The 123,510-nt window shown below is 43.4% G+C and overlaps 1 protein-coding gene across 1 annotated transcript; it reads right to left on the bottom strand.

The window, feature by feature from the left end:
- Positions 1-1,836: 1,836 nt before the first annotated feature.
- Positions 1,837-71,195, bottom strand: RELL1 (RELT like 1). Its single transcript, XM_053577637.1, has 7 exons — positions 70,986-71,195; positions 40,082-40,306; positions 37,182-37,253; positions 29,930-29,987; positions 28,456-28,692; positions 25,530-25,668; positions 1,837-3,762 (listed from the first exon to the last, which is right to left on the bottom strand). The coding sequence occupies exons 1-6, from the start codon at positions 71,083-71,085 to the stop codon at positions 25,533-25,535; spliced, it is 828 nt and encodes a 275-aa protein (XP_053433612.1). The 5' UTR covers positions 71,086-71,195; the 3' UTR covers positions 1,837-3,762; positions 25,530-25,532.
- Between the last annotated feature and the right edge of the window lie 52,315 nt (positions 71,196-123,510).

The raw sequence follows: 123,510 nt of genomic DNA, 5'->3' as shown, positions 1-123,510 counted from the left end.
TGATGAGCCTGGGCAAAGTAATCTGGTAAACCTTCTGGAAGAATTCACCATTCACGCCATTAAGAACATTCATGAGTCATGGGAGGAGATCAAAACACCAACATTAGCTGGGCTGATTCCAACCCTCACTGGATGACTTTGAGGACTTCAACACTTCAGTGGAGGAAGCAGAACCAGCAAGAAAACTGTAAGTAGAGCCTGAAGATGTGACTGAATTGCTACCTTTTCATGATCAAATGGGAACAGAGGAGTTGCTTATTACGAATGACCAAAGAAACGTGGTCATTCCATCTTGAGATGGAATTTACTCCTGGTGCAGATGCTGTGAACATTGCTGAAAGGACAACAAAAGATTTGGAATATTTCGTAACCTCAGCTGATAAAGCAGCAGCAGGGATTGAAAAGACTAATTTTGAAAGAAGTTTTACTGTGGGTAAAATGCTACCAAACAGCAAAGAGAGGCTACATGCTACATGCTACAAAGAGGCTTTTCACGACAGAAAAAGTTGATGTGGCAAACTTGGTTATTGTCTTATTTTAAGAAATTACAGCCACCTCGACCTTCAGCAACCACCACTTGGATCAGTCAGCACTCACGGCCATTGCTGCAAGACTCTCCACCAGCAAAAAGATTACACCTTGCTGAAGGCTCAAATGACTATTAGTATTTTTTAGCAATTAAGTGATACATACTTTTGGCTGGGTGTGGTGGCTCACACCTGTAATCCTTGCACTCTGGGAGGCCAAGGCAGGTGGATTGCCTGAGCTCACAGGTTCAAGACCAGCCTGAGCCAGAGTGAGACCCTTGTCTCTACAAGTGGCCAGGCATTGTGGTGGGTGACTGTAGTCCCAGCTACTTAGGAGGCTGAGGCAAGAGAATCGCTTAAACCCACGAGTTTGAGGTTGCTGTGAGCTGTGATGCTACAGCACTCTACCAAGGGCAACAAAGTGAGACTCTGCTCAAAAAAAATAATTATAATACATACTTTTTAAAGACATAATACTATTTCATTTTAAAAGACTACATAGTATAAACATAACTTTCATATACATTGGGAAACCAAAAATGCATGAGACTGGCTTTACTGTGATACTTGCTTTATTGCACTAGTCTGGAACTGAACCCACAATATCTCTAAGGCAGGCCTGTGTTGGAGGGGAAGGCTAGCACAGGAGGGAAAATCCAATGAGAAAACTCTGCCAAACGATCACTTAGTACTTCAAGATGTAAGAATCCCAGAACATGAGGGGGGCACCTGTGGCTCAGTGAGTAAGGCGCCGGCCCCATATACCGAGGGTGGTGGGTTCAAACCCAGCTCCAGCCAAACTGCGATAAAAGAATAGTTGGGCATTGTGAGAGGTGCCAGAAGTCCCAGCTACTCAGGAAGCTGAGGCAAGAGAATCACTTAAGCCCAACAGCTGGAGATTGCTGTGAGCTGTGATGCCACAGTACTCTACCAAGGGTAACAAAGTAAGACTCTATCTCTAAAAAAAAAAAAAAAAAAAAGGAATCCCATATCAATGGCAAGGTACAGTGGCCTGTAATCCCAGCACTCTGGGAGGACAAGGCAGGTAGATTGCCTGAGCTCACAGGTTCATGACCAGTCTGAGCAAGAGTCCCAGCTATACTGTTGTGGGCTTGAGCCCAAGAGTTTGAGGTTGCTGTGAGCTGTGATGCCATGGCACTCTACCGAGGGCAACAAAATGAGACTCTGTCTAAAAAAAAAGAAAAAGAAAAAAACAACAGAAAACAGCACCATAAAATTATACTCAATAAGTTATACTACTCCGTCGTATGTTCAATGTAGAAGGCACCAATGATTATTCAAAACAACACACTGTTTAACGTTTTTATTTTTAACTCTGCTTTGGTAGTACAAAAGTCATAAAAGTACAAACCAGACAGTTAAAAATACATTTGACGTCAAAATGGTGAAAAATTTCCTTTACAAAGTTTTACATCAAGGTGGTAGCCAACTCATTTATGACACAGAAAACTGTCCATCATTAGTGTTTTACAGAAGTTTTACTGTGGACCCCAACCCTTATAAAGGAGGAGGAAAAACACAAGATATGTAAACATCAGTGGCTCTGGGAACACTTACAAATTTTCATCAGATGGTAAAATATAAACCAGTAAAAAGCTTATGCATTGAAAATATAGAATGCTTAACTTTTGGCATTTTTTGGAAGCCAGCCAGACAAACACTCCTCAAGTATTAAAAAATATTTAAAACGTTCTCTTGGTATAAATACAATTTTAAATATTTTCGAGTATTCTCTTGTCTGTTGTATTGCTATAAAAAAAGTGCTTGGATTTGAATAAAATTCAAAAATATTTAAAGCTGAAGAATATCTTACATTTTATCCCCTCACCATTTTGAGGGCATAATATTATGCTTGTTTGTTTTTAATTAAAACTAATGGCCTAGACTGCATATATATTATTTACACTAATATACACCCCTAAAATTCCTATATGGCTATTTTCTGGACCTCGGTGAAATTGATTTCCACAGCCACTTCTCCTATTCCATGGTGTACTTGAACGTATACACACACACCCTTATTAGTTTTCAGCAAAAACCTGACTGAAATTGAACTTATTAGTCATTTACAAGGTTAAAAATTTGTAGTTTGGTGCCAGAAACAGAATCAAATAAGCATAGTAAATACTTTGAAGTATATTTTGATAGAGGCAGGCCTTGGTGATTTCCCTATAACAAGACTTTGCCAGCTGTCACCCAGACCTACATAAATAATGTACTGCTATCTTTGCCTCTGGGTTTAAGTTAAAAAAAAAAAAGATGAGTTTGCCAGGCCTAAAGGGAAAGTAGTCACTAAGAGTCTTTTAAATAATGAGCGTTAGTTATAAGCCGGGGAACAGGAGGTATACCAAGGAAAACACACTGGGGGTAGGTGGGGCCCCTTCTTACCCCAGAAGGTTCTTTTGTTTTGGCCTTGGGGCCAATTATTGTCAAAACAATAATTTTTTTTTTTTTGGTGACTTGAAGCCATTTTCAATCAGTGGACTAAATAAAAATTGCTTAGCTCAAGTTGAAAAAAATAAATTCTCAATATGTTATATGTGACCAAGGAATAGCACAGTGGCAGCTGGAGTTAACGTTGAGTTCTTGGTCTGTAATTCAAAGTCTAGCTTCTGGTCGCAACTGACTCCAAGATCTCATGGGGAATCAATTTCTCAGGGCTGGACTAGATTATTTCTGTGAAGCTTTGGCCACTGAAGATACATCTGTTATCTTTTGTAACAGCTAAACTAAATTTATGACGATCTTATTACAACCACTGTCAAATGGGATGTAAGAACTGGAAAACAGAAACACACACAAACCCCCACCACACACACCATGAGCATGCGCTCAGACTGTACATGAGTATTCCACTGTACATGGAGATCTTAATGGAAAAACCGCAGTTGTGTACACCAAGGCCAGGGCAGGGGCAAGGGGAGTGGTAGCTGAGGGTGGTTGGGAAGATTTAAAAAAAAAAAACAAATGAGCTCTTTCCTTAAAGAATAAGGGAAATGGAGTAAGTTTTTCATCAGACATTTCAAACCAGAACTTGTTTCAAAGCAAACTGAATTCTATACCCAGCATAGCAAATATATTTCCCTTTGAGGTTTTCTCCACATGCCTGCTGATTCCATGATAGAAACCATATAAAACATGTAAAAATATTCCCTAGGCAACTTCATGTCTTGAAGGTTTTCAGTCTCTTAGAACTCTTCAAATAAAGTCGCTCCTGCAAGAGAAAACAAAAATAGTAGAGCTTTAACAAAAAGTAAACATCATATTGAATATTAATCTGCCCGAATATTTTATTATTACTTTTTTTTTTTTTTGGAGACAGGGTCTCCCTTTATAACCCTCAGTAGAGTGCCGTGGGTACTCACAGCTCACAGCAACCTCCAATTCCTGGGCTTAGCCAATTCTCTTGCCTCAGCCTCCCGAGTAGCTGGGACTACAGGCGCTTGCCACAACGTCCGGCTATTTTTTTTTTGTTTTGCAGTTTGGCCGGAGCTGGGTTCGAACCGGCCATGCTCGGTATATGGAGCCAAGGCCCTACCCACTGAGCCACAGGTGCCGCCCCTGCCTGAATATTTTAAAACAGAGAATTCTAGTCCATTCTCACACTGCCCATCCCATCCCACCCCATAATATGTTTTTTTCCACAATTCAGTTCAAAGAAGTTTAACTAAAATTAAAACTAAGCAAATTCCGGGGGTGGCGCCTGTGGCTCAGTGAGCAGGGCACCGGCCCCATATACCGAGGGTGGCGGGTTCAAACCTGGTCCCGCCCAAACTGCAACAACAAAAAATAGCCAGGCGTTGTGGCGGGCGCCTGTAGTCCCAGCTGCTCGGGAGGCTGAGGCAGGAGAATCGCCTAAGCCCAGGAGTTGGAGGTTGCTGTGAGCTGTGTGACGCCATGGCACTCTACTGAGGGCCATAAAGTGAGACTCTGTCTCTACAAAAAAAAATAAATAAATAAAAATAAAAAAAAAACTAAGCAAATTCCAAAAGGATCTGATTATCAATGTCTGGCAAAGCAAAAAAAAAAAAAAAAAATAGAATTTGAGAACCACGGAAGAATGAGGGTATTTGGGGTTAGCTCATTTGCCAGAGGCTGTCGAGGAAGGAGCAAGAAGAGTGACATTCTCCATCATTAGGAACCGCAGATGTATCAGAGGTGTCTCTATGGACCACCCAGGGCAGCCTACTAAGAATTTCAAGTAAGAACACGGCGACAGGAGGCGGAGCAAGATGGCAGCCGAGTAACAGCTTCCTTGCATCTGGGCACCGTGAGTCTGGGGAGATAGGACTCCAGGCATCTCTGGCTGGTGGGAACTGCCTATCATCACTCCTATGAAAATACAGGGAGTCAGCGAGAGACTTCTGGACCCCAAGAGGAGGACTAAAACAGTGGAAAGCCGGCAAGTGGTCGCGTGTGTTCAATCCGTCTAAACCCGCCCACAACTGTAAGTTCAGTAGCAGCGAGACTGCAAACCAGAAAGGCCTTACCTGTGAACTGTTTTGATGTCCTTGGACTTGGCACTGAGTTGAACTGCCTTGGGGAAGGCCTGAGCGGGAGTGCGGAGAACTTTGGCCGTTGTCTAGGGCCCCAGTCTGAGCCACTGAGCCAGACGGAGCTGATAGTGTTTGGTGGTGGGTCACACGGATCCATTGTCAGGGATCTGCCCCGGCAAGCTCTGCCCTCAGGGTCGCAGAGCTAGAAACGGGTGGGAGCTGGTAACCCAGCAACCAAGTAGCCTAAGGGTGGGGTCTGAGCCGCCTTGCAGCCCTAACCCTCAGGGGCAGAGTGAGATCGGTTTTGGCACACTGAGTAAGTGCATAGCCACTTCAGCAGCGATTCCAGCGAGAAAGCTGGGAAAGCTTCTGCTCAGCAAGTTTACAAGTTCAAAGTGCCTTTTAAGTAGGCTGAAGAGAGATTTAGGGTGTCTACCTGCTGGGGTTTGAGAAATCAGCAGCCTCCAGTCGTATCAGAACTGTGACTAACATCTCATACCCCAGAAGACCACGTGTTGCCCAGACAATATTCAATAACATATACAAACTGCTTTGTTTTTGGTTGTGTATTTTTTTCTTCTTTTATTTTTTTGGTTTGGTTGTTTTTTTTGTTTGTTTATTTTGACGTTGCTGATGTTCTTTTGTTTTTTTAATTTCAATCTTTTCCACACAGATCCCTTTTTCTTTCTCAATTTTCCTAGTTTAATTATAATTTCCCATTGCTGCCTTTTTTAATAACTTCAACTTCATTTTTGCTAGTGTTTCTACCGATATAATTTGGTTTTTCACCCAATTTTATCCCCGTAAAGTTTTCTGTTTGCTTCTTTTGGTTTGATTTATAGCATTTTTGTCTTTCCTCTCTACTTGGTGGAGGTGGGGTACTGTGTCTGATCAGGTTAGCAAAGAGCTGCTGACCTCAAGGGAACCACGCAACTGGGCACCCCCAGAAGGTGGGGTTTTTTTAAGGTTGTGTCAAAGTACCCTACTGTACACCTATATTGCCCTGTCTCCCTCTTTCTGTGCCTCTCTTCTTTTTGTCCATATTCCTTATACCCACCCCCTCTCCTTTCTCTATCTTTCTTTTTTTCTTATCACTCGGTCCTCCTTTCTTTCATCCCCTTTTTTTGCTCTTCAACCTTCTCACCCTTCTGGTCCTATAACCCTTAGTCCACAGGCATAAGAACTTAAAGAGCAAAAGGAAGTGAAAGGAAAATTAGGGCAAGGAAACAGATAAAAGAAATCACTCATGAGGAAGAATCAGCAGAAAACTCCAGGCAACATGAAGAACCAGTCTAGAACAACCCCACCAAGGGACCATGAGGTAGCTACTGCAGATGATTCCACCAGTATAGAAATGTTAGGAATGACAGAAAGGGAATTTAGAATACACATGTTGAAAACAATGAAAGAAATGATGGAAACAATGAAGGAAATTGCTAATAAAGTGGAAAATAACCAAAAGGAAATCCAAAAACAGAATCAAATAAGAGATGAACGATATGAAGAATATAAAAAGGATATAGCAGACCTGAAGGAACTGAAACAGTCAATTAGGGAACTTAAAGATACAATGGAAAGTATCAGCAACAGGTTAGACCATGCAGAAGAAAGAATTTCAGAGGTAGAAGACAAAGTTCTTGAGATAACTCAGACAGTAAAAGAGGCAGAAAAGAAGAGAGAGAAAGCAGAACGTTCACTGTCAGAATTATGGGACTTTATGAAGCGTTCCAACATACGAGTTATAGGAATTCCAGAAGGGGAAGAAGAATGCCCCAGAGGAATGGAAGCCATACTAGAGAATATTATAAAAGAAAATTTCCCAAACATCACCAAAGAGTCTGACACACTGCTTTCAGAGGGATATCGGACCCCAGGTCGCCTCAACTCTAACCGAGCTTCTCCAAGACACATTGTGATGAACCTGTCCAAAGTCAAGACAAAAGAAAAGATTCTGCAAGCTGCCAGGAGTAAGCGCCAGTTGACCTACAGGGGCAAATCCATCAGAGTTACCGCAGACTTCTCTAATGAAACTTTCCAAGCAAGAAGACAATGGTCATCTACCTTTAATCTACTTAAACAGAACAATTTTCAGCCCAGAATTCTGTACCCTGCTAAGCTAAGCTTCAGAATTGATGGAGAAATCAAATCATTTACGGATATACAAACATTGAGGAAATTCGCCACAACAAGACCAGCTCTACAGGAAATACTTCAACCTGTTCTGCACACTGACCTCCACAATGGATCAGCAGCAAAGTAAGAACTCAGAAATCAAAGGACAAAACCTAACCTCCACACTGATGCAAAAGATAAAATTAAGCAATGGACTCTCACCAAATAAGACGAATAGAATACTACCACACTTATCAATTATCTCAATAAATGTTAATGGCTTGAATTCCCCACTGAAGAGACATAGATTGGCTGACTGGATTAAAAAACACAAGCCATCCATTTGCTGTCTGCAAGAAACACACCTGGCCTCAAAAGACAAATTAAAGCTCCGAGTCAAGGGTTGGAAGACAATTTTTCAGGCAAACGGAATTCAGAAGAAAAGAGGAGTTGCAATTTTATTTTCAGATACATGTGGATTTAAAGCAACTAAAGTCAAAAAAGACAAAGATGGTCACTTTATATTGGTCAAGGGAAAACTACAACAAGAAGACATTTCAATTCTAAATATTTATGCACCCAATTTAAATGCTCCCAGATTCCTGAAGCAGACCTTACTCAGTCTGAGCAATATGATATCTGATAATACCATCATAACAGGGGACTTTAACACACCTCTTACAGAGCTGGACAGATCCTCTAAACAGAAATTAAACAAAGATGTAAGAGATTTAAATGAGACCCTAGAACACCTATGCTTGATAGATGCATATAGAACACTCCACCCCAAAGATAAAGAATATACATTCTTCTCATCACCCCATGGAACATTCTCCAAAATTGATCATATCCTGGGACACAAAACAAATATCAACAGAATCAGAAGAATTGAAATTTTACCTTGTATCTTTTCAGACCATAAGGCACTAAAGGTGGAACTCAACTCTAACAAAAATGCTCAAGCCCACCCAAAGGCATGGAAATTAAACAATCTTCTGTTGAATAACAGATGGGTGAAGGAAGAAATAAAACAGGAAATCATTAACTTCCTTGAGCATAACAACAATGAAGACACAAGCTACCAAAACCTGTGGGATACTGCAAAAGCAGTTTTGAGAGGAAAATTCATCGCTTTAGATGCCAACATTCGAAAAACAGAAAGAGAGCACATCAACAATCTCACAAGAGATCTTATGGAATTGGAAAAAGAAGAACAATCTAAGCCTAAACTCAGTAGAAGAAAAGAAATATCCAAAATCAAATCAGAGATCAATGAAATTGAAAACAAAAGAATCATTCAGAAAATTAATGAAACAAGGAGTTGGTTTTTTGAAAAAATAAATAAAATAGATAAACCATTAGCCAGACTAACTAGAAATAGAAAAGTAAAATCTCTAATAACCTCAATCAGAAACGATAAAGGGGAAATAACAACTGATCCCACAGAGATACAAGAGATCATCTCTGAATACTACCAGAAACTCTATGCCCAGAAATTTGACAATGTGAAGGAAATGGATCAATATCTGGAATCACACCCTCTCCCTAGACTTAGCCAGGAAGAAATAGACCTCCTGAACAGACCAATTTCAAGCACTGAGATCAAAGAAACAATAAAAAAGCTTCCAACTAAAAAATGCCCTGGTCCAGATGGCTTCACTCCAGAATTCTATCAAACCTTCAAGGAAGAGCTTATTCCTGTACTGCAGAAATTATTCCAAAAAACTGAGGAAGAAGGAATCTTCCCCAACACATTCTATGAAGCAAACATCACCCTGATACCAAAACCAGGAAAAGACCCAAACAAAAAGGAGAATTTCAGACCAATCTCACTCATGAACATAGACGCAAAAATTCTCAACAAAATCCTAGCCAATAGATTACAGCTTATCATCAAAAAAGTCATTCATCATGATCAAGTAGGCTTCATCCCAGGGATGCAAGGCTGGTTTAACATACGCAAGTCTATAAACGTTATCCACCATATTAACAGAGGCAAAAATAAAGATCACATGATCCTCTCAATAGATGCAGAAAAAGCATTTGATAAAATCCAGCATCCTTTTCTAATTAGAACTCTGAAGAGTATAGGCATAGGTGGCACATTTCTAAAACTGATTGAAGCTATCTATGACAAACCCACAGCCAATATTTTACTGAATGGAGTAAAACTGAAAGCTTTTCCTCTTAGAACTGGAACCAGACAAGGTTGTCCTCTGTCACCTTTACTATTCAACGTAGTGCTGGAAGTTCTAGCCAATACAATTAGGCAAGACAAGGAAATAAAGGGAATCCAAATGGGAGCAGAGGAGGTCAAACTCTCCCTCTTTGCTGACGACATGATCTTATACTTAGAGAACCCCAAAGACTCAACCACAAGACTCCTAGAAGTCATCAAAAAATACAGTAATGTTTCAGGATATAAAATCAATGTCCACAAGTCAGTAGCCTTTGTATACACCAATAACAGTCAAGATGAGAAGCTAATTAAGGACACAACTCCCTTCACCATAGTTTCAAAGAAAATGAAATACCTAGGAATATACCTAACGAAGGAGGTGAAGGACCTCTATAAAGAAAACTATGAAATCCTCAGAAAGGAAATAGCAGAGGATATTAACAAATGGAAGAACATACCATGCTCATGGATGGGAAGAATCAACATTGTTAAAATGTCTATACTTCCCAAAGCTATCTACCTATTCAATGCCATTCCTATCAAAGTACCTACATCGTACTTTCAAGATTTGGAAAAAATGATTCTGCGTTTTGTATGGAACTGGAAAAAACCCCGTATAGCTAAGGCAGTTCTTAGTAACAAAAATAAAGCTGGGGGCGTCAGCATACCAGATTTTAGTCTGTACTACAAAGCCATAGTGCTCAAGACAGCATGGTACTGGCACAAAAACAGAGACATAGACACTTGGAATCGAATTGAACACCAAGAAATGAAACTAACATCTTACAACCACCTAATCTTTGATAAACCAAACAAGAACTTACCTTGGGGGAAAGACTCCCTATTCAATAAATGGTGTTGGGAGAACTGGATGTCTACATGTAAAAGACTGAAACTGGACCCACACCTTTCCCCACTCACAAAAATTGATTCAAGATGGATAAAGGACTTAAATTTAAGGCATGAAACAATAAAAATCCTCAAAGAAAGCATAGGAAAAACACTGGAAGATATTGGCCTGGGGGAAGACTTCATGAAGAAGACTGCCATGGCAATTGCAACAACATCAAAAATATACAAATGGGACTTCATTAAACTGAAAAGCTTCTGTACAGCTAAGGACACAATAACCAAAGCAAAGAGACAACCTACACAATGGGAAAGGATATTTGCATATTTTCAATCAGACAAAAGCTTGATAACCAGGATCTATAGAGAACTCAAATTAATCCACATGAAAAAAGCCAACAATCCCTTATATCAATGGGCAAGAGACATGAATAGAACTTTCTCTAAAGATGACAGACGAATGGCTAACAAACATATGAAAAAATGTTCATCATCTCTATATATTAGAGAAATGCAAATCAAAACAACCCTCAGATATCATCTAACCCCAGTGAGAATGGCCCACACCACAAAATCTCAAAACTGCAGATGCTGGCGTGGATGTGGAGAGAAGGGAACACTTTTACACTGCTGGTGGGACTGCAAACTAGTACAACCTTTCTGGAAGGAAGTATGGAGAAACCTCAAAGCACTCAACCTAGACCTCCCATTCGATCCTGCAATCCCATTACTGGGCATCTACCCAGAAGGAAAAAAATCCTTTTATCATAAGGACACTTGTACTAGACTGTTTATGGCAGCTCAATTTACCATTGCCGAAATGTGGAAACAGCCTAAATGCCCACCAACCCAGGAATGGATTAACAAGCTGTGGTATATGTATACCATGGAATACTATTCAGCTATTAAAAAAAATGGAGACTTTACATCCTTCGTATTAACCTGGATGGAAGTGGAAGACATTATTCTTAGTAAAGCATCACAAGAATGGAGAAGCATGAATCCTATGTACTCAATCTTGATATGAGGACAATTAATGACAATTAAGTTTATGGGGGGGGAAGCAGAAAGAGGGATGGAGGGAGGAGGGTGGGGCCTTAGTGTGTGTCACACTTTGTGGGGGCAAGACATGATTGCAAGAGGGACTTTACCTAACAATTGCAATCAGTGTAACTGACTTATTGTACCCTCAATGAATCCCCAACAATAAAAAAAAAAAAAAAGAAAAAAAAAAAAAGAACACGGCGACAAAGCTTCATTCTTAGGACTTCACTGTACCTGGAGGGTGCTGCATTATATTTTTAAGTCATAGTAATAATGGCCTTTGTCAATGTCTATATTCAAAAGACAAAGCCCCCAAACTTGTAAAATAGCTCTCTACTTTCCAAAAGGCTTTTTACAAATATCTCATAAAATTGACAGCTCTGTACCCTTTTCTGTTTTATTTATTTATTTATTTTTAAGACAGAGTCTCACTATGTCGCCCTCAGTAGAGTGACGTGGCGTCTTAGCTCACAGCAACCTCAAACTCTTGGGTTCAAGTGATCCTCTTGCCTCAGCCTCCCTAGTAGCTGGGACTACAGGCACCTGCCATAATGCCCGGCTATTTTTGTTGTTGTTGTAGTTGTCATTGTTATTTGGCAGGCCTGGGCCGGGTTTGAACCCACCGGCCCCGATGTATGTGGCTGACGCCCTAGCGGCTGAGCTACAGGCCCGAGCCTTCTTTCCTGTTTTAAAGAGTGGGATAAATCAGAACAGGATGAAAATTCTAGAGCTGCCTGGGTATGTAGGTGAGCCTACCCAAGGTTAAGGAACAAAATATTCTCCTATCTATCAAAATTGTGTTTGCCTGTAAGGGTTAAACAAAACCAGAGATGAAAGTAGCTAGCAAAGATATGAAGAAATAGCCCAAAGTTGGCAAAGATGTCTTCTAGAACATACTGTTTACTTACCTTACGGCTTATTCTTTGAGATATGTACTCTAATGTTTATTTATTTATTTATTGTAGAGATGGGGTCTTGCTATTTGCCCAGGCTGGTCTTGAACTTCTTCTGGCCTCAAGCAATCCTCCCACCTTGGCATCCTGAAGTGCTGAGATTGCAGGTTTGAGCCACTGAGCTTGGCCTTCACTCAGAAATTATCCGTATTGCCCTTTTCTGTCATTCTGTCATCCATAATATTCATAGTGGTTATGAGAGTTGGGGGAGAGAGATTGATTTCCTGAATGAGATGGTGGATTGGGTAAAGGATCCTTATTCCCTAAGCTAAAAAGGAAATGAAATAGGGCGGCGCCTGTGGCTCAGTCGGTAAGGCACCGGCCCCATATACGGAGGGTGGCGGGTTCAAACCCGGCCCCGGCCAAACTGCAACCAAAAAATAGCCGGGCATTGTGGCGGGTGCCTGTAGTCCCAGCTACTCGGGAGGCTGAGGCAAGAGAATCGCTTAAGCCCAGGAGTTGGAGGTTGCTGTGAGCTGTGTGAGGCCACGGCGCTCTACCAAGGGCCATAAAGTGAGACTCTGTCTCTACAAAAAAAAAAAAAAGGAAATGAAATATTGTCTACCTGAAACAGCACAGATCAAGTTTTTTTTCTTTTTTCTTTTTTTTTTGCAGGGGCTGGGTTTGAACCCACCACCTCCAATATATGGGGCCAGTGCCCTACTCCTTTGAGCCACAGGTGCCGCCCAGCACAGATCAAGTTTTTAGTTACAATGAAATAACTAAATAACCCTGTACTGCACTGCCACAACCTATCACAGCTAAATTATGGATTTTTTACCGTAAACTGACCAAGTCAAGCCTAGAATTACTTTCAATTCAAATGAAACATTCTAGCAGAGAAAAAAAGGTAAAAAGGCCAGAGGTGGAGAAATATTATATAAAAGTGGTTGCAAAAAGGGGGAAAAAGTAAAAAGAATTTTTTGAGCAAAACTTTAAAGTAGGCCATTATCTAGAAAATAAGTACTATTTTTATGTCTCTTTTTTATGCAGCCCCTTAGAACGAAACATTTTTGCATTAAGGAAAGTAACAAAGTCAAGGGCAACAAATGTCAGGCCTGGAATGGAACCTTTCACCATACTAACAGTTTTCTTTCCACCTAGGAGGACTTGCCATTCTGAGTGTTTTGCACAGACCTGACCGAATGTTTTAAGAGTAGGCAGTTAGGGAGGTGCCTGTGGCTCAAAGGAGTAGGGCACCAGCCCCATATACTGTAGGTGGCAGGTTCAAACCTGGCCCCGGCCAAAAACTGCAAAAAAAAAAAAAAAAAACAAGAGTAGGCAGTCAGGACCACAGGCGAGGCTTAGGGTGAGGGGCCTGCAGCCAAAGGCCTGAATTCAAATTCTGACTGGCTACAGCTATTGAACTGTGGCTGTCTCTGTAACCTTCTCTTACAAGGTTTCTGGAATCGTACATTCGATGATACATGCACAATGCTTACTAAGCACCAAGCAGTCAGTACATGCCCATTCTGGTAATTACTACACCATCATCCAATTCTCTGCTCTCAACAATCGCATTAGCATTCTTCAACAGCTGCCTTCTGCAGCTGATTTAAAACGGCGCTGTCTGAAATATCTCTGAGAGAGGAAGTGAAACACACACACACACAAATTGCTGCTTGAAGGCCTCACTGCTAATAGCAGAAACTAAGCCGAAAAGGAAGCTATTCTTTTAAAATTCTTGCAGTCCTGGTCTGTCCTTACACATATACACTTACCAGGAAGCAGCCTATTACTGGTCGAGCACTATGAATTTCCAGGTAAATATCAGTCTTATCAGAAAGACGATCCAGGGGGAAAGAAGATATCACACACCCCAGGCCGTGTAAATGTCCAACTGTGGCCTCATTTCTGGCAGTGAAAGGAAGCACGTCAATAGTACAGACTGTGGGATGGCGCCTGTGGCTCAAAGAAGTAGGGGCCAGCCCCATATACCGGAGGTGGTGGGTTCAAACCCAGCCCGGGCCAAAAGAAAAAAAAAAAGTACAGACAGTGTTTCAGTGCAGTTTCACACTGTTAAATTCCTTCTCATTTGATTTCACATTGTAAATGTATCCGTGTTGAAAAATACACACTTTCAAATATATTTCTTAACTATGGAGCACCAACAGAAACGTAAAAAGGTGCCTTTCACCCCATCCTAGAGCAACAGAAAGCACAGGTGGCTCAACGGAGTAGGGCGCCGGCCCCATGTGTCAGGGGTGGTGGGTTCAGGCCCAGCCCCAGCCAAAAACTGCAAAAAAAAAGAAAGCACAAGTGGGCAGGCAGGAGTGCGTGGACAGCAGAGGAAGGAAACACTCGCCGTTCATTGTTCTCCATTGCCATCACTAGGGGACCACACTACATTTAACAAGCCTGATCTCTCTCTCTCTCTTTGGGGAAAATTTGCTGATACAATTATACCCACGTGAGTGCTCAAGCTGGAAAAAATTAAGCAAAACTTCCTTACATTGAAAACACATTTTAGGCCAGGCTCAGGGGCTCATGCCTGTAATCCTAGCACTCTGGGAGGCTGAGGCAGGTGGATTGCCTGAGCTCATGAATTCGAGACCAGCCTGAGCCAGAGGGAGACCTCTTGTCTCTAAAAACAGCTGGGTGTTGGCACCCGTAGTCCAACTACCTGGGAGGCTGAGGCAAGAGAATCACTTAAGCCAGCGGTTCTCAACCTGTGGGTCACGACCCCTTTGTAACAATGAAAATGCATCCTGCATATCAGACATTTACATTACGATTCATAACAGTAGCAAAATTACAGTTATGAAGTAGCAAGGAAAATAATTTTATGGTTGGGCATCACCACAACGAGAGGAACTACATTAAAGGGTCACGGCATTAGGAAGGTTGAGAACCACCTTAAGCCTTAAGTCCAGGAGTTTGAGGTTGCTGTGAGCTGTGACACCACAGCACTCTACCCAGGGTGATAGCTTGAGACTCTGTCTCTAAATAATAATAATAATAATAATTCACCCTATGCATAGTTCATATTTCAATTCTTTAAAGAATGATTCCATTTCAAACACGTGTAACACTCAGTACATTGGTGACAGTAAAGGCAATGAACCATCAGGAAGCCCAAGTCCTGAGTCCACTATCAGCAGGATCTGAAACAACATACGTCCCACACACACGAAGCCGGGAACCAGGCGGCACAGGGGAGAAAAGACTGCTGTAAAAACTAGCTTCTGGTGTGGAGAGAACTAAACACAGACCTTCCATTTGATCCTGCAATCCCATTGCTAGGGATCTACCCACAAGAAAAAAAAGGCATTTTACTACAAGGACATTTGCACTAGAATGTTTTCAGCAGCTCCATTCACAATTGCCAAGAGGTGGAATCAACCTAAGTGCCCATGAACTCACGAATGGATTAACAAACTTTGGTATATGTATACCATGGAATACTATTCAGCCCCCTGAGATGAGACTTTACAGTTTTTGTGTTTACCTATATGGAATTGAAACACATTCTTCTTAGTAAAGTATCACAAGAATGGAAAAAATGTCTATCCAATGTACTCAATACTAGTATGAAAGCAATAGATAAACAACTATAAGCCCACAGGCAAGAAAACACAAGTGTAGTCTGGAGGGGAGGGGCGTGAAGGGAGGGAGGAGGGGGAGGAGGGAGGGTGACTGACGGGATCTGATCTAGTGTGCACACATGAGGGTGTTCAGCACGCTCCCTGGGTGAAAGGCTCAAATATAACTTGAACTTAATCTTAGAAATGAAAATAACGTAACCTAAACATTTGTACCCTTATATCAATCTAAAAAAAAACCTAAAAACAAAAAAGTAGCTTCTGTTGTGGAAGCCCCCTGACAGCATGGCCTCCACTGTGGCCTAACAGGCTGCTGTGTTCCCACAGCCTTGCAAAGTGCCTCACACACAGTAGGGACTCAGTGCATCTGTTTTAAAGATGTAATTGTGACTTGGCGCCCATAGCACAGTGGTTATGGCACCAGTCACATCCACCGAGGTTGGTGGGTTCAAGCCCGGCCCAGGCCAGCTAACCAACAATGACAACTGCAACGAAAAAAAATAGTCGGGCATTGGGGCGGGTGCCTGTAGTCCCAGCTACTTGGGAGGCTGAGGCAAGAGAATCATTTAAGCCTAAGAGTCTGAAGTTGCTATGAGCTGTGATGCCACAGCACTCTACTGAGGACGACATAGTGAGACTCTGTCTCAAAGAAAAAAAAAAAGGATGTAATTGTACCTGCATTGAACTGAGCTGGCAACCACAGCTCCTTTGAGGCCTGAAAGTCTATGACCTTAGCGTACCTGGAAGAGAATGAAGGGCTTACAGAGCTGGACTTGATCCAGGCAGAGCTTTAAAAGCCATCAGATGATCATCAGATGATCCCACAGAGGCCAGAGGAGGCCACGCCAGGGTTGAAATAAATGATCACTGCTGCAAGTTACTGGGCCACATGACAAAAGGCTGGTCTGTCTTCCTGCCAGGGAAAGCAAAGCTTTTCCTCCCACTTCTTCCCATCTAAGCCTGCTCACTCTGTAGCCCTGTGATCTGGGGAAAATCAAACCCTCTGAGCCTGGTTTATTACCCACAACTCCTGAAATTGCTTTGAAATTCCTGTCCCTCACTTGGCTTTTCTCTTTATCCAGCCAATTTTACTTACCTACTCTTCACACAGCAGGTCCTGGGCCGATATTAACCTCCCTTCACCTCTTAATATGCATTCAATAGGATAGATAGGTTTTCCACGTAGAAGCAAGGCAGGAATCAAAGCACTGACTTTACCCCAGAGAAATGTGTTCAGCAACTGAAGGCCAAGCCAGGTGGCCTAACCCATGCCTGCTTCAAGTGCAGTATCTCTTTATAAATTTGTATTTCACTGCTCCTATGAGAACAGTGAATCAAATTAAAGGACTCAGCTCAAATCTGAGATCCTTTTGTTTTTTAAGTACTTATTTCCCCTGGGAAGGGGGGAGGCATGTAAGCTAGAGAGAAAAAAATAAACTAAGTAGTACTTTACACTTCCCACCATCACTTGTTTCCTAGAGTTTTTTAAAAAAGAAAAGCAGGAGGCGGCACCTGTGGCTCAGTGGGTAGGGCGCCGGCCCCATATACCGAGGGTGGCGGGTTCAAATTCGGCCCCGGCCAAACTGCAACAAAACTAGCTGGGTGTTGTGGTGGGTGCCTGTAGTCCCAGCTACTGGGGAGGCTGAGGCAAGAGAATCACCTAAGCCCAGGAGTTGGAGGTTGCTGTGACGCCATGGCACTCTACTGACGGTGATAAAATGAGACTCTGTCTCTAAAAAAAAAAAAGAAAAGAAAAGCAATTCTGAAGACGGCAAATAAAGCAACAGCAATTCAGGGGAGGCTACCAAGGAGCCCCCACTATACTCCCTGAGTCCAGAAAAAGGAGATGAGCTGCCTTTCCTCCTGGTCAGAGTAGGAAGTGAAGGCCGCTGAAGGTCAGGAAAGCCAGCTCATGACTGGCCACTGATGTTCAAGAGGGAGTGTGTGCCGTGAAAGAGTCTTGGCAAAGAGGAGATTTTTATCCCTAAGCAGGGCGCCTACACAGCAGTCATGGGTAAGTGGAGAAAACCTCTCAGTTGACCCTACATCCTTAACTTTAAAATAAAAAGAGCTTAAGTCAGCAGAATGTTTCAATTGCCCTTGTTACTAATTTTGATTTCTCCCATAAGAGGGGAATGGTCGTTTCTTTCTTTTTTTTTTTTTTTTTATTAAATCATAGCTGTGTACATTGATATGATCATGGGTTATCATTCACTAGCTTCACAGACCATTTGACACACTTTCATCACACTAGTTAACATAGTCTTCCTGGCATTCGCTCAGTTACTGTGCCAAAACACTTACATTCCACATTTAGGAATAGTCATTTCTAAGGCCTTCTTAACACAAATAAGAAAATGACCCAAATTCCTGAGGGACTTGCCAGCTACTCTCTACTTTTGAGAGAGTCCAAAGCTGTAACATTCTTAAGAAGTAACCAGGAATTCACAGCGCCCAAAGTTGATGCTTGAGAAACAGCCTAATATATAATCACCAAGAATAGCATGAAAATTATTTACAGTGAATATTTAGTAGATATTAACTCAGTGCCAAGGATTAGTTGAAGAACTACACACATATACCATGTCGTGTAAGTCCAGCAACAACCCCATTTTAAAGATTAAAAAACCGAGGCATGAAAGCATTAAGCCAATTGCCTGAAATCATTGGTAGTTAAGGGACACAGGTAAAATTAAATGTAAAGAGTTTAAAATCAAGTTTGGCCAGATGTAGTGATTCATTCCTGTAATCCTATTATTCTGGGAGGCCAAGATGGTACATTGATTGAGAGTAGGAGTTCAAGACTACTCTGAGCAAGAGCAAGACCTTCAGTTTACAAAAAATAGAAAAATTAGCTGGGCATAGTGGTATGGGCTTATAGTCCCAGCTACTCCAGAGGCTGAGGCTGAGACAGGAAGATCTCTTGACCCCAGAAGTTTAAGGTGTAGTGAGCTATGAGATAATACCACTGCACTCCAGCCTGGGCAACAGATTGAGACTCAGGCTCAAATAAGTAAGTAAGTAAATAAATAAAACTAAGTTTTTATACTCGAAAATTAACTATTAAGGCTCAGCGCTTGTATGTAGCACAGTGGTAATAACACCATCCACATACACCAAAGCTGGCGGGTTCGAGCCCAGCTAGGGCCTGCTAAACAACAATGACAACTGCAACAGAAAATAGCTGAACGTTGTGGCGAGTGCCTGTAGTCCCAGCCACTTGGGAGGCTGAAGCAAGAGAATCACTTAAGCCCAAGAGTTTGAGGTTGCTGTGAGCTATGACATCACAGCCCTCTACAGGGTGACAAAGTGAGACTCTGTCTCAAAAAAACCCCTCAAATTAATTATTAAAATAAAAGTTTTGGGCGGCACCTGTGGCTCAGTCGGTAAGGCGCCGGCCCCATATATCGAAGGTGGTGGGTTCAAACCTGGCCCCGGCTGAACTGCAACCAAAAAATACTGGGCGTTGTGGTGGGCGCCTGTAGTCCCAGCTACTCGGGAGGCTGAGGCAAGAGAATCGTTTAAGCCCAGGAGTTGGAGGTTGCTGTGAGCTGTGTGACGCCACGGCACTCTACTGAGGGCCATAAAGTGAGACTCTGTCTCTACAAAAAAAAAAAAAAAAAAAAAGTTTTAAATTAAAAATAAAAAATAAACGAATAGTAATAATAGCAAAGCAATTTAAAACAAAAAGCTATGTCTAGTATTATGAATATTTGTTTTGATAAAAAAATTAACTATGAAACTACTAGAAAAAAAGCACAGGAAAAAGCTCTGTGATATTGGTCTGGTTGGGCAATGATTTTTTTGGATGTGACCCCAAAAGCACAGGCAACAGAGGTGAAAATATGCAAGTGAGATTATATTTCAAACTAAAAATTTCTGCACAGCAAAGGAAACAATCAAAAGAGTGAAGAGACAACCTATAGAATGGGAGAAAATAGGTGCAAACCATGTATTTTATAAGCGGTTAGAATCTAAAACACAAGGAGCTCAAACAACTCAACAGCGAGAAAACAAATGGCCCAATTTAAAAATAAGCCAAAAGGGGGAAGGCGAGGTTGGGGGCATTTTGGTCAAAGGGCACAAAATTTTAGCTGGACTAGAGGAATATGTTCAAGAGATCTAGTATACAACATGGTGACTGTTAACTATTATTAAAAAATGTTATAACTGTTATTACAGTTAATAACAATGTGTTATATTCTTGAAAATTGCTAAGAGCATAGATTTTTAAATGTTTTTCACCACAAAAATAAGTATGTGAGATAATTAGCTCAACTTAGCCATTCCATAATGTATACATATTTCAAAACAGCATGCAATAAACACATACAATTTTTATTTGCCAATTTAATTAAAAATAAAAATATCTTAAATATGGCTATGTAAACTTACCCAGTATTTTCAATGAGATCTTATCATAAAATGGAAAAAAGAAGCACATCCTTCAGAAACATGCAATATACAATGCTTGGGACTGTACCATTTTTAAAAAACCACTGAGCAGTGACAATGAAGACAAGGCCGTGGCATTTGGAGACTGAAATATCTAACTTTGAAGAACAAAAGCTTATTCTTCTAAGAAGAAATCAAAACACATTTTCTGTAGAAAAAAGAAACCATTTTAACTGCATTGCCAAAATAAATCAGGCAGCGGGCAAGTTAGAGCTAGCTACAAAAAAAGAAAAAAAAAAAAAAAAAAGAAAACTCAGGCCACTGAGGCAGAGTGAAAAGAATATGGGGCAGATTTTGGGTTTTAAGGAAGGAAGGAGTGAGAGGCAGAGAACCTGTCCCAATCTTGATAATGTTCTATTTAGAATACCAAGTCTAGTTTCTCATAACCACTTGGGGTGGGGGGTGGGGGTGGGGAGAAAGCTAAGCTAACCAATAATAATAGATACATATTTGCATTGAAATATTTTAATCATCCTACAGTAAAACTAACAATTTCAGCATTCTAGCGTAACTAAAAATCCAAATTTGAGCACACACATCTTTCAGGAAAAAAATACAACTTCAAAGCCTATACTTGATTGTATAAAAGACGCAAATACCCCTCCCCTGCTGTATTAGCTATATTATTCCAGCACAAATCTTCTGTTTCAGTCTAGTGCCAGAGATTTTAGTCCAGAAGGCAAAATTTCAGGATTTCTCTAGTCATGTTAAATGCCTCAAACATACTCATTTTTGGAAATAAAAAAAAAACTAGCAAGAAAAATTTTAATGAATACATATATATATATTTAAACACCAATGAATATTCCCTTCCCTTCTTTTTCAGAGTCCATATTCCACTGGGGTAATCAAACACGGTGATCTCTCTGATCACGAGACCTGCCTGTCTTGGACCCAGCTGAATTAAGTCCGTGACACCTGAAGCCAGGCTGCCTGCATTTGACTCTGAAATCCATCACATTCTTGCTGATAGCTCCAAACAAGTTGGCTGAACTCTCTATGCTTAAGACCTTCACCTGCAAAACAGGGTACTACCTGGCACCTACCTATTGCTGTCATGAAAATTAAGTAAAACACGAGAGGTGCCTTTCAAAGCATGCCAGGTACAGAGTATTGGAAAAACTATAGGCAAGGTTGGGCTCAGTGGCTCACACCTGTAATCCCAGCACTTGGGAGGCCGAGGCAGGTGGACTGCCTGAGCTCACAGATTCAAGACCGGCCTGAACCAGAGTGAGACCGTGTCTCTAAAAAATAGCTGGGTGTTGAGGTTGGTGCCTGTAGTCCCAGCTACTTGGGAGGCTGAGGCAAGAGGATCACTTGAACCCAAGAGTTTGAGGTTGCTGTGAGATAAGACACCACGGCACTCTACCAAGGGTAAGCAAGTGAGACTCTGTCTCCAAAAAATAAAAAACCTGTAGGCATATAATTAATTTACTCCATGGATCATGGGCATTTATGGTATTATTCTCTTTACTTTGAGTTTGTTTGAAAATTTCCATAATAAAAATTTTTACTTTTAGTTGCAAATTAATTACAGTAAGTTGGAGGCTCGAACGCACTCCCTTTCTAAGGCCAGTCATGTGCTCATTCCTGAATGAGACCACAGGACACAAATGACTCGCCTCTTCTGGACATCTATGTCCCAGATACTTATTTGGCATTTGTCATAAATGAGTAAATCTAATGTCCTTATTTCATGTTCAAAGAAACTGGGAGTAGAGCAGTTAGGTATAATTTCCAGAGGGTGAAGCTCAGATTTGAACCCATGTCCTCTGATCAAATCCAGTTCTCTTTTATATAGTCCTGCTGGATGCTTTGCAAAGAATATCAAATTATAAACCAGTCGAATGTGGTCAGGACTTCAAACAATTGGATCAAATTCCCATAGTTGGATACAGACCAAGCAAACCAGCTGAACACTCCTAATTCTTTTAACCTTCTAGATCCACAGTGTTGTTCTTCCAGCAGCAGCAGCCAAAATCAGCCATGGCACCTAGTTAGCCAAGCTCTAATCAGGGCCGGAGAGGATCACCTTCCTCTTCCTGCCTGAGGGCGAGCAGATAGACAATTTCTCCATCTCTCAACACAACGCCCAGTGGATGACTCATACCCATCTGTCATCATGACCCATTATTTTCTCTGCATCTAAGGCCTGGGCCTTCCTCACCTTAGCCTTGAATAGCCAGATGGTTCTCTTCCCAGACAGGCAAATTCTCAGTGATTGGAATCAGAATGCATCTCTGATGTACCAAGGCCGCTCACTGGTCCAATTCTAACATCTACAATACCATCCTCTCTGTTGAGTACAACTTCCGGTGATGATGGAAATGTTCTGGGTTTACACTGTCTTGTATGGTAGCCCTTGGTGTGGCTACCAAATACTGAATGCGACTGGTAAAAATGCAGAACTCAATTTTTAATTTTAATTAATTTAAATTTAAATAGCCATAGGTGACCAGTGGCTATGATATTAGGCCATGAAGTTCTAGAGATCATTGGTGGAACTATTATTCCCCATTCATGGGTCATGGGCTGCCCCTTCATGAACCCCTTAGGATGACAGAAGGGGGTGATTGATGGTGTATGTAGTCAGAGACCTAGGTTGGAATCTCAACTCTTCTTTCTAGCTGTGTGACCTTGTACACATAACTTACCCTTGCCAGGCATTGTATCCATTCATTCTTTTCCTCATCTTTAAAACTAGGATAATAGGGGTGGCGCCTGTGGCTCAAGGAGTAGGGCACCTTTCCCATATGCCGGAGGTGGCAGGTTCAAACCCAGCCCCGGCCAAAAACCACATAAAAAAAAAAAACTAGGATAATAGTATCAAGCTCATTAGATGTTTATAATATGACATGCGAGATGTCATATTATCAGCATAATCATCCTATCGGTAGGCTGTCTAGAAGACTAGAGTATTAAATTAACATTAGCTACTGTTATTATTATCTTCATCATCCTCTTCCTTTTCCTAAATTCCTCTTGGCTTCCTTCTCAAGGTCACCAGTAATTGAAAAGCCAAGAACAGACTCTTCTGCAGTTTCTACTCTTTAAAGAAGGCCCTTATTTGGCTTCTAAACTCAGGGGAAGAGGCCCTAAGATCAAGATTGCAAGAACTAGCTTTAGAAAGCTATCAGATAAGGGTGGCACCTGTGGCTCAAAGGAGTAGGGCGCCAGCCCCGTATGCCGAAGGTGGCGGGTTCAAACCCAGCCCAAGCCAAAAACCACAAAAAAAAAAAAAAGAAACTCAGTAAACTCAGGAGCAGGACTCCCCCAGATTACCTCCTATGCATCTTTAACCCCTCCGAGCCCAGCAGATTATCAGAGAGGCTTCACCCACAAAAGCTACTTTTGTCCTCCACTCAACCACACCAACCAAACTGAACGAACTCATAATAATAAGGAGCATAGACTGGGCATTTCCTATGTGCCAGGCCCTGGGCTCCATCTGTATAACTTTATGGAAATCTCACTGCCACCCCTTGAGACAGGTAGGGTCTATTTTCCAGCGAGGAATAACAGGCCAAAGTACCTTGCCCAGGCCTCAGTGGCGATGAGTGGTGAAGTGGGATTTGAGCATGCAGCCAGACTGCAGGGCTCAGGTTCAACTCCGCTATATCTGTGTACCTGAGAACCCCATCTGACCACTCCCCCATGTCCACCCTCTGTCCAGGGTCTCACAGCTCCACTGGAGCTTTTAGACCAACATCAGTCCCAGGTCTCTCCCTTGCAGTTTAACACAGAATAAGAAACATGAGAAGGACGTTTCTACTCAAGCCAGAATAGCACCAAAAGATTCAGATGAAAGCTAAGCCAGCATCAAGTCATCACCATGTTCTGGGGTTGTTTTCTTTCTTTCTTTTCTTTTTTTTTTTTTAAAGTAGTATTTTCCAAAATTAAAACTGCCAAACCCAAAAGCATTCATTTTTGCTTTTCTCCTGCTTAAAAACACTTGATGGAAAAACAAACATCTCTCCTGAGGGTGTTTCAGAATCGTGACACAGCAAGGGAAAGTGGTTTCCAACTCAGTTAATGGAGAAAGCATTGCTTTGCTTGCTCCGCCTTTTCCAAATCACAGCTTAACTAAATATAAGGACAAAATTAGAGTCATTTGGCCTGCACTTTTTTTTTTCTTAAAGGCTATTTTATAAGCTGCCAACATTTAAACACTGTGGTGATTTTATATTTTAGAAGTCTGGATTTTGGCTCGGCGCCTACAGCTCAACAACTAGGGCACTTGCCACATATACCAAGGCTGCAGATTCAAGCCTGGCCTGGGCCTGCTGAACAATGACAACTTCAACGAACAAATAGCCAGGCATTGTGGTGGGAGCCTGTAGTCCCAGCTACTTGGGAAGCTGAGGCAAGGGAATCACTTAAGCCCAAGAGTTTGAGGTTGCTGTGAGCTGTGATGCCATAGCACTCCGCCTAAGGCAACAAAGTGAAACTCTGTGTCCCCCCCACACACAAAAAGAAGTCTGGATTTTGCCCCATTCTTCTTTTGTAAAAAGACATAGCACCAGGAGGTGCTTTCTGCTTTTGGTGACACAAGCCCTATGGATGGGTGATGTGACTAGGCGACTAGACACAGTGGCCTCTATCTTCATTCTCACAAATGCCAAGTCCTTGGAGGCAACGACTTGGTAGCCTCTTTTTTTTTTTGTAGAGACGGAGTCTCACTGTACCGCCCTCGGGTAGAGTGCCGTGGCATCACACGGCTCACAGCAACCTCTAACTCTTGGGCTTACGCGATTCTCTTGCCTCAGCCTCCCGAGCAGCTGGGACTACAGGCACCCGCCACCCTCGGCATATGGGGCCGGCGCCCTACTCACTGAGCCACAGGCGCCGCCCTTGGTAGCCTCTTTACAAGAAGCTCTGGACATGCCTGTAATCCTAGCACTCTAGGAGGCCGAGGTGGGTGGTTTGCTTGTGCTCAGGAGTCCAAGACCAGCCTGAGCAAGAGCGAGACCCCGTCTCTAAAAAAAAAAAGAAAGAAAAAGAAAAGCTGGGTATTGTGGCACGTGCCTATAGTCCCAGCTACTCAGGAGGCTGAGGCAGGAGGATCACTTAAGCCTAGGGGTTTGAGGTTGCTGTGAACTATGATGCCATGGCACTTTACCCAGGGCACTGAGTGAGGCTCTGTCTCAAAAAAAAAAAAAATAAAAGCTCTGGACAGACAGATAGGGTATCACGTTCAGTCCCCCATCACTCTCCCACCTCACCAGTTCCAGGAAAGTGTTCCCATTTCCCTGCCAAATGTCACTCCAGTGCGCCCATAGACCCCAGGGAGGCTCTCAGTAGCTCCTCCCCTCTGCACACCCCACCCTCCATGTCACCAAACCGTGGCTGACCTGCTACTCCATGTCACTGTGTTCTCTCTTCACAGGCGTCACGGGCACCTCCCCATTAATGCTTTCTGTTCCACCAACAGACATCAAACTTCTCCGCTCCTTCTGGGTTGACTTGTGTTCCACTTTTGTAACCCTAAACCTGAGCAGGGAAAGAAGAGATGCGATGGGTTTGTTTTTCCAATAAAAGAATTATGAATAAAGCAAAAATCATCCATCCATCTGGGATCCCAAATGAACTCAGTCAAAAGTTAGGACACAAATAAAAAACAATACCTTCAGGAGGAGGGACATCCCCTGCCAGCAAATCTCCCTGTCCCTTGCCAAACTTCCCTGCTGATTTTCAATCAACCACATCACAGACTAAGCTGGATGTTTTATAGAGCATGCAAAATGCATACAAAAACACAAGTACTCAAATATTAAACAGCCTGAGTTGAGGTTTCTAACAATGATGTGAGTTTTTACATCAGTTTTTGTTTGTTTGTTTTTTTAAAATGACAGAAGGCTACATAAAAGCAGGTTACAAATTAGACAGATAGAACCTGGACATTCACTTGACGACCCTTTTGAAAACAGACACTTTTCAGACAGGTCTGTCCCAACACACACAGGCAGATGAGCCGCACACAGTAACACATTTTCTCAGTATTACTTGGTGGTCGCGTGTGGGGGTTTCCTTTGTCAAAAATTGGGTTAATTGGGCTGGGTGTGGTGGCTAACGCATGTAATCCCAGCATTCTGGGAGACTGAGGTGGGTGGATCGCTGAGCAAGAGTGAGACCCTGTTTCTACTAAAAATAAAAAAACTAGCCAGGCATGGCTGGCTCCTGCAGTCCCAGCTACTCGGGAGGTTGAGGCAAGAGGATCACTTGAGACCAAGAGTTTGAGGTTGCTCTGAGTTAGGCTAACTTTGGCTCAAAAAAAAAAAGAAAAAAAAAGTTAATTTTCATTAAGGATTAAGAAAAAAATTAAGGAAGTTAAAAGATTTTGCTAAGAATTAAGAGAGAAGTTAAAGGAATTTCCTTAATTTGTCTGTTTTTATAGCACCATCATCAAATCCCTATTTTATAATATTTTCTTTCCAGTTCTGGTCTTAATCTCCCTTAAAGCTATAATAAAACAAATTCTCTTCCTTGTCCAAAATGAGATCACCAACTCCGAGAAGGAGGAAGATTCTGGAAGTGAGAGGAGAAACAGGGAGCAGTTGTGAACGCAAATTTAATCTGTCAAATTGTGAGACTCTCATAAGCAACACGTGCTAAAACACAGCCTGCGGTACATAAAGGCTCAGAGTGTCTAATACCCAAGAAAGAAAGTTGGATTGGGGGCATTTTAAAAAGCTGTGTTGAATGTGAGTTGAAAATGTCAGCAGATTTTTTTTTTTAAGCCAACAACACACGCTTTGTCTGAACAAGCTACAGGTCCTCATTCATGTGCATTCATAAATTCCTACGACTCTGCTTCTTTGTAGAACAGTGTGGTCACATGTGGTCTGTTTTGCTGTGAGCAGCACACAGCCCTGTGGCTTTCTTCACGCCGCTTGTGCAACAGGTGATGAAACTCAACTGAATTAAAGCAATAATAATAGCAGCCAAGGCCGGGCACAGTGGCTCATGCCTGTAATCCTAGCACTCTGGGGGGCCAAGGTGGGTGGATTGCTTGAGCTCAGGAGACCAGCCTGAGCAAGAGCAAGACCCATCTCTAAAACAAATAGCCGGATATTGTGGCAGGCGCCTGTAGTCTCAGCTACCCAGGAGGCTGAGGCAAGATGATTGAGCCCAGGAGCTTTAGTTTGCTGTGAACTATGATGCCACCATGGCAGCACTCTACTAGGGGTTACCAAATGAGACTCTGTCTTAATGAATAACAACAACAGCAGCCAACATTTCTTGAATGCATAAGTGCCCAAACTGGTCTAAGATCTTTCCATCAGTCGCCTCACTGAATCTTCACAGCAACCCTAGGAGATGAGTGATTGTCACCCCACCTTCTGTCACCTTCAGAGGGGAAACTGAGGCACTGAGTGAGGTTAACATCTTGTAAGTAGTGGTGCCAGGACTCAGACAAATAAACGCGGTGGGTTCAGCCTGCTACTCCCAGAGGTTTCTCATCTACGCTGTGCTGTGCTCAGTGCCCACCCAGTCGCACTCCAGTGTGGATATAGCTTTAGTAACATGGTTCCCGAGTGAGACTTGGAACCCAAACAGCAGAGCAAAATTGCTCTCGGTGAAGTCGATTGATGCATTGCCCGAACTGTAAGAGCTCCACCTCATCTATGGGTCACAGAAGAAAGGTATTTTAGGACCAAGAAACCCAGCAATAGTGGAGAAAGCAGTCACGGAAATTTGCATGGATCTTCTGGGGCAGAGACTGGAGAGTGTGGGTCAGATAATACGCCTTCTCTGCTTCCTGGCCTATGGCAAGATGACAAGCTGCAGGTCCTCGCCAGGTGTTATGGCTGAGTGATTGTGAAACACGATACGAGCCGTTCCCAGGCCCATCTCGTGAACAATCCCAGGCCCTCGTGAACAATCCTCCACACAAACCAAGCAGAGCCCCACAAGGAAGGGACCTGGGATCCTGGGAGGCCACTTGAAGAGCCACTCACTGACCATACAATCGCCTGCTCTGGACTGTCACAAGGGAAATTATTTCTGTATACAATTGAAAATCTAGGCTTGATCTGTCACAGTTAAGTATTTGTCTCAGTTAACACATCTCCCATCTGATGGAACAACAGCTCATTTTCAGGATTCTCATGTTGTTGAAAAAAATCCAGGACTCAAAGCAGAAAACATCGAAAACCCCCAGAGACATCCCCTGAGCCAGGCTTGGGAAAACATACTCTACATTTTATGGGTAAATACAAAGCCACACAGCACAGCGACCACATCACACGGACCCAACAGCATTTGAAGGGGTCTTACCTGCCGACAGACAGGACGGTGACCTCTCCTTGGCGCCTGGATCGGCCCTCTTTGGACTTGTTGGTGGGTTTTATGAAGTGCCACCGCTTGTGTCTACACCGATGACACACGTCCTTCTCGACGACACCACCCACCGTGTGTAGATGGTGGCCACACACGTGCTTCCCTGGGGTGCCCCCTGGTGATAAAGGCCCAGGACTCACGGGTGGGCTCCCGGGAGTGCTGGGGGTCACAGGGCTAAGGTAAGGAGGAAAAGGAAAAAGTAGAACTGTTTATGCAAAAGAAGTATCAGCCAAGGAATCTCTCCCTTATGATGTAAGAAGCAGATTTAAGTTTAAAAATATATATATAACAAGTGTCTGTGAACACCCAACTCTAGCGTAGTTCCCAGCCCAATAGGTGTTCAATAAATGCTTATTCTAGCACTCTGGGAAGGCTAAGGCAAGTGGTACTCAGGAGTTTAAGACCAGCCTGAGTAAGACAGAGACCCCATCTCTACTAAAACAATAGAAAAACTTGGCGCCTGTGGCTCAGTGGGTAGGGCGCCAGCCCCATATATCGAGGGTGGCAGGTTCAAACCCAGCCCAGCCAAACTGCAACAAAAAATAGCCGGGCGTTGTGGCGGGCATCTGTAGTCCCAACTACTTGGGAGGCTGAAGCAAGAGAATCACCTAAGCCCAGGAGTTGGAGGTTGCTGTGAGCTATGACACCACGACACTCTACCAAGGGCAATAAAGAAAGACTCTGTCTCTAAAAAAAAAGAAAGGAAGGAAAACTAGCCAGGTGTAACGGCGCACACTTGTAGTCCCAGCTATTTAAGAGACTGAAGCAAGAGGATTGCTCAAGCCTAAGAGTTTGAGGTTGCTGAGAGCTGTGATGCCAGGGCACTCTACCCAGGGCGACAAAGTGAGACTCTTGTCTCAAAAAAAACCCCAACTTTGCAAGTGTCCCCACACCAGCCTGGTTGCTCGGGTGATCATCACTGTTCATGGAGTCCTTCAAGGCCCAAGTACCTTAAAGTAATGCCAAGTACCCTAAAATAATCCAATAAAGTTGGTGTAATGCCGCTCTCCATTTCATAGATGATAGAACTTGAACTCAGAGTGGTCAGTTCCTCACCCAAGAACAGATGGCCAGTAAAAGACAGAGATGAGAACTGGGAACTCTCTCCCAGTTCCAAGGCCCCATCACTCTCCCTAACAAACAGTTCTCAATCAGAGCTGATTCCAGCTCCCACAGGGGGACACTGACAGTGTGTGGAGACATTTTGGGCTGGAGGGACAAAAAGGGGAGGGGAGTGCTGTGGCGTCTACTGAGGAGAGGGCAGGGATGCTGTAGAGGTACAGGACTGTTCCCCACAGCAAAGAGTTACCTCCCCAACCCAAAATGTCATGAGCGTGGAAGCTGGGAAACCTGCCCTAGCGTCTGGAATGTCAGAGAAGAAAATGTCCCAGGACACGCGAGGAGCACTCACCTTTCAGGATCACACACGGTGTTATCTGCTACCATTGCCTTTAAGACATCAGCATTTGCTAAGGAATAAAAATGAAATTAAAGAATCAAAATGAAATGAATAAGATGTGTAATCATAGAACTGTCACTCAGAAAAGCTGTTGGATGAACACCAACTCAATTCCTTCGGCTTATAGATGAGGTCCCGAGGCCCCAGAGAAGGAAGCGTCTTCCCCATGGTAACCCCAGGATATGGCACCATCTGCCAGTGACTTTCACCGTGCAGGACCTCGCGCAGAGTGATACTGGACACCAGGGAGGGCAGCTCCACTACACTACTTTGCTTCCTACCACCGTGAGCAACAGAATCTAAAGGACAATTTATCCACAGCTGCTCTACAGCACTTAGCATATTTTAATAAATACACTTTGATAAATATCGTAGTAAAGTGTATGTTTTAAAGGACTTGTATTCTTTTTTTGTTGTTGCGTAACCAGTATATTAAGGAGACATTCACATCTTTCAAGAAGGGCTTACACATTCTGAAACCCAGATTTAAGGATGTGAACATATGAAGACTTAAACAGACAATTAAAACTACTCATCCTTTGCTATACCACCAACATAAAATCACAGTTACTTTGCAGCGTAAGTCAAATGCTTCACAGAAAGCCGGAAACATCCTAACAAAGACCTTCCTATGGTATGAATGTAGATGACTTTTTCACGTAAAGGTCTCGAAGATCTGGATTCTAATAAGTTGTATGTTCCAAAAGAATGAACTCTGAATTCTGAATACCCTGGAGTATCAAATCTATTCTACATAAAATCAGGGATGGAAGAGATTGAATTTTCCAGATGGACAATTCGTGTTAGTTCTGCTTCAGACCATACAAAGCCCATAATTACGGCCAGACACCTTACAATTTCAAGGGCAGAACACAACACATTCCTTATGTCATACAGGCTGCTGTAAATTAGACTTCTAATGCTAATTTCTTTTTTTTTAATTTGTAGGTGGGACGCTAGGGTGTCAACAGAATCAAACTGAATTCAAGCTTCTTGGGTTCCCCCAGACCCCCGCCTCCCACAGCCACACACCACATTCTTTTTGCCTCTTGGGGAGTGGTCCAGCTCCCACCAATAAAAAAGCTGAAGTGGATGTTCAGGTTTCTCTTGGCTATTTAATTAGCAAGGTCAAATACTATTACCGACTGGTAACCTTTTTGATTGATTTTTAAAATGCTGTTCTCATGACTAACCACAACAAATTCTCTAGAGAGGAAAGAACAACCACCAAAAAAACCCAATACCAACCTCTCACACTTAACATTCAAATGACATCCCTAGAGGAGAAAATTAACTCTTAAGCCCAACATTGCTACAGAGAGTGATAAGAGTTTACATGGACTGTTTCTCACACTGGTCTTCATTATTACCCAACTCAGAGCTGTATCTGTATGATACTACGGATATATTATACATCTGGCTATGCATGATGTGCGTATCTCTGCTTTATATAGGAGAGTAAGGTTTTTTTGCCCCTGATTTTCATGCTCTTTGGGCACATCACCCCACTGCATGTACCCATAAAAATGCTTTTTTTTCCTTCAGTTTTTGGCAGGGGCTGAATTTGAACCCACCACCTCTGGCACATGGGACCAGCGCCCTACTCCTTTGAGCCACAGGCGCTGCCCTAAAAATGCATTTTTTTTTTTTTTTAAAGAATTAACACACCATACCATCCTCTACCAAAAGAAATATTTTCTTGGGCCTTCATGATTACCTGCAAGGGTACCCGAATGCATTTCCAAACACAAGTTTTGACCCCAATAAAACTCTTGTCATTACAAAAAAAGGCACTGAAAATAGATCCATGGTATCTTCTCCCTCACGACAAAGAAGACACATTACCCGCTGCAAAATATATTTAAGTGTAATCCAGTGATGTCTGGCATTTTGCCTTTCGATTAATAATGAGGATTGAGAAAAATAATTTTCCTCCAGATAATAGGTTTGGGCATACAATCGCATCTACAATTTTGGATTTTATTGTATACAAAATACAGCTGAATTGGTTCAAGGTTCCCTGAAGACAACAAAATCCACAGATAATCAAGTCCCTTGCATAAAATGGTGCAATATTTGCATATAACATATACACATCCTCCTCATACTTTCAATCCTCTCTAGGTCACTTATAATACTTAGTACAATGTAAATGCTATGTAAATAGATGTCCTACTACACTGTTTGGGGAATATGACAAGAAAAAAAGTTTATTCTGTTGTGCCCAGATCCCAAAATCCCCCACAAAGACCACCAGGGAGCCGAGTCTGATGCAAAAGCAAACGGGCCTTTTATTGCAAGCTCGAACTTGGGGGCGCTTCTGGATTGGTTAGGTGGGAGTCCCTGATTGGTGGGCGGTTGTCTCATGATTTCGGGGAATTGCCTGGGCTTGTCTGGAAAGTGAAACTTACTGAGTGAAATGGCAGGGAAAGCGAAACTTAACTCTTAAGATGGCGCTGGTCTGGTCTTTCAATACATGTTCAATACAGACACAACTATTCACTTTTCTTCTGTATATTTTCCATCTGTGGTTAGTTGAATCCACAGATCCAGAACCCACACTCTATACAGAAACCAACTGTATACACTAAAAATGAGAACAAGGAGAGCAGTGAAAGCACTTAGAGGAATGAGCTTTTTAAAAACAAAAGTTTAAGCCGTACCTGTGGCTCAAAGAAGTAAGGCGCCGGCCCCATATGACAGAGGTGGCAGGTTCAAACCCAGCCCCGGCCAAAAAAATAAATAAACTGTTAAAACAAAAGTTTAAAGAGCACCCCGAGGCTTGGCACCGTAGCTCAAGCAGCTAAGGTGCCAGCCATATACACCAGAGCTGGAGGGTTCGAATCCAGCCAGGGCCTGCCAAACAACAATGACAACTACAACTAAAAAATAGCCGAGCATTGTGGAGGGCTCCTATAGTCCCAGCTACTTGGGAGGCTGAGGCAAGAGAACTGCTTAAGCCCAGGAGCTGGAGGTTGCTGTGAGCTGTGATGCCACAGTACTCTACACCACGGGTGACAGCTTGAGGCTCTGTCTCAAAAAGAAAAAAATAGGGTGGCACCTGTGGCTCAGTGAGCAGGGCACCGGCCCCATATACCTTGGGTGGCGGGTTCGAACCCGGCTCCAGCCAAACTGCAACAAAAAATAGCCGGGTGTTGTGGTGGGCACCTGTAGTCCCAGCTACTCAGGAGGCTGAGGCAAGAGAATCACCTAAGCCCAAGAGAGCTGGAGGTTGCTGTGAGCTATGATGCCAAAGCACTCTACCAGGGGCAACAAAGTGAGACTCTGTCTCTTAAAAAAAAAAAAAAGAAAAGGGTGGCGCCTGTGGCTCAAAGGAGTAAGGCACCGGCCCCATATGCCAGAGGTGGTGGGTTCAAACCCAGCCCCGGCCAAAAAAAAAAAAAAAAGAAAAGAAAATTAAGAGCAGCCTGAGAAAATTAATCACCTATCCAATGATGACTGCCTATAAAATGAAACGTCAAATTATACCAGGAAGATAAAATACATCAGAATCACTACTAATGCTTGTTTTTTGTAGAGTTGTGTTACTAATATACCTGTGAATTTCTGTAATTCATCCTTATCTTTTAGAAATTATTAGTAAAGAACCCTTTAGTTTGCTGAGTGAAATCTCTTGCGAGTACACTCAACTTTCTTTTTGTTTTTTCGAGGGGCAGGACACAAGAATCTCACTTTGTCACCCTGGATAGAGTGACACGGCATCAGCCTAGTTTGTAGCAACCTCAGACTCCTGGGCTGAAACGATCCTCTTGCCTCAGCCTCTTGAAGTAGTTGGGACTACAGGTGCCTGCCACAACACCCCGCTAGTTTTTTAGAGATGGGGTGTCACTCCTGCTCAGGCTGGTCCCAAACCAGTGAGCTCAAGTGATCCACCCGCCTTGGCCTCCCAGAGTGCTAGACTCACGGGCTTGAGCCACTGTGCCCGGCCGAGAAGACTTTCTAACCTAACACCTTAGTATTAAAACACAACAATTCATATGGTGCCCCATGATCACATTAATGTACACAGCTAGGATTTAATAAAATAAAAATAAAAATAAAAATATGCAGGAAAAATTAAAAAAAAACACACAACAATTTGGTTGTGAAGTTATGGTAAAAGAGCAATCCTTGAACACAGCTCTGGTGAATTCCTGCCTCTTCCTTGTGTATACTCACGGCTCCCACAAGACTCTTAGCAGCATCCTGCCAAACCCTGGTCAGCCTGACTCTAGAGTGGGCGCTCTTAACCCGGACACTCTCCTTCCTGCCAGTCAGTGTCCGAGTCTCCACACAGAGGAACACAGGTTACGGCATGTTTGCAAAATCGTCATAGCAAGTTTCAGAACACACTTAGCAGTTTATAAAGGAATCCATTCTGCCAAATAAAATAAAACAAATAAACTTAGCCTTAGGATAAAAATATCCAAAGGGATCTCTCGCCCAGTGCGAACAATCAGGGGCCCTTAGGGAATCATCTCCCCAACATTTTCCGTCAACGGCCTACAAACTCAGCTATGGAGTCCCAGGTACTTTCCAAACTTCCACACCAGTGGGCTCCCAAACACTATTCAATTCAGCCTTATTTAGAAAGATAAATTAAAACATAACACTGGGGTTAATCCAACTCTTGGGATTAGGAGACAATTAGTGTGTAGACATGGTATAACATGAAATATATTTGGGTCATTGTCTCCAGTTCCTGGCACAGAGCTCCTAAAAGCCTTGGAATTTCCTGGGTGACAGGCGTGTCTTTTGTTATTCATAATGAGCCCCTAAGGATCACACCTGACTTTCGGCTACTGTCTTGGTTCAAGGTGGGGCCCTATACAGCCTGGGGTGGGGCCATATGTCAGAAAGACAGGGTAAAGTGAGGGTTGGAACTTTCAGCCCCACCTAGGGATCTCTGGGAAACTGGGATGGGATGCCGGGGCTGGAGATTAAGCTCTATAAAAACTCTTGAACAAGATGCAGCGAGCTTCTTGCTCTTGAACAAGATTGCGCAACTCCATGAGGCACTGGGGGCGGGGGGGCTGACATATACTGAGGAGAGCATGGAAGCACCAAGGTTTAGAGAACAGACTACAGACTCAAAACATTTGAGTTCCAATCCCAGCTCTGCCAACCTATCCCAGTGCAAAACTAGAAAGTTAATTAAGCACTGTGGGCCTCAGTTTCTCAACTAGAAAATAGGAATAAAGTATCCAAATTATAGGGTTGTTGGTCCCTGGAAAGCCCCAAGAATAGGCCTGGCACACAGCAAACACTCTGTACATGAGAACTCAGCCCCTGGAAAAGTTCCCACAGTTGCTTTCCATTCATTTTGATTCCAGAATTCAGCGGCTGCTCCAGCTCTCAGAAGCCCAGGTCCCAACGTCCTGTGAGCTCCCCAGTGCCACAGAAGGCAGTCTGGAATGTGACAGGGACAGAGGCAGGAAAGGGCCCTTCTGGGACAGATGAATTTTTTATGCCAAGAACATATTCATGTATTTCTTGTGCAAATTAAAAAGTACTTTTTCTTATGTAAAAGAAACATGCACGATTGAGTGCTCAAGAATAGCATCACCAAACACACCATAGCAAGTTCCAGAACGCACTTAGCAGTTTATAAAGGAATCCATTCTGCCAAAATAAAATAAAATAAAATAAACTGAGCCTCAGGATAAAAAACATCCAAAGGGATCTCTGAAGGGAGGGTCTCTGGAAGACAGAGATCAAAGTCCAACTATTCTGGGGGGTTTTGTTCTCATTTTAAAGCACCATCCATGTCGTTTTGGTTATCTACTTTGGCAGACGGCAGAAATTCAAAGCCGCACTTGGGAAGAGAGAACAGACAACAGCGTGGGGAAGGGATGCTGCCTGTGGAACCAGACAGGGCTGCCGCTCACTGTGAAATTCAACCACTCGGAGCCTTCCTTTCTTCACCTACAAAATGGGTATAATAGAACCATCTTCACAGGGATGTTCTGAGGATTGAGGGAGAATATATACATAAAGCACCTTGACCTCTGCCAAACATAAAATCAGCAGTGAAAATTATGGTGAACCATATGGAATTGCTGTCTCTCTGAGTTACAGCTGCGCAGAGTCAAACAAGATGACAACCAGTCTGAACCAGGCAGGTGCTCACGAGAAGCAGCCGTGAGGCTCAGGTAGGGGAGGCCCAGAGAAGGGCTGAGGGTGGAAGAGCAGGTGTTTACTGATGAGTACAGAGGTATTTCAATTTCCGGATCAATGGCCCAGCATCCTACATGAGCCAACACTGACTGACCAGGGCAAAGGCAAAGCTCGGGGGAAATTTTCTTCTAAATTCTCCTGAGAATTCAAAGTATAAGAATTCCACAGCTACTGAGGATGTGGGCAAGGGGTCCCTCCCACATATCTTAAAACTTAAGAGGATGGTGTCCTCTCGAGGTTAAAAACCAGCATTTGGAACAATGACCTTAATTTATTTGATCAAGATTAAATTAATCTTCTATTTAAGATGAGGGTTTAGAATACATTTCAGAGGGACATACGTTTAATTCCATAAAAGTTCAACTTTTCGGAAGCTTTAACACCTGGGACTAGAGAATAGAGACAGACAAATCTCCAGACACAGAAAGCAGAGCGGTGGTGGCCAGGAGGGGAAGGGGCCTGGCTGTTTGGTGGGTACAAAGCTCCAGTTTAAGACAATGAAAAAGTTCTGGAACTAGATCGTGGTGATGTTAGTACAACATTGCGAATGGACTTAATGCCACCCAATTGTACACTTTAAAATGATTACAATAGTAAATTTTACAGTACGTGTATTTTACCACAATTTTTTAAGTACAAAAATAGACAATATTTGAGTGCTTACTATACTGAGCACTTTCTGTGTGACACTTCACCACCAGTGCCATGACGTAAATTTTATTCTTATCCTCATTTTATGGGAGGACATGGAGGCTTCATAAAGTAACATGACTTTCCCCAAACTACACACAGCCAGTAAGTGGGAAGCCAGGATCTGAACACGAGCTGGCTCTCTGCAACACCCAGACCAACTGATGCTCCGAGAACACACGTGAAACCATTGTGGTTAGTTAATGCCGAAAATTGAGGTGTTCAGGAGCTTAAGGAAAATTGGCAAGAGGGTCCATACAAATCCCGGCCCTTCAAAGCACGTTTGTAATAAAGTATATGAACAGTAAATTGTTCTGGAAATCTAAAATATTCATACCTTCATTTTTCATGATGTAATGGACAATTTGCCCAACAGTGTCACTATTTTCATTTATACTGTCGTTCAATTCTGAAAGAGAAGAGAAGATGGGAGAACAGGTTACAAGTGGTCAGCAGCATCATGTCAATCAGTGAGTCTTGGAGCTCAAGACATCACTGAACGGACTGTTTCTAGAAACCTCCGGTGATGAATCACAGTGCTAAGATTCTGGGCTTTCTTCCTTCAGCCCCAAACGTCCTAATGCACTGGACTCCCTGAGCATAATAAGCAAAAATAGAAAGTATCAGAGCTGCCCATCACATCTCTCTCAAGTCCAAACACCCACTCACTTTCCATGAAAACGATTTGGAAATGCATTTTCTATCAGTCCTCGTTGCTGTTAATTCTTTCTCATCATGTCCTTTCTTCAACCCTTAGGACAACTGAGAAGAAGAAAGCTAATTTTAAAAAAATTTATCCTTGAATTTTATTTTAATTACAGGCTATTATATAAATTACTACTTTACTTTTAATTGGACAATTATTCATCCATGTTTATAAAATTCTCCTGTCTTTTTTTTTATTTGTTTTGAGACAGGGTCTCACTCCAATGGTGTCATCATAGCTCATAGCAATCTCAAATTCCTGGACTTAAACAATCTCTAGCCTCAGCCCCCTGAGCTGCTGGGACCCCACATGCCCACATAACCATGCCAGGCTAATTTTTCTTTATTTTTTTTTGTAGAGATAAGGTGCTGCTATTGCCTGCCCAGTCTCAAATTTCTGACCTGAAGCAATCTTCTTGCCTCGGCCTTCCAAAGTGCAGGGAGGTGTGAGTCATGACACCTGACCTCAAAACTCTCCTCCTGTCCTCTTTTTCTTTTTCTTTCCTTTTCTTTTCTCTTTTTGAGAGAGAATCTTTCTCTGGCCCTATGAGCATCAACATAGCTCACTGAAATCTCAAATTCCTGGGCTCAAGAGGTCTTCCCACCTCAGCCTCCCAAGTAGCTGGGACTACAGGCCCTCACTATACCAGGCTAGTTTTTATTTTGTTTGTTTGTTTGTTTGGGGGGTTTGTTTTCTACTTTTAGTAACGACAAGGCCTCACTCTTGCTCAGGCTGGTCTTCAACTCTTGGGCTTGAGTGATCCTCCTGCCTCAGCCTCCCAAAGTGCTGGGATTACAGCCCTGAGCCACTGCCCCTTGCTTCCTTTCCTTCTAAATCTTGACCTTGGTTATTTGTCCATAAACTCAGTTTATTTGGGGGGGCTCTGTACCAGCAGAAAATGTAATGCTCTTTGGAAAAAGGCAAACCTCTGCTCTGAAACCGATCTGTAAAATTTGTTTCAGTAAGACAAGAAGGAACTGGGAGGGCTGAAAATCCACATAGTTCCCAAAGAAGCAGGGCGTCCTTTCTACCCATTTATATGGAAGGGTCTTCTCCATGCACAGGTCAGCTTCCCTCCTACATCAACACGCGTATTTGGGTAGACAGCGTGGGAGCTGACTGCTAGGCCAACCCACAGAGCATCCAGGGAGAAGGAGGCAAGGAGGCTCCACTTTCTGTTGACAAACACTCAGCTTCGGTTTGCTCATAAGCTCACACATGACTCATCGTGCCTCAAAGGTCAGTGGGGGTGGGAAAAAACAACAGTCCAGCAAGCTGGCAAGGAATAAGGAACCTCCCCCACCCAGCCCTAGGAGCTTGCTTGAAGGATGACCTACTCCAAATGTCACCTTTCTGCAAACACTGACTGCCCTTACTGGCCCTCTAGGAGGCCCAAGTCAGGAAAATCTCCCTACTAGATAATAAGACAGAAACACTGGTGAGAAAATAGGATTTCATGTCTGGGGGTTCTACAAACGTTACCTAACAACTCCACCTTACCCTGAAGTTAGGGTAAGGCCCCCATCTTGCCACACTTTCACTGCACTGTTCACACAATCATTTACTTAATACATGTAAATTCCTTTCACAAAGGTTTAAGATAGAACTCCTCTAGCAAATGTAATGCTACAAAAATGGTGAGACATTTAATTCTTCTTTCATTTTTATTAGAATCTGATTCAATGATAATAGTTAAGAGGTGGGCACAGTGACTCACGCTCAAAATCCAAGCACTCTGGGAGGCAAAGGCAAGAAGGGCCCCTTGTAGTCAGGAATTTGAGACCAGCGTGAGCAAGAACGAGACCCCATCATTACAAAACATAGAAAAATGTTAGCTGGGCTTGGTGACATGTGCCTATAGTCCCCAGCTACTCTGGAGGCTGAGGTGGGAGGATCACTGGAGCCCAAGAACTTGAGGTTAAAAGTGAGCTGTGATGATGCCACTCAACCCCCCAGCCTGTCTCTGATAGAGACAGAGCCCCTGTCTCAAAAAGTAAACAATAATAACAATAAGGATCAATATTTACGAAGAGGCCATATTCATCTTCTCTCTAAGTTTCACAGGAACTTTACAAGGTGAGGATTATTGCCCTCACCTGAATTAAATTAAAATGTCAACTGAAGAAAATGAAATGCAATAAAAATGAATTTCAGTTAAAGTATACATAGCAAAGATTCAGAGCATACCTAACTTGTCCAAGGCCATGAGGGAAAATTACCTGGCAGGTATGCATTAAATAAAAGCAAAGTTTCAAATCCCAGATGTGATTACTGTGAAATCTACACTTAGGCAGGGCACCACAGCACCTGCTAGCAGAACGGATCACTGGGTCTTGAGAGACAGAAGGCCCATCTCCCTGGTTTCTTATTTAGAAATTCCCTGCCACGGGGCGGCACCTGTGGCTCAAAGGAGTAGGGCGCCGGCCCCATATGCCGGAAGTGGAGGGTTCAAACCCAGCCCCAGCCAAAAACTGCAAAAAAAAGAAAGAAAAAAGAAATTTCCTGCCACAACAAGGAGCCAGGTGACTTACCTATCTTTTCCACCTTTTCCTCTTCGATGTCTTGCTCGGCTTCTGTGGTACAACGATAGCCTTTCTTCTTAAGCAGGTGGCAGATGAGAACCCCAAAGAGCCCCATGATAAAGAACACAGGCACCAGCGCGTATGCGATGTACTCTGGGTGTCCGTTCCCAGCATTGTTAGCAGGCGACGGAGTCGTCTCAGTCCTGGAGTGCAAAGTGCGGCTGCCTCCATTGTCTGCAGAAAGAAACAGGCACGGCCCTGTTACACGTCTGCAGGGGGCAAGACAAGCCTATGGGCCCTCGGGAAATGTCACGTAAGTCAGCATCTGCTTCCAAACCATGGGTCACGCAGAGATGGGCGGGTCTGGCAGCACAGGCTCAGAGGGTGAGAATCCAGGCTTGGACTCAGACAGTCTGAGTCACCTCCTGTCCCTGCTACTCGTGAACTGGGTCCCACCCAGAGTCATCTTTGCTTACACCTCATGAACCCAGTTTCTTAGTTGGGTGAGCAGCAGAGGATAAACACACAAACGTTAGGTGGTTTTACAGTACAGTGCTTAGTGATTAAGAGCAGGACTCAGGGGCCTGGGGTTCCAACTCCAGCACTTAGCAGCTGTGTGACAAAGGACAATAAATTAGTATCTCAATGCCTTGATTTCTAATGAAATGGGCATACTAAAAGCACCTACCCAACCTTCTAGGGTTGTTATGAAGATGAAAAGAAATTATCGCATTATTACATATAATTACACTTAGAACCATTTCTGCAACATAGCAATGGCTCACCTACATGCCCAGCACCCCCCAAGCACTCAGGCATCACACTCAGGAGAGCAGATGGAGCTTATGGTCTAGAACAGTGGTTCTCAACCTTCCTAATGCTGTGGCCCACAGGTGGAGAACCGTCTAGAAGGATTGAGTAAACTAACATATCTAGAATATGAAGAAGAGGGGAAAATAGAAAATGGCAGCAAGATGGTGGCTCAGGAAAGAAAAATAAAAGTGACAGCATGCACCTCTGTTCGCTCATTCCCTGATGCAAACAGTATTGACTGCCTACTGGACATGTGAGAAGCACCACGGGAGGGAGTGGGAGGTGCGCAGCATGGACGGCCCTGCCACCGTGGAGCCAGGAGGGTGCCAAGAGAAACAGCCGCTGAACAAGGCAACACACAGCAGATCCTGACAGATTGTAAGAAATGCTATGGAAGGAAAAGAGCAGTGGGGACCACCTGGATGACGATAGGCACAGGGAGGCTGTGAAGAAGGCTTCTGGTAGAAAAAAGAAGTTTGCTTTTAGACGTGTCAAAGCATCACATGCACACGCCCCACAGGCAACCTGCACAGTGTCACATGGGCTCTGCAAAGGGAGCAGCCCCAAGCCTGGAGCCCCTGATTATCATCAGAGATGTGGCCGATTAAGATAACAGAGAGGGGTGGCACCTGTGGCTCAAGGAGTAGGGCGCCGGTCCCATATGCCAGAGGTGGCGGGTTCAAACCTAGCCCCGGCCAAAATAAAAAAAAAAAAAAAAAAAAAAAAAAAAAAGATAACAGAGAGGACAGACCGTGCAGATCAGCCTGCAGAGTTCCGTGCCACAGGAATCGAAGCGAGCAGTGTCACACGGAGGAGGTCAGGCGATGCGGACTAACGAAACCATGGAATAGAACTGAAACCAAGTCCCAGGATTCGGAGCACCCGGGCTCCGAAGGGGCAGAATGAAATTTTCTACATCAGGGCCATTCACACATAATGCTTAGGAAACCCAGAAATTAGAAAGCTAGAGGCATTTAATTCTAAGCATTCTCAAGAGAATTTTGGTGAAAAGAAAATTTGTTCTAAGGATCATACTGGTGACAAATTATTTGGTGTGAAATGACCACAGTTCAATCACAGGGGCAAGGAGCAGCAAAAAGAAGCTTTGCTCGCAAAGCAGGGCCCATAGAACAAAGGGTTGGCCCTCTTCTGTACGGAAATGGACATGGAAGGAAATGACTAGTTTCTCTGGGTTGAAAGAGGCTGCATTCATTATTTTATCAGAAAACCTCTAGAAATTGGAATAACCTTTAATGTTTTTTCTGATTTCTTTCCCCAGGGATCAATATAGTAAGTAAACAAATATCTATCTAAATTAAGATTTAGTCTCTAGCCTTAATTACAGTAAAAACCGGAAACAAGAATTTAACACCTTTTACAGTTGTGTGTAAGTTGTATTTATTTATTCCTTTTAATGATACATATTCCATACAAAGTAGGCAGCACGCTGAGAGAGGCACTTTTACTGAGAATCGTCATCTGTTTCAATCTGGAGGTGATAATAAATTCTCTTTGGGGGGCAGTGGGAGATAGGGATGAAAGCAGAGGGGCTCAGAAGGGGAGCAGAATAATCTCCCCGAGTGAGGAGGTTGAGCTTGTGTCTTCATCCTGAATTTGATATCGAGCAAACACTTACAAATACTATATATTCACAGAGTCTTCCGGTTTACAGACAGTGGAATCTCCATAGTTGGCCACTTCCCTACCTTGATCCCCTTTGTAAGTTGACCTAATTGTCACAGACTGGACATGCACCACATGTACGTATCAGGACAGCATGTCTGGTTCCTTATGTTGACCACTTCCATTACGTCGACCAGTTTCTTACAGTCCCTTGGGTGGCCAACTTACAAAGGTTCCACTGTATCTATCATTCACTTAATTTCCTACCTATTGTGCCATGAATAAAACTGAAGAAGATAGAATCCAAATTAGTGAAGCAAAGGAATTATAGAGAGGTATAAAATAGCACCAAGGTTAAAAGCTCAGACTGCCTGGCAGAATAACATCTTGGCCTCATACTAAAAATGCCACCCTGAGCCAGTAATTTAACTGTTCTGTACTCAGTTTCCTCATCAGAATAGTGGAATCAAAACACTGTACCCATTTATGATAATTATAAAACATGGCCCCCCAATTTTTTGATATTGCTCCCACTCAGTATCTATATATCTTCTCTCCTTAAATATCCATTCTGTGCTGGGCCTGACCAATAAAATATGTTGGGAATGATGCTTTGTCAGTTTCCCAGGTCTTAAGAAACTGACAGCTGGCACTTCCTGCCCCCAGGAACCCAGCTGCCCTGCTGTGAGGAAGCCTAAGCCTCTCCCTGGACAGAAAACAATAGGAAGAAGTGGATCCTATAGCCCCAGCTGGGGCTGCTTGATGTTGCATGGATCCCCAAGCAAAATAAATGACTGTTGTCTTTGTAAGCCACTAAGCTTTGGGGTGATTTGTTATATAACAGTAGTAACTGGAAGACTTCCTCATGGAGTCATCGTAAGTATTTCAAGTACTCAGAAGAGTGTCTAAGAAAAGGCAAGCACTACAAAAGTGTTTTAGTAATGATCACTGTACGTCTGCAATATCCAATAGGGTAGTCACCAGTCACAGGTAGCTATTTAAATTTAAATTTAGGTCAACTGAGCTTAAAGTTAAAAATTCAGTTCATTGATTGCACCCGCCACATCTCAGCTACCCAACAGTCACATGTAGCTAACTGCTACCATGTTAGGCAGTCCAGATAACATTTTCATCATCCAGAAGGTTCCATGGGAGAGTCTGTTATGCACCACAAAGAATAGCTAACAAGGGCCTGGAGCAGAGCTTCACACCTGTAATCCTTGCACTCTGGGAGGCTAAGACAAGAGGTAATCCTTGCACTCTGGGAGGCCAAGACAGGAGGACTGCTTAAGCCAAGGAGCCTCAGCAACAGCAAGACTTTGTCTCCACACATAATTTTTTAAAAGTTAGCCAGGCATGGCAGCACATGCCTGTAAGTTCCAGCTACTTGGAGGGCTGAGGTGGGAAGACTGCTTAAGCGCAGCAGTTCAAGGCTGCAGTGAGCTATGAATACAGTCTAGCCTGGGCAACAGAGGAAGACCCTGGGGAGAAAAAAACAGAAAAGGGAAGGGAAAGGGAGGAGAGGGGAGGGGAGGGGAAAGGAGGGGAGGGAAGGAAGGAAAAGAATAGCTATGGAGAAAAATGTTGACTACATAATCTACTGTGATCTACTTTAACAATTCAATGAACAATAACTTTTAAATAACAAAGATTTACAAAGTATCATAGTCTGCCCAACATGATAGCAGGGTCTGAAACATTTATTAACTGCAGTAGATTTCACTTTCCTTCAATTTAAACTAATTTCACTGTGTCCTTTTTTTCTCCTTCACCCCCAGCTGAATTATGAATAAATTATTTATTCTGAGTCTAAATTAAGCAAAGGTTGTTGTAGTATTGTTTATAAAAACCAAAAACAGAAACACCTACATGTTTGCAAAGGGATAACAAGAAAATATCTAAGTCATTCCTTGCTTATCACTAGATGGAATAATATATAATACGTACCATTTTAAACTATTTATGAAGATTTTGTGAAAAAATGGGAAAATACTTATTATCCAATGTGGAATTTTAAAAGCTGGAGGATTCAAAATCTTACATGAAATACGATCAGGCTAGCAAAAAAAAAAAAGCATGCTGATATAAAACGTATAAAGCAGGCTTGGCTCCTGTAGCTCAAGCAGCTAAGTCACCAGAGCTGGTGGGTTCGAATCCAGCCCAGGCCCGCCAAACAACAATGACAACTACAACCAAAAAATAGCCCGGCGTTGTGGCGGGCGCCTGTAGTCCCAGCTGTTTGGGAGGCTGAGGCAAGAGAATCACTGAAGCCCAGGAATTGGAGGTTGCTGTGAGCTGTGATGCCACAGCACTCTACCCAGAGCGATAGCTTGAGGCTCTGTCTCAAAAAAAAAAAAATGCCTAAAGCAAATGGGATAACTTTTATTTTTATACCCTTCTTAAACTTTCTAAAATCAGTATGTATTACTTTTGTACCAAGGTGGCACTTTAGAAAAAAAGCTGTAGAGCAGAAGTTGTGAGTCATTTGGGAGTCACAGACCCCCCCCTTCATAAATCTGACGGATGCCATGATGCCTACTTTAAAATTTGGCCTCCAATTTCTGTGAGCTCTTGGATCAAGTCAACATAAGGGCAAGTGACATAATAAGGACGGATGCCCAAGTTTCCTTCTTACTTATAGACAGGAAAAGCCTAAGAAAAAGCAGGTTTGTTTGGTGTCACATGTTGAATTTTGTCACTCCCTCGTAAGTTCATATGTTGAACTCCTAACCCCTGGGACTTCAGAAATATCTGGAGATGGGATCCTTACATAGGTAATCTAGTTAAATTGAGGTCACTAGAGTGAGCCCTACTCTCATGTCATTGGTGTCCTTATAAAAAGGAGAAATTTGGGGCGGCGCCTGTGGCTCAAGGAGTAGGGCACCGGCCCCATATGCCGGAGGTGGTGGGTTCAAACCCAGCCCCGGCCAAAAACTGCAAAAAAAAAAAAGGAGAAATTTGAAGACAGACACGTACACAGGGAAAACACCACGTGAAGCTAAGGCAGAGGGCTCAGTGCCCGCAGTACAATGGTTCAGCGCCAGCCACATACACCGAGGCTGGCAGGTTCAAACCCGGCCCGGGCCAGCTAAACAACAAGGACAACTGCAACAAAAAATAGCCGGGCATTGTGGTAGGCACCTGTAGTGCCAGCTACTCCAGAGGCTGAGGCAAGAGAATCACTGGAGCCCAAGAGTTTGAGGTTGCTGTGAGCTGTGACACCACTGCACTCTACTGAGGGTGACATAGTGTAACTCTGTCTCAAGAAAAAAAAAAGATAAGGTAGAGATGCTTCTATAAGCCAAGGAAGGTCAAAGATTTCCAGGAGAGAGCCAAGGGACAGATTCTCTGCCGCAGCACTCAGAAGGATCCAACCCCGCTGACAACTCGATCTTGAACTTCTCGCCCCCAGCACCAAGACATACAAAGTCATTCAGCTCGTGGTACACACGGTTAGGCAGCCCGAGTAAACTAACATGTTTAGCATGAGAAGACAATGCCGTAAATTGAGTTTTGAACACGGAGAGATAGAGGGATGGAAATACCCTTTGAGCAGCTGGATCTGCTCCATGAGGAAGCTGAGGAAGAGAAGATGGGGCTCCACTGTGGCACCCAGAGGAGGGACTTTTCAGAAGAGATGAGTGGGCGGCAGGGTCAGGTGCCATAAGAGAGAGCAACTCCAATAGGAAGGAAATGTAAATGGCGCTGCCACACAGCATGGAGGTTCCTCAAAAAATTAAAAATAGGACTATCATCTGATCCAGAAATCCCACTTCTCGGAGAACTGAAATCAGGATCTTGAAGAGCTATCCGCACCCCCATGTTCACTGGGGCATAATTCACAACAGCCAAGATACAGAAACAACGTGAATGTCCATCAACAGATAAAGGCAGAAAGAAACCGTGGTATTTCTACAAATGGGATAGGATTCATCTTTATAAAAGAAGGAGATCCTGCCAGATGTGACAACAAGGATGAACTTTGAGGATATTATGCTAAATGAAATGAGCCAGTCACAGAAGGACAAATACGACATGTTTCCATTTATATAAGACATGCAACCTAGTCTAACTCACAGAAACAGGGAGTGGAATGGTGGTCACCAAGGGCTGGGGGAGGAGGAAACAGATGGTAGTTGTTCAGTAGTTTATAAAGTTTCAAGTACACAAGATGAATGAATTCTATGTTTTGTTTATTTATTTACTTTTTGAGACAGAGTCTCACTATGTCACCCTCAATAGAGTGCAGTGGCGTCACAGCTCACAGCAACCTCAAACTCTTGGGCTCAAGCGATTCTCTTGCCTCAGCCTCCTGAGTAGCTGGGACTAGAGGCACCCGCCCCAATGCCCGGCTATCTTTGTTGTTGTTGTTGTCATTGTTGTTTAACAGACCCGGGCTGGGTCTGAACCCGCCAACCTCAGTGTATGTGGCCAGCGCCATAACCACTGTGCTATGGGCGCCGAGCCAGTGAATGAATTCTAGATACCTGACAATACTGAAAAAATTTGAGGTGAGTGGATTGCTTGAGCTCAGGAGTTCAAGACCAGCCTGAGCAAGAGTGAGACCCTATCTCTACTAAAAATGAAAAACTGAGGGAAGAGGACCTCTTGAGCCCAGAAGTTTGAGGTTGCTGTGAGCAATGAAACCATGGCACTCTACCGAGGGCAACAAAGTGAGACTCTGCCTCAAAATAAATAAATAAATACATTTGTCAAGAGAGTCAACTTCACCTTGAGTGTTCTTACTACAATAAACCCAAAAGAAAGAAAAGAACAATCGGCTAGGGTTTGGATACGGCTTATTCCCTCCAAAACGCATATTTAAATGTGGTCTCCAGGAGTGGTGACTCACATCTATAATCCTAGCCCTCTGGGAGGCGGAGGAGGGTGCATAGCTTGAGCTCACAGGTTCGAGACCAGCCTGAGTAAAAAGCAAGACCCCACCTCTAATAAAAATAGAAAAACTGAGGCCAGAGGATCTCTTGAGCCCAAGAGTTGGAGGTTGCTGTGAGCTATGACGCCATGGCACTTTACCAAGGGTGACAGCTTGAGACTGTCTCAAAAAAAAAAGTGGTCTCCAGTGTAACAGTGTTGATAGGTGGTAGGTAGAACCTTTAGGAGGTGCTTGGGCCTGGGGTGCTCCATGCTTATGAAGGAATTAATGCTGTTCTCATGGGATTGCATTAGTTCTCCTGGGAGGGGATTAGTCATCGCGAGAACACACTGTTATAACAGCAAGGACAGCTTCCTCGGCTTTCCTCCACTTCCCCTCCCACCACGTGACCTCTTCCATCTTTCCATCGTGTTATGAAGCAGCCAGAGGCCCTGACCAGATACAGCCCAGACTTCCCAGCCTCCAGATGGTGAGCTCGATAAACCTCCATTATTCATAAATTGTCCAGTCTCAGGTATTCTGCTATAGCAACAGAAAACAGACTAGGACACAGCCTACAAAGAATCTTTAGAAGGAGATTTGAGAAGACCTCACACAAATCAGGCCACACAGAAATTCCTAAGAACACATGGGAGACCTTCAGTTTCTAACTTAAGAAGCAGCTTGCAATGTTTTCCCTTTTGTGGGATTTTATTCCCTGGTTCCCTACAGGTCCTTCAAGCGAACATTCTTTAGAAACTCTAAAAATAATATAAAGTAGGTAAGTTGAAAAAGAATAAAATAAAATAGGGGCCGGGCACAGTGGCTCACACCTGTAATCCTAGCACTTTGAGAGGCCGAGGTGGGAGGGGCACTTGAGCCCAGGAGCTCAAGGCCAGTCTGAGCAATTGCAAGACTGTGTCTCTACAAAGAATTTTAAAAATAGCCAGGCATGGTGGCACTTGCCAGTAGTCCCAGCCACTTGGGAGGCTGAAATGGGAGGATCGCTTAAACCTGGAGTTCGAGGCCAGCCTGGGCAACAGCCAAGAAGCAATGACATCTGTCAAGAACTGTGGGCCCGAGCAGAAGAGGGAGCTGTTTGAGGAGACTGACTGAAGGAATGGGGGACGCCACTGATGGAGGGTACAATGGCTCTCAGGACACAGCTGAGATGTGCACCCCAAATCTCCATCTGTTCCAACCCATTCAAGGAGTGCCACACAGGCTGGAAAACCCAGCAGAGGAAGGGACTAGCAATCAGGGTCAGAATGGAAAGTAGTCACAGCCAGAGTAAGGAGGGGGACAAAAAAGAGTGAGAGGGTTCCAGAAGTGAGGACCCTACCTCACTAGTTTATTACACCACTATTACCACTAACAACCTCCACAATTATATTGGAGTGCTTACAAGCCAGCACTAAGCTAATCATTGAATCTTCACAATAAACTTAAAAAAAAAGGGTTCCCCATGTCACAGATGGGCAAAAAGAACAGAAAGGGCCACTTTCCCAGGGTCACACGGTTACTCAGTGGCAGTACCTGGATTTAAGCCAAGCAGTGTGGGTCCTGCCGGCTCAAATAGGGACAGCTCCCTCTTAACCCTCGGCTGTCCACGCGTACATTAATAAAACGCGGCTTATCTAAGAGCACTTTTCAACCACCAACGCCTGCTGAAGGTATACTTCCTTTTTCTTTCAACAGTATTTCATATTTTAGCTACTTTTCTGTTAAAAATGCTGAAAAACATTGGCCTCCTCGCTCATATTTGACAACTTGGTTTAGAGGCTCCCCCAACTTTAAAAACCTTGGGTTCCAATTAGCACAGCAAGAAGTAGGAGATGTTTTGAAAATGCCCCTATCAGGCTCCAAGGCAGTTTACGAGATGAGCTACAAAAGTCCACTGTTTGTCCTCCATCTTCCTCCCAACTCCCAAATCCCAGTTCACCTCATACGGGTCACACCCTGGACACCACCCTCCGCCCACAGCCTCGCTTCCTCTCCAAACACAAGCCCATCACCTCACCTTCAGCATCTTCTGAGGGCAGCAAGAACCCCAAACACACACTGCTCAGCTCTGATGAGCGTAATTCCCTTCCACATTGCAAATAAAAAAAAAAAATCCAACAAAGGCCGGCATTTATGCAAATGCTTTGGGGTTTTTCCTGGGCTCAGCCGGGTTTGGTTAATTCACTGTAATCTGAGGAGCCACCGTGTACATTACTTTGCCAAGAGCCTGTTGAGAAGATTACAAAGGGAGATGGTGAGATAAGAAGAGATTGAGGACTTCAGGGAACTGAGGAGGAGGCATGAGGAATGGCTGGAAGTCAACCTAAAAAGTCAATAGCAATGTTCTAGCATGTTTCCAAGTAATATTTGCATTCCAACCGACCCCATGGTCAGAGGAGCTGAGAGAGAAGGGCCCAGAAACAGCCTTCCTCACACCAGTGGGCAGAGGAATGCTAACATAATGGGAAGACGATGGTACAATATAACCAGAGACTCCACACAAGGCAGCCCTTGTAACCTCTCCCAAGCAGCTTTGTGCCAACCAAGGCCAAGAGCACTTAGAAGGTTCTGATAGCAATTCTTTCCCTGTTATCAGGAAAGGGTGTGCATTCCCAGAAGCTAGAATTTCCTAGCAGAGTGGCCCAAACAAACCCTTGATGGGAAAGGGAGCTGGCTGATGAGTAGATGACCCACACAAGCTTGGTTGGGAAGTAGCTTTGCAAACACACCCGGATCCCCTATTTTCTAAGCCAACATTCACATCATAATGTCAAAGAATGGTCTATTTTCAGTCTAGATTACTAAGATGGCTAAACATTTATTTCTCTAAAGGTTTTGGTTCCTCATCCACCTTCACCACCAGCCACCTCTATGATACTGAACACATCACTTTTTCTTGCTGGGTCTTGGTTGGTTCACCTGAGAAATTACAAGCAGGAACCCAGGTCTTCATGGATCTCAACTCCCAGTCTCCTCTGCCCCCATCCATAACTCACTCTGGATTGATGCTACCGGAGATAAAAACGCAAGCCTACCCTCCATGTCCACAGGCCAAATCCAGAAAGCTCTGAAAATAAAATTTTGAATAACTCCTTTCACAATCAAATCCAATCTGATAAACTCATTTGTTAGCAAAACCTGTATTGACCTGATGTGAGGCTGTTTATTAAAATAGTCTCCATTCTGCTTAGTTTGTTGCACAAACATTAATAATATATCTGACTAGTTTGGGAAGGGGAGTCACGTAATTGAGAATTTAGACCATTGGCCCCAAGGGTTTCTGATCACTACAATACTGTGAGGTAAGTTCTGCCCTTTTGGAGAAGAGGAAACAGGTTCAGAGAAGGTACAGCACTTACCCAAGGTCACACCATTAAAAACTGGAAGAGCCTGTACACAACTCCAGACAGACCCTGTTTCAGGACCAGCCTCCACCTGCCTCACAGGCCTATTTCAGGAGAGTAGGATGAAGGATGTACTAGCTAGTGCAAAACAACCTCCCTTATTAAATTAATGGTTTAAACACAGTTGAAACCAATTGCCTACACTAATAATAGGAGAAAAAACAAAGCAAATTCTACAAAATAAAATCATTCCCAGATTATTTCTATTTGGCTAGAGACACAACTAGAGGTCCAGTCACTGACACACAGCATTTGCCCAAACTTAAAATGTATGAGGAGAAAAAAATAAATAAATAAAATAAGATAAGATAAAATGTATGGGGAGAACGAGTGAGCTTATATGGGAGTTGGGAAACAACGTAAGGCAGTACACAAGCAAGAGCTAAACCTCACAGTGAATTTGAGGCAGCCCCAGCTCCCAGTCAACTCCAGACACAGCTGCAGCCCTGCCCCACGGTGTAGCTGAGACCGGGCAGGGTGGGGGGCACCTGGACAGCACCCACCTGCTGGAGTTTATCCGCCCATGGAACAAAATCTCACTTCACCCCAACTCAATGTAATACCTCAATTACCTTTATTTTCTCAAAATTCCGTCCTAATGTGATGGATACATGAGTATTGAAGTCTGGGCAGCAAAGACCACTTTGAGAACAGAGGGAAGCCCAGACAGCTTCCCCAGTAAAACTCGCAGAAGTCAGCAGGGCTATGAACCCCTGATTTACAGATGCATTTGCCTAAGGACACCTTCAACAACTATCATTATTAATGATAAATAATTATTATTTTTAATGGGAAATGCATTTTCAATACAATTCTCAAAAGGAACACTTAGAGCACAACCTATCCTTCAGCTGGGATTTCCTCCTAGAAGTACCAGGGTCTTTGAGAAAGGAAGTAGTGAGGGTGATCTAGGAAGAAAAAGGAATTCATACAAGGCCTCAAAAGAAAAAGTGAATTTTGCTGGACAAAAGGGAACAGATATTTTTGCCAGGCAGGAGGTTGGAGGATTCCGATCACTCCTGAACTCTAGCTTGCAATCAGAACAAAGAACTGAAACTATAGTGAGGTGACGCCAGTACACAAAAACAAAGAAACTTAAAAAAAGAAAAGAAAGAAATACTTACCATCCCCAGTCTCAATTTAAACTAAGGGGGAAAAAATTAACTGCAGCGTCAAAGTCCCTAGGACTCTCCATACCACCTGGGATTTCCCATTTGAAGTTATTTCCTAGTACCACAGAACTCCCCGACCAAACACACTTCCCCACGGGGCACCAAAAGATTAAATACAGAAGACAGCCACAGCCCCCCATCACCCCACTTTCATGCCCCCAACCCCACCCAAAACTATTCCAAGGGAAGGGGTGTGACTCCAGAATTCCGGTGTCTTGAGAAGTCAAGGACCTCAACTTCTGGACTCTTCCAGAACCTTCCAGAATACCTAAACAATGGTTTAAAGTCAAGAGATAAATCTCATCTGACCTGGCCTTACCCTAGACTGGAATAAGGTCAGCTCCATAGTTACTAGCTTTGGTACACAGGTCAGGAAGCCTCCAACCACGCCTCCAAGGCAGAGACAGGCAGAGAAAGCTGAGCACGCACCCTCCCGCCCCACTGCAGGCAGCACCCACTGACCCTCCCCCCACCAGGTCTCCTGCCTTTTTCCTTTTGATATTTGCAGTGTTATCAGTTTGGGGATTTTTTTTTTTTTTTTGGACAGAGTTTCACTTTGTCGCCCTGGGTAGAGTGCCCTGGTGTCATAGCTCACAGAAACCTCAAACTCTTGCGCTCCAGCTACTCTCTTGCCTCAGCCTCCCCAGTGGCTGGGAATACAGGCACCGCCACAAGGCCCAGCTGTTTTTTAGAGATGGGGGTCTCACTCTTGCTCAGGCTGGTCTCCAACCTATGAGCTTAGGCAATCCACTCGTCTCAGCCTCCCAGAGTGCTGGGATTACAGGCATGAGCCACTGTGCCCAGCCAGGAGGATATTTATGTATGTATGTATGTATGTAGACAGAGTCTCACTTTGTGGCCCTTGGTAGAGTGCTGTGCCGTCATAGCTCACAGCAACCTCAAACTCAGGGGCTCAAGTGATCCTCTTGCCTCAGCCTTAAGAGTAGCTGGGACTATCGGCCCCTGCCACAACACCTAGCTGTTAGAGACCAGCTATTTTTAGAGACCGTGTTTTGCTCTTGCTCAGGCTTGTGTTGAACTCCTGACCTCAGGCAATCCACCTGTCTAGGCCTCCCAGAGTACTGGGATTACAGCCACTCCCGCCTAGTTTGTGAATTTTTCAAAGTCTGATAGCACAGTCTGCCTACTGGCAACTGGAGACTTTGACTTACAGACCCTTTTATACCTTTTAAATGTAAATTATGTCCATTCAAGAAAGACAAGGAATTATTTAAAAAAAAAAATTTGTTTGACTTGGTTATGGCATCAGCCACATACACCAAGGCTGGCAGAATCAAGCCTGGCCTGGGCCAACTAGACAACAATGATAATTGCAACAAAAAATAGCCGGGCGTGGTGGTGGGCGCCTGTAGTCCCAGCTACTTGGGAGGCTGAGGCAAAATAGCTTAAGCCCAAGAGTCTGGGGTTGTTGTAAGCTGTGACACTATCGCACTCTACCAAGGGCAACATAGTGAAACTCTGTCTCAAAAAAAAAAAAAAAAATCGTTTGTTTGAAGCGACTCTAAAGCAACAGGACATCAGAAATCTAATACTGGCTTCAGAATCTTTCTGAAAGGTGGTGCGTTGTAAAGAATGAGTTGTGACTTTAAAATAATTGTAAGAGCAGCGTTTCCAGAGTGTTTGTGGTGTCAGGCACTTTTCTAGACACCTCATGTACAATCTCATTTCGTTTCCACAGCATATTTAAGGAAGGCCCTATCACCCCTATTTGCAGATGAGGAAATGAGGCACACAGGGGTTCAATAACAAGCCTCAGTGTGTTGGCAGACAGGATACCACCCAGGCAACTGAGCCTCAGGGCCCACACTCTCAGCCTCATTGCTTAACAGGGTTAAGAGTAGAGGTGGCCTTCGGTTTTATCAGGTGACACACACATGTCTTTGAGAAAACAGGTGGGTTAAACTATCACCAACTGACCAGGGAGGGACCTGGGCTACATTCACCTACCCTAGTGCCCTTGAATGAATTAAAAAACCCACCTTTTCCAATGACCTATTGTACACAATTAACACTGGAATCTCGATATATCTTCTCCTAGTGCAAAAATCATCTTCATAAAAACTATTAAAGTCAGCTACAGCAAGATGTAATGTGTACTAACTTCGTTTTTTTTTAAAAATTACGGTAGCATAAAATTTCCCCATATTAATTACAACGGCAAAAAACAAATGATCTCTGTAAACTTGCAAGGGTGTATGCTGGAAGAAGAGTTGTCTTGGGCCACACATTAAAAACACTAATGACAGCTGATGAGCAAAAACAAAGATCGTGCATAATTTTGCAATATCCAACACCACTGACAAGCAAAACAGTCCTCACATCATTAGCATGCAGCCCATGGGCCACAAGTTGGACACCCCTGCAGGCATAATTCTATTTTAGCCCTTTGATAACTATTATGAAGGTAAGAGTAAGAGGAAGGCCTTTATCTACTGAAAAGCATCTCATTCACAGACATAAATGTCCACATTATTAATAACTCACAGTCTATTATGCTCAGAAATTATTTAACAATTGCCACAAACAAATCTGTACCCCAATGGTACTTATATGGCATCTAAATATCTCAGGAAATAAAAGAAAGAAGGAAGGGGGGGGCGAGAAGAAATTTTTCAATCAAGCACATTAGCCAGCGACACTTTACACAAGTTGTAAAAGTCCCACCCAAATGACAAAACACTTTTCAATGCACTTTCACATTGTGAACAAATCAGTGGCTTAAGTGGCAGAGAAATGAACCTGGCAAAAGAAACACAACTCAGACCCGATGACTTCTTCCCTGACCATTTCACAACAGAACAACACTCAAGACACACCATAGTCACTGTTAAAAAAAAAAAAAAAATGGGGCCAGCCCGGTGGTTCATACCTGTAATCCTAGCACTCTGGAAGGCCAAGGTGGGTGGACTGCCTGAGCTCACAGTTTCGAGACCAGCCTGAACTAGAGCGAGACCTCATCTCTAAAAATAGCCCAGAGTTGTGACGGGTGCCTGTAGTCCCAGCTATTTGGGAGTCTGAAGCAAGAGAATCGCTTAAGGCCAAGAGTTTGAGGTTGCTGTGAGCTATGACACCATTGCACTCTACTGGGGGCTACAAAGTGAAACTCTGTCTCAAAAAAAAAAAAAAAGAAAGAAAGAAAAGAAAAAACAAACAGGACCAACAACAGCAGAAAATCTCTGATTAAGTCAAGCACCTGTTTCCCCAAGTGGAGGAAGTGAAGGTGGCTCTGTCCTCTAACCCCTGTCACAGTTGCTGAGCACAGTGGAGGCACCTTGATCACACACTACAAGGACCCTGTGAAAGCAGACCCTCTCCTTCCAGAAGGGAACCCGGTGACGCATCCAGCGAGCATCCAGGTTCACTGTAACTCGATAAGCTGTTTCATTAAGATCCTCCTGAGAAGGACAGAACGTCCAGTGTACTCACACCCCACTTGCCAAATACCAAGCATTTTACGAACATAATAAGCAGATTCTTCTCAGAGCTGGACAGATACACCCCACAGCTTCACACACTTGTCAGGTAAGTCCTTTCTGAAAGATACAAGCAAACAGCAAGCTCCTGTGCTGAGCAAAACCAACAGGAGCCTCCAGTTTGTGAGGACTTCAAAAGAAGGCTACAAATAGCGCATTCCTCCACCCAGCTTTGGCAACTGGTGCTCAGCTGGCTGTTCACCAGGCCCCATCTCCTTCCAAACAGCCAGATCCATAAGGGGACGCTAAGGTGGAGCTGATGTGACCTCTCCAGAGGCCACTTTGCACAGAGCTGTGATTCCCGACAGATCTGTTCATGTACATTCCTTGTAAGAGGCCAAGCAAAGACCAGTCTAGGAGGAAGACTAAGTAGAAAATGCCGGGATAAAACAATCAAATAGGAGGAAGAGGACAGGCCCAAATGCTTGTTTCTGGCAGAAACAGCAAGAGCTGGGACGAGGACATGCTGCTTTAGGAGCCAGGGCCTCCCCTGGAGCTTACAGAGAGGGAGCTAGTGCAGAAGATCAGTCCTTAGGGAGCTGATCCTGGTTTCTGGGTATGACCTGCCCCTGCCGGGTTTGGAGTCCAGCCACGTCATTTCCACCTTGCAAAATACACAAACTAACCACGTGGGAAAACAGCGAATGGAGCTGAGCCAGCTGCAGTGAAGGAGGACCGAGAGGAAGGCCCAGCCCAGCCAGAACGGGGAGAGAGAATGGTGCTGACTGATGCCCCGTGCAGTGCTGGGCGTTCGTAATTCCCACATCCAGGGCCTGTAGGACGCTCGAGTACTTTACCAACTGCTAGCAGCAACTAATCTTTACATGTCCAGTGTTTTTACTTGCACCATCTTTTTTCTTTCTTTTTTTTTTTTTTGTAGAGACAGAGTCTCACTGTACCGCCCTCGGGTAGAGTGCTGTGGCGTCACACGGCTCACAGCAACCTCTAACTCTTGGGCTTACGCGATTCTCTTGCCTCAGCCTCCCGAGTAGCTGGGACTACAGGCGCCCGCCACAACGCCTGGCTATTTTTTGGTTTCAGTTTGGCCGGGGCTGGGTTTGAACCCACCACCCTCGGCATATGGGGCTGGCGCCCTACTCACTGAGCCACAGGCGCCGCCCACCATCTTTTTTCTTTAATCTCCAAAACTCTGAGATAGGTGTTATTATTAAACTCAGCTTACAAATGCAGATGATACAGAACAAAGTATCGAATCAACATCTCACATCTGGGGAACAGCTGAGCTGAGACGCAGATAGGGAGGTCTGTCCTGTCGCAGGCAGGAACTCTGAACCAACTGCGGCTCCCTAGGGAGCACAAAAGCAGAAACGGAACAACTCTTTCATGGCTGCACTGTGTTCCATTTGTTTCCTTGCTGCGAGAGGCGAGTCAGTTAGCTTCTCTGTAAAGCTATAGAACAGCTTTATGTTATAAAATGAAGGTAACAGAATTGTTCCTGAGCATTACATGAGATGAACTCAGGTTTACCCAAATGTCCAGTACAAAGCAAGCACTCAAGAAATGCTGGCCATTATTGCTGGGATTATTATTTCAGAGGTAATAGTGTAAAACAGCTGCTACCCTCACCAAGCGTACAGCTTGGCTGGCAATACAAAAGGAAACATCCAGAAAAGGACAGTGAAGGGTTAAGAGCCAGGCTACAGCAGGAGATGCTAAATGTGGGGTGCAGAGTCCATCAGCCCAGGAGGGGAGGGAGGGAGCGGCAAGCAGGCAGCCCCACGCTGCATGGACATCCACGGTCCAGCCGGGTGCCAGGTCCCTGCACACAAGCCTGGAGTTTCTCTTCCTTCCAAGAACAGGAAGCAGATAACGACTAAACAGAGAACCATGGAAGTCCTACACGGAGGGTTTTCCAATTAGTCACAGGTGAAGTGGGGCAGTGTTCCGGCTGCACAGGCACGTCCCCTGGCTTCCAAGAAATGGGAGCTGGGAGAGGAAAGTGAGTAAATGCAGAGCCCCAAGGCTCTGTCCCATTTGATCCTCTGGTGCCACAATATCCCCACTTCTGCTGTTAGAGAAAGAGCAAAGTAGAAGGAAACTAAAAGTCGCTCGGGAAAAGGCAGATAAAAGAAAAATTAAACAGAAATAATTAGGAAAATCCTAGACATGGAGGAAATGATTTTTTCCCAAAGAATTTGATTTTAAGGAGAAATAAACGTGAAGCTGACTCGCATGAAACCTAAATAAGATCTCTGAAAACCAACAGCGACCAGAGAGACAGAGAAAAAATGATACTGATAACAGTTACAGGATGATGCATTCTCAGTACAGTTACTGCTGCAAGCGCTCCACAGATATTAATTCCCTGAACCCTTACAATAACCCCATGAAGTCGGCACCATTATTTTCAAATCCATTTAGAGATGTGAAAGCTACAGAACAGAGAGGTCAAGTAACTCACCAGGCCACACAGCAAGCAAGTATCAAAGGTGAGATTTTCCAGGCAGCCTGGCTCCAGAACACCATGTTCTAGGCCCTATTGCCTCTGAAGTGTGAGGGGAGCAGTTCCGACATTCAATAAAATTCCAGGGGATGGGATTTGCCATCCCTCCTCTCCATATTCCAGATACTATCATTGCTCAAGTAGTTGAGTCAGAGTCTTGAGTGGAAAATCTACAGATAAGAATTACTCATCCAATTATAAATAATAAACCCAGAAAAGAGAATGGTTTTTCCTAGCAAGTGAAGTATTAGGACAGGAAGATGCATTTAAAACTTACATTATCCCTAAGTCAACTTATCAATTTCTTTGGTATCAAGTGCTAATTAAAAAAAAAAAAATCCTGCTACCTTTTATAAGAAGCAAAATTAAAATTCCATATTGATCTAACACTGCTGAAAACTGCTGATTACTTCTCAGAAATCCTAAACTTCCCTTTGTATCTTAAAACAATATAAACACTTGAACAGAGAGATCAGCTTTTACAGGAGGGTGCAGCGGCGGGGTGGGGGAGTGGGGGGAGGTACTACCTTCTTTACAGCAGTTATCTCTGAACAGCAAGATTATAAATTAATTTTACTTTCTTTTTTTTTTTTTTTTTTCAGTTTCTGGCCGGGGCTGGGTTTGAACCCGCCACCTTTGGCATATGGGGCCAGCGCCCTACTCCTTTGAGCCACAGGAGGGTGCAGAGTCCATCAGCCCAGGAGGGGAGGGCGCTCCCCTTTCTCCACAGATGCCGCCCTAAATTAATTTTACTTTCTTTTTACTGTTTTTGCCTTGGTATTTTCTTTTCTTTCTTTCTTTCTTTCTTTTTTTTTTTTTTTTTTGAGACAGAGTCTCAGTCTGTCACCCTGGGTAGAAGAGTTACTCTAACTTGAAACACATAATTTACCTTAAAACACATAATTAGCTGGCTTTTTCCATTAATGAGCACTTCTTGGCTTTGACACCATCAAGAGACTAGACACACTGCAGTAACTTCATGAGTCTCATTCCTCAACATTCCTTAAACTTTGAAAAACTCTACTGACGTATCCATGTCTTGAGTTAAATCTATTACATTATGCAGATAATAGCTGTCATATTTTTTTAAAGACTGTATTACTCGTTTGATGCCCCCTCCCCTGCTGGTAACAGCATCTGGGGTGATTCCGTCACACAGCGACGATGCCTGAGGCCTCTTCTGGTCCCCTGTCCTGCACTCCAGCAGACCCTCAGCTCCTACTGCCTACACAATCAAGTGCAGTTTCAGGAGCTCCTCAACAAGTCTTAATTTCTCCACTGCAGCCTCATTGCCAAGGGACCTCTGTCCACACCTTGTCTGCCCTAATGGTCGGTTTACATTCTGACCACCACACCTTTGCACAGGCTGTTCCTTTTACTCAGCACACTGTTCCCTATACTCCCTTTAAGATCCACTTACAAAGCCAAGTTTTAGGCTATGAAGTCTTTTCCATTCCTTTTATCAAAAGTCCTTTGATCCCACACAGCACTTTATCTGCAGTTCTCTGAATACAGCAAACACACTCTCTGTTACACTATAAGGACTTGTATTCATAGCTTATCTCCCCCCCGTCTCAATCACAAGTCTGTGGAGGACAGAATCCATCTATGTTGTATGTTTCACATACCTACCACACAGCATCTCAAATAAGGAAAGCCTTAAGTTGAAATAAATTGTACAATGTAAGGAATATGGCAATTTTTACCTGCAAAGAATGTGAATTGGCAGTCACATCCGAGAAATGAGTTTTACCTTCAAAACCTGTCATATAGTTTTATTTTTTTATTTTGGGGGGGGAAGCTCTTTATTTTGAAAATGATTATAGGTTCACAGGAAGCTGCAAGTGTAGTAGAGAGCAGTCTCATAGACCCTTCATCCAGCTTCCCCCAATGTCACTGTTTTAGGTAACTGTATTCCACTAACATCACCAGGAAATGGACATAGGTGCAAGTTTTAAACAAGGTCCTAATGCCTCCCTTTTGCTAGTGATGTTTAGTAGAGGGGGAAGAGGATGGAAAGAATTGAGGAAGCAGTAAGCACCCAGGCCATACAAGCACACAGCACCAACGTGCAAAGAAAATGCAGGGACGCCTGCCCATTAGCCATCTGCCACTTCACCAAAGCCAGGAAATTCTGGGCTGCTGGTTTTTATAATGTGGATAATTCACATGATTGTGTCGGGTACTTCCGGCTGTGAAGAACTGTTGGAACATTTGAAAAGTAGTATTCCCAAGTCACACCATGAGACAGAAAACCCAATGCATTCTTCAAACTTCTACCCCTTCGAGGAATCTGAGATCAGCTGTGTTTGTGTATAAGGGGGAGAAGGCTTGGCCTGTTACTGGTATCAGAAGGAATTTTTTGTTGGTTTGTTCTTAACCCTATCTATCTTGTGATACGTTACACACAGGCTCTTCAGAAACCTTCAACCACTCAGCTAAACTTGTCTGGCCAATTAAGAAATGTAATAGCATCTCGGTCTAATTTGTGCCTTTTCAGGAAACTGAAATCAATTTTTCTTTAATATCTTCCTAGTGGCAAAATTTTATAAAGATCATTTCTTTTGAGACAGAGTCTCCTATGTCACCCTTGGTAGAGGGCCCTGACATCACAGCTCACAGCAACCTCAAACTCTTGGGCTTAAGCGATTCTCTTGCCTTACCCCCCAAGTAGCTGGGACTACAGGCACCGGCCACAATGCCTGGCTATTTTTTTGTTGTTGTAGTTGTCATTGTCATTTAGCTGGCCCGTGGGCTGGGTTCAAGCCCGCCAGCCCCCGTGTATAAGGCCGGTGCCCTAACCAGTGAGCACGGGCACCGGACCATAAAGATCATTTCTAAACCTAAAGACATGTAAATTGAATTACCCACTCCACATATTTACCCCAAAAGCAAGTGGATTATTTCTGAAGAATTCCTAAGATTATTGCCCATTATTCACTAAAAGCAAAACCTACATTCAATTTATAAGATGACTTTGTTTTCTCTTCAAGTTGATGGACCTACAGTGAAAAAGTTCAAAAACAAATTAAATACAAAACTTTCTATCAGTGGCACCTGCACAGAACACGTGTTTAATTTCACATAATGCACACAGCATTTGAGAAAAATGAATAGTTTGGGGCCTGGTGTCCCCTCCTCTGTGACTTAAGCAAGAAGTTTCCCTTCTCTTGATCTTAGTTATTCCTTATAAGTCTCAGCTTATAAAACAAAATACACAACTTGTTCCTTGGAGTGGTTATGTTACTGGAATTTCTCTTCAGAAGGTCCTTCATCTCGAGGATTCAAAGAAGGAACCCACGGGCCACAGACCACTGGCAGGACAGGATTTTATTAGAAAGAAATACAGAAGGAGTAAAAAAGCACCAGAGCTTTTGGCAGAGAGAAAGACCTAAGTAGGGAGACTCCACGTAGGTCCTCTGTCTAGGGGTATAAGGTCTTCAGAATTATATTTGGCCAGGACTCAGAGTTAATGAGTGTTGCTGATGAATGAATGAATTCTCCAGATCGGGGCAAACGGTCAGGGCGTTCCCTTCAGGAAACTGCCCAGGCCTAGGGAACTGCTGCCCCCTTGTCAAGCCTTGAATGGGGGAATCCTGTATCAGTTGCAAGAATTAAATTTGATCAAGCAGTCAAACACTGAGCGTGTCTCGGGCTTAGCTTCCTCCAGGAGCTCTAGTGAGACAAACAAACACAGTGGAACAAACAAACACGAGGGAACAAACATGAGGGAATAAACAAACACGAGGGAACAGCCTGGTGTCACTGAGGGTCAAACAGCACGGGCCAGATGCAGGATTATCCACTCACGGTCGGATGTGTACATTCACAGGCAATTCAGCCAGGGAGAAACATAGGAAAGGTTTCCTGGAAGTGCTTTCCTTGATCTCACAGCTTGAAGGACGCAAAGAGGACAGGACAGGGACAGGCCCAAGAAGAAAGGAGGGGCTTCCAAGGAAAGAGAGACACAGCTCATCCACTTCTTCCCCTTCTCTCTCTCCCACTCCCCGGCTTACATCTAGTGCTAAGCCAGCATCACATGGCTTAGAAAGCCAATTCTCCAGTCCCATCCCAGACTCCCTGACTCAGCCACTACGGGCTGGGCCCAGCGATCTATGTTTCAACCAGCCCTCTAGGTGGGCTCCTACACACTCAAGTTTGGGAACTGCTGCTGTGGCTTTGCTCACTCTTACCTCCTCCTTCCTTTCAGTGAACACTAGTACCTTTCGCCTGGATAATTCCAACAAACTTGCAGGTATACAAATTTGCAGGTATCCGGGAAGCTTGCCCAACCTGTCCTGGAGTCTCGTTTCTCCCAGCCATGTTCCAGTCCCAGCCTCCGGATAGGTCCTCTGGTCCTGTGCCACACTTGCCCCATTAAAGTACTAACAATACTTTATCATTTTGCTTGTTTAATGAATTGTCTTCCCTGATAATCTGCTGGCCCCCCTAAAAGCAAGGACTTAGCCTATTTTGTGGATATCACTTTATTCCCAGTGCCTTGCACACAGTAAGGCACTTTGGTAATATTTGCTGAATGCATAAATAAAAAAAACAACCCATGAAAAAAATTAGAGAGTAACTCTTCACTTTATTAAAAAAAAAAAAAACACATTGGGCCAAGAGTCATAATACCTGGATCATAGCTCTGGCTTCCTTCATTTGCTCAAATATTTAAATGTCTACTCTACTCTGGGCCTGGTGAACAAGACACACACACAGTCTGTCACCAGCCTAATGGTGTGGTCCTTTTTTTTTTTTTTTTTTTTTTTTTTGCAGTTCTTGACTGGGGCTGGGTTTGAACCCAGCACCTCCAGCATATGGGGCTGGCGCCTTACTCCTTTGAGCCACCAGGCCACCAGGTCCTTTTTTTTTTTTTTGAGACAGAATCTCAAGCTGTCACCCTCAGTAGAGTGCCATGGCGTCACAGCTCACAGCAACCTCAAACTCTTGGGCTTAAGCGATTCTCTTGGCTCAGCCTCCCAAGTAGCTGGGATTACAGGCCCGGCTGTTGTTTTGTTGTCATTGTTGTCCAGCAGGCCCAGGCCGAGTTTGAACCCACCTACCTTGGTATATGTGGCTGGCGCCCTACCCACTGAGCTATGGCACTGCCCCAGCTGTGCTCCTCTGCTACAGGTCACAGCTGCTCCTGACTCCCTCAGGCCACTGAGCCTTTCTAGGTTGCTTCCCTATCTGCACAGAGAGAGGTTAGTTATCATACAAGATGACCAACCAAAGTCCCTTCTGAATCTAAAGTTCTATGACTAAAAACAACACAATTACTCCCATGAGTCAGTTACCAGAGTTATTCTTCTCAAGTCCTCCTCATCCCCAATCCAAAGGCTAAGAAACCAGGCCCTTGAACATGAGGACTAAAGGCCACTGTAGACCAAGGAACCTGCCCTAAGCAGCTTGGCTGGACCCCATTCAGTAGAGAGACAGCCTGAACACAAAGGGATGTGTTCTAGAATGAGTAAAGAAACCTACCCAAGTCCTGGCTGTGCCAAGTCAGTTTCCTCCTCTGCTAAGTAAGAAGCTTTGAGGAGACAGGCAAGCTCCCTTCCAGCCCTGATCATAAGACTTCCTTCATCAAAACACCAGTGACCAATGAAAAGATGAACAATGACCAGGCTCTGGGTAATCAAAAAGCACATCATAAGGGAGGGCGCCATGGCTCACGCCTGTAATCCCAGCACTCTGGGAGGCCGAGGCAGGCAGATGGCCTGAGCACAGGAGGTCAAGACCAGTCTGTGCAAGAGTGAAACCCTGTCTCTAAAACTAGCCATGTGTTGTGGCAGGTGACTGTAGTCCCAGCTGCTTGGGAGGTTGAGCCATGAGGATCACTTGAGTACAAGAGTTTGAGGTTGCTGTGAGCTATGATGTCACAGCATTATACCCAGGGTGACAAAGTGAGACTATGTCTAAAACAACGTGGCTGGCTCGGCGCCTGTGGCTCAAGCAGCTAAGGTGCCAGCCACATACACCTGAGCTGGCGGGTTCGAATCCAGCCCAGGCCCGCCAAACAACAATGATGGCTACAACCAAGAAACAGCTGGGCGTTGTGGTGGGCGCCTGTAGTCCCAACTACTTGGGAGGTGGAGGCAGGAGACTCTCTTGAGCCCAGGAGTTGGAGGTTGCTGTGAGCTGTGATGCTACAGCACTCTACCCAGGGCAATAGCTTGAGGCTCTGTCTCAAAAGAAAAAAAAAAAACGATGTGCCTGTAATCCCAGCACTCTGTGAGACAGAGGCAGGCAAATCGATTGCCTGAGCTCCTGAGTTCCAGACCAGCCTGAGCTAGACCGAGATCTCGTCTCTAAAAAACAGCAGGGCATTGTGGTGGATGCCTGTAGTCCCAGTTATTCAGGAGGCTGAGGCAAGAGTTTGAGGTTGCTGTGAGCTATGACGCCACGGCACTGTGCCAGGGGGCAATAAAGTGAGACTCTGTCTCAAAAAGAAAGAAAGAAAGAAGGTTGAAATCATCATTTACTGGGTTCTAATAAATTAAAAAATAAACTTCAAAAAAAAAAAAAAGAAGGAAGGAAGGAAGGAAGGGGGAGAGAGAGAGAAAGAAAGAGAGCGAGAAAGAAAGAAAAAAAGCATGTCAAGGTGATCATTCCATCAAATCCAGATAAAAACTGTCACAATTTTGTGATTACACATACAGATTGGCTGGCTAGGAATAAACCAATTGGTGGATTTCCCAGTTCTTTCCAAAGAAAATGACACATTCTACTCACATAAAGGTAACGGCTTCCTTCCTTTCTTTCCTTGCCTAATTTTGGTAGCCAAGGGCTCTACCCTAAAACTCCCCTACCTCCCAAGAAAACTCTCGGCCAAGCCAGCCTCTATTCCTCTTCCACTGGAGCCCAGGGCACTGCCCAAGACTGAAGACTGAACCCCTCTCTACCCTTTATACAACCAACACCAGCATCTGGGGCTTGGGAGTAAGAGGTGATAGGAGACCCCTCAGGTCATCACAGTGAACCAGAAAGGAAAATTGACTGTCGTCTTTTAACTGTGACAGGTTAGTTTCTGGTTAAGGTGAAATAACAACAACAACAACAATAATAATATACTTTGTTAGCAATTATGATGTGCCAAACATTATGTGAAACACTCACTTGTTTTCTCTTATGTGACTGTCACGACGACCCCATGAGGCAGTTCAGCCATATTTTCTCCAAAATATAGATAAGGAAAATGATTTAAATTTTTTTTCCTCTGTACAATAGTAGTTTTATTATTTTATTACTGGTTGGAATGCAGTTTACACAGAAGTGTATAAACAAAACGGGAGGGCGGATAGGGAAGGGCTGGCAGCTGCCACAGGAATGGGAGACCCCAGGCTAGGGAATTCTATTTCAGATCCTGGGACAGTGCCAATGAGCAAAGACAAGAAGTCGGGACCCTTGGGGTATTGCAAATGAAAATGGAAAACCAGGTCCCCTGAGTTCAACAAGTTGGGCCAAAGGATCCTCAAGGTAAGGTGACCGGCCCCTCTACCCCTCCACCCTCCAGAAAGTCCCTTGGGTAGCTTCAGTTTCTCTTACAAAGAGAACTGTGTGAATAATTGGCAGAAGAAAGCAGAGAATTCAGCCCAGCCTCTCCATCTACCCATCAAGTTTCCATTATAATGGGCTCCCATCCACAAAGCCACCTGGAATAAATGAAACATCAGCTTTTTCTAGGTATCTTTATTTTATTAGGTTCCACACTAGAATACCAAACAGTGCTTCTTTTTCTAAAGTTCCATTCATTTAAAGACATATTTTCTCCATAGGGTAGTTTGCTATTTTGAGCAGTTTTACATTTGGCTCCCAACACACAGATGAGTCACAGAGGAAATATAGGACCATAATCTCTTATCTGAAAACCTGGAGGTCAGATTCCTTCGACATTCAGACTTTATGATTCTAGGGAGGTAATGCAATGCATTTAACACACATTATGTAACACTCAAAAATCAAATTCAAGGCTGGGTACAGTAGCTCATGCCTGTAATCCTGACACTCTGGGAGGCCGAGGCAAGAGGATCGCTTTAGCCCAGCAGTTTCAGGTTGCAGTGAGCTATGATGATGCCACTGCACTCTAGCCCAGGTGACAGGAACAGACTCTGTCTCAAAAAAATAAAATCTAGGTGACAGGATCAGACTCTGTCTCAAAAAAATAAAAAAATTTAAAAAATCAAATTCATTACTATTGTTGTAGCAGAACATATGAACCTTTAAACCAAGTAAGAGAAATGTATACTATAGAAACTCATGCTGGCTCAGGTTAAGTTTTACCACCTACAGAGTATGCTAAAAGCCCACAAAAAAACTTTGCAGAGCTTTCCACATTTCACAGTTGTCCATAAAGGATTATAGACATGTGTAAATTATAACAGTGAAGTAAAAATACAGCAAATCCGCACAATGGAACATTACATAGCCATTCTTTGTGTAGGGAAATGGAGAAACTTTAATGTGTAAATAACATAAGGTAAAAAGGCAGGATACAAAATTGTATTCCACTCCAATCCTATCCAAGTTAAAAATGCATAGAAGGGGGCGGCGCCTGTGGCTCAAAGGAGTAGGCCCCATATGCTGGAGGTGGCAGGTTCAAACCCAGCCCCAGACAAAACCGCAAAAAAAAAAAGCATAGAAGGAAATACAGAATGAAATATGCTAATAGGGGGCGTGCCTTACAGCAACAGATCAAGGGTGATTTTCTTACCCTCTCCCTACAAACTTTAAATCTTTTAGGGGAACTTTCCAAAAATACCTACAACACAGTATTTTGAGAGGAAATGAGAAAAGAAAGCTTGGCATTTAACTCCTGAGTCAAGAGTCACTCTGGGCTTTTATAAAATTACAATGAATCTACCATGACAAAGCCATCACCATGTCCAGAATGACAAACCTTCCACTGTATGTGATCTGTATTTATTAGATGGGCTAACTGACATTATACTGTAAACCAAGTCTAAAGGGCACTTTGGGGAAGAAAAACAATTTTTTTCGAAAAAGATACATAGGATAACAGCTCATTTGAACCTCTCCAGCATCCAGAGAGGCAAAGACAGGAGTTGGTATAATGCCCATTTTATAGGAAATGGAAGCAGAAGAATCCCTTCTTAACTTTTGGCTTCAAATCCAGGGCTATAACTTAAAGATTGGTGCTCTTTCCACCGTATCATCCCATTACACTGTTATGTAGAAAATTTTTATTTTTTATCAGTTAAAATATATGAAATTTTATGTTATGTTTAAATATAACAATATTTATGAAATTTATATGTTATGTTTTTTTGTTTGTTTTTTTTTTTTTTTTTTTTTTGTAGAGACAGAGTCTCACTGTACGGCCCTCTGGTAGAGTGCCGTGGTGTCACGCTGCTCACAGCAACCTCTAACTCTTGGGCTTACGCGATTCTCCTGCCTCAGCCTCCCGAGCAGCTGGGACCACAGGCGCCCGCCATAACGCCCGGCTATTTTTTTTTTTTTTTTTTTGTTGCAGTTTGGCGGGGGCTGGGTTTGAACCCGCCACCCTCGGCATATGGGGCCGGCGCCCTACTCACTGAGCCACAGGCACTGCCCCTATATGTTATGTTTTTATTTCAGATGAATAAGAAGGTACAAATGATTAGGTTACAATGTTTGTGTTGTACATAGTAATTTTTTACAAATATCTTAGAATAAAAAGAATTTTCTTCCTCAAAAGAAAAACAAAGTAGTTTAATAATCTGAATATGGTTTCAGAATCAAACAAATCTGACTCAGCATCAAAATTCAATTTAGACATTTGAGTGAATGTTCAATTTAACTTCTTAGAGACTCAATTTCGTCATCTACAAACACAGGAATAAAATTGGCTATATAGCCAACATGGTGTTTTAAGAATAAAATGACGTGAATACTTAGACCTCTGCTTGGCACAAAACCAGTAAAAATAAATCTCAAATTCTTCCAAAAACAGTAAAGTATCTACAATGTACTAACTCTAAATATTAAGTTTAATCCATGGAAGGCACACCAGATTCATCATTTTACCTGTTTTCAGCAGCACAACAAATCTTTACAAAATTAGTGAAGTGCCCTAAATTATTAGGAACCCGTCAAGATAACAGCTTTAACGAATGAAAATTTAATTCATTCTATCAGTTTTAAATCACTTCTTCATGGTACCAATATGTTATTAAACTTCCACATCAGAGCCAAACAATTCTTTAAAAAGTAACAATGAAATTTTTTGTTATCACCCAGGGCTTTGGCCTCTTAACCTTGAACTTCAACTATTCAAACACCCAAATAGTTTGCTTGAGTCATTTCTTTTGGGGAGGGTTGGAGGAGGGAATGACAAGCACATCTCAAATTCTTCATTTCCTCTTAATATTTTTTATTTTATTTTATTTTATTTTTTGCAGTTTCTGGCCGGAGGTGGGTTTGAACCCGCCACCTCTGGCATATGGGGCCGGGGCCCTACTCCTTTGAGCCACAGGCACCGCCCATCGTTTCCTCTTTCAATTAAATCTGAGCATGGAACCCCAAACACCAAAGGGTGCTTTTTTAAAACCTTCCCTACATCGACTGTGTATTATGTGGATGTACAGCTGGGCAGCTACCTGGCCAAAGGGAGAACCCAGAATTTAATAATGCTCATCTTTAGCATCAAAATGAGGAGTCCTGGACAGAAGTCCACAGAGCCCAAGGGGAGCACATTTCTCATATCACAAGCCCCTGGGCCCTTTCCACCCACTCCTTACTGAGGGCTATGCCCACATAAGCTCTAAGGTTGAGTGATCAGAGAATTTAAGCATAAATAAGCCAAGATGTGGAAAATCATCCCTTTGGGTGCTTGTGGTATAGAGTTTCGAATGCTGATACTAAGAGACAGGAGTTTAACGAGAGTCTTCTAAGGAAGGAAGTGAAAGAGATGTTGCCACTGTTACCGCTACCCACGTGAAGCTACCTACCCTTCATTTCTATACTTCACAACTTCTGATAACCACAAGCTTACAGTTTTATGATATCCTAAACTCCCTATCTTAGAATCTCAGCAAGATTGCTGAGGTTGATTCTATTTTCTCTCAGGGGCGCAGTGGGGTGCAATGGGAAGAAAATGCACTTTGGAATCCAGCAGGCTGTGTTATCCCAGATGCAGACACATAAAGACACACGTTCACACAGGTGCAGACACCCCACCCTTTCCAGTGGTTCTGTTTCTGATTGAACGCTGACTGATACAATACTATGTAATGGTGGGCAATTATTTAACCTCTCTAGCCTCAGTTACCTCACTGGAAATAACAACTCCCTGTGGGAATGAGAAAGAAGTTTTAAAATGCATGTGAAGTACCTAACACACAGCCTGGCGCTCAGCAGGCATCTAACATTAATTCCCATCCCTTTCTCCCTTCTTCCCCAAGCTCAGCTACAAACACTAACATGGTCTTTGATCCCAGCAGGATCAAAAGTTGGCTGATCAGGGCATCTTTTCTCCACGCAGGCCTCCCGACAGGCTGGCACATTCGTCTGCTGTACCTCTTTCACGTTAGACATCTCATGCTTCTTTCAGCATTGACTTTCATCAAAAAGACTACTGTGCAGTTAGATGAGAGCTTTCTTCAATCACATTCCAGTCCTGAGACCTGGGTGTTGCTCAGAGATCCCATGACACACAAACCAACTCTAGGGATGGATTTCTCCTGCTCATGGCTGATTACAACCATCATCATGTGCTGAATTTTAACAATTTGACTCCCAGGTTAAGCTCTTTTCCAAATTTAAGAGCAAACGACTCTAGCCCTCTGAGGACTATCTGCAATCGGCAGTCCAACTCGAATCTGATTATGCACCTACAGGTCCCAGAAATGAAATGCAGGATGAAAACCAAAATCTCTTATCCAATAAAACTTGTCACTAACTGACATTTCCCCAAGTGGATGGCTGAGGAAATGTGGGTCTGCTGATAAAGACTCAGGGGACAAATGAGCCATCTCAATCCCTTCCAGACCTGTTCTGGACTTCATGAAAAAGGGAAGGCCACAGGGACAGCCATTTAGAAAGCTGTACAGGATTGGAGTGTTCTCAGGAGGAAGAACAGTGTATGTATTTTTATGGAGGAGATAGTCACAGTTGGAAAGCTTCCAGTTGCTTATTATTTGGACCAGAACAGGAGCTACCCGTGAAGGCAAGCGTGGAAGAGCTTGCTGACGTAAGACTCCAAGCTGTGCTAACCCCAGAAGACCAAGAAGGCATAAGGATTCTTTTTTGTTTTTTTTCTTTTAGCCGCTGTGATGAGGTGGTAATTAATAAGGGGGAACAGGGGTAAGGAATCCTCGGTGTCTGTAATTACAATAACAAGAAGGTGACACAGGGCGTCCTAAACGTTACTCCTCCTCTATAAAATTTTCAATTCAAAATTCCCAATCATAAATTCTTCGTTGGGGACCACACTTTGGCATCTCTGCTGGTGGTGGTGGTGGCTTCCTGCCCTGACCACAGACAGTTCCTTTGTGATGACAGGAGTCAACACAAAGAAGAAAAAAAACCTAAGTTTACAAACTCGCCTTCCCTCTTTCCAAGCCTGATTTATCCAGGATATACGAGTAGAAATCTGGACTCCGTGACCTGCTACAAGCATCCATCAACCACTAAAATAAATGAAAACTTTTTCTTGAAAACGGGGAGGGAGGCGGCGACCGCGCACCTGGTCCTGGAGTCATGATCTTCCGCTCGCGGAGCCTTTGAGGACCGGGCGGTAGGAAAGGGGTCCGCGGGGTTCCGAGGCGCGCGGCCTGGTCCCTGCAACCTGCTCAGCCCGGGGGGTGGGGTGCAAGTCCTCCGAGGAGGCCCGGGGGGAAGGGAAAGCAGGAGCCGGCAGGCGGCACGGGAGGGACAGGAGCCGCCGCCCCGCACTGAGCCCTGCCCGGGCCACCTCAGGACACCCAGACATTAGGAGCCGGGACCCCGCAGCGGCGCCGGGACAGCTCGAGGCGCTGCGGGGCCGCGGTCTCGACTCTCGCTTCCTTCCGCGCTCCAGGGACCCGGCTCCGCACTCGGTGCCCCGGCCCCTACTGGGCACTCACCCGGGGCCACCAGCGGCGAACTCACGGCGCCTCCCACGAAGACAGCAGCCGCGAGGATTGCGGATCCGGAGAGTCTCCGCGGAGCCATCGCCGCGTCCATTCGCCCTCCTGCCCCAGGACGCCTCGCCCCGCGCTCAGGCCGGCGGACCAGCTCCGGGGCCCGCGGGCTGATCGAGTGGCTGTGCTCGGCCCCCGCGCGCGGCGCCGGGAGCCCCGCCGTGGCCCCGCCCCGGCCCCACCCACCTGGGCTCGGTACCGCCTCTCCCGCCGCGCCCTGGACTCCGCCTGCAGCGGCAGTCGGCCCACCCATGCCCCGCCCCCTAGCGCCCCGCCTCCAGCTGACCCCGCCTCTCCCTCCTGTTCCTGCTTCCTTTCCACGTCTGGCAGCAGCCTCAGGCTCCCACGTGAGGCCATGGCCCCGCCCCGCATGCCCCGTCCACCGCGGCCCTGCTCCGCCTCTCCCCGCCCACCGCGGTCTGGCCCCGCCTCTTTCCTACGCGCCCGCTTCCTTTCCGAGCCAGGCGCGACCGCTGCCGCCCAGATTAAGCGGGAGCCCGGGGCGAGGGCGGGGTCGCCGCGGCTCTTCCTCTCTGGCTTTGGGATCTGACGGGAATGGAAGGAAGAGGGCTGGCTGTAAGCACTGGACGGGGCACGATCTTTTGTCTCCGTTGGCACTCTACTCGGCTATCATTCCTCTCGGTTACTGGTCTAGGGAGGGAAGCTGCGCTTACTTAAGTTTGGTCGTTTGAAAATTAAGGAGAAAACATAAATAACTTTGATATCTCCCTCCCTCTGCTTCCATTTAAGCTGCTCCTGCTGGGAAAAATACCTCGAACAGTTTGCGGGGTTTTTTTAAGTTGAGTGCTCCTATTGCACCTTGCAAATACTCCCACAAGGTAGCTCTTCAAGGGCCCAGTCCCATATTATCTCCTTAGAACCTCACATCAGCTCTGGGAGGTGAGTTATTACAGGCCAACGAGTGAACCCACAATGTCTGGGCCACCGTGACAAATGATAATTATCTCATGGTCCTTGAGTTTGCTCTCTGCTGTGCCCTCGGCGCCTGGATCCGACAGCATGCGCTAAGAAAGAGGTCAGAAATGGTTTTTGAAGTTGAATCATTATCACAAGCACAGAAAGGATTCAGAGGCTTTCTCTGAGTAGTTCCTCTTTACTGCCAGAGACTCCTGATACAGGGGCATCAAGCGTATGTTTAAGGAAGTGTGGGCTAGGCTTGAGCAAATACTTAAAAAAACTAGCAAGGAGAGAAGGGTAGATGGCGGCTGTGGGTTTTCACAGAATAGACCCTATCCTTGAGATGACTGACAGCCTCTAATTTTCAAATGAAGATATTCTCTCACTAAGTCCTGCATGCATTATGCTAGACTGTTGTAAACACAGGCACTGATATGGGGATTACCACTGACAGAAGCTCAGGCCACCACAGATGGCTGAGGCTAAAGGATGGAGCTCTTGCCCTTTAAAGCCTAAGGAGGGCACAGTTGGTGCACAGGCTGGCAGGCTTAGCAGGCAGCCCCTTCCTAGTTCTATACCAACATAAAAACCGAGAAAGGGTGCAGAGGCAGAGCTCCATGTGCATTTCTAACTAAAATAGGAGAGAATCCTGGGCCTAGAAATTAAAGTATAGATTCTAAGTTACAGGCAGAACCAGCTACAGAATTTGCAGGACACATTGCAAAATGAGAATGCAAGGCCTTTTGTTCAACAGTATAAGAATTTCAAGACAGCAACAGCAGAACATCAAATCCGTTGTAGAACCCTCCTAAACATGGAGACCTGTGCGACTTCACAGGTTACACCCTTACAAAACTAGCTCTGCTTCTGGAACTCAGCATGTAATAACATGCTTGCACAAAGATATCTATTCAAAATGTAGAATATCATTCCAAAATTAATGTTTCACTCCTTTCCCTCAGATTGAACTTACTATTAAAAAGACCACATCTTTTTGAGCAACATATTTGAACTGGATGTCTGCTTGTGCCTCTCCAGAAATTAAAATATGATCCAGTAACGAAAACTGGAAGAAACCTTAATAATCTACAAAGCCACTTATTTTACAGGTGAGAGATGGGTAAGTGACTTGCTTGACATCTCATATCCACTATGAGGCAGCGTTGGAACCCAAGGCTCTGAAATTTCCCTTCCTAGACTTTTCATAACACTCACCTCTTTGACACACTCTCTATAGATGTCTTATTAACATACACATACCCCATATACACACATTTACACATTTTGTTAAAGGAAAGAAGGAAGGAAGGGAAGAAAGGAACAAAAGAGGGAAGAAGGGAAAAATAAAGGAAGAAAACAAGGAAGGAAGAATGGAAAGGAAGGCACAAAAATAGGGGGGTGGGAAGGAGAGAAGAGAATCAGAAATTAGTTTAAATTATTTTCCAAATACTTAACCCTACAGATTTGGTCACATGATTAAAAATCCTCTATATAGGGCGGCGCCTGTGGCTGAAGGAGTAGGGCGCCGGTCTCATATGCCGGAGGTGGCAGGTTCAAACCTAGCCCCGGCCGGAAAAAAAAAAAAAAAAAAAAAAAAATCCTCTATATATGCTTATCTAAAAACTCACTGTATTATGAGGATTTCAAGGTAATGGCAGTTCTTTTCTGTATTATAAAGGGGATGTCATATTTCTTCTGAGGAAATAAAATTGAAATGAAACTAAACGATTATCCCATTTTTTTTCATAAATAAATATGAAAAGTAGAAAGTTTTTTGGGGGGTTTTTGTAGCGACAGAGTCTCACTTCTTTGCCTTCGGTAGAGTGCTGTGGCGTCACAGTTCACAGCAACCTCCAACTCCTGAGCTTAGGCGATTCTCTTACCTCAGCCTCTGAGTAGCTAGCACTACAGGCGCCTGCTACAATGCCCGGCTATTTTTTTGTTGCAGTTTGGCTGGGGCTGGGTTTGAACCTGCCATCCTCGGTATATGGGGCTGTTGCCCTACCCACTGAGCTACAGGCGTCGTCCAAGTAGAAAGAGTTTTAGCAGTCTCATTTATTCAGCCCTTAGAGTTAGCCCTATCCTACGGTGAGCACTTGTCCTGTCTTCTTTCATTGAATCCTCACAATGACTTTATATTTGGGGAAGCATTGTTAATGTCTCCTTCAAGGCTGAGGAGACTCAGATCTGAGGGATTAAGGCATTTACCTGAGTCACAATCTGTTTCCTGGCACTGCCGGGATGCAAATCCGGGATCAGCTCACTCAGGCCTACACTTGCCACCTCCCCTTATATGCTCTGCCTTAGAAATGCAGAATTCTAGTCAATCAGCTCTTCTATTCCAATGTAAAGTTTTACTCTCTTACCCTGTCCCTGCACGCTCACCCTAGCCTTTTAAAACTCCATTTCAGGGAGGCACCTGTGGCTCAGCGGAGTAAGGTGCCAGCCCCATATGGTGGAGGTGGTGGGTTCAAACCCAGCCCTGGCCAAAAACTGCAAAAGAAAAAAAAACTCTGTTTCAACAATTGCTTACATATTTTTTCCTCTTTTCCTCAGTGAAAATAACTGATTTATTTATGGGAACAGATTATAAATCAGAGATTATAGGATTAAATTTACAAATGTATGCAATATATCATCCTTTCTGGGTTTCTTTCTTTTCTTTTTTCTTTTTTTTTCAATTTCTCCATAAGAATTCAGTTAATCATTCCCCTCAGTGGAAACCTTTCCTGTTTTCCTCTGTACTGCTAAACTGGTAATTTTCATCACCATGATTTAAACGCACAACACTTGGTTGGCTGGTATTTACTCTAATTCAGGTTGAGTGTACTTCTGTGGAAGGTCTCCGAAGAATTTCTTCTTTCTGCTATTTTGATGTCCTCGTCCGTGCTTTTGAAGGGTTATATCCAGGAGAGAAGATTAGGGTTCTTTACAAAGTATGTCCGCAAGGGAATAAAATGATATTTTATACCATCTAGGGCTATATTGATCCGATAATGAAGGGGGTCTCTGAAAAACAAAAAGCAGCTCCTGTCTGTTATTCAGAGAGACTCTCTGAAAAGCAGGGAGCAGCTCTGAGGGAAACAGTTAGAAATTAATAAAACAAAGCATAGGGCCAGAGGGGACTGACATAGGCATAAACTTATCTAAAGGTGGACAGACCCACAGGGCAGAGCGCACCGGTGCAGACTGAGAAAGGGGTCAGGAGAAGGTAGAAGAAGTCATCTTTCCTGCAGAGGGAATGATACTACGTCTGAGACTAACTTTAGAATTACCACCTTCCACAACAGATGTTGATCTTGCACCAGGGTGTTATCTCAAGTGCCAGCCAGGACACCGGCTTTGAAGGATTTACAGATGGGTAGAAAGGGGATTGCTGTGACTTTGCAAATTAAAAAAGAATACTACACTAGATAAAGGTAGCTTTAAGGTATAGAAGAAGTAAAGATGTGAGTAGAGGTTGGTGAGCCCTTTCCACCACCTCTCTACTGTTACTGAGGACCCTTCTGGAAGGACGGTAAGTGGAGTTATTAGGAGCGGGCAGAGTGTGCAGGTGAGGAAGTGAAAACAGTAAGAGGAGTTCTCTTTGCAGAAGCTTGGCTGAGAGCAGAGCAGAGAGAAAGTGGTAGAGGGAACTTGGGGGTAGGGGTAGGGGGTCAAGAGAAGGTTTTGGTAGAATGGAAAAGATTTTATGGAACAAAGGGAAAGAAAGCACATGGAGAGGAATCAGAGCAAGGGGGTGGAGGACAACTAATGTAGCAAGATCCAGAGGAATTCAATGACCGGATCAAGAGGGTAGGAGTTGCTGGCCTTGGACAAAAGGCAAACACCTGGTGCTCTGAAAATTGAAGAGAAAAGGTAAAAGAAAGGCACAGATGTGAATATATTGGCAGGTTGAAAACGAAAAGTTGAGGAGAAGGCCAGACTCGGTGGCTCATGCCTGTAATCCTAGCAGTTTGGGAGGCCGAGGCAGGTGGATTGCTTGAGCTCAAGAGTTTGAGACTAGCCTGAGCAAGAGCAAGACCTCACTTCTAAATAGTAGCCGGGCATTGTGGTGGGCTCCTGTAGTCTTAGTTACTTGAGAGGCTGAGGCAACAGGATCACTTGAGCCCAAGAGTTTGAGGTTGCTGTGAGCTGTGACACCAGAGTGCTCTGCCTAGGGCAACGAATTGAGACTCTGACTCTAAAATAAATAAATAAATAACTTAAAAAAAAAAAACTCCCAGAGGAGATCCTGGGGCCCTTTGCCTTCTGTAATGCCCTCTTGTGTGTGCAGCTACACGTGCAATGAAGATGTAACACACACTTACAATATTGAAGAATGTTGTGGACTAAATAGAGCTTTAAGGTTCTGGCCTGGGGCCAAGCACTCATGTGTAACTCCTTTTCCAGAGACATTCTTAGTGTAAAGGAAATCAACATATCCTTCCCCTCCCTAAAGCCCACCCACACCCCACTCCCCACTGAGAGACAGAAGGAAAGACTCTGATGCTGAGATTTTTTTTTTTTTCTTTTGGAGACAGAGTCTCACTTGTCCCCCTGGGGGCGTCATAGCAGATGGCAACCTCAAACTCTTGGGCTCAAGTGATTCTCTTGCCTCAGCCTCCTGAGTAGCTGGGACTACGGGTGCCTGCCACAATGCCTGGCTATTTGGTAGATATAGAGTCTTGCACTCCTGAGCTCAAGCAATCCACCAGCCTCAGCCTCCCAGAGTGCTAGGATTACAGACATGAGCTACCACATCTGGCATATCACAGTTTTTTAAATGGTTGGCTGACAATATTTAAATATGATTGCTTTTCTGTGTAACACCACATATTTTGTTTTATGCATACGAAAAGATGATTCTGATAAGAGGTACCATAGGCTATATCAGCTGCCAAAAGGATCCTAGGCACACACACACAAGTGTGGAACCCCTGGCCTAGGGCCTGCTTTGCATAATCACACCCATTGCAGAATTTTCCTATGCAAAGCTTATCTTCCCAGATGGAAACTGCTACAGTCATAAGGAAGATTTGGGGAATGTAAGTGAGATTGTCTACTATAACTAGCTGTCTGGCTACACAGTCCTGTAAATTTATTTGGTGGGAATATTTCTTTCCTTGCTCATGAATAAAATTTAGAGCAGGTCCCTTAATTTCCCAGGTATCTTTAAGGTAATAAGGCTAGTCCGGACGCTAATTAAAACTGCAGTCCTCTGCAGTGGTTAACAGCTCTCTCCCACACTTGTGTCCTGCAGACTGAAGGCCTGCACAGGACGATGGTATCATGTCATCAAGTACGGTGGAACAGGGATGTCACAATCAACCCCCTGCTTCCAGGGTATTAGCCATGAAGGTTCTCAACTGATTGGTTTTCTGGAAATTTTCCTTAGCAAAAAAGAATTGCCCGCCAGGCACGGTGGTGGCTCATGCCTGTGATCCCAGCACTGTGAAAGGCCGAGGCCAGTGAATCGCCTGAGCTCACGGGTTGGAGACCAGCCTGAGCAAGAGAGAGACCCCATCTTTAAAAAAAAAAAAAAATAGCCGGGCATGGTGGCGGGCACCTATAGCCCCAGCTACTCTGGAGGCTGAGGCAAGAGAATTGCTTACGCCCAAGAGTTGGAGGTTGCTGAGTTGTGACGCCACGGCACTCTACTGAGGGCATGTTCCCAATCTCTGGAACCTGTGAATATGTCAGGCAAAGGAGAATTTATTTGTAGATGGAATTGGAGTTGCTAATCAACTGACTCTAAGATAAAAAGATTGTGTATGATGCCCCATGATCATATCAATGTATACAGTTATGATTTAATAAAAAAAAATAAAATAAATAAAATAAAATAAAATAAAATAAAAAGATTGTGCTAGAATACCTGGGGAGGCCCAGTGTGAGCAGAAAGGTTCTTAGAAGTGGTAGAGGGAGGAGGAACAGTAAAGTCAATCAAAAGAATTTGTGACAGGCTGGGCGCAAGTGGCTCATGCCTGTAATCCCAGCATTCTGGGAGGCTGAGGCAGGAGGAGCCCTTGAACTCAGGAGTTCAAGACCAGCCCGAGCAAAAGCAAAACCCTGTCTCTACTAATAATAGGAAAATTAGCCAGGCAATTACGACAGGGGCCTGTACCAGTTACTGGGGAGCTGAGGCAGGAGGATTGCTTGAGCCCAGAAATGTGAGGTTGCTGTGAGCTAGGCTGAGGCCATGGCACTCTAGCCTGGGCAAGAGAGTGAGACTCTGTTTCAAATATATGTGCGTGTGTGCGTGTGTATGTATGTATGAAGAAAGACACAGAGAGATTCAATGGTTTTTGTTTTTTGGGGTTTTTTTGCAGTTTTTGGCTGGGGCTGGGTTTGAACCCGCCACCTCCAGCATATGGGGCTGGCGCCCTACTCCTTTGAGCCACAGGTGCTGCCCTGTTTTTGTTTTTGTTTTAAAGACAGAGTCTCCCTTTGTCACCCTCAGTAAAGTGCTGTGGCATCACAGCTCACAGCAACCTCAAACTCTTGGGCTTAAGTGATTCTCTTGCCTCAGCCTCCTGAGTAGCTGGGACTACAAGTGCCTGCCACACGAATGGCTATTTTTTTGTTGCAGTTTGGCCGGGGCCAGGTTTGAACCCACCACCCTCATTATATGGGGCCGGCGCACTACTCACTGAGCCACGGGTGCCGCCCGAGAGATTTGATGTTGGTGAAGGAAGGGGAACAGGGAGCCAAGGAATGAATGGGAGTGGGGGGTGTCTCTACAAACTGGGCAGAAATCTGATTTTCTCCTATAACTGCCAGGAACAAAAAGGAGCTCTGGTCATGCTTTGCTTTTAGCCCAGGGATACTCATTTTAGACTTTCATCCCACAGACCTATGATATAACAAATGTGTTAAGATGTTAAATTCATGGTCATTTCTGAGAGCAGCATCAGGCCCTAACAGAGCCAGGTAACTCAGCCTCCACACCAGGAAGCTAGTTCTCAGAGGGTTAGTGAAGAAAGGCTAAGACTCAAACCTCTTGAACCCAGCCCCGTGGGTCCCACATTAGACACATGGACACATGGATTCATGCTGTGGATATGACCTTTGAGCATCAACAATGAAGTGTGAGAATCTAGACAGGGCAGGATCTCAGCAGTCCTGGAAAGGCACCCACAACTGCCAAGGCTCAAGTCATCATTGGTGCTCTAGCAGGAACCCAAATAAAGAGCAGGTGCACGCTCTCCTGTCCTCTGTATCTCCCAGGGGAGAAAAAAAATAGGATGGTCTGTGTATAGTATTGGCTGACTTATTGGAAAAACGCTGAAAGTGGTTATATCTGCTCTTGTATTTGGTATTGACCTCAGTGCTATGCACTCATTACCAGCTCAATAGATGGATTGACATACCTTGACTTTCTTGCTGTGATGTGAATAAACTCAACAGTCTGCCATGTGAATTTAAATGGCCATCTAAGCATAAAAAACAAATGAACTATGCTTTTTTCTCTAATGAACCTTAACATAATGTCTAAGTCAGAAGCATAGCAAAAAGATTAGCTCTGATTTTCCCAACAAAGCTTTATATTCAAAATTGATATTTGCGCACTTAGTGCAATTTGCTTTTATTACCTCTCTTGGAGTTGAACACAGGAAGAAGTGATGAGCAGTTTGGTCCAGGACGTGAAAGAATGAAATTGTAGCTTGAGATGCCACTTGGGGAAACCCTCATTCTTTCTTCCCTCCAAGTCTTCTCTTTGAAGCTGTCTGAAGTCCTTTTTTTCTGGAGGTTCTGGAGTACAGTGTTTTCTGACCTTTTTTATCTCACAGCACACTTGAACCTATAGTTAAACTTATACGGCACACTTCAATTATGTTGATCGAAAAAAAAATTTAAAAATAGCCTGGCGTTGTGGCGGGCACCTGTAGTCCCAGCTATTTGGGAGGCTGAGACAAGAGAATTGCTTAAGCCCAGGAGTTTGAGGTTGCTGTGAGCTGTGATGCCACAGCACTCTACCTAGGGGGGCATAGTGAGCCTTTGTCTCAAAAAAAAACTTAAAGAAAGAATATACTTACTGTGCTTTTAACTTTTTTTTAAAATAATTCAATTAATGATCTTTAAAATTTGTCATGGCACACCCATTGAAAATCACTGCTCTAGGAGAAAATCTAGACCGTTCTTAAGCAGCTGGCAGCTAAATTGGGGGAAAATATTGGGTGGTGTTTTGGATGCAAAATGGTGTGGAATGCATCAAACCTTGTCCCTACAGAGGGATTCAAATACATTTTTAAAATTATTTTTATCATCAATGACGCGAAGGTAATTTGGCAAGCTCCCAGTTGGTGGTAAGATCCCTTGTCTAGTCTAGAGCATGCTCCAAGCAGCAAGATAATTTTTAGGATTGTAGCAGGGGTTCACATTCATCATGGTGTTGGGAAACATTGCAAAATGGATGAAATTTGCTTTAGTCTCTTCCCATATTGTTTAATTCACTCTCTTCTAATCTGTTTTCTGCTTGCCCTCAAGAATTGCCTTCCCACCCTCACCCCCAAAATTATGCCTTTTCCAGCTCTCCAGCTCAAAATCCATATAAACATTTGGCAAAGTTTATATTTTTTATTTTTGGCCGGGGCTGGGTTTGAATCCACCACCTCCAGTATATGGGGCCAGCGCCCTACTCCTTTGAGCCACAGGTGCCACCCAATATATTTTTTATTTTTGTCTTTTAATTCTTATTTTTCCATGAACATTTTGAAGTCTCTTCATATTGTATATGAACTTATTTTAATTATCTTTATATAAATCCAGTTACAGGTTAAATACCTACTAAAATATATCTGAAATGCAAAGTGTGAGATTAGGGCTCCTTTACAAAATTTCTATAATTTCACTAGGCCAGTTTATCTGTGCAGTGATAGGTAAGAACTGCCTGAGTGTTGAGAAAGGGCTTGGAAAAAAATGGACTTACCAAAATTACCTGTAAAAAAGTTAAAATAGTAAATTTTAAAATAATAAAAGTTAAGTACAGAAAATTACTTTTGTTGGTAATTGTTTTTTAATTACCAACAATAAAGAGAATAAAGAGAAGTTTTTGAATGAACTTGCTTTTTCACCCTAACATTTTGATTTCTCTGTGTTCGAAACTGTTTCCTTACAAACAGTGAGGGTCTGCAGATGGCCTGGAGTATCGTTAATTGTTTTAAATGTCACTATCCTCAGTAACTCCAGTTCAGACTTATCTTCTGAATCACACTTATTAAATTCTTGATGGGTAAAAAAGAGGAGTGCAGGCCCAGCACAGTGGCTCACACCTGTAATCTCAGCACTCTGGGAGGGCGAGGTGGGTGGATCACCTGAGTTTACAGGTTCAAGATCAGCCTGAGCCAGAGTGAGACACACCCCTCTCTAAAAAATATATATATATTTTAAATGTTTAGATATACATGTTATATATTTATATATTGTACGTTTATATATACATACATAAACATTTGGCAAACATTTGTATTTTTGAAAAACTAAATTTTTCTTCCTTTGGCAAATAAAACAGAAAAACCACCACATTAAGAAGTTGAGTACTGGGCGGCGCCTGTGGCTCAGTCCATAGGGCCCCAGCCCCATATACCGAGGGTGGCGGGTTCAAACCCGGCCCCGGCCAAACTGCAACCAAAAAAAAAATAGCCGGGCATTGTGGCGGGCGCCTGTAGTTCCAGCTACTCGGGAGGCTGAGGCAAGAGAATCGCTTAAGCCCAGGAGTTGGAGGTTGCTGTGAGCTGTGTGAGGCCATGGCACTCTACCGAGGGCCATAAAGTGAGACTCTGTCTCTACAAAAAAAAAAAAGAAGTTGAGTACATTGTGTAAGTGAGGTTTTTTAAAATTAATATTATTGCATTAATATTTTCTCACCTCATCAAATGGTCTCCAAAACATGATTTTATTGACTGCAAAAAAACATTAACCAATCTCTTACAGCAGACATCTCTGTTAATTCCTATAATAAAGCAATGAGAACTAGCCTTATTCATTGCCATTAGCTTCCTCTCTACATTTTTAAGCATATATTTCTAAAAGAAATTTAATATATCCTTAATGCTCCTATAGACAAAGAAATAAAGGAAAACCAGCTTTAATCCAAATATAAGCAAGAGTGTTTCCTAATTCTTTTTACTGGTGAGATCTTCTAAGGCAGTGCTGTACAAAAGAAACTTTGGTGATGACAAAACTATTTCTGGAAATGTGGCTAGTTAGAATCAGGAACTGAATGCTAGATTTTATTTTGTTTTAATTAATTTAAGTCTTAATTTAAATAGCCACCTGTGCTAGAGGCTACAGTGTGGACAGCACAATGGGAAACAGCAGAATGTATTTGGCTGTATCTGCAGATCGCCAAGTCATGTTTTCAAAAGTGCTTTGCCTTAAGTGCAAAATCCTCATTCTCTCTCATTATTGGGCTTTGCAACCTTAATATTTTAGTGCCTCTCCCCTGTCCGTTATTTAGTTTAATGCTGGGCTTTGATGAATGGCAGTACACCACGGGTAGCCAACAACCTAAACAACTTGCACCTTCACAGAAGTTATGGTGGTTTTAATTACAAAGGATCTAAAAACTCTTAAGAATTCCTGTTTAACAAAAACGAATTCTGTCATTTATGTTTTGTGAAGTAGTTGAAAGGACATGAGAATATGACATGATTCAGAACATTTCTGACAGACAAATGATCCCAGGGTATTGGTAAGGGTTTCACATTCTGGAGAAGGGAACACAAAAGCAGTTTACTTCTTGGTTCTTAGTTCTTAGCTAAAAGGAAGTTAGCCTAGTGCGGGGGCTCTCACCTGTAATCCTAGCACTCTCGGAGGCCAAGGTGGGAGTATCTCTTTGAGCTTACGAGTTGGAGACCAGCCTAAGCAAGAGCAAGACCCCGTCTCTACTAAAAACAGGAAAACCAGCTGGGCACTGTGGCAGGCACCCGTAGTGCAAGATAGTCCAGGATCTGAGGATCGCTTGAACTCGGGAGTTTGAGGTTGCCATGAGCTAGGCTGAGGCCACAGCACTCTAGCCTGTGCAACAGAGTGAGACCCTGTCTCAAAAAAAAAAAAAAGAGTTGTAAGTTCTGGCAGTTGAAGCCCTGATAGGAAGTAAGCGCTCCAAGGGGTGTGAAAAGAGCTACAGTCGCATCCTTTGTAACTAATATATACCGCACCATGCAGTTCTGACGTTCATTCCAAGTTTTCCACCCTAAGGAGTAGAAGAAACCTGTCACCTGATGTGGCTGAAAGTCCATCTCTTTCTCCTTTAAACACCGTGGGGCACACCATTTACTAACCACATTTAGGGGTCTCATTGCAGTTCAGGTGATAGCTTGTCAGCCTTGGGGTTGCAATCCCCTCAGATCATGGCTTTCACTGTTACCGCGTAGATTTCTCTCCACCAGCAGTTTCTCAGAATGCCCAATGAGGGGTGTCTCCCTCCAATGAACACTCTCTCTGAAATGCCTTCAGAGCCGCCGAAGTCATGAGACGGTGTTTGTTCTGCAGAAATGCAGCAGGTAGTGGCGTCAAGAGGGAAGTTATTACACCTGTCTCATCTTAGGGGCAGTGGGGAGCAGTTTCTGGATCGGATGAGATTTGGAACTGGCTCTTCCCTCCTTGCAGAAGTGACGGGATCTCCAACTCCTCTCTGGCACTAAGAACCATCCATCCCCCCAACTCTGGAACCCAAGGAGTTTGTTCTATCTGGTTTCAGGCTATTGGCCATGAGAAGCTGTCTCTCAGCTGACTTTTTATTTCATTATTTATTTATTTATTTATTAGAGACAGATTCTCACTTTGTTGCCCTCAGTAGAGCACTGTGGCATCACAGCTCACAGCAACCTCCAGCTCTTGGGCTTAGGTGATTCTCTTGCCTCAGCATCCTGAGTAGCTGGGACTACAGGCGCCTGCCACAACGCCCGGCTATTTTTTGTTGCTGTTTGGCCTGGGTCAGGTTCAAACCTGCCACCCTTGGTATATGGGACCAGCGCCCTACATACTGAGCCAAAGGCGCAGCCCTCGGCTGACTTTTAATATCAGTTTTTGCTTAAATCCTTTATTTTTTGGCGGTACTTGTGGCTCAATGGAATAGGGCGCTGGCCCCATATGCTGGAGGTGGCGGGTTTAAACCTAGCCCCAAACAAAAACTGCAAAAAAAAAAAAAAAAAATCCTCTATTTTCTAGAAAGATAGTTTAAGACAGGATTCCAAGCACAATCTCTGGCATCCAAATCCATTGGTTGAAATCTGGATCCCCACATCTGTCCCTCCCATTCTTTATCTGTAGAAGAGAGAAAATGGTCATATCTAATGCACAAAGCTGTCAGGGGAACTGAACGGGCTAATACTGTAAAGAATAACAAAAAAAGTCTACCTGGCACATAGTTAGCACTCAATAACTTTTTTAAAATTTTTTTGGAGACAGGTCTTACTTTGACACCCTTGGTAGAGTGCTGTGTCATCATAGCTCACAGCAACCTCAAACTCTTGGGCCAAAGTGATTCTCTTGCCTCAGCCTCTCAAGTAGCTGGGACTATAGGTGCCCGCCACAGAACACCTGGCTGTTTTTAGAGGCAGGATCTCGAATCTGTGAGCTCAGGCAATCCACCCACCTTAACCTCCAATCAATAACTATTAATCACTTGTGAATTTGGCCTTGATTAGAGCTTATATTTTCTTCTTTTTTTTTTTAAGAAAAATTGCAATTTTATTGATTGATTGGAGAGTCTTACTATGTCACCCTCAGTAGAGTTCTATGGCATCACAGCTCACAGAAACCTCAAACTCTTGGGCTCAAGCAATTCTCTTGCCTCAGCCTCCCAAGTAGCTGGGACTACAGGCACCCGCCACAACCCCCGGCTGTTTTTTTTTTTGTAAAGACAGAGTCTCACTTTATCACCCTCGGTAGAGTGCCATGGCGTCACACAGCTCACAGTAACCTCCAGTTCCTGGGCTTCGGTGATTCTCTTGCCTCAACCTCCTGAGTAGCTGTGACTACAGGCTCCTGCCCAATGCCCGGCTATTTTTCTGTTGCAGTTTGGCCGGAGCTGGGTTTGAACTTGCCACCCTTGGTATATGGGGCTGGTGCCCTACTCACTGAGCCACAGGCGCCGCCCACCCCCGGCTGTTTTTAGAGACCAGGTCTCCCACTGGCTCAGGCTGGTCTCAAACACAGCAATCCACCTACCTTGGCTTCACAGAGTGATAATATTATAGGTCTGAGCCACCATGCCTGGCCCCTTCTTTTTTTATTATTGTTTGGAATTCTTTTTAGAAATAATTCGGTTATACTGATTTGTTAGGTAAAGTCCCTCTTGTAATTGTGTCCCATCCCCAAGAGGTGTGCCATACACCATGACACACCACCCCTCCTCTCTCCCCTCTCCCTCATTCTGCTACCACCTCGCCTTGTATTAGATGATCTACAGGCTTCATATTAGAACTGAGTATACTAGATTCTTGCTTCTCCATTCTTGTGGTGCTTTAGAGCCTATAGTTTCTTTTGATGTCAGGATCTTTCCAACTTTGCCATTTAGCAACTAGAGAGTACATACAATTAATTTGATTGTGTTGTCACTTTAAGTAAAGTAAGAAACCAAAATAACTTATTTGCCTTGTCACGTACCATAACTAATTCAGTACTGAAATTGTTCTGAGCAGGCAAAGGGCAATCATCTTGTAAAACCCCATTCCATTCCTCACCTTTTCACCTATATTAACAGGAAACCCAGAAAAATGAACTAGCCCCATCTTAAATTGGCTCTTCCTTTCTCTAATGAGTCACTTAACTTACATTACCTAGTAGTTCATGTGAAGAAAGGAACAGATGTGAAAAGCCTGCAGATTTCCAAATGCCCAGCAATGTAATTTAGATAAAAATATAGGTGTTTATATACGATGACATTTTTTGAATGACAACGTTTTCCCAACGTGTGTTCTGGCTAGTGAAGGGCTCTGTTCTCCACGCCGTCTGCCAAGCTGCCTCTGTTTTTAGTAGGGAGAGAGAAGGGCTATAGTCGTTGCCCTTGGAGTTGACTTCTGCCCATTAGCTCATTTTATCCCCACAATAACTTGGTCAAGTACCGGAACAGATAGCTTTATACTTACATCTTACAGTCCTGTTAATTGTTATGCTTAAAATTATATACCTATGTATTCCCAGCACTAAAAATAGAACCCACTCTTAGAGACATTTGGGCTAGAACCAGGCAGTTCCCTTTTCCTCATCCTATGTTTCTTTGCGGAGACCAAAAAACAGTCATCAAAAAAAACCAACAATAATAACAGCAAAGGTATAAAACAAAGCAAAACGTCTTTGAGTTCGTACCTAATTTAAGGCATCTCTGTATAAGCAGCTGCTTCTTTTTTATGACTTCCTCTAGGGTCATCCAGGAACTTGAAAGACTTTATTGTTCATAGAGTGTTTGTTCTGGAGAAACAGAAGACAGGTGAATGGGCTGCAGAGGGAGAATCAGTCCAAAGCAGTCCCGTGGATGCCAGGCCCGATCAGAATCGGCCCAACAGGAATCAAGGTTGGCTAAGTCTTAGGATGCCCGGAAAGTCAGAGTAAGAGAGGGACAAGAACATGGACTTGGGAGTCAGCCCTTGAGCAATTGTTTAATTCCTCTGTGCCTCAATTTCATCTTTTATGAAAACTTAGGGTCATAATACCTTATAGGATTGTGATATAATTTTAAGGTAGGAAGAGCATTCTAAATAGTACACAAAAAGCACAAACCACCCAAGAAAAGAGATACATTGAACTTCATTAAAATTTAGAACTTTTTGTGTTGAGACAGAGTTTCACTTTGTCACCATGGGTAGAGTCTTGCCTCAGCCTCCCGAGTAGCTGGGACTACAGGCACCCGCCACAACACCTGGCTATTTTTTAGAGACTCTGGTTCAGGCTGGTCTTGAACCTGTGAACTCAAGCAATCCACCTGCCTCGGCCTCCCAGAGTGCTGGGATTACAGGCTTGAGCCACCAAGCCCGGCCCTAAGAACTTTTATTAACAATTAGATACCATCAGTGGCTCCTGTAACTTAAGCGGCTAAGGTGCAAGCCACATACACCAGAGCTGGTGGGTTTGAATCCAGCCCGGGCCTTCCAAACAACAATGACAACTATAACCAAAAAATAGCCGGGTGTTGTGGCAGGCACCTGTAGTCCTAGCTACTCAGGAGGCTGAGGCAAGAGAATTGCTTAAACCCGGGAATTGGAGGCTGCTATGAGTCGTGACGCCACGGCACTCTACCCAGGGCAATAGCTTGCCCTGTCTGTCTCAAAAAAAAAAAAAAAAAATTAGATACCATTATATGTGGGAACAAAAGCTTGGCATATTGTATTTTTCAGAGATGACTGTGACAATACTTCCCATCCTAAGCTCATTCAGAATTTTGCCACTGCCCCTTTAGAAAAAAGTACAGTTTATGTAACTCCTGTGAATCTAGGTAGTCACCTGGAGTCCTTTGTGACTATTTCTACTAATAAAGCAGGGCAAAAGTGATACTATGTGAATTCTGAAGCTGGGTAATAAAAGAGCATAGTGCTACCTCTCTTAAGACATTCACCCAGGAACCCACCACTGACCTGTCGGGAAATAAAGCCACAGGGAGACGCTCATATGAATAGGAACTGAGGTTTCCCTCCCTCAGCCCAGCTCCCAGTCAGCACCCCCTGGTCAGCCACGTGAATGAGCCATCTTGGAAGCAAATGTTCCCACCATAGCTGAGTCGTCCCACCTGATGCCACATGAAGCAGAGAAAAGCCTTCCCTGCTAAGTCTGGGCCAATGTGCAATTGCATAAGCAAAATAAATGAATGTGATTTATTTTAACTATGACATTGTGGGGGATGGTAGTGTGTTATACTGCAATAATTAACCAGAAAATCTGGCACATAGCAGTTCTGTGCTGCCATAACAGAATCTAAATTATGTGAGACTGCCTCAGGGAGGTGGAGCTGGGCCGAAGCTGGCGAGCCCAGAGACTGCTGTGGAAGTCCACAAGGCCCCAAGTGTGCTGCAGGGGAGCGCTTACGGGAAGTGAGGGAAATGTTCTGGAAAGCTGGGGAAAGGGGATTCGTGATGCAGTGATGGAAAGTTTAGTAATGCTGTTGTCCATGGTTCCATGGAAAATAGAAAATAAGAACGAGGTGATATAACTAAAGAAACTCCCAGGCGGGTGTCAAAGGTGCCACTTGGCTTCTTCTCACTCTGCAGAGTAAAATGGATGCAGAGAGCGAGGAGCTAAATAAGGAAGGAGAGAGAGAAACTGTCAGGCATAAAAGAACTGGGACTTTGGGGGTTCAAAAATAAAATTGTTCCTCATTCCCAGCCTCTCCAGATGGCAAACTGTGCTTAAACCATGAAATGGTTTCAGGCTGAGAGCAAATCCAGGATGTGATGGTAAAAATTTGGCCTTAAGAAGAAACTGGAAGGTGGCCAGTAAAATGCTGCGTTACGATGTAACAGCAAAACTTGTTTTTTTAAGATGTCATAGCAGTGTTTTGCAGACCCTTTCAAACTGCAAATAGCCCTCCGTGAGTCTCAAGATTATGGCCCTTAGAAAACCCTTGAAGAAATCGGTCTGGGTGAGTATTTTATGAGGAGGACCCCCCGGGCAATTGAAGCAGCATCCAAAATACACTACTGGGACCTGATCAAACTAAAAAGCTTCTGCACAGCCACGAACACAGTAAGTAAAGCAAGCAGACAGCCCTCAGAATGGGAGAAGATATTTGCAGGTTATGTCTCCAACAAAAGTTTAATAATCAGAATCCATAAAGAACTCAAATGTATAAGTAAGAAAAGAACAAGTGATCCCATCGCAGGCTGGGCAAGGAACTTGAAGAGAAAATTCTCTGAAGAAGACAGGCGCACGGCCTACAGACATTTGAAAAAATGCTCATCATCTTTAATCATCAGAGAAATGCAAATCAAAACTAACTTGAGATACCATCTAACCCCAGTAAGATTAGCCCATATCACAAAATTCCAAGACCAGAGATGTTGGCATGGATGTGGAGAAAAGGGAACACTTCTACACTGCTGGTGGGAATGCACACTAATACGTTCCTTTTGGAAAGATGTTTGGAGAACACTTAGAGATCTAAAAATAGATCTGCCATTCAATCCTATAATTCCTCTACTAGGTATATACCCAGAAGACCAAAAATCACATTATAACAAAGATATTTGTTCCAGAATGTTTATTGCAGCCCAATTCACAATTACTAAGTCATGGAAAAAGCCCGAGTGCCCATTGATCCACGAATGGATCAATAAATTGTGGTATATGTACACCATGGAATATTATGCAGCCTTAAAGAAAGATGGAGACTTTACCTCTTTCATGTTTACATGGAAGTATCTCAAGAATGGAAGAAAAAGTACCCAATGTTCCCAGCCCTACTATGAAACTAATTTATGGCTTTCATAGGAAAGCTATAACCCAGTTATAACCTAAGAATATGGGGAAGGGGGAGAGGGACGGGGGAGGTTGGGCAGAGGGAGGGTGATTGGTGGGATTACACCTGCAGTGCATCTTACAAGGGTACATGTGAAACTTAGTGAGTGCAGAATGTGATCGTCTTAACACAATTACTAAGAAAATGCCTGTGGCTCAGTGAGTAGGGCGCCAGCCCCATATGTCGAGGGTGGCGGGTTCAAACCCAGCACCGGCCAAACTGCAACCAAAAAATAGCCGGGCGTTGTGGCGGGCGCCTGTAGTCCCAGCTGCTCGGGAGGCTGAGGCAAGAGAATCACGTAAGCCCAAGAGTTAAGAGGTTGCTGTGAGCCGTGTGACGCCACGGCACTCTACCCGAGGGCGGTACAGTGAGACTCTGTCTCTACAAAAAAAGAAAAGAAAATGCCAGGAATGCTGTGTTAACCAGTGTGATGAAAATGTGTCAAACTTTTTATAAAACTAGTGCATGGTGCCCCATGATCGCATTACTGTACACAGCTATGATTTAATACTAATAAAAAAAAAGATTATGGCCCTTAGATCCTCTCCACACATGTATTAGGTAATAAGCGTTCTCAGAATCTTGGTTTATTGGCTCAAGGCCTGTGGCTCAAGCAGCTAAGGTGCCAGCCACATACATCAGATCTGGCAGGTTTGAATCCAGCCCAGGCCTGCCAAACAACAATGACAACTATAACCAAAAAATACCCGGGCCTCGTGGCAGGCGCCTGTAGTCCCAGCCACTTGGGAGGCTGAGCAAGAGAATCGCTTAAGCCAGGAGTTTGAAGTTGCTTACCCAGGGGGAAAGCTTGAGGCTCTATCTCAAAAAAAAAAAAAGCCTCGGTTTATTTATGGGGAGTTTAGTCTTAAGAGGGCCTAGGCCTTACCTCAGCTTTACAGAGAGTCATGAGAAGGAATAGCTTGTCTCAAAAACAATTTGGAGGGCGGCACCTGTGGCTTAGTGAGTATGGTGCTGGCCCCATATACCGAGGGTGGTGGGTTCAAACCCAGCCCCGGCCAAACTGCAACAAAAAAATAGCCAGGCGTTGTGGCGGGCGCCTGTAGTCCCAGCTGCTCGGGAGGCTGAGGCAGGAGAACTGCGTAAGCCCAAGGGTTAGAGGATGCTGTGAGCCGTGTGATGCCACGGCACTCTACCCGAGGGCGGTACAGTGAGACTATGTCTCTACAAAAAAAAAAAAAACAAAAAACAATTTGGAGGTCTGTTTTTGCCTGACGTCTTCATCTCTCAATTGATTCACTAAAAAAAAATCATACTTTTTTTACAAAGGAATTTTAATAGCTTGGACTGAAACGGGCTAAGGCAGTAAACAGGGAAAAGGTCTGGGGAACTTCAAACATAAAAGGACACAAGGAAGGCAGAGAAGATGGCTGGGCAGCAATGCAAGCTAAAAGCATAACCCAGAAGGAGGAACTGAGCGCCCAGAGCACAGAATGAAAAGCCTCAGAAAATCATTCCCAGGAGGTGGGCCAGGGCCCTACACGTGCCCTGCTGGATCAGCCCCGGCTGCGTATCTCCGTTTGGAACAGGAGTTCCCAGTGCCTCCAGCCCGTGGCTGTTCCATTCAGGAGTTCCCAGGGCCTCCAGCCCGTGGCTGTTCCATTCAGGAGTTCCCAGGGCCTCCAGCTGTGGCTTGTTCCATTCAGGAGTTCCCAGGGCCTCCAGCCCGTGGCTGTTCCATTCAGGAGTTCCCAGGGCCTGCAGCCCGTGGCTGTTCCATTCAGGAGTTCCCAGGGCCTCCAGCCTGTGGCTTGATCCATTCAGGAGTTCTCAGTGCCTCCAGCCCGTGGCTGTTCCATTCAGGAGTTCCCAGTGCCTCCAGCCTGTGGCTGTTCCATTCCTGTCTGTGAGGAAGGTGGGGGGCAGATGACTGTAGTTCACAGGTCTTCAGATGGAGGGGACAGGAATCAAGGAGCAGGAGGAGCTTCATTCACATCCGGGCCAGACTGAGATGCTGAGATCCCGTCCCCACAACAATATTCCTGGTCTCACATGTTCTTCCCAATAGTTGCCATTCCTGCATCAAAAAAATTGGGGGAGCCTGTGTGACTGCTTTGACTAATACTGAATGGTGTATGTGACCCTGTGTGACTTCTGAGGCTAAATTATAAAAGCTGATTCAACTTCTACTTAATCACACTCTGGGGACACGTGCCTTTTAGAACTCCAACCTGCCACAGAAGAAGCCCAGCTTTCCTGAAGCCTGATGCTAGAGGGATGGTGACCCGAGCCTGTGTCGAATTGGAGAGAAACTCTAAGGAGCGCTGCACGTTCTAGTCCCTGATATGCGAGCTCAAGCATCAGACATGGGAATGACTGAGATTTCTGAAAATCTCAACCCTCATCACCATCTCACTGCCACCTCACAAGGGATCCAAAATGGGGCCTAGATGAGCTCAATACATTTCCAGAATCAGGAGAGAGAATATCAGTGTGATTGATGTTTGGCACCACTAAATCCTGGGCCGATTTGTCAGGCATCCGCAGATAACCGCTGTAGCAAGCCCAAATTTCTTCAAATAAGTAAGAAGAAGACAATGTAAAAAAATGAATTAAAGGACACTGCACACACACACAAAAAATTCCAAATGACCAATACATATGTAAAAAGTGCTTACCATTATTAGTTACTGGGGAAATGCAAAGTAAAACTACAAGACACTACCACACAGGCACCAGAATGGCTGGCAGTAAACATTATGGAACCAAGCATTGTAATGATGTGAATGAGCTTGGAAACTGCTAGTAAACTGGTGAAACCACTTTGGAAAACCGGCAGCATAGAGTAATGTACGCTAACCCAATGCTTTTCCTAGAGTACAATAATTGCAATCCTAGGTACATACGCAAAAGATCTCCACCCTATAATAATGGCCATAATAACTTTATAATAGCCTGAAACTGGAAACCACTCAAATGTCTGTCCACGGGAACATGGATAAATTGTGATAGAGTTACACTAAGGAAAACTATGCATTAATAAAAAATGAAATAAAAAATGAAATACATGCAGCAACATGGATGACTCTCATAGACACACCGTACAATTCTAATGACATAAAGTTCAAGAAAACGCAAAACTAAACTCTGGGGATAGAGTAGGGGACCTTACTGTGTATTGGGAATGTGCTGTGTCAGCTGGGTGTGGTGGCTCACGCCTGTAATCCTAGTACTTCGAGAGGCCAAAGCAGGCAGATTGCTTAAGCTCATGCGTTAGAGACCCCATCTCGCTCTGAGCAAGAGCAAGACCCTATCTTTACTAAAAATGAAAAACTGAGGCAAGAGGATCGCTTGAGTCCAAGAGTTCAAGGTTGCTGTGAGCTCTGATGGCACAACACTCTACCCAGAGCAACAGAGTGAAACTCTGTCTTGGAAAAAAAAGGAAATGTGCTATAGCATGACATGGGTTGTGTTTACCAAATAGCCATGCATATAAAAAGTTATGACAATTTACACAGTATTATGAGGGTTTATGCATCTTAGTGCACTGACACCTCGATAAAAAATTTTAAATGCAGGTGGTACCTGTGGCTCAAGGAGTAAGGCATCAGCCCCATATACTGGAGGTGCCAGGTTCAAAACTGGCCCCAACCAAAAACTGCAAAGAAAAAAACAGCAGAAAATTATTTAAAAAAAATTTTAAATGCATATCTAGCCCTTAGCATGGTGCTGGCATATAGTCAGCAAGCAGTAAGTGCCATGACCCTGCCATTCATGACAACCGAAGGGAGTCACTTAGGGACAAAGGGCATCAAAGGACACCTCACCCGGTGCTCTCCAGCAGGGCACAGTGCCGCCCTGAGCATCTGAGAAGTTCTATGAACTGCCGAATATGACTGGAGAAGGAGGGATATGGGAAAACAACCAACCCTTAAGGATGTCAGGTCCAGGTTTAATAAAGCTCACAGGAAGGTCTGCCTGGTGGCGGGTTCAAACCTGGCCCCTGCCAAACGGCAACAAAAAAATAGCCGAGTATTGTGGCGGGCGCCTATAGTCCCAGCTACTTGGGAAGCTAAAGCAAGAGAATCACCTAAGCCCAAGAGTTGGAGGTTGCTGTGAGCTGTGAAGCCACAGCACTCTACTGAGGGCAATAAGTGAGACTTTGTCTCTAAAAAAAAAAAAAAAAAAATTACAATATCAAATGAACCTGAAAAGATGAATGCAAAATACTCACAGAGATAACTTTGATCCCTCCAAATCGTCTTTCTCTGTTCAACCTTGAAAACTCAGTTTGCCCATTTCTCTTATTCAAACCATCCTAAACATACCTGGCATCCCCCTCTTCTCTGCACAGAGTCCCCACAGTCTGAGCTCCCTTCACTCCTCACCTGGTTCGCTACAATAATCTGGTCTGACTCATCCCTCAGTACCTCGCCCTTTGCTACCATTGAGTGATCTTGTCAAAAACACAAATCTGACCACTTTCCCATGCTCCCCTCTCCACCAACGCACTCCCATAGTTTCCCACTTCTTTGAGGATAAATACCAATTTTCAGCATAGATACGTGGGACCCTCTGTGATTTAGCCCTGCCCACCTCCCCAGTGTGAGCTGTGGTCCCCCTGCCACCAACCACACTCAGGTCATGCCTGGCCATCTCTTACCGAAGGGCCTTTGAACATGCACTTGCCACCTCCCGGGATGTCCTTCACCTTTCCTGCAACTAGTCAAATTCCATTCTTTCTTCAGGTTTCATCTCAGTCATCATTTATCAGGGAAGGCTCTTAGCACTTACCACAGTTAAAATTGTTTCCATTTGTTTGTATGTTTATGTGATTAATGACCAATAGAGTAGACGGTAAGCTCTCTGAGGACAGAGATGGAATAAGTTTGTGCTCATCGCACGCAAAATGTCTGGCTTGTGGCTGGTGCACAAAGGTGCTCAATATATATTTGTTGAATCAATAAATGCAAGAATTACTGAATGACATTTCAAGTTAGCTCAGTCACGAGAGAGCTTCCTCTTTTCACATCATGAGCCAGATTCAGCCTCGTCTAATGCCTTGCTGGAAGTACAGCTGAATTGAGGAAGATATGTACCTTATGACCCAGGACAAGAGAGTAGTGACTGTGCCCATTATCTGAAAGACCCCAATGGAAACTCGGGTTGGAGCGGTTTATTCAGCAGAGCAGCGGCCTGTGAGAAAGATGATGATGACGAAATGCAAATGGTGCCATGTGGTTCACGTCTCCAATAATGCTCTGGACTGGTCTCCATCCAGGCGCGAGAGAGGGTCCTCCCGGGTGGAGATAGGACCAGCTGCTGTCCTCCTGACCTGCCATCTCTCTGACTTTGTCATCATGGTCACAGAGTCAGGATGGCCAGCCCTTAGTGTCTACAACAGAGGAGAGTAGACTGCAGGAAAAAGAAAGCCACGAATCTATTTTAGACGTGGCATCAGCTGGAAAGAGAACAGTCTAGACAGTGATACAAAGGAAGAATATTTACCCACAGGTCTAGCATAGTAAGGTTCAAGGGAAGTAGGGAAGAGATGGGTTATAATATGGTTAAGATCACCTAAATAGGGAGGTGCCTGTGGCTCAAAGGGGTAGGGCGCTGGCCCCATATGCTGGAGGTGGTGGGTTCAAACCCAGCCCCAGCCAAAAAAAATTAAAAATCACCGGGCAGCGCCTGTGGCTCAGTTGGTAAGGCGCTGGCCCCATATACCGAGGGTGGCGGGTTCAAACCCAGCCCCGGCTGAACTGCAACCAAAAAATAGCCGGGCGTTGTGGCGGGCGCCTGTAGTCCCAGCTACTCGGGAGGCTGAGGCAAGAGAATCGCTTAAGCCCAGGAGTTGGAGGTTGCTGTGAGCTGGGTGAGGCCACGGCACTCTACCGAGGGCCATAAAGTGAGACTCTTGTCTCTAAAAAAAAAAACAAAAAAAAAAATTAAAAATCACCTAAATAGATTAAGATTACACCACCCTGATTACTCCACCATCAAAAATTAACCTTTGCTCCAAGTTTTGGTTTAATCCTGATGAAATACAAGGAGGAGCCTTGTATTTGAAATGCTTCTCAAACCATGGTGACGTATTGGTCACCAGATTCCCTGAATGATCTCTTGGAGAGATGGCCTCTCTAAGTTCCAAAATTGTTGTTATTTCTCCTCGTCCACACTAAAAAGTTGAAAGCCACTTTGTTCCACCGGGAAATAAACTTTATGTCTTGGAGAAGCTTCATAGTAAAGATCAGAGATGGTTAGTAGAGGTCACACCCATGTTTGAGAGTTAGAACCCTTTGAGTCACAAGCTTTTAGTAACAATCTTAAAAAAACTATAGTCACAGGAGAATCTCAGAGTGTGGAATGTTGCAGTTTGGCCGGGACTGGGTTTGAATCCTCCACCCTCGGTATAGGAGGCTGGGGCCCAACCTCAGAGTGTGGAATGTAAACTCATATAAGTGGATGGTTCTAATGTCATAGAGCATGTATTCAATCATCCATCCAGTGTTAAAATCCAAGACATGACATCTTTGGGCCAGTGATAGGAATAGAAAGGGAATATCCCAGATACTGCGTCTGCCCCACCTTTGTGACAGAGATAATTAGGAACATTTTCGGCTCCGCCATGCTGACAGGGAACCTGATTAGCGTGGTGTCACTTTGCCTGGGCATCTGGGAAAGTTACTGGAGGGTGGATCGGCTCAGTGCCTGCCAGGTGCCAATGCTCTTCTCTCCAATTCTCAGTTCTAGAACGCACAGTTTTTAAAAGTTTAGTCCTCAAATATTACCAAGGGGACCTCTTGTGCCTCTGCTGGGCGAGTGTGTGTAGTAATTCCTGATTCCAGGGTCTGCAACTATACCTGTAAAATTGGTAGAACAGGTTCATCCAGGTACCCTGGATTGATGCCACCCCTTTCTAGTGTTGTAGAGAAGAGAGATCCTGGGAGCAATGTCACACTGACTGAGAAAATGCCGTCAGCGATGAGAGGGAGATGCTGACCCACTGAACGAACTCTACCCAAATCAAAGACATACAGCCTTCAAATTTGCCCTTGGCAAATGTCTGCCTTCTACAGTGCCTAGTTGTGGGTTATTCTCACTGTTACTAATAAGAATATACTATATGCTCCAAAAATGTGCATTACTTAAGGGTAGGAATAAAACTAGGCTCCCACCAAATTTATATACGCTATGAACATACCATACATTTCATATGTTAGAAAGGCAGTGACCCACTTCTAAGTTTTACAAAATTAAAAAAAAAAACAACAATTTTAATGTGTACCAGAGACCTGATTAGAACCATATGAATCTATGTTTGCGTATTATCATCTCATATGAAACAATATATGGAAATTACTTTCACCAACTTATAGACTAGTTTTCCATGGTAAATTCTAGTATAGAGTCAGATGCTGTCCCCTGCCGCCACAAAAAAAGATACCAAACTAAGTAAGACAAGATTTCCCAGGGACTTTCTAGAGTAACAACAAGCATAATTATTATCAAGCATAAACTATTATTGTCAAGGATTCAGATGATTAATTCTTAGTTTCCTTGCTATTTTATCAGAGAAAGTCAAATCTGCATCTATTTTCTAAATGCTAAGATTGCAAGAAAACTTTTAAAATTTTAATACAAGGTATCTTGTATTAGTATCTGCTAGAGATACTAATTTATTAATATATTTCAATCTAGTCACAGAGGGGATGTCTGATTGACTGTCCTAACCTCAAATACATTGGTGGGTTTTCCAGCAAATAAATGTCATTATGCACTAGAATACAGAAAAATATTTTTGAACTCCTTCCCTTGGATTCATTGGATTTCAGTTTTGACCATTTCTTTGTGAAAGTGCACACATTATTCTGCAAATGTGGTCAGTGTTTGGTTTTCTTGTTTGTTTTTTGTTTTTTTGAGACAGAATGGCACTTTGGAGGCCACCCCCACACCACCCCCATTGAGTGCTGTGGTGTCATAGCTCACAGCAACTTCTAATATTTGGGCTCGTGATTCTTTTGCCTCAGCCTCCCTGTAGGTGGGACTATAGGCACCTGCCACAATACCTGGCTACTTTTAGAGATGGGGTCTCGCTTTAGCTCAGGATAGTCTAGAATTCACAAGCTCAGGCCATCTACCCACCTTGGCCTCCCAAAATGCTGGGATTACAGGTATGAGCCACCATGCCTGGACCCATGGTCAGTGTTTGTTGATGGCCCCATCTGAGTAATCACTTTACACAGATGTAGACATTCTGCATACCACGTCTAGACCTCTGCTTACTCAACTAGAAGGCAGAACTTCTTGGGACTCACCCCGATTCTTGTACTTTCTGCTTAGCCCTGGATGAATCATTGCTGATCCCCAGAATGACATTTTTCAGTCTCCGAAATAAGATGACAATCTGCCAGGCTTTCCATCTTCTGTTCTACACAGCTCCCAGCACTAGGCAATAATATCATCCCCAAGAATTCTCATGAGGTCTAAGAAGATGAAGTGGAAGTTCCTTAGAAAAAAGATGCTGAATCAGTGGATGAGACACTTACGATGTAATCAAAGATCCTTGTAAGATATTGCAAACAACGTAGAATGTTAACTGCCTCGCCAAAGGCTGAAGGCTCATCGCAGCATTACTTTTATACTTGAGTTTGGAAAAGACAAAAAGTAAAAATAAAAAGAAGATTAAAAAAAATGCCTATCACATCTCCACACAGACAGCTGAAAATAAAACATTCTTTTCTTTTTTTCCTTTTTTTTTTTTTGCAACATGAGGCTCATAGACACTTAAGATTGTCCCTTTCCCCCTGTGAGAATAATACACCTGCTGTCAAACAGGAATCTTAGTTTAATTACATGCCCTGGTGTAAATACTTACAGTGCTATTCTTAGCTGTATCTCTGAGACATGTAGAGTCCTCTATGAGAATTTTTTTTTTTTGAGACAGTATCACTTTGTTGTCCTCGGTAGAGTGCCTTGGCATCACAGCTCACAGCAACCTCCAACTCTTGGGTTTAAGCGATTCTCTTGCCTCAGCCTCCCAAGTATCTGGGACTATAGGTGCCCATCACAACGCCTGGCTATTTTTAGAGAAGGGGTCTCCCTCCTGCTCAGGCTGGTCTTGAACCTGTGAGCTCAGCCAATCCACCCTCCTCAGCCTCCCAGAGTGCTGGGATTACAAGTGTGAGCCATCACACCCTGACCCTTGTTGAAAATATTGCAATAGCGAGTGGCGCCTGTGGCTCAGTCGGTAGGGCACCGGCCCCATATAACAAGGGTGGCGGGTTCAAACCCGGCCCCAGCCGAACTGCAACCAAAAATAGCCGGGCATTGTGGCGGGCGCCTGTAGTCCCGGCTACTCAGGAGGCTGAGGCAAAAGAATCGCTTAAGCCCAGGAGTTGGAGGTTGCTGTGAGCTGTGTGAGGCCACAGCACTCTACCGAGGGCCATAAAGTTCTTTCTTCTCTGTCTCTACAAAAAAAAGAAAATATTGCAATAGTTTGCAGGGTCGATATGTATATGTACACTAATATACACACACACTTATTTAAACTGAAGTCTAGTTTTGTTTTGTTTTGTTTTGTTTTAATATCATAAATGATGTCAAATTTATTAAGTTCAAAAGAATTAACAATATAGGAATATGCTGTGGAACATTTGGTATTAATTCCCCTGGAATGAATCCTATATATTACATAGAATTTTCTGATTACACATAACCAAATGATTCTAATTTATAAAATTCTCTTAAATTTAACAAATACATCCTCTTTTAAATGTCCCTCACTAGATTTATTAGTCTGAAAACCATCAAATGACACTTTGCTTTCTTTTTTTTTTTGAGACAGAGTCTCACTATGTCGCCCTTGGTAGAGTACTGTGGCATCACAGCTCACAGCAACCTCAAACTCCTGGGCTTAAGCGATTCTCCTGCCTCAGCCTCCCAAGCAGCTGGGACTACAGTGGCCACAACACCTGGCCACATTTTGTTGCAGTTGTCATTGTTGTTTAGCTGGCCCCGGCTGGGTTCGAACCCTCCAGCCTTGGTGTATGTGGCCGACGCCATACCCACTGTTCTAATGGCGCCAAGCCGACGCTTCACTTTTAAAATTGAGTCTTTTGGTTTCTGCCTTCATGAAAGCAAGGAGTGTGCTAGAATTTCTAATATGTATTTTTTACATTTATGCTTTGCAATGGTCACGATCTTGAAGGTTAGATAACAAAAAATCTTCACCATTTTTGAATGCTGAATAATCCTAGTTTTTAATTTTAAGAAATTAAATTAACATACTTGCATCTATTTCTAAAAAGAAAAGCCAAATAAAAACATTAGCGTCTAGCAAGGGTGTTCACCTTGGGCCCCAGCCCCAGGCTGATTTCATGAGGACCTTTTTTGCTTCTCTATAACATTGGATATCATGAAAAGTATGCAGGAAACTTTCTTTTGCTAATCAGCTGTCCTTGGTATTTGCATATTTACTGTGTGGCCTATGATACCTGTGGCTCTACAGGATTTACATCTTTCTTAGATCCATTTAGAGGCCCGGGCTTGACATTTGCACTCTCCTTTGATTTTTCTCCTGTTACCTCTTTAGTCAGCAGAAACGCTTTCCTGTGGACTCATCTTCTTGTGGCCTCCAGGACTTTGCTCACATTGTCCCCTCCATCTGCAGGGCTCTCTCCCTCTCTGTCTCCTTGAGTGCTGCCGTGCCAAGGTTATGGCAGTGAAGGGCATGGGCTTTGGAGCCAGACAGTTTGGGATCGAATTCCGACCCTGCCACTGGCTATGGGATCTAAGCAAGTTATTTAACTTCTATTTGCCTCTGTTTCATCACCCAGAAATAAAGATCATTATACTCTGACCTCATAGATATGTTGATTAAGTACCTTAAGATATAGAGAGAACTTTCACACCTGATTCATAGAACATATCAGAAATAGTTATGCACACTGGTTGTGGTGGCTCACACTTGTATCCTGGCACTCTGGGAGTCTGAGGCAGGAGTATTGTCTGAGCTCAGGAGTTTGAGATCAGCCTGAGTAAAGTGAGACCCAGCTCTACTAAAAATAGAAAATTTATCCAGGTGTTGTGTTGGGTGCCTGTAGTCCCAGCTACTTGGGAAGCTAAGGCAAAAAGATTGGTTCAAACCAGGAGCTTGATGTTGCTGTGAGCGATGATGCCATGGTACTCTACCCAGGACAAAAAGGGTAACACTCTGTTGAAAAAAAGAGAGAGAGAGAGAAAGAAAGGAAGGAAGGAAGGAAGGAAGGAAGGAAGGGAGAATTGGTTATAGAACTCTATTCTATTTTACCAGTTTTATCAATTATAAATACTTATTTTTCTTTTCTTTTCTTTTCTTTTTTTTTTTTTTGAGACAAGTCTCAAGCTGTCACCTTCAGTAGAGTGCTGTGGCATCATAGCTCACAGCAACCTCAAACTCTTGGGCTTAAGTGATTCTCTTGCCTCAGCCTCCCAGGTAGCTGGGACTACAGGCACCTCCACAATGCCCAGATTTTTGTTGTTGTTGTTGCTGTTGCAGTTGTCATTGTTGTTTTAGGTGGCCTGGGCTGGGTTCGAAACTGCCAGCCCGGTGTATGTGGCCAGTGCCCTACCCACTGAGCTATGAGTGCTACTCATACTTATATTTCATATTGAACCTCTTTAAGATCAGAATGCTTCATAAGATCAGTGGTGTCTTAAAATTATGTGAATGTTGGGTTAGAGTTGTGAGAGCCTTCCAAGGACAATTCCTGATAGAAATGCCAGCATCCAAGAGTTTTAGTTTCCATGAGATACAGATACCTACTTGTAAGCCCCATTGACGGTGAAGACTCCAGAACCACCTGCCTGGCTCTGCCATTTCCTGTGCACTTGGCATATTACTTAATCTCTGTAAGTCTCTCTTCGTGAACTGGTAGTAATAATGATATCTACCTCATAAAATGTGTCATTGTTGAATGATATAATGAAGGAAAAGTACTTAGCCAAGTACACAGTAAATATTATACTTAATAATACTAGATGTCTTTGAGTGCTTACTATGTACCTGTAATTAACCGTAGGTAATTGTGTCCTAAAGGTTTCACATGGCTAACTGCATTTAACACTCCCCCAAATCTTATGATAGGTGCTATAACTATCCCTTTTTACAGATAAGGAAACAGAGGGTTGACAACTTTTCAGGGTCACGCTGCTGTTAAGAGGCAGAGCAGTGCCTCAGAATCCATGTTCTCCCCCTCTAGGCTCTGCTGTCACTCTGCCTGAAGGAACAACTTGAAAGACAGCCAGTCACAAGCTTGTCCCATGAGCCCTGCAGAGAGCCGGTGCAGTGTGGGGGAGGGCTGCCGGAGGCTGGCTGGCTGATTCATTGTAGCACACTGGTCTCACTTCTTAGACAAAGGACGCTCAATAGACAATGGGACACACAAAGTATCCATCATGCAGTCCCACCTGAGCTGACCTTTGTGGTGGTCAGCCACCTCCCCACAAGGACAGCAGCTGCAGACTTCATTAAAAGTGGAGCCTGCGGACGGGGTGGCCGCCTGTAGAGAGAGCCCTCTTGCTCCCAGCGAGGCAAGGCCTGGAGTGAAGAACCCTGAAATAGTTTCCCTTTGTGTTCAGCTGCCCGGCCAGAACCCCAGCCCACACTTTGCTGTCAGGAGCTCAGCAGGCAGGACTGAGTGTGGGAGTTTGCAGAGAAAGAACTGGAAAGCCAGCTGGGGTTAATGGCCTTCAGCTGACCCCTGGCCCAGGTCTTTGTTTGCCCTGAAGTAGGCTGGGTTTCTTTCTATTTTTCCACTTCCTGGGTGTCCCTTCAAGCTGCGCAGAGAAATACCCCAAGGTGACCCTGAGCTGTAAGGAGCACTGCTGGGGGCGGGGTGGGGGGGCACTGACCTTGGGGCAGCTTTTTCCCTTCCTGAGTGGGACACAGAACGGACAGGAACAGCTCTGGCACTGCCCGAGTGTCCCACCCAGCAGGGGCTTCACATCAAGGCAGCTGAGTTTTGGTTAGAAGGGGAGACAGGAAGAGGGTCAGGACAGCCCCATATGAGAGGCATCCCGGCTGACTCTCTGGGGGCTTCAGAGGCAGGCCTGGACCTCAGAAGGCAGATGGGCCTAATTCGGTGCATTTTAAATACCAAAGCCAATCTTGGTTCCCTGTTCGTTTATAATTATCTTTTAAAGACATTTCTTAGCTTTTCTCATGGTCCTAGTCATAAAATAAGTCATAAAGCTTTCAGGAGATGTGCGAGATATATTTATATATATATATATATGGTAGGACCCTTACGTCCTGATTGCTCTCAAACATCCCGTGTCTTTTATTTTTATTTTTATGTTTCCAGCACAAAGAGTGAACCTTCATGAATGCAATTTTTTTTTCGAGACAGGGTTTCACTCTGTCACCCTGGGTAGACTGAAGTGGCATCACAGCTCACAGCAACCTGAAACTCTTGGGTTCAAGAGATCCTCTTGCCTCAGCCTCCTGAGTAGCTAGGACTGCAGGTGCACACTACAATGCCTGGCTAATTGCACGCAAATTTTAAAAAAATCATTTAGGACGATGGAAGATCCTTGGATGGAATCCCAGATGGAACTGTAATACAAATGTATGAAACCATTTCACTGCAGGGGGCCGTGGGAGGAAGGTATGGCCTAAGCAACTTTAGGTATGAGAGGAGTCTGTAAGACTAAGGGCAAAAGAAATGTCATAAGCTTTGTACTCTGGTTGAAAACGTCGTTTCCCACTGAGGTCCAAGTTAATACTGCTGCTACCTCTTACGTGCAAACTGAAATGGAACAATTTAGTGAATGGATGGCTTCTCATTGTTAAAGTGGGAATTTACAGGTGATGGAAAGGAGGAAGTTGGAACCATCTGTGTGGTAAGGATTTATAGTTCAAGAGGCCAAGTGTATACTGACGTTTAGCTGAATATAGGTATAGGTGGTGTCTTAGTCTGTTTTGTGCTATTGTAACAGAATGCCTGAGATTGAGTAATTTATAATAAATAGACATTTGTTGGCTCACAGTTCTGGAGGCTGGGAAGTCCTATGTCAAGGTGCTGGCATCTGGCAAGGGCCTTCTTCTTACACCATCATATGGCAGAAGGTGAGAGGGCAAAGAGCAGGGGCAAGAGAGGGTCAAACTCACCCTTTCGTAATGACACCAATCCTGCTGTGATGGTAGAACCCTTATGTCCTGATTGCTCTTAAACATCCCATGTCTTCTATTTTTATTTTTATGTTTATTTTTTGGAGACAGAGTCTCACTTTGTCACCCTCAGTAGAGTGCCGTGGCGTTACAGCCACAGCAACCTCAGACTCTTGGGCTCAAGCAATTCTCTTGCCTCAGCCTCCCAAGTAGCTGTGACTACAGGCGCCCACTATAATACACAGCTATTTTTTAGAGATGAGATCTCGCTCTGGCTCAGAATTGTCTCAAACTTGTGAACTCAAGCAATTCACCTGCCTAGGCCTCCCAGAATTCCAAGACTACAGGCATGAGCCACCACACCTGGCCCTCTTTTTTTTTTTTTTTTTTTCCTAGACAGAGTGTCGCTCTGTTGCCCTCGGTAGAGTGCCATTGCATCAGCCTAGCTCACAGCAACCTCAAATTCTTGGGCTCAAGTGATTCTCTTTCCTCAGCCTCCCAAGTAGCTGGAACAATAGCTACAACCACAAAGCCTGGCTAATTTTTCTATCTTTGTAGTAGAGACAGGCTCACTCTTGCTCAGGCTGCTCTCAAACTCTTGAGCTCAAGGGATCCTCCTACCTTGGCCTTCAAGAGGTATAAGCCACCAGGCCCAGCCCTCTTAATACTCTTACAATGGCAAAAAATTTCAACATGAATTTTGGGGGATGACAAACATTTAAATCATAATAGGTCATTACACGTGGAAATATTTATGCATGTATGTGTATACACAGGTCTGTGAGTACACACATCCTTGCTATGTGAGCTGAGAGGGCCTGAAGCAGCAATGCCCCAGGAGGAAGGAGGGCACCTACCACCCAGGCGTTCATTTCTAACACCACTCTCTAATAAAAAAACCAGGGCTACTTGGAAAAATGGCAGATTCCAGGACAGGGTGGGAAATACACAAAATGATCCTGGAGTATCCTGTAGCACCAGAAAGAAAAATGACACACACAGTCCAGGAGTGTGCACAGTCAAACACAGGAGCCAACTGCGAGATATCCTGAGGGCCAAAGCTGAAACAATTTAAGCAACAAAATAAACAAAGTAACGTTAAAGTCTAAAATAAGTATCTATGAGTTGATACTGATACAAATAAATGACTCAACAAATAGATTAGTGGAGAGAAGAGATAAAGCTGTCCTGCAGAATCCCAAATCACTGATATAGACACTCTCCACTCAAGGAGGCAGAGGCGTGCTCCCTTCCTTGAAGGTGGCCTCCACATTGTGACTTCCTCTCAAAGAGGACAGTATGGAAGGGGAGGGGGTCACAAGGTCTTTAAGTGGAGGAACCTGACAAACAGGTAATGAAGGTCAACTTCAACAGTGACTAATCATGTTGACAGCACATACCTGTGATATCATGAGATGACAATGTCCCTTCATCTTTGTCATCTTCTTCGTCAAAACCGTAACCCCAGATTAAATCATGAAAACACATCTGACAAATTTCAATGGAGGGGTGTTCTGCAAAATACCTGACAAGTACTCCTCAGAACTGTCAATGTCATCACAAGCCAGGGAAGTCTGAGGAACTGTCACAGCCAAGAGATGTGCCTAAGGAGATGGAACAACTAAATGTAAAGTGACACCCTGGATAAGAAAGAACATTATGTTAAAACACAAGTACCCACACGCAACTGAGGAAATGAAAATGAAATATCACTTCAACTTGGGTAGAGTGACTCACATCTATAATCCTAACACGCTGGGATGCTCAGGTGGGTGGATTGCTTGAGTTCATGAGTTCAAGACCAGCCTATGCAAGAGTGAGACCCCCGTCTCTAAAAATAGCTGGATGTTGTGGAGGGCACCTGTAGTCCCAGCTACTTGGGAGGCTGAGGCAAGAGGATCGGTTGAACCCAGGAATTTGAGGTTGCTGTGAGCTATGGAAGGAAGGAAGGTCACCTGAAAAACAGCCAAGCAGAGGCAGGAATATCGTGGGTGATTAAGGGGCAACAGTGTCAAATGTCCATGACCTTGACCACATTCCCGTTATCCTCTCCTGAGTTCAGCAGGCCAGAGAGGGAAATACCTTAGCCCTTTAAATCTAGTGGATTTTTTAAAATAAACCACAGCAAGAATGCATTTTAATGGTTACCTAGCTAGTGGTGAGTAAACCAGGAATGCCTGCCAACAGGCAGGAAAACAATAGAGTGAATGACAATCTTAAAAGAACCATTATACGTGAAGGGTGAGTGTGCGTCTGTAAAAGGAAAGCACCCTACTCTTAAAGCAAAGTCTTTGGTGTCTTTGAGATATTTCTGGTTTTAAGAAATAAATGTACAAATAAGTGTACTTGATGCTCACCTTATAGTAAATGCTGGGCCATGTACTTCATCATCCAGCTCTGCACGTACACATAAATCACCACAGCTTACCTGCCTCCTGCAAGAAAACAGATGGCCTGGACTGAAGGCAGAGAAGGAATCTAAGCAGAAGCCAGGAAGATCTGTGGACCAGGAAGTCGGAGAACCAGCTGGGCAGGAGCAGAGCTTGCCAATGGTCACGTTGACCAGAGCAAGGGCGAAAGCTATCCCAGGAGGCAGGAGCTACATAAAATGATGGAAACCTTGGCACAGACCTACCCAAGAATTATTATGTGCCAAGAGCAATTAAGAACTGAGACCTAAAATCTTCAGCTTTCCCAGTCACACACTCAAGGAATTCTGATGTATATGTTTTTCAAATTTCTTTTTTTTTTTTTGAGACAGAGCCTCAAGCTGTTGCCCTGGGTAGAGTGCTATGGCATCACAGCTCATAGCAACCTCCAACTCCTGGAGCTCAAATGATTCTCCTGCTTCTGCCTCCCAAGTAGCCGGGACTACAGGTGCCCACCACAACGCCCGTCTATTTTTTGGTTGCAGCCGTCATTATTGTTTGGTGGGCCTGAGCTGGATTTGAACCCACTGGCTTAGGTGTATGCCTTAGCCGCTTGAGCCACAGGCGCTGAGCCATATATTTTTTTCTATTACTCCTACCACTACCACATTACTCACGCAGTGATTGTAGATATTTGGAGGCTTTTATAATCTTCATGCAATCTGTCCTTCCAAGACTTTTTGACAGTACGGATGCCAAGAATTTTGAGATGTGTTTTGAAACTGCTAGTGCAGCGTTTGATAGCCACTAACAACTGTGAGCTGCAAGTGAGAGGTCTGACTGCCTCGAGGTCGCCATGCTGCAAGGAAGCCCAAGCTGCCTGCAGAGCCCACGTGTGAGCACTGTGGTCAGCAATCCCAGCTGAGCCAGAGCAGATCCCACATGTGAGCACTGTGGTCAGCAATCCCAGTCGAGCCAGAGCAGAGCCCATGTGTGAGTGCTGTAGTCAGTAATCCCAGCTGAGCCAGAGCAGCCCAGGCCCCCAGCATGAGTGAAGAAGCCTCCAGCCCCAGCTATTCCACCCCCAGCCACTCAAGTCATCAGACATCAAGGAGACATAAGAGCTGTTCCTCCCGTATCACTTTTGAATTCTTGATCCACAGAACCCATGAGCATAATGAAAAGGTTGCTGTTTTAACCACTGTTATTTGAAGTGGTGCATTACTCAGCAGTAGATAACTAGAGACACTATTTACTAAGTCCTTATTCTGTACTAACACTCTACGTATATTCAGATGGGTGGTGCGTATCATATAGAGGAGGAGATTGAGACAGAGGTCAAAGACGGCAGCTCTAGGAAGCGATAGTGGCCGGGTTTAAATCCATGCTCATTCAAATTTGACCCAAAGCTCCTACTTCCAGGGAGCCATAAGAAATCTCTCTAACACACAGAGAGGAGGGTATTGTCCCTTTCTCCCTGCCATGTGGGTACCGATTCCTCTACATTACAGTAGTAACACGAAATGCTTCATTCTCTTGGACATTTCTCTCCCTAATTTTCAAGCTTCCCAGGGACAAGAGATGCTTATGCACTAAAAAATGTCTTTTTTGTTCTTTCTAACTTGGAGGGGAAGAGCAGTCACCTTTTCACATTGTTTTTGAAGTTGCTTTCTTTGCTTGCTTCAGGTTTTTTTTTTTTTTTAAGCTGTGTTAGTTTTTTATTATTGTTGCAGTTTTGGCCGGGGCTGGGTTTGAACCCACCACTCTCAGTATATGGGGCTGGCACCCTATCCACTGAGCCACAGGCACCGCCCTCTTGCTTCAGGTTAAAGAATGATCCAACTGTGCTACTCTGGGTGCTTGCTGGTGACTCACATGTAATATTCTCTCTCTTTCTTAAAGAGGTATGTTGGCAGAGATAGAAAAATTATATTAAAACGATTTTAGCAAGCTCAAGGTATTTATCAACTGTTATGTAAAATAATATATCTTCAATCCTTCATTAGCCAGTTTTAACAATTATTTTGTAAATTCTGGCTAAATTTATATTATCTCTTATGAAAGAATTAGATTCTAGATCTCAGAATTTCCTACATGTAAAGAATAAATTTCTGGCTCATTGCCTGTAACTCAGTGAGTAGGGCGCCGGCCACATACACCAAGGTTGACAGTTCAAGCCTGGCCCGGGCCTGGTAAACAATGACAATGGCAACCAAAAAATAGCGGGGCCTTGTGGTGGGTGCCTGTTGTCCCAGCTACTTGGGAGTCTGAGGCAAGAGAATCGCTTGATTCTCAAAGTCCAAGAGTTTGAGGTTGCTGTGAGTTGTGAGACCACAGCTACAGGGCAACAGCTTGAGACTTTGTCTAAAAAGAAAAGAAAAAAAGAACAAAATTCAAGTTGTTCTATATCCAATTTGTACGTTGGTGATAACTTTTCACAGGTGTGAATATCTGTTCATCAGCTGCTTCAAGGATAATGCAAAGTCAATGTTATAACAATTTATAGGAACACTATTATACTAAGTTTTCAACTTCTTTGTTTGCTGATTTAATTGTTTTGGCCATTAAAAGACAATGTTGCTTCTTTTTTGCATGGAGCATTAATTTTATTACAAACACATAGATTCAGATAATAAGAAAATATGAATGGACTATAGGCGTGCATGACTATGCCTGGCTAGTTATTCTATTTCTTTTTTCTTTTCTTTTCTTTCTTTTTTTTTTTTTTTGTGAGACAGAGTCTCATTCTATTGCCCTGGGGTAGAGTGCCATGGTATCATAGCTCACAGCAACCTCAAACTCTTGAGCTCAAGCCAACCTCTTGCCTCAGCCCCCCAAGTAGCTGGGACTACAGGTGCCTGCCCCAACGCCTGGCTATTTTTTAGAGATGAGGTCTTGCTCCGTCTCAGGCTGCTCTCAAACTCCTGAAGCTCAGGGATCCACCCACCTCGGCCTCCAGAGTGGTAGGTTTACAGATATGGTGAGCCATTGCACCCGGCCTTTTCTTGTGTCTTCTAAAGCTGGGAAAAGTTTCCATGTCTTGCAGAAATACCAGAAGTTTACTCTACGGTGTATTCTCAACAGAATTTTCCCCTCAGTAAGCATGATATCCCAGAATGCATCACAAATGTTGTTTGTGATCAGTTTTGCATTAAATGCAAAGAAGATAACCTTGAATTTAACACATAAGCTTCCAGATACTTCAATATTTCTTATTTCACTAAGCACATCGTTTAGTTGAGATGATGTGTTTCTTTCATAGCCAGAGTTTCTTTCTTTCTTTTTTTTTTTTTCAGTTTTTGGCTGGATCTGGGTTTGAACCCACCACCTCCAGCATATGGGGCCAGTGCCCTACTCAGCTGAGTCAAAGATGCGGCCCTTTTTTTTTTTAAGAGTCTCACTTTGTCGCTGTTGGTAGAGTGCTGTGGCATCACAGCTCACAGCAACCTCCAACTCTCGGGCTTAGGTGATTCTCTTGCCTCAGCCTCCTGAGTAGCTGGGACTACAGGCGCCCGCCATAACACCCAGCTATTTTTTTGTTGCAGTTTGGCTGGGGCCGGGTTTGAACCCGCCACCCTCGGTATGTGGGGCCGGCGCCCTACTCACTGAGCCACAGGTGCCTCCCCATAGTCAGAATTTCTTAAATGAAGGAAAGAGGGCAAGCCCTTAATTACAATAACCACTCCTAAATGGTGTCACGCTACTATCATTAGAAACACTTCTACTTGCGGGGTGGGGGTGGGGCGGGGGCGTGGCAGTGGCTCACACCTGTAATCTTGTCACTCTGGGGGGGCCAAGGCCAGTAGATTCCTTGAGCTCCTAAGTTTGAGACCAGACTGAGCAAGAGCAAGACCTTGTCTTCTACAAAAAGTAGAAATACTAGCCTGGCGTTGTGGCAGGCACCTGTAGTCACAGCTACTTGGCAAGCTGAGGCAAGAGCATCCCTTGAGCCCAGGAGTTTGAGGTTGCTGTGAGTTATGAGGCCACAGCACTCAACCAGGGTGACAGAGTGAGACTTTGTCTCAAACAAATTAATGAATGAATGAATTTTTTAAAAGGCAACATTTCTACTTACATACAAAATTTAAACCAAAACCCACATTCACTAACACTAATCACATGCCTGGATTCCATGGATCAATTTTCATAGAGTTGCTCTCCAAGTTTCAAATTGTTTACTCTCAATTTCTGTACCTGCCTCAGAGCAGACAGGCAACAAGTAGTTCCCAAACCAGCTCTTCTCTGAGCGGCTAATGGTACTTAGGGAATCTGCACCAGCGAGGCTGAAGTGTAGTAAGGGACAGTGTGTGTGAATGAATTAGTTCCAGCTGTTGCCACCTCTCCCCAAAGTTAATAAACTCTGAAGTGACGACATGGGGCAGCTCATGGCACAGCACTGTCGAAGGGAAATGTACTGAGATGTGCTGAGTCCTGACATCTTCCTCTGCACTGTGGTTTCTGGTAGGGTCTTAGCTTGCCAGATAGATAATCTGGCTCTTGTATAATTACACAACATTTGATTCTAAGATGTGAAGCTGTAGGAAGGAACCTGTCTAAAAAATGACAGCATAATTCTTTCTTTTAAAGGGTTAAAAAGAGTTTCTTTCTTTCTATTATTTATTTATTTTTTTGTGATTAAGTCCTATTTATTTTAGAAGCATAAACAGTGGAACTAGGGAGGAGTGAGGAAGACAAGGCAGCCGTCCCAGACAGGTGACATCCAACACAGGCTCCGTCTTTGTGACCAAGGCCGACCCAGCAGCCCCGATCCCTGTGAGGACAAGCTGGACAGGCTAATCTTCCATGAGAGCAGGGTTGGGGTGAATTGGCTCTGTGTCCCTCTCAGTCAGGTGAAAAAGGCTAGAAGGCTCACAATACCCTTGGCCAAGAACACCCAAAGCTGGCTTGCTCTGTGCCTGGGCCAAAGCCACATCTGGACAGAAGTCATAGTGCCCTCTGGCCCCCGGGAAGGCCCCAGGTGTTCAAGAGCAACCTATAGTGAGGTCCCCTAGTGCCACGGACCACCCTGTCGGTGGGCTCCAGTCCGAGGGAAAGCAGGGAGAAGGAACGAGGAAAGTTGAGAGGTCGGCGCAGGAATGACAGTCTGGCACACTACGGGTTAAAGTATGCAGCTGCAAATTTTACTGAGAGTATATGTTGGTATTTATACATTTTCTTTCTAAGGTTCAAACAATGCAATCTTCATTCTGCTTATGCTTGTAAATTATCTTTGTGTCTGCATATGCGGTTTATTATGCATTACATGTTTTCAAGGTTTTGCTCTCCGGAGGGAGGTGGTTTATCAGTAACACCTGCTTACTCCCTCTTTAGGAATGTCAAGGCTTACAACTCTTCTCAGTCCTGCAACTCTTTTCAGTTTCTTATGATCTTATTTTTAAAACAGCTGGACATATTCTTTTATGTATAATGCTTGACTACTTTTATATATATTTTCTATATATTTTTACTCTTATTAGTAACTATACTTTGATTCATAATTGATTGTTTGTTAAACATTAAACTACTCTATTGATTTGTATTACATATGAAAATTAGTGAAGCAAGATGTTTGAACAAATCCTTATTGTGGGAGGTCATGTCTTGTAAAAGTTCTGCTTATGCATTCATTCTGTTTTTTCTGTCCCCACTGATATTTATGGTGGGAAAAACCTCTTTGTGTGTTCATTAGTAGTGCTACTGAGTCTAGTAAGCTCATGAGGTGGTGTTATATTTGGATCAACAGTGTATTGTGTTCATTCTTAAGAAAGTACATATTGATAGTTTATCAGAACAAACAGACTTCTGGTACAGAATGACAAACACATGAATAGATGCCACAATCTTTAAACTTAAGCGGGTAACTGAGCATGCTAGGCAACATTTCTGATGCTGTGCATACTGGGGGCGCTGGGGGCTAAGCTCCGTGGAGCACAATCCACCTTCCCGTCGTTCTAGAACGCAGACAGCGCCGCCTCACTACGGCTATGGTGCCGTGGGTGCGGCATTTTCCCCTTTTTTGTTTTTAAACCGCAGTTCAAAGACTTCTTGGCGTATAGAGTTGATAGAAGAAAACAGACATTGTATGAGACATGGTAACAGTAACACAACACAAAATAATAGACAGCTAATTATGGTTATGAATATAATATACTGGATCCAGTTAAGAGGATTGAGTGCTTTAAATTCACTAGTTAAAGATTGAGTTAATGTGTTAAGAGAAGTTATTGGTAAATGAGCTTGACTCATGGCTGTAATATCTTGTTGTAAGCCGTGTAAATTATGTGTTATATTATTGTCTCTTCAAACACCTTGTAAATGTGCTTGCACTTTACTCTATGATTCAGACATGTTATATGGTAAAGGTGTAATGCAAATAGCCTGAAAGGCAGAATGACACTTTGTTTGTAGTTTCTGTTGTATGTATTTAATGTCTTGACCTAAAGCTAAGACTACTTCTTCTAACACATTTAATTTGGCTTCAAGCTTATTATCAATACTAGTTTGTGTCATTAATGCTAAAGTTACATTACTGCTAAGAGTATTGACATAGTGTGCTGTATGCATTTGTTGCACTAAAGTTGTAGTAGCTACAGCAAAAGTAGTGATTATAGAAATTAAAGTTGCAATGTCTAAAATTAAAGCTGCCACAAATCTTTTAGGCCTAATTAATTCATTAAGTGTTTTTAACACTTGTAATGCTGCATTATTATACTATGGATCATCTTGTAGATCTACAGGTAACATTACATATGAAGGTCTTTTTATAATTAACATAACATTTAGCAATCTATTATTTACATGAAATATATCAGAAGAAGCAATACAATTGGTTATTTTGCATGCAGTACATGTGACTTTATAAGAATTATTATGTTCAACTATGCTAAAAAAGGCAGTGGGTGCTAATAATAGTGTATAGGGATATTCTATACACACTCTTACTGGTATGGCTGCAGGGCTTGTCATGCCTGGTTTTCTTTCTAAAATCATATTTGTTGCAGCCACTAATCGAAATAAATCATAATGAATTTGAATTTTATTCTGTTCTTGTGCAACCCATATAGGTTCAACTAAACCAGCTGAATACCATCGTTTTATTTTTTGAGGAGGAAAAGATGACCATCTATATTTATGATATTTTACACTATTATTAGCAAAGTATTTTTCATAATCAATTGTTCCAGAGGTGGCAGAATAATCCCAAATAACTAATTTGGAGTTAACTGGGACATGTCGACTGGCTGCTTCTGTAAAGTCACATGACAGCCAGACGGGAGTTTTAGTTAAAGATGAATCCCAGAATTGATTTATATCTCTATATTTTTTTTTATAGTTGGGGATAGGTAATGTAGTTACCTTTTTAAAAGTTTCATTAAATGTCATATGTCCTAAGGTTTGAAGTTCATATTCCCAAACATAATGTTTAGTTGCATCTGCGGGATCTGGAGCGTCAGTTAAGAACACTCTAGAGCTAGTTTGTACACAAAATGGTGGGGCTCTCCCTCTTAAGGTGAGACAAATAGGGAGTGAGTCTACCCTGCCTGTAAAGTTAACAGAGGAAGAGGCATGATCCCGTGACTCTGAATCTTGTAATCCTCCCAAACGGAGGGTATCATTAGTTAAAATTTTTATAGGTTCTTGATCTAGCCACCCTACAGGGTGTAATAAAGGTGGATTAGGAATGTATGCCCAATAGGCTGCACTTTCCACTTTAGGGCTGGACAAGAGAGTCAAAAATGCTGCAAAATACATTACAGGAGTTAAAGCTTTGCCTTGAGACAACAGTAAACGTTTTGCCTCTTGAGTGAGAGTTCTAATTTGCGTCCACGTGATCTTGTTTGTTGTTGGCGGATGCACTTTCACTTTCTCCAGCCGATGTGTGAGGTTCCGCAGAAGCCGCTGGCGCCTCCTCCTGCGTTGTCTTTTCCAGAGGAGCCGGTTTGACCAGTCGGTCTGGAATCCAGATGGGGGATTCGGCATCCTGTGGAAAAACACAAGCATACCCTCGTCCCGAGGTTATGAGGACATCTGGCCCTTTCCATAATCCAGTTAATAAATCTTTCCAAAGAACTTTTGGTAAAGCAGTTTTTGTTTCTGGTTGCCAGTGTACTAATGCTGGTGTATGATTTTCTGTATTAACATTTAGATGATTTAATACAAATAAAGCATGTGACAAAATGTGATGAGGAGAGAAATATGTATGGGCCTTTTGTAGGCGCTTAATTTGTAGTTTTAATATTTGATTGGATCGCTCCACAATGGCCTGCCCTTGTGGATTGTAAGGGATCTCTGTAGAATGAGCTATTTTCCATTGAGCACAAAAGTTAACAAATGTTTGAGAAGTATAGGCTGGAGCATTATCTGTTTTTAATTGAAGAGGGACACCTAGCTGTTGAAAACAGTTAAACAAGTGTTGAATAACATTCTTGTAAGCCTCGCCAGTTCTTGCAGAGGCACAAATATAATGTGAAAAAGTATCCACAGTTACATGTACATATGCTAATTTTCCAAAGTTTGGCACATGGGTAACATCCATCTGCCATAAAATATTGGGGCGGAGGCCCCTAGGATTAACTCCAAATTTTAATGGATGATGAGTGAGAGGGCATGCCTTACACCGCAAGACTATCTGTCTTGCCTGTTCTCTGGTAATGTGAAACATTTTTCTTAATGCATTAGCATTTTGATGATGCAAAGCATGGCTGTTCTCAGCCTGAGTGACTGTGGCCACTACAGTTCTTGTAAGTAAATTTGCAGTAGCATTACCTTGTGCCAATGGTCCTGGTAGTTGTGAGTGCCCTCTTATATGACCAATATAAAATTGATTGTGTCTTTGTTGAATCAAAGTTTGTAGCCTTTTTAACAAAGGCAGTATAGTTGAAGTTCCTGTTAAAAGAGTAGTTTCAAGGGCTGGAAATAAGGAAGCAACATATTTAGAATCTGTATACAAATTAAACTTTTGTTTAAAATGTTCAAAAGCAGTGATTAATGCCCATAGTTCTGCTTGTTGAGCTGAAGTTTGTGCCACTTTTTTTATGAGAGGCGACATGCCTGGACTAAAAACCACAGCTTTTCCTGTCGAAGAGCTATCAGTAAATAATGTGACAGCCTGAGGTAGTGGCTGTCTGGTACACAAAAGAGGAAATATAAGTGAAACTGTTTTTGCAAATTTAATTAAAGGATGTTTTGGATAATGATATAAAATTTGTCCTGTGTAACCTTGCAAGGCCAATATTCAATCTTCATTATTTTGAAGTAATTGTTTTATTTGAGTTTTATTATAAGTAGTTATAATAGCATGAGGTTCTTTGTCAAATAACTCTTTAGATCGTTTCCTGCCTTTGTCTATGAGTAAGGAGATTAAATAAGGATAATCAGCAACAACTTTTGTTTGTACATGTGGTAGATGGATCCATTCTAAAATGCCTGCCTGCCACAAGCAGGCAGTGGGTGTATATTCAGTAGAGAAAATTAATAAAGACCATGGTTTCTGATAATTAACCTGCTTAACTCTAGTTTGGCTGAGTGCCTGTTCCACAACCCCCAGTGTCTGTAAAGCTTCTTTAGTTATTATTCTTGGAGACTGTGGATCTGAGTCTCCTTGTAAAATAGCAAACAAAGGACTGAGAGTCCCCGTAGTAATTTTCAAATAAGGCCGAATCCAATTTATGTCTCCTAAGAGTTTTTGATAATCATTAAGTGTTTGTAATTTATCTCTTCTTATCTGTACTTTCTGTGGAGTGATATAATCCGAATGAATCTACTGACTTAAATAGCTAAGTGGCTTATCTCTTTGAATTTTTTCTGGGGCAATAATTAGACTAAACTTAGTTAATTGCTCTATGGCCTTTTCCAGCATAAGTTGTACTTGTGCTTGATGTTGATGAGCCAATAAAATATCATTCATATAATGAATAATGTAAGCATCTGGAAATTGTACTCGCAGTGCTGCTAAAGCAGCAGCCACAAATTTTTGACACAATGTAGGACTATTTTTCATACCTTGAGGTAAAGTTTTCCATTGATACCTTTTAAAAGGTTCTCGTAAATTTAGTGAAGGAACACTAAAAGCAAACCGAGGGCAGTCATCAGGATGTAGATTAATGGTGAAAAAACAATCTTGTAAATCAATAATTATAATTGACCATCTCTCAGGTATGGCCACAGGGGAAGGGAGACCAGGTTGCAAGGCTCCCATATCCTCCATCACTGTATTGACTGCTCTTAAGTCCTGTAAAAGTTTCCATTTTCCAGATTTTTTCTTTATTACAAATACAGGAGTATTCCAAGGGCTAGTGGATTCTTTTAGGTGCCCTTTGTCTACTTGTTCCTGAACTAAAATTTGTAATGCCTGTAACTTTTCTGTTGTTAGGGGCCACTGACTAACCCATACAGGTGTATCTGTTAACCATTTTATTTTGATTGCATGATTTTCTGCAGTGGCCCCTATGTAAAATGCTGGTCATTTAACTGATCAGCAGTGACTAATTTTAAATCCATAACGTGTAGGAGGTCCTTGTCCCATAGAGTGAATGGTAAAGAGGGCAATACATATGGTTGAACAAAACCTGTTTTTCCTTCAAACTCCCAAGAGAGATAAGCTGTACTTTGCATAACTCCTGTGGTTGAACTAAGCCTAATCAAAGAAGAAGCGGTTTGTTGAACCGGCCAGGACTGAGGCCATTCAGAAGCTGCAATACAGGTTTTGTCAGCTCCTGTATCCATTAACCCTTTAAATGCTTTGCCATTTAATTTTATTTCTTGGAATGGCCTGTCATTCAAATCATGCACCAAAGCCACATAATCAGTGGAGCTGCCGCGGACCACCCTGTCGGTGGGCTTCAGTCCGAGGGAAAGCAGGGAAACGGAGTCAGGTTGGTTGAAAGGTCGACGCAGGAAAATGACAGTCTGGCACACTATGGGTGAAGTATGCAGCTGTACTTTACTGAGTTTTAAGTACGGTTTTTATACAATTTACACAAAGCATTACAGGTTACACAAAGTATTTTTACAACTTGCTGACCTTTACAAGTTATATTTTAAGTTTGCAAACGTGGGTAGTTATCCATTACTATTTTTCAATATCCTGCCCTTAAGGAGAACAAAGGTTAGTGGTTATCAGCGAAAACTATTTGCTTCCTCTTGCTTCCTCTTGCTTCCTCTTATCTGAGGAATGTTAGTATAGTGTAATTCTTTACATTTGTGTTTAAGTAATAGTAAAGGCATAATTTGTTTTAAGGCTCTTATTAGATATATAAATTTTAAGTTAATGTTGGTTATATATACTTTTATTATGTGCTTATTATTAATCATATGTGCTTATTCTATTGTGATTTGATTGACTAAAAAGTAAGTGAAGTAAGATGTTTTTTAAGGAAAGTTTTACTGTGGGTGGTGATGGTGTATATCGTGCTGGAACATCTTGTTTGCTGTGCCTGCATTGTCTTAGTCCACTGGCGTTTATGGTGGGGACTTGCTTTTGTGCAGGCTTACTTGGAGCCACTGAGTCTGGCACAGTCATACTTCTAGTGCTGTTTCTGGATCAACTATCATTGTGTTCATTCTTTAAAACCTTATTGCTTACTTATCAGGACAAACAGACATTCAGCTTAACATACACGTACACTGTAACAGAAAGCCATACCCTTAGGTTAATGCGATAAAAAACAGCATGCTGGGCAACATCTCTGTCGCTGCGCACACTGGGGGTGCTGGGGGTTTCGCTCCAGGGAGCACAGACCTCCTTTCCGTCGTTTTACAACGCGGACAGCGCCACCTCGCTGCGGCTTGGTGCCGAGGGTGCGGCATAGCCCCCTTTTTTGTTTTTGAAACGCATTTCAAAGAGTTCTTGGCGTATGGTATTGACAGAAGAAAACAGACATCGAATAAGACATGGTAACAGTAACACAACACAGAATATCAGGCAAGCAATAATAGCTATGAACACAATATACTGGATCCAGGTTAATGGATTTAGTGTCTTAAAATTATCATTAAGAGACTGAGCCAGAGCATCTAGTGATGAGACAGGTAAATGAGCTTGACTTATAGCTGTAATGTCTTCCCGTAAATTAAGTAAATCATGTGTTATATCATTATCTTTCCAAACTCCTTGAAGATGTGCCTGCACTTTGGACCATGATTCAGACAGGTTATATGGTAAAGGAGTTACACAAATGGCTTGAAAAGCAGAATGGCATTTAGTTTGTAGCTTCTGTTGTATAAATTTTATATCTTGTCCCAACGCTAGAACTACTTCTTCTAATACATTTAGTTTTGCTTCTAGCATTGATAATAATCAATGCTGGCCTGTGTCAGCAAGGCTAGAGTTACATTATTGCTTAAAGTATTGACAAAGTGTGCTGTATGAACTTGTTGTACTAAGGCCGTAGTGGCTACAGCAAAGGTAGTGACTATAGAAATCAAAGCTAAAATGCCTAGAATTAATGCTGCTACAAATCTTTTAGGTCTAATTAGTTCATTAAGTGTTTGTAACACTTGTAATGCAGAATTATCATACCAAGGATCATCTTGTAAATCTACAGGCAACGTCACATAAGAAGGTCTTTTTACAATTAACACAGAATTAAACACTTTTTCTTTAAACAAATCAGTAGAAGTAATGCAGTTTGTTACTTTACATGCAGTACAGGTTACATGGTAAGAATTTTTCAGTTGAGTGATTGTAAGATAAGTGTTAGGAGCCAACAATAATGCATACGGATAACCAACACAGACTCTAACTGATACTGCCGTGGGTTTGCTCATATCCGGTTTCTTTTTTAATATCATATCAGATGCAGCAAAAAGTCTAAACAAATCATAATGTATTTGAGTTTTATTTTGATCTTGTGCAACCCATATGGGTTCAACTAAACCGGGTGAGAACCATCGTCTGATAGGTTGAGAGGCATCAGACCACTTATACTGGTGATATTTCTCTGGATTGTTAAACAAATATTCTTCATAATCATAACAGCAAGAAGTAGCAGAATAATCCCAGATTATTACTTTTGAGTTAACAGGAAAATGTTTACTAGCTGCATTCGAAAATCCACAAGAAAGCCAAGTAGGAGTTTTTGTTAATGACGATTCCCAAAATTGATTTATATCTCTATATTTTTCTTTACAATTAGGAATAGGTAACCAGTTTACTTGTTGAAAAGTTTCATCATAAGTGGGAGTTCCTATAGTTTGTAATTCATATTCCCAAATATAACGTTTATTTGCATCATTAGGATTTGGGGCATCAGTTAAGAACACTCTATAACTGGTAGGTAAACAAAAAGGAGGGGCTTTGCCTCTTAATGTAAAGCAGATGGGTGCAGAGTCTGCTCTTCCAGTAAAATTAACTAAAGTTGAGGCATGCCCTCTGGACTCTGAGTCCTGTAATCCTCCTAACCGGAGGGTGTCATTAGTTAAAATCTTAATAGGATCTTGATCTAACCAGCCCACCGGGTGGAGTAGTGGTGGGTTGGGAATGTATGCCTAATAGGCGGCACCCTCTGCTACAGGACTACATATCAAAGATAGGAAAGCTGTAAAGTACATTACAGGAGTTAAAGGGTTATTCTGTGCTAACAATAGTTGCTTAGCTTGTTTAACTAAAGCTCTAACTTGAGTCCACGTGATCTTGGACGCTCCTTGTGGCTGGACTTTCACTTTGTTCATCTGTTGCGCCAGGCTCCGTATCCGACGCAGGCGTCTCTTCTTGCGCCGAATTCTCCGGGGGAGATGGTCTGATGAGTCGATCTGGGATCCAGATGGGGGATTCGGCATCCTGGGGAAACACACAAGCATATCCTCGTCCCGAGGTGATTAAAACATCGGGGCCTTTCCATTGCCCTGATAATAAATCTTTCCACATTACTCTTGGAAACACAGCGGCTGATTTTGGCTGCCAATGAATTAAAGCTGGTGTTTGATTGTTAGAATTTATATTTAAATGATTTAAAACAAATAAAGCATGAGATAAAATATGATGAGGAGAGAAATATGTATGAGCCTTTTGCAGGCGTTCAATCTGTAATTTTAATACTTGATTAGTTCTTTCCACAATAGCTTGACCCTGGGGATTGTAAGGGATCCCCGTGGAATGAGCAATTTTCCATTGAGCACAAAAGTTGGTAAATGCTCGAGAAGTATAGGCAGGAGCATTATCTGTTTTTAATTGAAGGGGTACACCTAACTGCTGAAAACAGTTAAACAAGTGTTGAACAACATCCTTGTAAGCCTCGCCAGTTCTTGCAGAGGCACAAATATAATGTGAAAAAGTATCCACAGTGACATGTACATATGTTAATTTTCCAAAACTGGGTACATGTGTAACATCCATTTGCCATAAAACATTGGGGCGGAGGCCCCGAGGATTAACTCCAAATTTTAAAGGGTGATGAGTAAGGGGGCATGCTTTACACCGCAAGACTATTTGTCTTGCCTGTTCCCTGGTAATATGAAACATTTTTCTTAATGCATTAGCATTTTGATGATGTAAAGCATGACTATCTTCAGCTTCAGTAACTGATGCCACTACGGTTCGTGTTAAGAGGTCTGCAGTGGCATTTCCTTGGGCCAAAGGCCCAGGTAAATTTGTGTGTCCTCTTATGTGACCAATATAAAACTGGTTATTTCTTTGTTGAACTAAAGTTTGTAGTCTTTTTAATAAAGGTAGAATAGTTGAAGTTCCTGTTAAGAGAGCAGTCTCAAGGGCTGGAAAAAGGGAAGCAACATATTTAGAATCTGTATATAGATTAAACTTTTGTGTAAAGTTTTCGAAAGCAGTGATTAAAGCCCATAGTTCTGTCTGTTGAGCAGAAGATTGTGCCACCTCTTTTATGAGAGGTGGCAAGCCTGGACTAAAAACCACAGCTTTTCCTGTTGAAGAGCCATCTGTGAACAAAGTGATTACTTCAGACAGAGGCTGTCTGGAACACATAAGAGGAAACACAAGTGAAACTGTTCTTGCAAATTCAATTAAAGGATGTTTTGGATAATGATATAAAATTTGACCTGTGTATCCTTGTAAAGCTAAAATCCAATCTTCATTATTTTGAAATAATTGTTCTATTTGGTTTTTATTATAAGCAGTTACAATTACATGAGGTTCTTTACCAAATAATTCTCGTGATCTTTTTCTTCCTTTATCTATAAGCAATGAAATTAAATACGGATAGTCCGCAATGATTTTAGCTTGAACATGTGGTAAATGAATCCATTCTAAAATGCCTTCCTGCCACAGGCAGGCTGTAGGAGTATATTCAGTAGAAAAAATAAGTAAAGACCATGGGCTTTGATAATTTACTTGTTTAATTTTTGTTTGGCTAAGGGCTTGTTCTACAACTTCTATGGCCTGTAAGGCCTCCTTAGTTAATTGTCTCGGGGAGCGTGGATTTGGGTCCCCCTGTAAAATTGCAAATAAGGGGCTAAGAGTTCCTGTAGTAATCTTCAAATAAGGTCAAATCCAATTTATGTCCCCTAAGAGTTTTTGATAATCATTAAGTGTTTGTAGTTTATCTCTTCTTATCTGTACTTTCTGTGGAGTGATATAATCTGAATGAATCCACTGACCTAAATAGCTAAGAGGCTTGTCTCTTTGAATTTTTTCTGGAGCAACAATTAGGCCAAACTTAGTTAATTGTACTATGGCTTGTTCTAGCATAAGCTGTACTTGTGCCTGGTGTGGATGAGCCAATAAAATATCATCCATATAATGAATGATGTAAGCATTTGGAAATTGTGCTCGTAGTGCTGCCAAAGCAGCAGCCACAAACTTCTGACATAATGTAGGACTATTCTTCATACCCTGAGGTAAAGTTTTCCATTGATACCTTTTAAAAGGTTCCCGTAAATTTAGTGAAGGAACACTAAAAGCAAAACGAGGGCAATCTTCAGGATGCAGGTTAATGGTAAAAAAGCAATCCTGTAAATCAATAATTATAATTGGCCACCCTTCAGGTACAGCTACAGGGGACGGAAGTCCAGGTTGTAAGGCTCCCATGTCTTCCATAATGGCGTTTACTGCCCTTAAATCCTGTAAAAGTCTCCATTTGCCAGATTTTTTCTTTATCACAAACACAGGAGTGTTCCACGGGCTAGTGGATTCTTCTAGGTGTCCTCTATCCAATTGTTCTTGTACTAAAATTTGTAATGCCTGTAGTTTTTCTATTGTTAGGGGCCACTGACTAACCCATACAGGCGTGTCCGTTAACCATCTTATTTTACAGGCATGATTTTCTGCAGTGGCCCCTATGAAAAATGCTGGTCATTTAACTGATCAGAAGTAACTAGTTTCATATCCATAACATGTAAGAGGTCTCTGCCCCATAAAGTATATGGTAAAGAGGGTAGCACATATGGCTGCATAAAACCCTTTTTTCCTTCATATTCCCAAGCAAGATAAGCCGTACTTTGCATAACTCCAGAAACTGAACTGAGACCAACTAATGAAGAACCGGTTCTCTGAACTGGCCAAGATTGGGGCCAATCAGAAGCCGCAATACAGGTTCTGTCAGCTCCTGTGTCCATTAGTCCTTTAAATATCTTACCTTCTATCTTTATTTTTAGGAATGGTCGATCATACAAATCATGAATAAGGGCCACACATTCTTGATCAGTAGATCCGAACTGGCCCTGTCCCCTAGTTGATTTTAAATGAGAGGCAGGGAGTGGCACATATGGTAGTAGCAGTAATTGTGCAATTCTTTGTCCTTTGTGTATTTGAGTGGTTTCTACTAAAGCTTTAACCATGACTTTAATTGTGTTTTGAGTGTCTGAATCAATTACTCCTGGAATAACTTCAAAATGTTTAGTATAATTGGAACTTCTCCCTATTATAAGACCAACTGTTCCTGGTAATAACTGTCCTTTGACGGCAGTAGGAATTAAAGTGACACCGTCCCACTTAGATAAAATTACATCTTTTTCACTAGCAAGATCTAAACCAGCACTGCCAGGAGTTCCTCGCGGAAGGTCATGAATAGTAAATTCAGGGGCTTGAGGATTCAATGTAGATAAAGGCTGTGTTTCATTAACTACAGCCTGCTCTCCCTTGGGGCCTGGGCTGGGAGAATGCCCCTTATCTAGTTTTTTGACCTTTGTGTGTTGTGCTCTTCAGCAGTAATAGCACCCTTGTCAGACAAGGGGGTCCCATCCTTATGAAACTTAGATTTACATTCATTTTTCCAGTGTCTGCCCTTCTTACAGCGAGGGCATAAGCCTGGGGGATCCCCCCTTGGCTTATTGGTGTTGGACCGTTTACAGTCCTTCTGAATGTGTCCCGGTTTTCCACAATTGTAGCAAGTAGGTACTGCATGTGGCGGGTCACAACTATAACAAGTATTGCTAGGGTTTTGTTGTCCCCTTCCTCCTTTATTAAAGGAATTTTTCACATATGAGCTAAATTTCTGACCTTGCATTGCTGCAGCAAATGCCATACCTTGGACAATTGCTGGTGAGGCATCTATACATGCTTTAACATAATCTTGTAATGTGCCTGTCTTTCTGACAGGGCGTATTAGATCTTGGCACAGCGTGTTCGCATTTTCCCAAGCCAACTGCTTGAGCAATAAAGTTGTTCCCTCAGATGGTGGGAGCATTCTATTGATGGCTTCTTCCAGGCGAGAAATAAATTCAGGG

Source organism: Nycticebus coucang, chromosome 23 (genome assembly GCF_027406575.1).
Source record: "Nycticebus coucang isolate mNycCou1 chromosome 23, mNycCou1.pri, whole genome shotgun sequence".
NCBI classification, from domain to species: domain Eukaryota; kingdom Metazoa; phylum Chordata; class Mammalia; order Primates; family Lorisidae; genus Nycticebus; species Nycticebus coucang.
Note: the sequence above shows the minus strand (reverse complement) of the source record. Positions and strands in the feature narration are given on the sequence as shown.

Excerpts from the sequence above, each read along its gene's own strand:
- RELL1 (XM_053577637.1), bottom strand. The coding sequence starts at position 71,085 with ATGGACGCGGCGATGGCTCCGCGGAGACTCTCCGGATCCGCAATCCTC. Across the intron at positions 37,254-40,081 it reads GGAAAAGGTGGAAAAGATAG|AATTGAACGACAGTATAAAT; the intron begins GTAAGTCACCTG and ends CTTCTCTTTCAG. Across the intron at positions 29,988-37,181 it reads TTACATCATGAAAAATGAAG|CAAATGCTGATGTCTTAAAG; the intron begins GTATGAATATTT and ends TTTATTCCTTAG.